The sequence below is a fragment of the Elgaria multicarinata genome, chromosome 12 (genome assembly GCF_023053635.1).
Source record: "Elgaria multicarinata webbii isolate HBS135686 ecotype San Diego chromosome 12, rElgMul1.1.pri, whole genome shotgun sequence".
In the NCBI taxonomy this organism is placed as follows: domain Eukaryota; kingdom Metazoa; phylum Chordata; class Lepidosauria; order Squamata; family Anguidae; genus Elgaria; species Elgaria multicarinata.
Genome location: NC_086182.1, coordinates 7,354,692 through 7,498,870, shown reverse-complemented (window position 1 = coordinate 7,498,870; position 144,179 = coordinate 7,354,692). Strand labels below are relative to the sequence as shown.

At 44.1% G+C, this 144,179-nt stretch overlaps 3 protein-coding genes across 5 annotated transcripts; 1 reads left to right on the top strand and 2 right to left on the bottom strand.

Moving 5' to 3' along the window:
* Positions 1–24,555: 24,555 nt before the first annotated feature.
* On the top strand, positions 24,556–55,598 carry IKBKB (inhibitor of nuclear factor kappa B kinase subunit beta). 2 transcript variants are annotated; one of them, XM_063139531.1, is made up of 21 exons: positions 24,556–25,106; positions 29,122–29,216; positions 32,343–32,460; positions 33,765–33,834; positions 35,111–35,199; positions 36,525–36,614; positions 37,462–37,586; positions 38,490–38,597; positions 39,330–39,459; positions 41,094–41,288; positions 41,772–41,886; positions 43,358–43,481; positions 44,418–44,569; positions 46,437–46,498; positions 47,643–47,752; positions 49,740–49,789; positions 51,142–51,241; positions 51,520–51,688; positions 52,471–52,595; positions 54,941–55,031; positions 55,390–55,598. In XM_063139531.1, the coding sequence occupies exons 1-21, from the start codon at positions 24,978–24,980 to the stop codon at positions 55,456–55,458; spliced, it is 2,316 nt and encodes a 771-aa protein (XP_062995601.1). In that variant the 5' UTR covers positions 24,556–24,977; the 3' UTR covers positions 55,459–55,598. The 2 variants fall into 2 exon arrangements, with proteins under 2 accessions (XP_062995601.1, XP_062995602.1); XM_063139532.1 differs by having other exon boundaries at positions 24,573–25,106; positions 51,520–51,667.
* A 1,965-nt stretch (positions 55,599–57,563) lies between these two features.
* VDAC3 (voltage dependent anion channel 3) lies at positions 57,564–77,473 on the bottom strand. Of its 2 annotated transcripts, XM_063138866.1 has the most exons (10): positions 77,388–77,473; positions 69,831–69,954; positions 68,788–68,859; positions 67,254–67,303; positions 64,074–64,226; positions 63,082–63,134; positions 62,361–62,588; positions 61,191–61,341; positions 58,711–58,768; positions 57,564–58,093 (listed from the first exon to the last, which is right to left on the bottom strand). In XM_063138866.1, exons 2-10 carry the CDS (start codon positions 69,856–69,858, stop codon positions 58,002–58,004), a joined length of 885 nt encoding a protein of 294 aa, XP_062994936.1. In that variant the 5' UTR covers positions 69,859–69,954; positions 77,388–77,473; the 3' UTR covers positions 57,564–58,001. The 2 variants fall into 2 exon arrangements, with proteins under 2 accessions (XP_062994936.1, XP_062994937.1); XM_063138867.1 differs by lacking the exon at positions 69,831–69,954 and having other exon boundaries at positions 77,388–77,454.
* A 10,413-nt stretch (positions 77,474–87,886) lies between these two features.
* On the bottom strand, positions 87,887–98,453 carry LOC134407212 (S-adenosylmethionine synthase). The gene is made up of 9 exons (XM_063138850.1): positions 98,233–98,453; positions 93,199–93,276; positions 92,962–93,084; positions 92,754–92,866; positions 92,495–92,638; positions 92,070–92,288; positions 91,615–91,797; positions 90,860–90,993; positions 87,887–89,381 (listed from the first exon to the last, which is right to left on the bottom strand). Exons 1-9 carry the CDS (start codon positions 98,309–98,311, stop codon positions 89,279–89,281), a joined length of 1,176 nt encoding a protein of 391 aa, XP_062994920.1. The 5' UTR covers positions 98,312–98,453; the 3' UTR covers positions 87,887–89,278.
* Positions 98,454–144,179: the final 45,726 nt, after the last annotated feature.

The window sequence follows — 144,179 nt, the reverse complement described above, 5'->3', positions numbered from 1 at the left end:
TTGCACTACACCACACTGCCACTAAGTGGTTATGTAGTGGAAAAGCAAGAAAGGAAATGCTCCTCGTGTAGTGCTCACAGGGCTGGCCCACTATTATGTGGGGTCCAGCACCTGTATCAGGCAGCGGTGCAGAAAGAGCAAATACACTATTTGAAAATACAATCCCTATTTTGTCTCTTGGAAATATAATCTCTGGGGAATATCATTTTATTTATTTATTTATTTATTGCATTTTCATACTGCCCTATAGCCAAAGCTCCCTGGGCGGTTCACAAAAATTAAAACCATTCAAAGTATAAAACGAACAGTATAAAAACATGATCTAAAATACAATATAAAAATACAACCAGGATAAAATCAGCAGTAGTCCAGAAATACAAATTTAAAATACAAATTTAAAAGAGCAAAGTTAAAATTAAATGTATAGACTGTTGAAATGCTGAAAGAATAAAAAGGTCTTCACGTGGCGTCTGAAAGACTATAGTGTAGGTGCCAGGCGAACCTCCTTAGGGAGCTCATTCCACAGCCGGGGGGCAACAGCAGAGAAGGCCCTGCTCCTGGTAGCCACCTGCCTCACTTCCTTTGGCAGGGGCTCACGGAGAAGGACCCCTGAGGATGACCTTAGGGTCTGGGCAGGTACATTTTAAATGTTAGGGTGCATGGCTGGCTGGGGAACGCTGGGAGTTATAGGACTTTTTTCTGTCTCAACATGCATAGGAGTGCACCCTCGGTCTGCATAATCATGCAGTCATTGTTCTTTGGATTTAAACCTCCTCTTCAGCTCTCTAAAAGTAGGATGGGGTGGGTGGAGTGCAGGCAAATCATGCCTCAAATGCATACACATGCAAATAATGACATATGGACATAATATTTTCAGCCTATCGCTTTCCCTTCTATCCCATTACTCAGTATTCACATCCTGACTTCTTTCCATGATGACACTCAAAATGGCATGCATGGGGTTTCTAGGCAGTCTTCCACAGGAACTGACTGGGCTATCATGCTCTCAGTCTAGTGCCCTTTAATTTATTTATTTTTAATCATTCACAGCCCATCATAGACAGCACCAGGCTAGACAAGTCAAATCCAGGTTTGCTTAGCTTAAAAAAAAAGGCTGCTCTGGGTCTCAAATTACACCATTATTCTAAGATCTTTTCTATATGAGGCTTTTAAACTACTGGTATCTAATTTCGGTTTAATCGTAGAATTGAGATCTAAGCACTACACAAGGAGCATTTCCTTTCCTGCTTTTCTGCTGCATAACCATTCGGTGGCACTGTGGTATAGCAGAGTAAATTACCATTTCTTTGTCCCATTTTCCCTGCTCTAAAAAAACTTGCTGAAAGTGCTGGTAAGATACAAAAGCGAAACTGGAGGGTCATGTCATCATCTAAAGAACCCATAAACAACTGTGAGTAGGGAATGATGCTTAAACCCTCAGGTAGAAAAGCCCTATAACAAGTGGGACCAACAGCTAAATGTCATGAAGTATTCTCACCTCTTAGTAGTAGTATTCCTGTTCAGGGTTCCAGCCAGCCACGTTCCCTTCTAGGAGGGCATTGTTCTCCCCCACCCTCGCCTCAATTTTCCATTTTGCTTTTCCAACCGGCATTCCACATTCTGTAGCATCTAAGCAGGCTCAGTCATCCTTAGGGTGTTTTTGGATTGTGGTTGTAGTTGCTCCCCTAGAGTTTATTTTTTTAAAGATACTTCTGCAACCCTTGGGGTTCTCCCAGCATGCCATTATCACGCTCTCTTTTCTCAGTGGATTTATTTTGGCTCTGTTTCTGTTGGCACTCACCATGTGAGTGGTAATAAGCACATACAAATCCATTGTGAGATGAAATGTTCTGTTCAACTTCCCTAAGATCTTTATAAGGAAACTGTTATTGACATTGTATAAAGCCAGTAACTTCCTGCTTTTTATTATTATTATTTTTATCAACACCACTTGCTTCAGAATCCAGTGCAGGAGAGGCTGAGGCTGCTACAGACCTTTTAACTTTCATAAGATTTTTTACAAAGAAAACTATTAATACTGGTATATAAAGCCTGATTTAAATAAACACAACTTGCTTCAGAATCCAGTGCAGAAGAGGCTACTACAGAGTAAGGAACAAACTACATATTTGCCCCTTACTACAAATGTGTGTTACAAATCTCCAAACAAAATGAGCTTAGGGAGGGTGCGGTCTTGCGTGGTGAAGAAGTAGCATGTAGCGTGCGCATAACCCTTTCTCTGCCCACACTTTCCTGACTGCAACCCTCTCCTGCTTAATTTTTTCCCCCTTGCAGTGTTCCAGGTGCAAGTTTGTAAGGGTAAGCTTACAACTCAGCATGGATTAAGACATGCTGAAGCCCTGAGCCAGGATTCAAAAGCCCTGTACCGTAAAAAATAAAGAGAAAAAAGTGTATTACATTATAAGAGAAAGGATAATGAAAAGATACAACCCAGCATTAGAGGGTGCTTGAAATTAAACAGTGTGAGATAGCCTTCTCTAAAGAGGTGTATAAAAGCACTAATAAGGTAAGTTGATTTGAACTTCTTTTAAACTGGCTCTAGTCTACACTTATCGCCTTCAGTACTAAATGCTGTGTTGCCACGCTTTCTCTAAACAAGGCAACTCTGCTGTAAGTCACACCAGACTTTCCAACATATTTGAGCCAAAGCGATTTCAATTATAATGCATGGTAGTTATCTCCAACATATTTAGAGGCCCCTCATAATATGAAGCCCTAAGCCATGGCTTACTTGGCTTGTTCTTAAATCTAGCACTGTATGGGAGAAGGAATAGCAATGGGGGGGGGGGAACCAAGGGTGGGAAAGAGTTAAGCACAACCTCCCATTGTTGTAACTTCCAGGCAAAAATGCCCTCTCCCCCAAACTGCTTTTGTTTACTAAAATCTGTTATCTGGACTTTGTTACATGAATTTGTGTAGCTTTCTCCCACATTCATTTTGATGTGCAGGTGGTGAAGATCACTGCCAGAGTAGCAATGTGTAATTTGGGGATGGGAGAACTCTGGCAGTGATCTTGGCATAGTGTGAGAATGTAAAGGTGTTATAGGTATGCAAGAGGGACCATATTTTCATCGATGGATTCTTGGAGGGTACGATATTTTAGGGAAGCCAAGGCAGAGAAATTTAGGCTTGGGGTGGGGGCGCAGAGGAAAAAGCTTCTCAGTCAAGCCTGTTGCTCCCCACCCATATTTTTTCCCCTTTGAAATCAGTTATAGCAATAACCTTACCGGAATGACAGGAAAGCTTGAGCGTAAGTCACATTTTGAATCTCGACAGCAACATTACATGAAAATTGCTAATCAAGTGTTCATCTGAGAAAAGAAAGGGTCTTGCCATCAGGAAAAAGCTGGAACGCCCTGGGATGAGAATGTCACCGGTTAGCTTTCACCCAGAGGAAATCCTGGTGAATCTCCAAAGTCCACATGGTTTCCATGTGTGCCCCTGCAAAGTTTTGTCCACGTCAGTCCTAGGTCTTATCACAACATTGCAGTAGGAGTCACAAAGCTCCACTTTTGGAAAGATGCAGAATGTGGCCAAATTTGGTTATTATCCCATCTAATGGGCAGTGATGTATCTTCTGATGGGTACGGGCTGGAACGATAACCAGCCCTTGCTTTCGTGAAGGAGAAATTGTGTAGCGTGACCAGAAAGTTGCTGACGTAACATGAAGGCAGCAGACAAGAGATGGGCTCCATTTCCCGTAGGAACAGCCCAGTGACTTTTAATAATATGTACAAAAAAGCTGGAGTACAAATAATAGACGATTATAAATAGACAAAACATTTCGCAGTGTCGGAACTTTTAAGAGCAACGAAGAATTTGGCTGAGATAGGAGTTGCCAACAAATGGACAAAATAAATATGTGACGTCCACAATAAAGTCTTTTAACAATTGGGGACAGGGAGAAGTGGGGAAAAATCTAACACCAAAGCATGTGTAGTGTCACAATATCTCATATACTTGCCCAGACCCTAGAATCATCTTCAGATGCACTCGTCTAGGTGCCCCTGCCAAATTAAGTGTGGTCAATGGCTACTAAGGACAGGGCCTTTTCCGTTCTGGCACCCTGATTGAAGAATGAACTCCCCAGAGAGGCTCACCTGGTGCCTACATTGTGATATCTTCACCGCCAGATGAAGACCTTAGTCTCCCAGACGTTTTATCTTTCAGTTTTTGTTTTAAAATCTGTTATTGTATTTTTAAATCTACACTGCTGCTGGGTTTTACTTTGGTTTTATACTAATTTAAAATTTTGAGAAGTTTTATGTTATGCTTTATTGTGCTGTATTTTGTGGTTTTAATGGCTGTGAACTGCCCAGAGAGCTTCAATTACTGGGCAGTATAGAAATGCAATAAAACAAATCAATGTTTATTTTATGAGAATGGAGCCATAAAACCAAAGAGAGGTCAGGGACCTCAATAGCCATTTAGTCCAACTCCATGCTAATGCATTATGCAGGAAATCCATACCAGTAGTCAACTAGCCTCTGCTTAAAAGCCTCCAGTGAAGGAGAACCCACTAGCTTTTGTTCCACTGTCAGAAGAACTCAGGAAGATCTGAAACACAATGTTAATATACACAATACGAATTGGTGGGGTTGAATCATTTTCATCACGATGGCCGAATTCAATTTCGTAGGAGCTCTCAGGGGCCTTATTCCAATGTTTGGTTGGGGCTGAAGGCAAAGTGCCAAAAATAGCAGCATATTTTAGCTGAATGCTCTTACTGCAAATAGTTAAACCTAGGAGAGACATTTCAACTTCTTAGAATGGGAGAAAAACTGCAGAAAAGCCTGGAAACCCACCAAAATGATCAGAGGCCAAAAGAAGGGGCCAAATAGGGACTGGGACCCCATGGGGTGGATTTGGCCTGTGAACCTGATGTTTGATACCCCTGATATAAATGATAAAGGGTGTGATCCTGGCTGAAGGATGCTGGGAATTGTAGGACTTTTTTTCTATCTAAACATGCATAGGATTGCGCCCTAAGGTTCCTATGGTATCTGCTTCATGATTTCATACTAATAGAATAGTAGAATTGGAAGGGGCCTATAAGACCATCGAGTCCAACCCCCTGCTCAATGCAGGAATATCAGCAACCACAGAATGACAATCCTAGCCACTCACATTAATGGCATTTTAATGAGGCATCTCCCAAAGGCCAAAAGAGGGGCCGTCATTTACCAGGGAGAGGGGACAGGAAATAGGGACAGGTGAGGCATATGTTAAGGCTGCTTTTCCCAACATGCTGCCCTGCAGGTGTGTTGGGATGCAGCTTGCCGTATCCCCCACAGCCAGGCTTTCCCAAGAGCTTAGTACTCAAACCCCTGGGCTTGGGTAGACAAATCTTGACAGGTTAGATTTCTCCCACATTGAACTGCTTTACATCTTGAGTTCTTTTTGTCCTGAATATGAAGGACATTGTGAAATATGGTAAGCACTTCTCAAAACTAAAGTGAAACAAAATTCTCACCCATTCCTAGTGTTGTTTCGCAAATATGATATTAGGAAAGGTCCTCATCATTGTGAATGTGGGGTGGTTTATTGGAGAATCTTCTTTAGTTCCCTCTTTATTCAATGTCAAGACAGCTGGGGTGGGTGGGCTGCATGAGTCTGCCGCCCTTCCTCTCTGGGAGATTCCAGGCCACCTTCCCTGGATTATCAACTTCCATTAAACACACGCACACACCAAAGTTTGTCTCTATCTCTTTCACTTGTGGAAATATAAGCAGTGGTGGCAGTAAATCCACTATTACAGTCAGAACCAGTTAGAACTCTAAAGGACCTATCCAAAGTGCTGAACCCTGTCCCCAAACCAAATTTCTGGCTGAAACCCAGAGCGGATTGATTGCTCCACTGATATAGGGGCCTCCAGCCCCCACTGAATATAAGGATATTTCTTAAGAAGTAAACCCGCTCCTGTCTTTCAGGATCTGGGCCAAAACAGACAAAGAGCATCATCACATGGGCGAAAACCCCATTCCTTACCGGCGCTTCTCCGCCCTCACATTTGTCCCTCACTACTTCCTCTTCTGCCCTGAGGGGAAAGAGGAAGCAATCAAAGACCACGTGGCCCATTCAAAAGGCGTTTAAATCACACCACTTTCCCTGCACACAGCAGGAGATCGCAGCACATTCTGTATTTTTTTTAAAAAAGACGGGTTTAATGGGGTCTATTTTATGACGGAAAAATGAGCGGAAGAAACAGGAGGCGGACAATGTCATCTAAAGGATGTGCGCACATCTGTACGTGGGCAGTAGTGAGTTAACAATAAAACACTCTTTTGATGAACCTCAAAGGCATTGGAATAACTGACAAGCATTGAGCCCTTATTTGTAATTTAAACAATAAATATTACACATTTAAACATTTAATTTTATTTACTGTAATAGTATTATTTAGTTATTTAAGCTATTTTTATCCCGCTGCTTAGTCAAAAAGGCTGCCCGAGCAGCTTACATATAACCATTAAAACAAGACTGGCCCTGCTTCTTACTGTCTAAGAAGACTTGACACACAAGGAAAAAGATCTGGGGAGGGAAGAAGCAGAAAAACACTGACTGTATTCAGACAACAAGATAAGCAACGGTGGGTTAAATAGTCAACAGTTGGTTTTTCACACCACGGTTGGTTATTTGGCCCAAATAACCAACGCTGTGCAGAGTTGATTATTTGAACAACTGTCGGTTATTGTGTTGGGTGTTGGGCACCGCTGACTATTTCGTCGCACACAGTTGATTATTTTCAGCGACTAAAGAGTCCCCTGGCAAGAGCGACCAAAGCGGAAGCTCTAGTCCAGCCAGAACTTGCAATGCCTGATGGGATACCAACGGGAGGACTGAGGGGGGAGAGAGGGCAGGAGATGTGTCAATCAAACACACCATTGACCAATAGTTAACTCGACGCTGGTCTTAATCCACAGCATGGTTGATTATGATAATCAACCATGGAGTTGACTATTAACTCACCACTGACTACTGTGTTGTCCAAATGTAGACGATGAAGTCTTTCAGCTGGGCTGGTGGAATGGCCCTGTCTCCCCTTCTCTTCTCCCTCAAACCAGACTACTGGAATGGCTGCTGGTAATGGCAGCTGAGGGAGAAGGAACCTTCATGGGGGCAGGATGACACTATATTGTGCTGTGTTGTTTATGAGGCATCTGAATATCAATTCCATGAGAAGATACTCGCCGGTTTCTTATTTCAATGGCTTCAACCCAGCCGAGCATAGGAAAGTCAGAAGCCTCAGAGTTCAGGGCCTTCCAAGCAGCAGTGCCAAGCTAAAATGTGGCTTTTTATAAAAGCCTGTGAGGGCTCAAGTTGTCAGTTGCACAAAATTTTAATTGATTTTACTGTTTAGAATTTTAAGTGCTTTTGCTTGTTAATGGTTTAATAAGTTTATAGCTGTGCAAATTATTTGTTTTATTTTGCTTGAATTGATTTTATTTGTATGCCACCCAGAGATCGCAATGATACAAATGTTTAAATAAATAAATAAATGGATTTCCCTCTAAAAGTTACAGACTTCACAGGATTGGCCTAAAGAGAGCTTAAGTGTGAGCTCATCCAGGGACCGTAGGATTTGTTCTCGCAGAACTGCTACATTTGTTATACCTGTTGACAGTCTTAAAAGATATGCCACACAAGGAAAAATGGAATGGGGAAGGAATTAACATAGAGATAGCAACATATAGATGGCTTCAATTCTCCACCCACACAACACCCATAAATACACCTTCACGTTCCCTCTTCAACACCACATCAGATCTGCAGGAATCCTGTCAGCTCCACTTTCAGAAACCAGAACAGAGCCGTAGGAATTCACCTTTCCCTTCCAAATAGACCTTGTCTTCATCAGTTTTTTCTCATGAATTCCATCGATGCTACAAAACACGGTTTCCATTGCTTAATTCTGTGTTCTCCATTCAGAAGAAATATCAAAGTAGCACATAATCTCTGTGACATTTTCCGAACTTGCCGTTGCATGAAGCAACTGGATGACATCAAGGCCTTTTATCTCTGCAACACACATCTGAGATAACATTTCATGAGATGAAACTGGTAGATATGAATCCAGCTGAAAGCTCTCTCTTATAACACGGCCTATTATTTGTTCCTCTTTAGCATCCTTTTGGGAAGCAGATGGAACAAAAGCCTGTACCGTCCTAAGCAACTCCAAAGCATGCCATCTTTGCAGAGTAGGCTCCAATGTTAGTTGGGTAGCACCTTTAGAGTTCTGACTGGTTCTGACTGAAACCCAGAGCGGATTCACCACCCCACTGACATTGCAGCCACCAGCCTACACTGCACTTTCTGTCATTGATATCAGGGCACAGGTCTGAATTCACGGGCTGTCTGTTGGGTGGTTGCCCATCAACCAGAAATTTACCAGTACGATCGGTAAAACTCTGATCTGTCAGGTAACCAGTACTAGTGCCTGAAAAGCTCAGTAGAATTCCAGTTCTGCCAGGCTTTGTCTCAGTTCTCTCATAGTTGTTATTATGCTTTATTTATCACTTATATAATACTATCAGTGCACATGGATCTTTACAGGGTTCCAGTCAAGAAGATAAGTCCCTACCTCAAGAAGGTTACAAATTATCATTTGACACAGGGGAAGCAATAAAATCAGGGAAAGAAGATGAAGGACGGAACAGTCAGAGGAAGAGGTAATATTATTATTATTAACTAGCTGTACCCTGCCACGCGTTGCTATGGCTCAGTCTGGTTAAATTGAAAAGAAAGAAAAGGCAAAGTGGTTGTTTCTAATATGTTTAATTTCACAATGCTTGTGGATATACAATATTTTTAGTTGTTCCATTGTCTGTGTAGATATAGAGATTGTCTGGTTTGCCGACTCTAGAACACGCAACATATAATTGTCCATGTGAGAAGCAATCTGTGTCTAGATCTAAACCGCACAATTCTAAAGATTGGCCCTGAGCTTTGTTGATGGTGATTGCAAACGCCAATCGAATTGGGAATTGCAATCTCTTAAATTGAAATGGCATATCTGTTGGAAGCATAGGAATGCGAGGAATGAGGACATCTTCACCTTTGAAAGGTCTTGTCAAGATTGTTCCTTCTATGACGTTGCTCAGTAATTTTTTTACTGCAAGCCGCGTGCCGTTGCAAAGTTTTGGCTGGTTGATATTTCGCAACATGATAATTGGCATGCCGATTTTCAATTGCAGTACGTGCGGTGGCATCCCTGGCAGATCGAGTGAATTCAAAAATTCTGTTGGATAATTAACCACTTCATCTGCTTCCACAACAGTGTCGATGGACTTGTATGTGACTGCCTCGCTTTGAATGTTAGATTGAATAATATTGTTAAGTTCGTAGACGTCTTTGTTCTTGGCCGCAAGAATAGCTCGTTCACTCAGCCAATCGTGATTCTTATAATTGGTTTGAATATTTGGAAATACTTTTTCAACCAATTCTTCTTTTGACGTCACTAAATTACAGAAGTTATGAGGTAATAAAATTCGTCCTGAGGTCAGATCAACCGGCACCTTTCCGTTCCCAATTTCCAGCAATTGACGTGAGAATATCTCAGCTGATCGATCGTTTTGCAGCTGGACACGCATATTTGTAGTTAATTTTAACGTCTTTACGTGTCGCCACAAAGTAGAGTATTTCAGGCAAGCATTTATTTCGTCCGCTGGTGTCGATCGAAGAATTACAGGTAATGTTTGCCTGAAATCTCCTGCAAGCAATATTAATGTGTTCCCAAATGGTCTGATGTTTCCACGCAAATCTTGCAATGATCTATCAAGAGCCTCAAGTGATTTTCTGTGTGCCATTGTGCATTCATCCCAAACAATAAGTTTGCATTTTTGTAATATTTTTCCCATGCCGGATGCTTTGGAAATGTTGCACGTGGGAGTTTCAATGAATTGTATGTTTAATGGCAATTTCAAAGCGGAGTTCTTCCACCAGGTAGCAATGTCGCAGCTATTCCGGACGACGCAAGAGCTAAGGCTATGTCATTTTGGGATCGAATTGCTGCCAGAATCAATCTAATTAGTAACGTTTTACCAGTTCCTCCTGGCGCATCTAAGAAGATTTCTCCAATCCCGTTATTGATGGTTTTCATTATTTGATCGTAAATGCATTTTTGCTCAAGCGTTAGCTTAGGAATATTTGATTGCACATACGACAAAAGATCATGCGTGTTGTAATTTTGTTCACGACACAATTCTACATCGAACGAAGCAGCAACCGTTCGATTCAGTGATGGCATTCCCAATTGATTGAGAACCCTAAGCACAAATCTCCAATCATTATCAACGCTTCGTTGTAGATTTCTGGTGTGAAATCCATGTTTATATTTGAATTTTCTTTGCGTATTCGACGGAGAATATCTTCAGCCATGTCCGATTTATATTTCTCCCATAACTCTGTTGGAGATGAAGGAGAGCAGGCGGTCAATATGATTGCAAACAATGCATGAATTTGATTTGGATGTGATGTGTTGCACGCGTCATTAATGCATACATCCCAGTGTCGGTCGTTCTCCAATAAATTCAGAGCTTGACATGCACTGCGGAAAGTGGCATGTGTAACGCCGTTGACAATTCCCAATTGATGGAAAGACGTTGGACCGGGCACATTTACCAACAGCATGCGAAGAAAGAAGCATTCATCTTGATTGGGATGCACGGTGTACAGTCTGCCTATCGTTGTTTCTTTGAATATGCCAGGTTGTCCGTTGACTCGATCTGAAGCTGTAGAACGCGATTGCCGTGCTCGCAATCGTGCATCCTCAAGTCTGGCTGAAAGTTGCTTGCCTGGTTCCTTGACACGTATTTGAGGCATTCTTTTTCTTTTTTTCTCGTTTGCTGATCTCGTTTTCTTCCTCAGTCTGATTTGCAATTCTCGTCGCAGTGCTTCCGCTCTGCGAGTACGACGACCTAAGTGTGATCTTCTGTGAGGCATTATTTGGATGAAGTAAAGCAAATTGTTTGGTTTTTAAAAAAGGATGTTTTTACGGTGGGGAGGTTAGCGGAAACTCCTGGCAGTTACCTTTCTTCAGAACGTGTAACTATCACAGGTGTGACATCTATATTCACTCAGCCAATTGTGAGAGAACATGCAAATAAGAGAGAAGGCAGAGGCAGTGGATTGGCCTACTGGTTGGCGATGTCACAATGATCAGCAGGACTGGTTTTGAGGAGGCCTATTTCTTCGATTTTAAGACAAACTTTTGCCCCCATATAGAACATAGTTACATAACAACGCTTGCATATTCGAATGCAACGTTGTGTCAAAATTTCAAAGCAATTGGTGAAGAACTTTCGGAGATATAACGTCTGTTTCGAACGAACATTTACATTTTTATTTATATAGATTATTATTATTATTGCTAGCGGTCAGAAGTGGCGGTGAGAAGGTAGATTCACTGAGCAAGGGGGCCTATGGAAGGTGTCTTGCCCAAGGGACCTCAAAAGTCATGAGCAGGTACTACTGGGTGGTTCCAAATCCGCGCTGCCTCGGTTACATGACACAGCTGCCAATTCGGAGCCACCCTGGGACAAAGAGCTAAAGATGCAGAGCAGAACAGTCAAGGACTTACCCTTACTTTTCCTGCCCGACTGAGGTCAGCTCACCTCTTTCTTGTCTGGGTGCTGCTCCGGGGATGTTCCCAGGCGGAAGGTGACCTGCCACACTGCCTCCCTTCATCTGTATAACTTGTCGCCACCCCGCACCAGGGGGTTGGCAGCAAAGTGGCGCCAACTCAGAGCTGTGAAGACAGCCTCTTGGATTCCTGGTGGGGAATAAAAATATTTTTTTAAAAAAAGCAAGAGTGGCAACTAAGTCACACCAAGACACAAAGGACATGTGTTTTCACAACAGGAAAAAGCTGCCCAAGTTCAATAGGTTAGCGACATAACAACCCTTTACAGTTGCACTGGAAACCAGCCAGCTTCGAGGGGGCTTTGCAGACATACATTGTGTTCAGTCCACATGCTGTGTTCGCCCTGCTACTATATCTATCAGGCATTTAAGTCCTGATACTGACTGTATGTACATGCTAGTCCAACTGTGGGTTGCATGCGGCTGGCGTCTCCAACATGAATCTTGTGGACACCATGGTGCCAATGGACAGTTCCATCAGTGTCCGCCAAAGCCTTCAGCACACAGACACGCGCACACCTTGGGCGGAGCCGGAAAACAAAGCATTTGCCCCCAATCGCCCTTCTCGCTTCCTTTTCTTCCCCAGAGTCATTCTTAGGAAAGGAAATGGGCAGGGCAGGAAAGGAAATGGGCAGGCCCATGCAGCCAGCTAAAATTGTCTTTGAAAGGGGGAATGAAAAGGGTATATGTGTGTGTTCCTCTAAGCATATTCAGTTTATCATCTGTGAAATGGGTATTTTGCGTTGCGTTGTGGGGAGGGGGCAATTCTGTGATTTGGTATTTGAAGCTTCAAACCTACACTCTGCTTTGTACTCAGTTTCTTGGCCAAGGGCGTGTCTATACGACAACGCTTTGCATCCTGATTCCCCCCAAAACCTGCAGCATTGCTGTTGCGAAACAGCATCTCTAAGCTTAAATGGCAGGACTAAGTGTGTACTATCTGGAGAGGGAAAATTGCAGCACTGTAGTAAGACGGCAGGAATGGGCAGAAAACTGAAAATTGTGAAGAATTTTTTTTCCTGGCAATTCTGCACAACTCTGAAAGCCTGTAGCAGTGCATCTGCGCAGCTGCAGTCACTGAATTGATGTGTTAGATGTCACAGCTGCCTTTACTTTTGTTCCCTATGGTGGAACATTACATGGTGGTCATTACTCAGCTTGTGCTGCCCACCCCCTGCCTGCGTTCCTGCACCTACCCTGCACTGGGAACTGCCCCTAGCTACGCCCACTTTCCTAATCTGAAGTGAAGCCACCAGTGACAGAGAGAATAAATAACGTGGCGACACTGGGGCAATTGAAAAAGTCGCCATAAAACAGCATCGTGAAAAAGTGCAGTTTCAGGGGGGAAAGCCCAATGTTGCTGTGAGATGGTGGCTGCATCATATAAACAATGCAGCACCACTGCACAGCCACGATGGGGTAAATAGGCCATATAGACACCACCCAAGATTCTTGATTAGGCAGCCCCCACACCCCTGGGAGCCATCTTGTGGCTTTCAAGGCATCCATTTTGTGGCAGAGCATGTAAATTTGGCAGTTTCTATAATTTTACAAAAGTGCCCACAAGCCCTAAAAGTTTGGGGATACCTGGCATAAGTTCAGTGTGGTTGATGGATGTTCCAGTGTCCACGTGTTGCTTTTTGGCTGGCACCTTTGATATCGCTGTAATGGCAACAAAAGCCCTCCTCACTTCCTCTGGGAACCATTCTGTAACTCCGATTTCCATTACATTTCCACTAAGTCTTCTTATTTCTTCTACCTCTGCTGCCTTGAGTTTCGTATTACAAGGCTGGGTAGCAATTCGAAGCTTTCATGAGAACACCTGCTGCCATTAGCTCTATTGATGAAACATCAGACGATATTACAAAGACCCCATATGTCTCCAGGTCTCTTTCATTCAACTAAACAAACCCTGTAGGGTTGCCATGGGTGATGCTAGGGTTGGACCACTGGGTGTAAGTCTGAGCCCCTCTCCCCAAATATACTCTTTCTCTTCCCCACCCCCATCTCTCTCCCTGTCCTTACCAAGCAGTGGTACATTCCCTCTTGATATGCACGTTCCCATTAAGGCTGTCCACAAGACGCAGTGGCGAAAAATGACTTCCCTAACTCCTGTAGGGTCCGTACAGCATCATTCAAACACCAGAAACAAGGAGGGATTTAAAGTATCCAAACCTCAGCAAAATGACAGGAAACTTTGTAAGCATGTTCCCAGTAGGGTTCTCTAGAAGATGTGGCACCAAAAAATGAATTTCCTAACTTCCTAATGTTCTTAAAAACATCCAGTGTCTAACATCTAAAATCCTTCTTTCTAAATTAATTGCAGGGATTTGAGATAGTGAGCAGTCTTTTGGAAGCTGGGGGAAGGGAGGGGGACATTTTATTTTGGGACCAGGTAATGGTAGAATAGCCCGCCCCCAGCACACAGACCAGTCGTAGAGAGGGTGCTGACAGAGTGGTACTACAAGAGATAATGGGATACATATTCTGGCACGTGGGCTGAGGGTGGGAGAACTAGGAGTGAGGAAGGCAGGAAGAGAGAGGAAACAAGCTATGCACTGTGGGTTATTTGCCCGATCGTCTGTTGAGTGCACCAACCACACACTGCGGGTTGTTGGCAAACCCATGATGGCATCATGGGTTAGCATGTCATGTGAGCACGCTCTCTCTCAGACAGTTTGGAGTCTGAAAATCTTGCAAGTCTACTACAAATCACCCAGAGATCTATGGGTGGAATCCAATCTACCTTCTACCTGCTGCTGCTTTAGCTTGTTCACTGTGACTCTCTTTCTGAAGCAGTTAATGGGCTTTTCTACATGATAGTTCAGCACAAAGCTGTTTTTACAACATGGAGAGAATGAACAAATATCACAGCTGGAAGCAAGGTGGGAAGCTTCCTAGTGTTGTGAGAGTAAAGAAAAAAGACTGCTGTGGAGCGATAAGAATATATACACTTGTGTTTTCCCATTTACAGCCATCAAAGAGAAGCTTTTCACATTAACATAAACCCCTGACATTAACAAAGAGGACATAAAATGGATGTTGGAAGGCTAAACTACATGTGACACCAGAGTTTCGTGACCGAATCTCCCAATGTTTTAATTTTTATTCTAAATCAGGTGTGTGTGTGTGTGTTTCCGGGGATCTGAAACATGATTGGAGCATCGACACTGGAGTGAGTGTATTAATTCTTCCACCATTTCCCCAATGTAAACTGGTCCCCAAGTTGTTGTTAGAGCCTGAGTGGAAAAATATTTACTGTTTCAAAGTTGGTGGACTGCACCCAGAGATATAACATTTCCAGAAATTTTGAAGCCATGGAAAACCCCTGATTCCATACACACCCCGAAAAAAACAAATGGGCATTGGGGGAAATAGGAAATAAGTAATATTTCTTCTTCTTTTTTAGCACTCTTTGCAGATCTAAAATCTCTTTCTTGCTTTAGGACAGCCTCCCTCAACTGGTCTCCTCCAGATATTTTGCACTGCAGCTCCCATCAGCCTCAGGCAACACAGCCAATGTTCAGGAAGGCTGGGCACTGTAGTCCAAAACATCTGGAGTGCACCAGGTTGAGGAAGGCTGCTTTAAGAACATAAAGCAGCCTTCATGTTCTTAACGTTATATTACATAAAATCTGGTTTGCTCATAAAAATTATCATTATATTTAAAAACTTTTAAAACTAAACAGAGGGTTCAATCCTAATCAGAGGCTGCCGACTATCCTATGCAGGGTAGCTGGAGCAATGGAGGGGATCCTCTCCTCTATGTTCCGGGCACCCTGCATTTATGGCTAGATGGGCGATTTTGCCTGTCTAGCCAGGGAGATTCGGAGGGGGGAAACTGTGTGGCACAGAGGAACTGCATAAAGTGGCTTCCGTGGTCTCCTCCCCTCCCCTCCCGTGAGACTGCCCCCTTTTCACCCTCTCTGTGCTCAGTTTCCAAGCACAGACACCAGTGAGAACTGTGCTGGTAATGAGGCAGAGGAGAAGGGGGTGCTGTTCCCATTGGTTGATCCAATAGTGGTTCTCATATGTAGTTTAGCTGTCAGACCCATTCAAATTTAATTTAGAAATTCTCAGCTAAGTCCTGCATGATAGTCTTTGCATCATTTAGTTTTATGATGGAATCAAACAAAACACTGAGATTTCACATAGAACTGGGGTTTCCAATGTCTGTCGGCAGACACCTCTCTTGTGACCCATCAGGCTCCTTGCCTCTCCTGATTTTCATTTTATTAAGATTTTTGAAAAATTAAATGTTTGTTTAATTGGGTGGTTGCCATGCTGTGACATTCACCCCTCTAGCCCCATCTATTTTGGTTCAAAAGGGTGGTTTTGTTGTTTTGGAGCTCAGCCTCCACCTCTGCCTTGTACTTATTACTTTACTTTTAGTCTTGCTAGTTTGCTTCTGGGAAATGAATGCTTCATAACTGACCATGCTCAGCATGGCAGCCATTTTATGAATGGGCAAGCCCTCCCCATGGCAGCCATTTTGTGAAAATGCCCTGACACACTCTGAAAATTCCAAATGTGCCCATCAAATCAAAAACATTTGAGGATCTTGGCATAAAAGTTAATGAAATATTGGACAGGTAGGTGACACGTCTACACCAAAGCGTTTTGATACAGGTGTGAAGTTGTCATACAAGGGCCACCAGGTCAGTGCAAGCATTATATGAATTGGATTGGGAGGAAGGAAGCGATGCATGATCAGTTTCCTGAAGCTGTAACTCTTGACCCATATCAGGGTGTAACTGTTGACCCATTTCAACGAACGTAGATCTAGACATCATAAAGAACTGATGCAAGTATTGGTCATCTCTTCCATCTTGTCCCACCCTGTTGGCTCAGTCATCCACCCCAAGTCAATTACGACTCTTCAATTACTACAGAGACACCTAACTCCATGATAAACAGCTATGCTACCAATAGAAATGTACCTCCCTTCTCATACAAGCATCTTTCATTCCTGCCTTCAGAGGAGGTATCAGAAATATGCGAGGAATTCTCGAAATGGTCCCCCAGGGATACCCTTTCCATACTCTGCTTCTTCTCTTCTCCTTTCTGAACAGAGGCATTTTAGCATCTCCCTTCAGCAGGTCCCACCAATGCCCGTTTGTGGCCAAAGGTCATTCCTTTCCTTTCACAGGTTGCCATCAACTCAGCTAATTAGAGAAATTCCTGGGATTCCTTAGAGACGGAGTCAAGTGGTGCTCATCATGCCTGAACATGCCTGCCAAATCACTAATGGTTTTGTAACCCCTTCCAAGAACACTACCTGTTCCAACTACCCGTTCCAAAGAAGATTAACAGAGAAAAATCTGAATGACTCAAACTGATCCAGCTGGGAGAAGGCCTATAGCAGCAGGGCCAGCCCTGGGATAAATCGTACCCCGGGCAAGGACTGCCATTGGTACCCCATGGTCACCTTTGCAGGGCCACCCAGTGGGTTTCGAGGCCTGGGGCAGGTGTGATGCTGAGGGCCTGCTGCTACCGCCTACAAGGACCCATGGATATGTGTACAAAGCTGGGGGCCACATGTGAGAATTACTGCATGCACAGAGTACATCTGAGAATTGCTTTTTGCCATGCTAACTCACTGCAAATAGTACATTAAAAAAAAACACAGCCAAAAAAACACAGCCACTGAGTTCAGCTTAGCGCCCTCTTTAGCTCAGTGCCTCGGGTGACCACCCAGCTCACCCACCCCTAGGGGCAGCCCTGTATAGCAGGGGTGGAGAAACTACCCCCCATCCCTAGTCACATTTCCTCAGGGGTAACATTTTGGTGGGCAGGGTCAGAGCCAAATGTTAACTGAGACAGATCCATCCTACACTTTCTCTTTCACATATACACATACAGCATCCGTCCATGCGCCTCATCCATTCACCCCATACACACTCTCTTTACACACACACTCCTCATATTGGTGTGTGTGTGTGTGTCACAGCATGTGAGGAGGGAAGGGCTAGCGAATGGGGTGGGTGATGCAAATTAATTGAACCAGTTGGTTCCCTGCGAATACAATTCAGAGAAAAATAAAATCTAACGAAAGGTTTAACTTAATGGATACAGAGATTTTTAAATGTTTTTTTTTTTTAATTTAACAGCTAGAGACTTCCTTTCTGAGCAATAACTAAACTTTGACTAAACTTCCTTCCTGTACCCCTTCCTAGAGTTGGAAGACCTAAAGATGGTAGTGCACACGCTGGTAACTTTGAGGCTCAACTTCTGCAATGCGCTCTACATAGGGCTACCTTTGTGCCTAGTCCGGAAACTTCAACTAATGCAAAATATGGCAGCCAGGTTGGTCACTGGTACACCTAGGGGTGACCATATTACACCAGGTTTAAAATCATTACATTGGCTGCCAATTAGTTTCTAGGCAAAGTATAAAGTGTTGGTTATTACCTTTAAATAAAAAAGCAATAAAGACTTATCTCTTCCGGCAGGCCTACCCAGTTGAATTTTAAGATGTCTGGCTGTTATTTTAATAATATATTAGTTTATATGTTTTAATAAGTTTTATGTATTTTATAATATTTTTGTATCTTATGTTGTTCCCTGCCTCGATCCAAAGGGAGAGGCAGGTAAGAAATAAATCATATTATTATTATTATTATTTTTACTGTAAGTGTCTCTTAACCCTTCATAATTTGTTTGCAAGGCATATGTTATCGGCATATCATCAATCTTTGGCCTGCACTTGTGTTTATAAAGATGCACAGAGAATTTGTGTGTGTGTTTACATTTCATTTTGCTTCAGTTTGCAATAAATTATGCTTGTTTAATTATACTTGACTTTTTTATATTAAAAATTAAACTTTATACTACATTGTTATAGAAGATCGCCTAAATCTTAAAAAAAAGAAAAGCTTTATGGACATAAATAAACTCCCGACTTTGAGCGATAGTGAAGACCGTTGTTACTTGTGGAATCTGTGTGTCACAAACTTTGCAGTGAATTAAGTTTCATGAGAATCGATCAACAGGAAGGCAGTCCAAAAGTGATGACCAACTAACTCCCGACTTTGAATTATATATATATAAGATAATGTATTTTATTGGGGTTATTTATATGAGAGACTAATTGGCGGGCTTCACGATCTATGACATTTAAATAAATCCTAGTAATTATTTATACATTTTCATATGTATTATTATTATTATTATTAATTTGATATTTTTACACTGCCTTTCTGTTAAAGCCACTAAGGCAGTATACAACAGATCAAAAACAATAAAAACAACACAGTAATAAAAACTTTAAAACCAACAGTAAACCATCATTTAAAAACAAAAAGAGAGCCAGTGTGGCATAGTAGTTGGAGTGTTGGACTGGGACTCAGGAGATCCGGGTTCTAGTCCCCACTCAACAATGGCAGCTCACTGGATGACTTTGGGCCAGTCACAGACTCTCAGCCTAACCTACCTCACAGGGTTGTTGTGAGACTAAAATAGAGAGGACCATGTAACCTGCTTTGGGTTGCTTGCAAGAAGGGGGAAAATGTAATAAAGAAATAACATTATTAAAACTAGTTTTACTAATTTAATTTAACGCAGACTTGAGTCCTATGGGCCTGAGCTCCAAATCTTTTAAGTGCCTAGAAATGCCCCTGGAATGATGCAAAATTGTTGCTTGTGGATCTCCATGGCATGGATGCAGTCATTGGCAGGATGGAGTTGTAAAGGAAGCAATGAAAGGAATTGCTCCCACATTCCTGGCAATCCTTTTGCACAGTGCACCTGATAAGTTTCGGTACATTGGGGATTACCTGAAGTGTAAGAAGATGAATGTTTTTCAATTCACCACATAGAACATTTGCTCTTTGAATTCCCTTGGTATCTGTTTTCTTTATGTTGTCATAGTGCATTTATGCTGGGGCTGAGTCATGTATCACATAGTCTATGGTTAATGAATGAAGTAATCAGAGATTTAAAGTTAAACCTTTGAAATGTGAGCCAATGTAACACCATGAGTGTCGAACTTGGAACCACTGGCTAATGTCTAAAGCAGCCTTCCCCTACATGTTTGGCTCCCCAGATGTAGCTGTAGTTATTCTAAATCCCCTGGAAATGTGGTACATGACAGATGATATAGATATATTTCTAAATAATTGCTTTGTTTGGATGCCAAGTGTACTGCCACCATGCCAACAATACCCAATGTGTGTAGTAATTTTGTAACTGAAAACTTCCCCTCTGGGCAATGCTCCTTAAAGTTCAGTGAAACATTGCCATCTAGTGGCTGTATTATAGCGCAATGCCGTTTACACACTGGGACTATCCCATGAGAATTTTAAATAGTGCATTGTATCTGATCTTTTTCAAAGCGAGATTACCAGGAGAAAGCACAGGAGATGTCCTAGAGTTTCACGCCATCATGTAAAGGACCCGCAAACTTCTGTGAGTGGCCAATCATAAGCGTGTAATAAATTGCTTATGTAGAGAAGCCCTGGGAAGCCCACAAGCAGGACGTGAAGGTAATAGTTTCCTCCCATTGCTCGTTGCCAGTAACTGGTACTGAGACACATACTGCCTCTGAAACCTGGAGGCTACTTATGACCATCATAACTGTTAGCTATTGATAGACTTAGGGTGCAATAATACACATGTTTAGCAATGCTGGCTGGGGCATGTTGGGACTTGTAGAAGTTTTTGTGTCTAAACATACATAGGACCCTTAACCACCATGAATTTGTCTAATCTCTTTCTGAAGCCATTGTAGCTAATGGCCATCACAACTGTGGCAGCAAGATGGATTATGTCCCATAGGTACCACATGGAATATCTGGCTCAATCTTATGTGGTATTTATTAATGGCTGGTTTGTGCACCTATTTCTAAGGGCAAAAATAAATAAAGGGAGTGATCCTCCTCACTCTATGGGGCATTATGATAGCGGCCCAATATTACTGATACCATATGGGAGAGTTGCAAGTTACTATGTTCTGAACATTGCTAGTTTTCTATCACTTTTCAAAACATGGCAGCTTCTAAACTTGCTCTACTTTCACTAGATCAATTTAGCACATGAAAGCTGAGAGGAAGGGAACTTTATGGTAATGTTAAATTACAAGGGTTGAGGAAGACAGAGGGCCCTCTGCAATTATTTTCTGCAATTTTAACCAAATCATGACCCTCTGTAGCATTCTAGATATGGTAGATAAGAGGGGATCACAAAATATAAGCAGTCAGACCCCTTTGATCTCTCTGTAATTTGAGCATAGCTTTATGCCCCCCTTACCCAGTTTAAACAATGGCCATGGAAATCAACTCTCAGAGATAGCCAAAATGTGTTCAACACACAACTGTAACTTTATTTCAGATCATGGGCCCATCATACCAGAATATTTGATGGCATCATACTTTAATAGATATAAGCACAATCCCCCTATGGGATCTCCAGCTGGAACCACCTTGTCAAACTGATAGCTGCTATTTACAAGATGTCACAGTTCCCAGGAAAATCTTGCCTCATCCAGCCTCTCTAGCTGTCTCGTCATACTTGATTTGGCATGGCCACTCCATTACATGTAAAGGGGGGAAATACACTAAAGTGTGGAATGAACGAAGCTGAAGGAAGCTGTGATCCCCTCTGGGCATAAGTACTAGCTAACAATGGAAAATCCACAGCAGAGACTGAAAAATTGAGAGCATCTGCTTCTCTTAGGGTATTTTAACCAAGAGTCATGCAGCACCTAAACATTAACACATGTATTATGGCATATGCTTTTTATGGAGTACAGTTCATCCAGTGTCATCCTATAACTTAAAGGTATATACACACACTAGTATAAAGTCCATTTCACCATGGGCATTAGTAGTATGAGGGCAAAACAAGCTGTTCCTTGACTCCTGCTATGTCAATCCTCCCAAAACTATGTGGAGGATACTTTCCTTCAATGCAACCAAGGACTTTTGGCCCTTGGTTCCTCACACCCATTGCAGCTGAACAACATTTGCTTATCCCACACAGGCCTCAAGCCCACCTCCTTCCCTCTCATTTTAAAACCCAGCTTTTCCTAGAACTGCTTCATTTCCTCCTCCTCCTTCAACGCCTCAGAGCGTTCAGCTCCACTGCCTCTACTACTATCCCTGCTACCAATATGGCCATTCTGAGACCCAGCTCAACTTACAAAGCCCAAAGCTCTTCCTCTGTTTTTTCTCCCTGTGTGCCTGCCTGGCATGGAGTCATACTTCCCTGGGAGCCGTAGTTCCCTGACCCCCTCAGGCTCCAGGCCAGGGTGGGGGGATACATACTGTTTGGCTATTAAAGCTCGAGCTTTGAACTTTTTCAAACTTTCAAGATTTTCTGTACGTCTACAGTGCTCAAGCTTTAGTTAAAAAAAAGAGCAAAACTGGTTTGGTAGATCTCGAGTAATAAGCCTTACGGTATCACATTCTTATATAAGATGTTGAAGTGTGGGGGGTGGGGGTGGTACACACACTATAAGTATTGGTGGCTCTTTGGTGCCGCTTTCAGTATTTTGGGGTGGGGAACAGCACTATTTCCTAGCTCTAGCCAAAGTTTTTTAAAAAAGGGCTTCCAGACATTCTGTCTACATAACATTTACCCTTTATGCACATAACTGGTAAAGAAGATGCTGCCCTCCCATGGTTGGATTATATAATAGCTTTCATGTAACAAACAACAGAGTAGCAGTTATTTAATATATAATAAGCCACTTTAAATTCATCTTAAAGACTAAACACATTTGTCATGGCATAAACTTTTTTAGGCCGGAGGCTACTTTGACAGAAGTATGAAGTGTTCAGAGAAATGACTAGGCATATATTTCCTAGGTTGTATCCAATGGTGCTTTTGTGCTAATTACTAGAAAGTACTCTCACGCAAGTCAGAGTGACCAGCTTTCACTCTCTCCAATGTGACGGTTAGTAGGCATCGCGGCATCAACACCCTCTTTGCCACTCAGCAAGGCCCCCTAGTGGGGAATTAATATCCCTTAGTAATATTCTCTCCACCACACCACCCCATCCCCACTCCAAAGGTAAAACAGGCATTGGCAGGGGTGAGGGGTGGAAAGTGTATGTATGTTCAGGGGGAATGGCATGGCACAGATTTTTAACTTTGAAAATGGGAGCTGCTGAGGCACAACCAAGATGGGAAATTGTCAAACCCACCTTCCTGGAAGTCGGAAACAAACTTCAAAGTGATCTTGATAGGCTGGAGTGCTGGGCTGAAAACAAGAGAATGAAATTTAATAGGGATAAATGTCAAGTTCTACACCTAGGAAAAAGAAACTAAAGGCACAGTTACAAGATGGGGGATACTTGCCTCAGCAACACTACAAGTGAGAAGGACCTTGGAGTTGTTGATCACAAGCTGAATATGAGCCAACAGTGTGATGTGCCTGCAAAAAAAGCAAATGCTACTTTGGGCTGCATTAATAGGAGTATAGCTTCCAGATCTCACGAGGTACTGGTTCCCTTCTATTCAGCACTGGTTAGGCTTCATCTTGAGTATTGCGTCCAATTCTGGGCACCAGAACTGATAGCACTTTTTCTAGGACTTGAAAGGTTGTCACACAGAGGAGGGCCAGGATCTCTTCTCGATCATCCCAGAGTGCAGGAGGAAGCCAGATTCCGGCTGGACATCAGGAAAAACTTCCTTAGTGTTAGAGCAGTACAACAGTGGAACCAATTACCTAGGGAGGTGGTGGACTCTCCCACACTAGAGGCATTCAAGATGCAGCTAGACAGCCATCTGTCAAGGATACTTTAAGGTGGATTCTTCATTGAACAGGGTATTGGACGATGGCTTTATAGGTCCCTTCAGCTCTTCTATTCTGTGATTCTATGATTGCCCCACACTGTTTGTCTGGGAATTTCCCTCAAGGTAGGGAAATTTTGTTAGAAGAGGAAAATTTAGAAAGTTCTCTAAAAATAAAAAGGGGAAACAAAGGAAAATCTCTTATGGAACAGTAAACAATAATACCTGAAGGCATCTTAAAATGGGCTACATCAGCGTGCCTGTTTGTCGATCTGTAGTGGCATTGAGTTCAATGGGATTTACTCTTGGGTGTGGATAGGATTGCAGCTTTACTCAGAAGTAAGCCTTATTGCCTTTAAGAGGGTTTACTCCAAATTAAGAATGAAATCTGTAAGGCTTACTCCACAATACATTTGAACAGGAATGTAGCCTAAGGGTACAATCTATGTTTTTTTTTGTGAGTAACCCCTATGGATCTCATTTGGACTAATGTTTGTTTATTCCTGGATAGAGCTGCTGCTTTGTTGCTGGCCCTGTTCCAGTTCATTAAAGTGAACAGAAATTCAGCAGGTGAAGCTGGCATGGAGAAAGTGAAGGAGAACACGGTACCTCCTTGCTTTCTGCAAGCCAGGCTGAAATTCTAAGGGGAAGGGGAGATGAGAAAGAGAAAAGAGAATGTGGGGGAAGGCAAAGGTAGGATTGGGGAGGGAAACCAAAGGGAAGAAGAAACGGAGCTGAGAGAGACACCCTTCCTTTCCCTTTTACTGTTGGGTTGGGAAATATGAGGGATATCATAGAGTCCAAAGATGCTTCGAAGAAGTAAGCAGCTTGCCTCCTCCTTCCTCGTCTTCCCCAAGCCAATAGGAGGCAGGGAAGGCGCGCAGAGAATTACTGTCTACCGGCTTGCGACGCAGCCCGATGGATTATGGGCGATGTAGTTTCCCGGTTGCTGCTGCGATTGCAACCACTTTGTGGGGGAACTACAACCCCCACAAAGGCCAGTGCTGACCCAGGCCGGGGTTGTCACACCGAGGAGGAAGGGAGAGGCCTCCTCACCCATCCAGCGTAGGAGGGTGATCGAGGAGTGGCTTGGAGCCGTCTTCGGCCAGGCGTTTTAGGCTTTTGCTCGGCGGCGTAGGAGCCCCAAAGCCGTGGCCGAGGGGGTCCCCTTCCCCGCTCCGCCTCATGGCCGTGACAGGGAAATGCCGGCCCTCGGGTGCGGAGAGAAGGAGCGTTAATGACTAAAGCACAAGGACAGCGCTACATGTCTGGGAAATGAGAACAGTCGGCACATGCTCAGAGGCACTCCTGGCGTGGCACCACGGCTGATCTCGAGCGGCCGAAACAGGTTCCGAGACTTGCCACGCTAGAACTGCCACCCCCCCCTTTCCCCGGCGATACACAAACACACACTTTTTGAGGCTGCTCCTTTAACACCCGGCCCACTCGGGGCTGCCGCCGCCGCTTCCCTTCCGTATCTCTAGACGGAAGTAGCCGGGCCTTGTTGTTGTCACTACTACTACTGCTGCTGACAGGGGTGCGTAGCCGGGGGCTCCTCAGCGGCCCCCTCGCCCGGCCTAGCTATGGCGCCTCAGCCGCAGCCCCCTCCTCCCCCGGCGCCGCTCCAGCCCATGACCAGCTGCGGGCCATGGGAGATGCGGGAGCGCTTGGGGACCGGAGGCTTCGGCAACGTTATCCGCTGGCACCACAAGGTGAGTGCGACGGGACGGGCGCAGAGGCCGCCACCGCCGCCCCGCTGACTGAACCGTGGTGCTTCTGACAGAAAAATTGGCGGGAAGAGAAGCGGGGGAGGGGTCGCAGTTCCCTGAGGAGCGGGCGCGCGCGTCCTGTGACGTCCGCGGTGGCGCGTGCCCGCGCTTCAGCGTGAGGCGAGGAGTGAGGCCCCTACTCTTGCCAAGGGGTTTCGAGTCGTCATCGTCAAAACTGTAGTCAGACGTGAAAATAATAAACGTTTTGTGGAGAGCCGTGTCCCCGAGAATGTTTTCAGCCTGTCCCAAAACTGCAACTTATTGTATGTGGTGGACTACAACTCCCATTATCCCCAGGCTGCCTCGGGCCATGCTGGTTGCGAAGGATATTAATTTAGTTATTTAAAACGTTTCTTGGCCGCCTTTTAATTTTTGTGAACCGCCCAGAGAGCTTCGGTTATTGGGCAATAAATAAATAAACGCAATAAATAAATAAATAAATTTCAGGGCAAAGCTCTCACAAGGCGGCTTACAATACAATAGGAGTTGTAGTCTCAACACGTATGGGCCGGCATGCTATGTTGGGGAAAGTGTACGTTCCCCTCTGACTAGCTGGCAGGTCTCTCAGAGAGGCTTGGAGATAATATATATGAACATGAAGCATATATAAGATTTAGGCTGAGTTTGGCCGACGCGCTAATCCACTGGGTAATAGGAACAGAATGGGAAACAACCATTGCCCGAACTCAGCCTTAAACTCAAAAGCTGTTCTAAAATCAACAACAACCCATGCTTGCTTGGGGGTGATGGGAGTTAAAGGGCTTTGAGGCGGGATAAGGCTGTTCTAAACCTTACATTCCCTTCCAACTGGTTCACAGGCTTCTATTTTATATTTAAGTTTAGAACTCTTAAATCTGTTTTAAAAAACACCATAGTTGCTGCCCACGAGGGGGGGGGGAAGGGGGGTGTTGGCAGCAAGCAAAAGCAAGTATTCTCTTGTGACCTCTTTTGAGACCTAACAGCGTTTGTTGTGGCATAAGCTTTCAAAAGTCTGGTTGCCAGATGTATTTATTATTTGCAACATTTACATATCACCACCCTGTCATGAGATGCAACTTTCATTTAAGAAAACGAGGCCTTAAATGCAAAGAATCATTATAGTAGAATGTGGTTTGGTCAGAAGGTTTCCTTTATTGGGGCTTTCATGAGTCTACTTCATCAGGTGCATGAAATGATTTCCTTAGTTACTTCATGTATCTGACAAAATAGACTTGCACTTGAAGGTTTATGTCATGATACATTTGTTAGTCATTATGCCACAAGGCAGTTCTTCCCCCCCCCCCCTGGATTGTATTCCTGTGCAACCTTATGAACAGAATATTAGCAAGTAAAGATTTTCCTGCTCTTCTGAACTTTTATGTCAAGTTGCTGTTGAAGGTATGGGGGACAACAGGGACAGAAAAATAAAAGGAACAGCTGTTCTGCCTACAGCTTGTGGATTCTGACAATATTTGTGCCTTTTTAGCTTAGGAAATATACGAGAGTAAGGTTGGGTATGATAGAGGTGTAGACAAGTATGCATTGTGTGAAGAACATGGATACAGAGAAGTTTTTCTTCCTTCCTCATAATACTAGAACTGAAGTCTTCCAATGAAGCTGAATAGTGGGAGTTTCAGGACAGATAAAAATAAGTCCTTCAAATGGCACATAGTTACATTATGGAGTTTGTAGTGATGGGTGCCAGATTGGATGGCTTTAAAGGGGGATTAGACAAATACATGGGGGATAAGGTTATCAATGGCTACTAGTCATAATTATGTGTTACCAACCAGTATCGGAGGCAATATGCTTCTCTTAGAATCATGGAAGTGATCTTGAAGATGATCTAGTTCTCCTACCCAATGCAGGCTCTGCAGTGCAGAATGCAGCTACAGCATCCCTGAGAGGTGCCCATCTTGCCTTTGTTTAAATGCCTCCAGCAAAGGAGATCCTATCATCTCCTGAGGCAGACTGTTCCATTGCTGAGTAGCTCTCACTGTTAGAAAGTTTCTCCTAATCTTCAGCTGAAATTTGCTTCCCTGCAGTTTCCACCTGTTAATTCTAGTCATGCCTTCTGGAGCAACAGCAAACAAGTCTGCTCCATCTTCTGCGTAATAGAAGATGTAGATAGATGTACTTATGTTCATAGGCTTACTGCCTCTGCTACTGAAGGTAGCACATAACTATCAGGACTAAGAACATAAAAAGTGCCATACTGGGTCAGACCAAGGGTCCATCTAGTCCAGCACTCTGTTCACACAGTGGCCAACCAGCTGTTGACCAGGGACCAACAAAGCAGGACATGGTTCAACAGCACCCTCCCACCCATGTTCCCCAGCAAGTGGTGCACACAGGCTTACTGCCTCAGATACTGGAGCACACAACCATCAGGGCTAGTAGCCATTGATAGCCTTCTCCTCCAGGAATTTATCCACTCTCCTTTTAAAGCCATCCAAATTGGTGGCCATCACTACATCTTGTGGTAGTGAATTCCATAATTTAACTACGTGCTGTGTGAAGACTTACTTCCTTTTATTTTGCCAGAATCTCCCACCAATCAACATCATGGGATGACCCCATTGGGTTCTAGCATTTTGAGAGAGGGAGAAAAAATGTCTCCCTATTATTATTATTATTATTATTTATTTATATAGCACCATCAATGTACATGGTGCTGTACAGAGTAAAACAGTAAATAGCAAGACCCTGCCGCATAGGCTTACAATCTAATAAAATCATAGTAAAACAATAAGGAGGGGAAGAGAATGCAAACAGGTACAGGGTAGGGTAAGCAGGCACAGGGTAGGGAAAAACTAACAGTAGAAAGTAACAGTAGAAGTCTGCACAACATCAAGTTTTAAAAGCTTTAGGAAAAAGAAAAGTTTTTAGTTGAGCTTTAAAAGCTGTGGTTGAACTTGTAGTTCTCAAATGTTCTGGAAGAGTGTTCCAGGCGTAAGGGGCAGCAGACGAAAATGGACGAAGCCGAGCAAGGGAAGTAGAGGCCCTTGGGCAGGCGAGAAACATGGCATCAGAGGAGCGAAGAGCACGAGCGGGGCAATAGTGTGAGATGAGAGAGGAGAGATAGGAAGGAGCTAGACCATGAAAAGCTTTGAAGGTTAACAGGAGAAGTTTATATTGGATTCTGAAGTGAATTGGAAGCCAATGAAGAGATTTCAGAAGCGGAGTAACATGGTCGGAGCGGCGAGCCAAGAAGATGATCTTTGCGGCAGAGTGGTGAACAGAAACCAACGGACTGATGTGAGAAGAAGGAAGGCCAGAGAGAAGAAGGTTGCAGTAGTCCAACCGTGAAATAACCAGTGCATGAACAAGCGTCTTGGCAGAGGAGACAAATCCACATTCTCTACACCATGCATAATTATGTACACCTCTATCATATGTCCCATTACTCTCCTTTTTTCCAAGCTGAACAATCTCAGCTGTTGTAAACTTCCCAGCCCCTTGATAATTTTAGTTGCCCTTTTCAGCACTTTTTCCAGCTCTGTTTTTTAGGTGTGGTGACTAGAACACCATAGATTTGTATAACAGCAGTATGATACTGGCAGTTTTATTCTCAGTTCCATTTCTTATAATGCCTAACATGGAGTTTGCCTTCTTTACAGCTGCTGCACACTGGGTTGACATTTTCATTGAGCTGTCCATCACAACCTCAGATCCCATCAGGTTATACTTGAAGTTGGGTTTTTTTGCCCCATCGTGCATCACCTTACACTTGCTTACATTGAACCGCATTTGCCATTTGACTAGTAGCTATTGATAGCCTTCTCCTCCAGGAATTTATCCACCTCCCTTTTAAAGCCATCCAAATTGGTGGCTGTCACCATATTTTGAAGTAGCAAATTCCATAGTTTAACTATGTGCTGTGTGAGGAAGTAAGCACTAGGTCCACTGTCAGGTTTGATGATCAATCTGCTCTGTTTACTTTGTTAGGGGGGGAAAAAAACACCTTATTTTTTTACAGGAAACTGGAGAGCAAATTGCTATCAAACAGTGTCGTCAGGAGCTCAGCCCCCGCAACAGAGAAAGATGGTGTCTGGAAATACAGATCATGAAACGGTGAGCAATACTGGAAACCCTTGACTTCGTAACATGCAAAGTGGCTTTTTATTTCAAGTAAATGCATTTAGCATGAAGATTTTAATCTCGTTTGATTGCTGAATTATTTATTTAGCCTGTCCTAAGTTCAGTGCTGATGACATAGTTCCGAAGCCTCTCCCTTATTTATTTAATTATTTTAATTATTGATAACTCACCTTTTAGGATAGAAACCCTTCCAAGGCAGCTTACAAGTAAGATAAAATTACGTTAATAAAATCACTATAAATAATATTTTAAAAACAACTCATAAGGATCTGCCCCACGGGGCAGTTGATTGTAGAAAGCCCTGTGGGGGAAAGGAGAGACAGTCCAGCCAAAGTAGGAGCCTGAGGTGGTCTTTGCCTTCCTGCCTGTCTCTTTTTTTATGTAGTCATCAAATACAGTCAACTGAAAAAGAGCTTCTTGTCTCCCTTCTTCTTAACCTTAAGATGTTTCACCTTGGTACCTCTTATTTATCTAGGCCCTGGGCCAATTAGAGCTGAGCAAATTATGAAAGATGCCATGCTTGTTCTCTGGCCTTCAGTCCATCTTTAAAGTAAAGCAGCAGGTCTGGCCATGTTGCTTATTTTATCAGAATTCAAAACTGCAGAAGTGTGTGCAATGAATCTCTGCCTGTAAAGTATAGAAGAGAAAAAGCTGGGCCAGAGTTTAAGCACAGAGCAGGCACAGAGATTTAAGGAACTGCCTCTTGCATTTTGGTACTGTAACATTTTAAGGCAGTTTTATAACTGAGTTTTGGGGCATCCTGAAGTTCTTCATTGGTTTATCAAGGGCTCCCCAGTGAGAAGATCAGCAATGGCAGACCAGCTTCCCTGAAAAACAGCCTGTCTGCCCATCACTGATCTTCCTCTGCAATGTGCAGGAAAAATACAGTGCAAAGAAGATTGTGGCAGATAAGGCAAATCTTCCATATTTGCATCATTCAACCCTTGCAGCCCAATTAGGAAATTCTATAATCAAATGCCCCCCAGGAGAATTCTGGAATTAAAAATGGGATTCCAGTGGCTAATGCAACACATCTTGGCCTCCTGACCTGCGGGTAATAAAGGTGTCTAATTTCTGAGGTTTGCCAGATGAGAAACAGCAATGCCAAGCCATTGGAGTTTGTTTATTGGCACCCTTTACTGATAAGAAAGGAATCCAGACGAAGAGGTGGCCATGTTAAATTTATGGCCATGTCTTTCTCTTAGCATTGTAAAAAAGTATTTTAAAACAATTAGCTTCATAATAAAGCCAGGTAGGCCATTAGATAAATTATCCAGAAAGCTCTTCCATGTTCATAAAACACAGCATGTATGAAATAAGAAAACAAGCTCATGAGACAGGATGCAATCGGGGAAATATTTTTGAAACACAAACACACTGTAACATGTTAAGGAAGGCGAAAAAAATGTATAAGTATTGTTATGGTCATTTATCTTGATAAGAAGCTTTGAAATTCAGTAATCCTATTTAGACAAAGTTTTAGGGTAGATGTGCATCCCTAGAATTATAATATAAGAACCATAAAAAAGTAGTAAAAATAGTTTGAACATGTTTTATAACAGTCAAAAGGTATGTAAAGGAGACTCTGTTAATGCAAAAGTGGGAGCTAAACTCTTGGATCAGCTTCCTCACTGTGTTGCCTGTAGAATCGGCCTGGTAAACTTGATTTGATTATCACTGCAAACTAACTCTTGACTCTGCTTAGAAGCCGTGTTATTCATGATGAATGTTTCATGAGTTTGAGTTTATGCACGTGCAAGTCTTTCTATTTAGAACCGTTGTGCTGATTCTATTGTAGTAAGAAGACAAATCTTGTCTGAGAGAGTGTTTCTTAGAAATAAGAATTCTGTATCAACTATATCGAGAGTGAAGTATTAAACTTGTTCTATGATGGTACCTGGTTTTATGAAAAATCTGATGAATGATTTTTCATCAGATGAATAATCAGTGGTTGCCAATATACTGACAATATTTTTTGAGAGAACCTCTGAACCAGGGCAAATGCCACAGGATGAGGTTCAGACTGTGACCTGGTTCGACAACTTTGGGTTCTTTAACCCACAAATAACCTAAAGTGCCCAGGTTTGTATGTCACGTGATCAGCTTACAATTGAGGTGTTTGAAAGTTGTTGCTACAAACTGGAAGCAGCTCGCACACGTCGCACATCCCTGCAAATCATGGGTTAATTAAATGGGGCTGTTCGCACAGAATGGTAGCATTTGGCAGTAAATCGTGGGTTAATTAACCCATGATTTGCCACTGAATGCCACCATTCATGCCAACAGTCCCATTTGTTGGTCCCTGGTCAACAGCTGGCTGGCTGCTATGTGAACAGAGTGCTGGACTAGATGGACCCTCGGTCTGATTCATCATGGCGCTTCTCATAATATTTACTGAGTATATGAAATTATGACGAGCATTAGTATTATTATTGAGTATTTTATTGGTATTTCTTGTTATTCACCTTCAATTAATTTAACCCTCCAAAACATTTATTCTGCAGTATCGTGTTTATTTATTTATTGCATTTCTATACTGCCCAATAGCTGAAACTCTCTGGGCGGATCACAGAAATTAAAACCATAAAGTATAAAACTTAAACCACAATATAAAAACACAATATGAAAGTACAATATAAAAGGAAACCAGAACGAAAACAAGAATTAAACCAAGTGACAATGCAGAGATTTAAAATACAGATTTAAAACAGTATAAGTTAAAAGACTAAGACGGTAAAGTGTTAAAATACTGAGAAAATAAAAAGGTCTTGACTTGGCATTGAGAAGAGTATAACGTAGGTGCCAGGCAAACCTCTCTAGGGAGCTCATTCCACAGCTGTGATGCCACAGCAGAGAAGGTCCTCCTTCTGGTAGCCACCTGCCTCACTTCCTTTGTCAGGGGCATAGTCTAAGTTCACATAGGGTGATGATGAGACCCAAGAGATGAACTGTGTGTGCACTGTAAAATATGCTCTAGAATCCTTTGCAACGCCCAGCAAAACAGGGTAGAAAGTGCTTGCCAAAACCAGAAAGCTTCTGCTCTAAGATAAGTGATGGATCCTCCTGAGATCTTAAATTGTTTCCTTCATTTTCTTTCAGTCTAAATCATCCCAATGTGGTGGCTGCCCGAGATGTCCCAGAAGGGATGCAAAATCTTGCACATAACGACTTGCCACTTCTGGCTATGGAGTATTGCCAGGGAGGAGATCTCAGAAGAGTGAGTCTTTTGGGGTATCCAGGGCTTTACAGAGAAGTAGGAAGAGTGAGTAATTTGATCTGGTTTAACCAGACCAGCGCTGAGTGTTCCTGGATAGTCCTGGGTATAGTGAGTGGTTTGCCTGAAGTCCTGGCATGGGGATGTGGGGAGAGAAGCTTTACACTTCTGAAACATTGCCTTGCCCATTATATAGCCATTTATTGTCATTTGGTTGGATCAAGGTCCTAAATGTCTTAATTTGTTGTCCTCTATGAACTGTGTCACTTCAGAATGTGAGGGGGTGGGGGAATAACAAAATCGAATGCTCCCCTACATCCAAATATCTCTGCCTGTGGGAAACTATCTTGAAAAGTGTGTTTTAGCTCAGGGATGAGCAGACTTTGTGGGATAGACTTTAGTGTTATTTTTACTAGAACCTTGTGACCCAGCAACAGAAACCTGCTGTGAAAGGCATACACTTAGAATGAAAGGTTACTGAGCCCAAGAATTTGTTTTGCGTTACCAGGACTAAATGCAGCTTGTAGTCCTCCCACACACAAAATCCATTCCTGGTTACCCCACACTTTCTCCATTTGAGTAGTAGAATTTAGGGCCAGAGGTGTATGTGGAGTCATTATGTTGGAACTCTTCTTAAGGCACAATCCTATGCATATTTAAACAGAAAAAAAAGTCTTATAACTCAGCTGGGAAATGCTGGGAGTTGTAGGACTTTTTTGTGTCTATAAACATGAGTAAGGATTGCGCCCTTAAACATTTGGGAATCAGAAATCCTTGCCTCGGCGCTGCGGTATCGTTCCATTTAGGGGGGATTCTGACTTAGAGGCGTTCAGTCATAATCCCACAGACGGTAGCTTCGCCCCATTGGCTCCTCAGCCAAGCGCATACACCAAATGTCTGAACCTGCGGTTCCTCTCGTAGGATTACTAGCGCAACTCAGAAATCTACCAATAGATCCAGACCTACCTCCTACCTTCTAGCCTACCCTTCTCCCTGATGTGCTAGCTTTCTATATTTGAGACTAGGCTCTGCTTTAAGTGGAGGGAAACCCAAATGTGTGACCTGCTTTAGAAAGTGATGCAACCCGAGGAGAGCTGTATTATGTAATTGGGTACTACCTATCAAATGCATGGATTGGTACTAAACTTCAGCTATGGAAATGCTACTGTTCAGCTGAAGAATCTCCCTTTTGTGGAATTAAATGAAGGTGTTTTGAAGAACAAAGAGAAATTACTTAGCTGTATGCGAAATATAGAAGGCTTACAGAGACAGGGTGTTTTCTTATGCCCTCTCTTGAAATCCTGCAGCACCTGAACCAACTTGAGAACTGCTGTGGCCTTCGTGAGAGAGCTATCCTCATCTTGTTGTCAGACATTGGTAAGTGACCCAAGGCAGGTCTGACTCGAGGTAAGGAACCTCAGGCAGTGGGTTATTCAGTGACATTAAGGAGAGTGCAGTGGGGCCCAGTCAGCTCTGACCCACAGGGCACATTCCGATGAAAAACTCTTTTGTTCAAGAACAGTGTAGTGCTCATGTACAACTCCTGCTCATTTTATTGAGGAAATTGTGTCCCCTGAGCTGGACCCTGTAACAAAAAGCAGATGAATTTCAGGATAAGAATATGTTTGATAGATATTAAAAACGTAGGTACACCAAATGAAACTTGCTGTGGCAAGTAAATGTACAATGTCTCAAACTGACATAGGACCATTCGTGTCTAGAAAGTACAACCAGGTGTGGTAACATCCAATACAATGAATTGCAAGAAACTCTATGTAACAAGGATAGAAAGAACATAGACATAGCAAATAATATAACATGGGATTAGTCATCTTCATTGCTGTCTATGTTCTTTCTATCCTTGTAACGGACATTGATTCATTTGGTGAAGGTTCCCCTCCTCCTCGCTTCAGACGCTGGGTGGGACTGTCATTTGGGTTTTCTGCCTCAGGTACCACCCCATCTTTTCAATACATCCTTAAAGGCAAAATGCACACACTCTAATCCATACAATTGTCTTTGTTTGTCCTTTAGGAAGAGAAAGAATTGCAGATTGGTGTAGGACAATCTCTGTGGGCAAAACAGAGTCTCAGGGAGAAGGCAAAATGTACTTTAACGCCTTAGAGGCTAGCTAACTAATAAACATATGCCCTCACCAATGAGTTGGTTCTGAGGGTGCCACAGCACTACTCATGTTTTTGCTGCTTCATGCTCATTCTGCTACTGAAGATAGAGACCTCATTTGCACACAACAGTAATTCCTGAGTTCTTAAAACTAGGAATTACTTATATTTAGTGGGACCATGGATTAATTTTGGGTTATTTAACTTCTAAACAACCCAGATTTTCCAGTTTCAGACGCCACAATAAGAATTGAAAGTGGAAGTGCCAATTGCATGGAAGGTAGTGTGTTCACTCACTGCTGCTCAGGCCTTGATAACCTATTGTTTAAACAATCTATGGGTGATTGTTACGTGCAAACTGGGCCAGGCTCTGCCAAATGACTCTGTTTAAGCTTCCTTTCCCCACGCTTGGAGCTCTGAGCCTTTGTGCTGCTTGAAATTTCCACGTTCCCATCTTCTCTTGCATTTATCAAAAGAATAAGGGTAGATTTTTCTGATGACGTGGCTCTCTCTCTCTCATTCCATGTCAGCCTCTGCTCTCCGATATCTTCATGAGAACAGGATCATCCACAGAGACTTGAAACCAGAAAATATTGTCCTGCAACAAGGAGAAGAGAGGGTGAGTGATGTTCCTCTCTTCAGCTTTCCCACCTGGGTTACCAGGAACTATTGCTTATAAGTGCAGGATGTTGGGCAGAGTTGCACTGCTCCTGTCAAATGTCATTTGGAAAGTTTCAGTGAGTGGGGTGGGCTTTACTTGCGCTCAGAGGTCAGGTTCGGACGATCATGGGGAGGGGGAGGCCACAGTGGCTTCTTTGCCCTGCCCTGGGAAACGGTGTGCATGTGAGGGTAATTTTCCTAATCTTGTCCAAACCCAGCAAAGTGCATGGCAGGGGTGGCTTCCAAACCACCACACAACCCATGGCTTGTTTTAGGAGTTACAGGGTGGTTTGGAAGCCACCTCTGCCACCCACCTCGCTGGGTTCAGACAACATGACAAGGGTAATTAGGGAAATGGCAGGCACACAAGGAACACGCACTGTTCTTCTGAACCCAGCCAATGACTGACTGATCTGCCATATTTACTCAGAAAATAGAGGACTAAATTGTCTGGAGGTTTGTGCTAGTGCTGTGGAGCTGCTTCCTTGCAACATCTGGTTTCTTGGTCCTCTTATGCAAGTCACTTGGAATTCATGGCTCTGCAGGCATCACTTCGTAGCATACCTGCTCTCAGCTTCTAGCACACCATGGTTTGACTTGTATGGGTTGCTTTATGGTGGGCTGTGGCAGGTGGGAGGGGATCATCCTGGTTTTGGACCATGTGTTGGATGGGAGGGCTTAGGGCCTGTCAGCTATAAAGTGCTGGCTGTATGTTTTGTAGATCCCTCCTCCAACTTCATGATACCCTTTATATTAATTATGTGATCCTCAGTCCTTTCTCCCATAGAGGGAGGATGGATTAGGGATTATGCTGGGTCTAGAGCACAACTCAGTAGCCTGGTTTGCATGGCAGGGCTCGTCGCGATTATTGAACACACAACAAGCTGCAGCACCTGTGGTCTGTTCTAGGATTATGCAGAGGTTGTTTAACCCTTGCACAACCCACGCTCACCAGTTCGTATGACACAACAAACCTTGAGTGAGGTTGGCTATGCAAAATGGTGGCTGCATACACTGCAGCTTCACCATAGGTTATGGTGAGCTGTCATGCTGTGCGAAGTGGCCCAGTAGGGCTGTCGAACAGCCATTGGTTCTGGGCAGGCACCCAGACTTGCCAGGCGCTGGCCATCCAACACCTTGTTTCTGATGTGCATTTGTCAGCTGTTTCTCTGTTGCTGTTATGTTGTAGTAATTGTTATTTCATGAAAGCTGTCATATTCTTTTCTCCCATCCAAGCGCTCTTAACATGCTTTCACAAATGTCACTTTCTGTGTTTTCTCTCAGCTAATACACAAGATCATTGATTTGGGATACGCCAAAGAACTGGATCAAGGCAGCCTTTGCACTTCCTTTGTTGGGACATTGCAATATCTGGTAAGAATTCTCCCAGGTAGGTGGAGTACAGGTGCCCAAGGATGATGCAGTTGGGCAGGAGGAATGGAAGAAGCACAATAAACTTGGAATGGATGAGCAGGATGTTGGGCTGTTAGCAACCAAAAGGTCAAAGTCTGGAGGAAGCATTTCAGCTGCCTGGCATGAACTCAGCTTACCTGGTCCAGCATTCTGCCTCCAACAACATCAGGCCCATGGTTCTGGCACTCACAAGCCAGGCATGAAGGTGCTGGCCTTCCAGTACTGTTTGTCCCCAGTATTTGGTATTCAGAGGTATATGGCCATTGTACATGGAGGTTCTGCTTAGCTCTTATGGCTAACAACACTAATAGCCTCCTCCGTGAATTTGTCAAATCCTGTTTTAAAACCCACCTAAGCTAGTGGTCAATCATGACATGTCTTGCGGTACTGACTAACGTGTGTTGTGCCAATCAGTACTTTTTTTTGCCGGTACTACCCCTACACACACACACGTTTTTAAAACATGATGTCTTAAAGTTTGGGGATGGTGGGGAACATCTCAAGAGCTCTGCTGCCTGGGTTCTAGTGAGCTTTTTTAAAGAAGTTGGGAGATTGACTTAAGGGTGTAAAGCAGAGGTAGAAGATCTGTGGCCCTCCAGTTTTAGCCCATCAACTCTAGCCACCATAGCCAATGGTGAGGGATTATGGGAATTGAGGGCCTAAACATAAGGAGGAACAGAGATTGCCCACCCCTTATAGGATTGCACCTTACCTGGGAACAAGCCCCATTAAACTCAGTGGTGCTTACTTCTGAGTAGACATGTATAGGATTGCATGGTTAACTTCTTCCTGGTTCTTGATATTTCAGGCGCCAGAGCTGCTGGAGCAGCAGAAGTACACGGTGACAGTGGATTACTGGAGCTTTGGTACATTAGCATTTGAATGTATCACAGGCTTCCGACCTTTTCTGCCCAACTGGCAACCAGTACAATGGTGAGTAACTTGAGGCAGAGGGAGGAATTCAGATGTGTCTTCTGTAACTTCTAAGAAGTTGATTAATATTTGTCTTGGCAGAAAGCCTAGAGGAGCAGTTAGTGCTTATTTGGCCTCCATAGATTCATTGTGGTTTATAAGGAAGGAACATAGCAATCTGTCTTTTACCAAGCCAGAACACTGACTGGCAGCAAGGGCTCTCCAGGGTTTCAGGCTGGGGGCGGTCAAAACTGCGACCTTCTGCATGCAAAACAGGTGCTCTACTAATGAGTACATCACTCATTGTTTGGCCCTTAAAATGTGTTTAACCTTAACTATTAGTTGAAACAAGTCAGGTTCATAATCTGTGTTTTGAAGTTGACTTGTTTCAACTGACATGTAGTTACGGTTAACCACAGTTTGTCTGGGTTTGGATGACAAGACAAGCTGCAGTGAACCTAAAATGGAAGCAAAAGCTTCTAAGCCAAAATTAATAAAATCAACAAACACAAACAATAAAAATATCTGCCCAGAGAGTACTAAAATTTAAGACACAATTGCAGCTACAAACTAAGAAAAGTTTACAGATTAATCTTTAGAGTTTTCCTAAAAACTTGCTATGTTGGGGTCTGACAGACCCCAGATAGCAACCCATTCTAGAGGTGTGGAGTCACTTGCATCTGCCCACTTAAATGTTGCTTCTTGCACTATGTGGTCTTTTGATCCAAATGTTTAGATTTTATTTCTCTCTGTACCTGTATGTGTGCATGTGCCAACTGAGGACAATGCTGTATGCATCTAGCAAAATAGTCTCTAAGCTATGAAAACCTCTGCCACAATCAATCTGTAAGCCTTCAGTATAGGATCAGACATTTCCTTGACAAAGGAGGCTGAGGTCCCTGAAACCTACCTTGATTCTCTTAGGCATTCAAAAGTCCGCCAGAAGAGTGAGCTGGATATTGTTGTCTGTGAAAGCTTGTCTGGAGAAGTGAAATTTTCTAGCAAACTGCCACACCCCAATAATCTGAACAGGTAAGGAACTACTTACACATCAAGGAACAGTTGGTTGCCTCTTTTACAAGTGGTTAAAGGTGGATTTGGAGAAAACATTTAGAGAAATCTGGAATTTTCTTTTAGGCTTATTCTTTACATTTTAATCCTCCCCTTCCTCCAGGGAGCTCAGGAGTGGTGCTCCAGCTGTTAATCTTTCATGTTCTTTTATCTTTGAAACAACCCTGTGAAGTAGATTAGGCAGAGAAATAAAGTTTTGCCTGAGCCCATCCATTGAGCTTCATAGCTGAGCAGGGATTTGAACCTGGATTTTCCATGTCCAACCCCACACTCTCACCACTGAATGATAGATAGCACTGCTATTAAATAATAATAAAAATATTGCACTGTTGGTGGACTTTCACTTTCAAAATAGCATTAGCAGAAAAAGAGCAACCTCTGCCTTCAAGATCTTGCAGTGTATGTTTGACAACCAACAGAAGGAATGGAAGAAATCACGCTGGAATTGGCCCATAATACTTTGTGGGATGATAACTACATAGGGGTATAGCGAACAGAAGCTGTGGGGAGAGGTTGGCAGCTGTATTGAGTACAGAAGTGCCCATGATGCCTCCCGAGCATACACTTTCAAAACCCTTCGCTGCAGAAAAGGGGTTCAGAGGAGATGCTTTGATTTGTTCTCTCTGTTTTAGTAATCCTGCTTCAGTATTTCCCTTCTCGTTACTCCTTTTGCGTGTGTGTTTGTGTTCACAGTCTTTTGGCTGATAGGCTGGAGAAATGGTTACAGCTTATGCTCAAATGGCATCCAAGGCAAAGAGGCACTGATCCCACGTATGGCACCAATGGTTGTTTCAAGGCTTTGGATGATATCTTGAATTTAAAAGTACGTTCTATAAAGAAGAAAGAAATAAGGGGTTCTGCATGTATATTGTATGTATACATTGACCAGGTGAATTGGGACTTTATTATATTAGGAACAGAGTGGGGCATTTACAGTTCTTGGAGATCCCAGTTTTAAAGACCCTTCCTGTCTATACCATCAGAGAAAAGTGTACACAACCTATTTTGCTCAAATTTCTTCAAGTTTTTCACTCAGTGGCACCAGTTATTAAACTGTCAGGTTTTTCTTTTTTTAATTTAAAAAAAAATATTTTTGGAGACTTTTGTTACTGTATTCAGTATCTCAGGGCCTGTTGACACAACATGATAACTCACACTCAATGGTTGAGTGTGGGTTGTTTTGAACCGAGAGTTTGTTGAATTGTGGGTTAGCCTATTGTCTGAAAGCAACACGTTTTCTGCAGGGTGGGTTGACGTGTTATCTGAATGCAGCAAGGTGGCTTGTTAACCGCCCTGAACAATCCAACAACAAACCATGGGCTCTCAAGGCGGCTTATTTGAGAAAAATAAGCCACACTGCATGGTTAACAAGCCACCCTGGCTGCATTCAGACAACATGGAAACCTATGCTTCAAAAAAAAAAAAAAAAAAGAGCATGGTTCAAACAGCCTACCCTCCATCACTAAGTATGATTTGTGTGTTGTGTGAACAGCCCCTTGGAGTAATGTGTTGGATATTGGCGGGGGAGGTGTTCCACAAGAAGAATCTCTACCTTGAGCAGAATTTTTCTTTGAAAAGGTGGATAACAGATAAATATTCAAATGCATATTTATAGATAATTGGGAAACGTTCATAGTGGATGCTTCATGGTTCTGCTGGAGTAGATTCATAAAGTATCCAAAGGCATTTCTCATTTGCTTGCTGTTACACAGAGAGAGTGGCGATGCAGTCATGTAGATTTACATATGATGCAGTGCTCCATCAGGCTGCAGCGCCTCAGAAAGCCTGTGGGAAATGGTGTGTTGGGGCCAAAAATTCTAAAACGTATGTGATAGTTGCATCTAGAACTTACATGGTAGTTGCAGAATCTGAGTTGCTATTTTATGGGCATAAAATATGCATCCCCACTGCCTATAGCGTCTCTGGCAGAGAGAGTCCAGGTTCAGATGATCGGGGTGGGGTGGGGGAGAGGCATTGTGGGTTCTCCCCACTGTCCCTGTGTGTGCTGCGTGTGTGTCCATAGCTGATACAATTACCTGTTCTGTAGCACACTGGCGTGTTGTCTGAACCTGTCACACGGCACAGCAGGATGGCTTCAGACCCATCCTATAACCCATGACTTGCAGTAGGGGTTGTATGGTGGATATGAACACACACACCTGTTGTGCTGCACACCGAGTTCAGACGACACGCCGACCTGCACTGCAGTGTGGGTAATTATGTGAATGATGGGCACATGCAAGAGTCGGGGGAGAAACCACCATGGCTTCTTTTCACCCCGCAATTGTCTAAACAACTCCAGAGAGAGAGAGAGAGAGAGAGAAGTCTTGCTAATGGTGGGCTCTATCTGTTGGGTTTTTTCCTGGACAAATTCTTGAACTGGAGTGAGATCAGGTGTGTCCAGTATAATCTGGCAACTGTTTGAGTTCCCCTCTGCCTTTTGTTTCTTCTTTGCAGCTGGTTCATATCCTAAACATGGTTACAGGTATTGTGCACGTGTACTCTCTAGCTGAGGAAGAGACCTTACAGAGTGTAAAAACCAAGATCCAGGCAGATACGGGCATTCCGGAGCAGGACCAAGAGCTCCTGCAAGAAGGGGGGTTAGCATTGTTTCCTGAGAAGCCAGCCATTCAGTATCTAGCTGACATAAAGGTGGGTCCAGCAATGTTTTCTCCCAGTGGCAATCTCTGATCGCTGTTGGGATACTCTCAGCTGGGAGGACTAAGTTCTGCCCTTTCTTTTAACTACAAACCCTTCTAAGGAATTGTCATTTGTTAAGAGAGACGCAGGGCGGGGAAATGGTTTGGCTGAGAGATGGTTTGAGAGCCCAGTAAACTTGCTCAAGAAAAGCAAACAAGGGAAACTGTGAAGGATTGAGGGACAAGGCTATTGAGTGGGAGTGAGTGGGCTGCTGGTTTTATCCCGTTGTATTGAAAATGTTGCATTTGTTCCTGCCTCGTCCTTCTCTCAGTTAGGACACTAGACTAGTGACACCTTTGTGGAGCTAGCTATTGATGTTCTGTTGCTATTGTCCAACATTTGGATAGGGCAGGATTATAAATGTAACCAAATCATCAGTCTATCACTAAGAGTCACCCACCACTCCATTGAAATTACACCTGTCTTTTCTTGCAGCTGAATGATGCCACAGCCACTGACACAGGCCTCTTCTTCCTGTTTGACAACCGAAAAGTTACGTACGAATCTCAGATCTCCCCACGGCCTCATTCAGAAAGCATTAACTGGATCCGTAAGAACTTTATCTTTGTTTAGTGCTGCTGGGATGGGAAAGGAATTGTTTCCAGAAGATGCAGTGAGCAATACTTGCTACTTTTGTCCCTGAAAACATAAATGTATTCCTTGTTTTAAAAATAGCAGTCCAAATTCTGTACCAATTAAATGCTGCATTTTGTGATATGTACAAATTAAACATATTAAGCATGTTAGTGGTGGTGCACACATGTAGTGTAGTGGTTAAAGTGCTGGACTGGAACTCATGAAACCTGGGTTCTAGTCCCCCCTTGGACATGAGATTCACCGGGTGACTGTGGTCCAGTCACTGACTTTTCAGTGAAACCTACCTCACAGGGTTGTTTTGAAGATAAAATGAGGATGAGGAGGATCATGTATGCCACCTTGGGCTCCTTGGAGGAAAAGGCAGGATATAAATGTAATAAATAAATAAAATATTTTGTTACCTGGCATGACTTATTTTCTTTTGCTAGTCACGTGGATGGGCTCCTTCTGACTTGTGAAATTTCATCAGGCATTGCCCTCTACACTTTCAAGCTTATTTGCAAACATAAGGGCTAGGAACTTGAAAAGGAAGGAAAGAAGGAAGGAAAGAAAGAAAGAAATTGCTCTAAATCACACAGACTCATTACAGGTTTGAGCGCCAAACTAAAATGGGTGTTTTGAGAGGCTGTTTGCACGATCAGTTACCCTGGGATAGCAAACCTTCAAATTGGTTCGACCTCTGGTTTGTTCAGTGAGAAACATCAGAAGTCGGAGTGAATCGAAAAGAGGCCAACAACTGCTGGCAAGTCAAGGTGTCGTGCTGGAATTCCTCACTCATGTGGACAGAGATAATTCTATGGTGACCAGCAGGCAAATGGTGTGAGGTGCAGAGATGCGCTCTTGTCAGGCACTGAATGGCTGTCCCTGCATCTGTCAGGAGGCAGGGCAGAAGTGAAATCTATGGCAACCCAATGGCAGCAGTAGGATCCACCCCCCAAGATCCACTGGAGGTCAGGGCAAGTTCCATTAATCATGCAGGCAAGTTCCATTAAATTACAAGGCAAGTCAGGGAGTAATTTTGGCTTGCTGGTTGCAGGAATATTCAGGACTGAAAGTTTGATTTGACTCCAGAGAGAACTCTGTAGTTTTCCAGTTAATTGAGAAGATTAATCAGAACTTGGGATAACCTGATAAAGCCAAAGGATACTAAAGGCACAATCCTATGCATGTCTAGACAGAAAAAAGTCCCACAACTCCCAGCATTCCCCAGCCAGCAAGGACTTTTTGTAGGACTTTTCCTTTGTTTAAATATGCATGCTTGGAGTTGTAGGACTTTTTCTTTGTCTAAACGTGCATAGGATTCCCTTGGTACCAGCATGTGGCATAGTTAGTTTCACAAACACTTGTCTGAAGCTGGATTTTCCAGTTTCTGTCCAGCACACTTGCTGTTCTTGGTGGTGATATTTCGTCTCTTTCTTCCACAGTGCAGGATCCAAACAAGATCCTCGCCTTCTTCCAGCTGCGGAAAGTATGGGGTCAGGTCTGGCACACAATCCGAAGTTTGAATGAGGACTTTAACCAGCTTCAGAATGGTCAAAAAGCAGCCATGTAGGCAATACAATGGTGTCCCTTGGGGTTCTGTCTATCTGCTCAACCATATCAGGGGCAGGCCTGTGCGAACTCTGCACCCCACTATCTATCTATCTATCTATCTATCTATCTATCTATCTATCTATCTATCTATATCCCAAATTCTGTGCTTGGAGAAGGTATAATTCTGCAACATTAAAAACTGACTGACAAATTGTTTCATTGTAGTTGACAGGGGGAGCGCTGTATAAGATAATTATGGTCAGGAGGGAAGCGGGAGATCAGAGGTCAGAAGACACATCTGACCCTGTTTTCTGAAACGCCTGAATGGAGCCGGGCTCCCAGAGTCCAGAGTGTGACGCTGCCTGTCAATACATTTGCATTGTATTTGTTTGCCTAATTGGTTTTTGCTTACCTTAGTCCTGAGGCAAAGTCTGGGGCTGTGCATGGAAGTCCTGCTCAGTGGCCATCTGAAATTCCAGGCTTACTGCCTCCAGTATCAGAGACAGTAAGCCTATATACACCAGTTGCTGGGGAACATGGGCTGGAGGGTGCTGTTGCACCCATGTCCTACTTGGGGGGTCCCTGGCCAGCTACTGTGGGAACAGAGTGCTGGGCTAGATGAACCCTTGGTCTTACCCAGCAGAGCTCTTATGCAGTCACTGGGGATAAACACCTAGCTTAAAAAAAACTGAGGAAAAGAAGACCGAAGCAGAAATTCTCAGGTTGCTGAATTTAGTCCTCAGGACTAATATCTGTGTAGAATGCACAGCTCTGAATGCAGGCTCTAATGTCTGTGGGACTGAAAAAACTATTGGTTAAAAGGTTTGGGCCATGTTGCTTGCTGACAGTGGGTGGGGCAGATGGTTGTGGAATGTGTGTGGGGAACATGGGTGGAGGCAGTCAGTGGGGCCTCTACAGCGGGTGACTCTCTTCCTTTCCCTGGCTTCCTAGGAGGAACCTGCTACGGCACAACAGCACCCTTTCCAAGATGAAGAATAACATGGCCTCCTTATCCCAGCAGCTGAAGGCAAAGCTGAACTTCTTCAAAACCAGCATCCAGATTGACCTGGAGAAGTACAACGAGCAAATTGAATTTGGGATCAGTGAGTTTTGCTCTTTTTCACGAGATACAAGCTGTTGCTAGGAGAGGCTGGTGGTATGCTCCCTAGTTTGTGTTTGTCTTGGTTGCCAAGTTACACTAACAGCAGCGTCCCCTGCTGCTGTTCTTGCTAGAGCGGACCACTTCAGAGTCCAAAAGAGGGTTTGTGAGTCTGAATTCTTCCCTGTGCCCCCAAACTCTTAGCACATGTCAGGAAAAACACTAAGCTGGAATCCTTCTTCCTGACCTGCTAGTTTTCTCTGTGCAGGGAGTTTGTGGCATGAGAGAAAACTCAACAGAATGGTGCTTTGGCTTGATGTGCTTAATAAATAACTTTCATCCCCCCATCTACATATTGTGGAGCTTTGCACTTAATTGGGTGAGAAAGAAGATTTCTGGCCTCTCCGTCCCTTCTCATTGCATGCAGTGTGTGTGTCCATCCATCCCACCCTCACTCCATTCAGTTGTATCAGAGTCCTACTCTTCTCAGGCCTTTCTTCTGGCCATGGTGGCTCAGGGCATCCCTTCTAGCCCCTAGCACAGCCGTAGATCCCAAAGACCTCCCACCTTACTATCAGCCCATGTCCACTCCAAGGCTCAGTTCAGACAACACATTTCTCAACAGTGGTTTTAGAACTTCACGGTGGAGTTTTTACACCACTGTTGAGAAATGTGTTGTCTGATGGGAAAACTCCACCCCATGGTGGAGGTATTTTTGGAAAACGCTCCATGCTGAATATCCACACTGCGCAGAGGAGAGTTCCTGCACAACTGTTGTGTGGCAGGCTCCGTGGAGTTTTCCGTTATGTTGAGTTGACTTTTCCCACTGGCTACAGAGTTCCTTGTCAAGAGCGGTGAAAGGAGTGAGTACTGCTCTAGGAGAGCCCCCGGGGTTGTTATTTATTTATTTATTTAGAATATTTATATACTGCTCCCCATTGAAAAATTTTGGAGCGGTGTACAAGATAAAATGAAAATAAAAACAGAATAAAACAGTTAAAACAAAATTTTAAGCAAAAACAGAGATCCAAGGCTGCATATTAAGGAAAGGCTTCTTGGAATAAAGATGTTTTCAGGAGGCGCCGAAAAGAGTACAAGGTTGGCGCCTGCCTGACCTCCAGAGGCAGGGAATTCCACAGGAGGGGGGCCACCACGCTGAAGGCTCTTCCCCTGGTGGTCTCCAATCAGAGGATGGATCTATGTGGAACCACCAGGAGCAGGCCCTCGGATGACCTCAGGGACCGGGAAGTTTGGTAGGGGAGAAGGCGCTCTCTCAGGTATCCTGGTTCCAAGTTGTTTAGGGCTTTGTACACAAGTACAAGAACCTTAAACCTGGCCTGATAGCGAATAGGCAGCCAGTGCAGCAATGGCTGATGGGATACCATTGGGAGGGGAGAGGAGAGGGCAGAGGAACTGTCAGTCAAACGTCACGATGGATTTTACTCAACTCCACGGCAGCCCACAGTCACATAACAGTGGAGTTAGAACATATTGTGTGGGGACCTCCTAAAAACTCAACTGTTGAGTGGAGTTTTCACACTGCGTTGACTAATGTGATGTCTGAAGTGAGCCCAAGACAGACAAGATCTCTTTAACTTTGGTCTTCTGGTGTAAACAGCAACTGAGACCCTTCAGGCAATGCTCACTTCAGAATACGACCCCTGTTAAAAATTAGTTGTTCACAAGGCCATATAGTGTCTTTTGTGTCCGTGATAAAACACGTGCTTTATGGTCCTAAATCCCTCGGTGTTCTCATCAGACTTGGGTTTCATCAAGTCTTTGCTCAAACAGACATTTTCCTTATTTAGGAGGGGCACTTGGGCGCTGTTGTTGTTTTAAGTGTGAAAACCATTGCTCTGTTCTCTTTGCAGCCTCTGAGAAACTGCTGCTGGCCTGGAAGGAAATGGAGCAGGCTGTAGACCTCTGTGGGAGGGTAGGCTTTGACTTTTTAAAGCTTTATTTGCTTAAATAATTGTAACTTAGGCTGGCCAGGAATTGCTAAGCCAGAATCTGTGAGAGGGCAAAGGGGTGGGAAGGTGGGAAATATTTCTGAGTCTCTCCAGGGAGCTTTTCCTCAATTGTTCTCACTCAGGCTCTGGCAATATTTCACTGAGTGCAAGTTCAGGCATGGTATTTCAGATGGGGGGCGGGGAGGGGGAGGCAGTATCAAAAGAGATGTAAGATTAGCAGTAACCAAGAGTCAAGTCTCTATGCTTGGATACTTTTAAGATTATATTGTTTAAAAGCAAAAAGTGTATTCTAAAAGCATTTGTTGTGGTTAGTTACTTATCTCTCATATAACTATAGCAGTGTTGTCAGCATGGGTCAAACAGTCACCCTTTCTTTTTCGTTTTTGAGTAAAATGATTTGAGCTGTTGACATGAAAGTACCCATTTAAGTGTTTTAAACTTACAGCAACAACCCACCCACAAAGTTTTCACTCATGAGTGGGGAAACAATTAATCGCCCCTTCCTGCCTCCACCCCCTTCCCCATGTTGCTGCTACAAGCAACTTAACTGCATCCCCAATTGCGTTTCCCCAAATAATAATCATTTTTTAAAAAACCAGCACACCAGGAGACTTGGATAACGTTGGACTACGCTGTAGGGATATCATACGCTATTCACTACACTCTTGCCCCGCTGGCTCTTGGCCCGGTGTGTCAGGTTCACTCGTAAACCCCCCACCACCACCACTCTTGGCCCACCTGCTTGGCAATCAGCTGTTAATTTCCAAGACTGAAAGGCCCTGAGTTGAGACAGTGACATTTGGGCAGTCGGGCCAATAGCAGCAAGACGAGTCGGGACACAGTTGTCTGACCTTAAAGGGTTTTTTCTTCTGGCCTCCTTGGGTATGAGTTCCTTCTACTCATTGTCAGCCAGAGAGGGCTTAAGACTGTGGCTAAAGGGTTGGTTACCTGCAGCCTGAGCAGCTGGGAGCACATTCCTTTCCCCATAGCTATAGAACTCCTAATCTTTGGTTGTTCCTTTCGTGTCGCCTTCCTCACTCCATGGCTAAACAGCTCCTGGTCTCCTGTTGCTCCCTTCTTGTCCCCTTCCTTCTTTTTTCTCGTAAGGAGGAAGAAGTTGAGCAGCTGGTGAAGAAGACCATGGCCCTGCAAACAGACATTGTAGACCTGCAGAGAACCCCACAGGGCCGGAAACAGGGGAGCTCCCTGGATGACCTGTGAGTGGCTGGTTGTCATGCTCCTGTTGTGGTTTTAACCCTTTCCTGAAGAGATTATTCTCTCCAGCATCCACTGGCTTCATGCAGTAGAAAACAGCCTCCTTTGCCAGTGTGTCAATCTGTGATCTGCCTCTGCAAGAGGCCCGATGTCTGCATGATGCATCATACGGGACAGCTTTTGTTTGAGTTGCCCCATCTTAAAAGCGTTTTATGAATGGGTTCGCACGACGCGACAACCCATCATGGCTTGTTGTATGAAACAAGCTATGGTGGGGTTTTGTGTCGTCCGAACCCAGATCACTTCCGGCAGGGGCGCTTGTTTGGGGGCAACCAGCCACCCTGACAATCCTTGGCTTATTGTAGGGGTTGTTTTATCTACGATGGATTGGCGTATCACCCAAACCTGGCAGAGCTAACCCATCATGGGTTGCGACAATCAAGTACAGAGCCGCTTGGCAAGAGCAGCAAAAAACCCTGCCACTCTTCCTTATTGTCCCAGCCTGAGCTGCCTGAAGCCTCCCTCACCAGCGACAGCCCTTCCAACAATGCCCAAACGGCACTTTGAAAGGGCTGCCACTCATTTGCCAACCCTTTTTTTTAAAAATTACTTTTTTGGCCCACAACAATTGTGCAAATGGGACCTATATATTTCACCCAGGAACGCACACAAATGTGTTTGTAATTTTTTTTTGTCAATCTTTAGCAGTTCCGCAAGTGTGCAATTTTGGCTGTCAAGTATATATAACCTTGCCTTGTCACTGCCTTTGTATGTTTCAGCTGTCTAAGGGAACCAAAGTACAGTATAAAATATACAAGGAAATTGACAAGTCAAGACTGCTTATAGGCTAATTTGACAGCTGTTGATAGTGACAGATCAGGAAAAGGTGATCGCCAGGTTTTTAGGTGTTGAACTGTCACTTGTGAGTACCCTGCTTCCATCCCACACTTCCCAAGCCTCCAGCAAGCCCTTTTAAGAGAGATCTACGCTCCTCCCATCTTTTCGTGGCTGCCACTTGGCAGTCACTGCTCTGAATGGGAGCTGCGCAAAGGGATCACCCCTTTCTGTAGTTTGATTCAAATGAATGTATACCCTCTGGGACAGAGATGTTTTTTGTTCATGTTTAACTTCGGTTACCCATCTCAAATCATTGAGATTAAATCTAAATTGGTAGCTGAACAATGGATCTGTATTCACTCCACTGAGAAGCTTGAAGTACTGCAAGATCACACAATACAGAATTTGAGGCTTTGTGCGCACGCAACCCCTATGCACAAATGTACGTACAAATCCCCGAATCTGTACGACTGTCATTAAGAGAGGTGCAATGGAAAAGGAGAAGAGTCATTGTTTGTGGAAAGAAGTTCTGTCAAGGTAAGAGGATTTATGTATTGAGAGTTGTGATCAGAGGGGATTCAAGCGGCGAGTGGCAAACCATGCAGGAAGCCCTTTTATAAATGCAGATTTAAAAGTGCTTTGTACTCTTTTGTTTTGCCCTATGAAGGAAGTTAGTTGCATTCCGTTTTGCAGGATAACAGGGAGAGCACTCCTCTGCCCCCTAGGAAAGCTCTGAGAGGCTGTCAGATACTTCGGATTCTGAGGCCTGAAACACCCAGAACTCCAAGCTCCCTCCCTCCCCCCGCCAGCGTGGAGAGATCCGCACTGCCTGCCTCTCCCGAGATCAAAAAGGCGACCTCAGAGAGGACAGGAAGAGTGTGTTCCCATGGACAGAGAGGGGAGGAGATTGGGGAGGCTGGTTTACGCCATTTCCAGAGGCCTTCCCAGCCTCCTCCTCCTCCTAGAACAAAAATGGCTATCTAGTTGAAATACAGAGGTATGTGTGTGCATAATCGAACCCATCCCACCCAACTACGTATAAACCAATCCCTTTCCATCTTCAGATTATAATTCAGCTTCTTGCACCCCAGAAGACTGTATTTCAGATCTGTATTCCTAATGTACCTATTCTATTTCCTGTTTCTTTTCTAGAGAGGAACAAGCAAGGGACTTATACCGAAAACTGAGGGAAAAACCAAGAGGTAAAAGGCTTTGCCGTATTTGAATTTTGCTGCAGTATGCACTGTTTCAAAGCTGGGCACGGGAGAAGAGGAAGTGCAGATGCACATTGGCAAAATCCTGTTCTCTCAGTATCTGCATGCTCTCTCACCCTTCTCCTTTCCTAGTTCCTTAATCAGACTTGTGTCCTGCAAAACACAGAACAGAGCACTGTAGGTATTCTGAAGACTGTTATTGTGGAGTAGTTAGTTGCCCCTTAACACATTTTTACCCTCCCTTTCAGTTCACACAGTGGCTAAAGCGAGGTAAAAGTCTGGCCTTCCTTCATGTTTCCAAAAAAAAAAAAAAAAGTGTTTCTAATCCATATTAGCAAATGCAAGTATCAGGTAATAAAAGATGTAGATTTACATAAGAATTCTGCCCCCATAAACATGCATTGAAAGAGCAGGGGAAAAGAATCTCAGCTTCTGCTATGCTTTTACTGCCTTTACTGCAGGGGTGGGGAACTTCAGTCCTGGAGCCCAAATCCTGTCATCTAGGGGTCCCAATCCAGCCCTCCAGGGCTACGTCCCCTTCCTCTTAATTGCTGATTATCTGCCAATTGTTTGTTGGTTTCCTGGGTTTTTCAGTTTCCCCCCATTCTGAATGGTTAAAATGCCTCTCCTATGGCTCAGTTACTGACAATAAGAGCATCAACCTAAAATATGCTGGTATTCTTTGTGGTTTGGGCCACAGCCCTTGGCCCAACTCACCCCTAAATTCCCCACCCCACCCCAGAGCTCCTCTGAAGTTAAGTTCTGCCTTGGGCTGAAAAAGGCTCCCCGCCTCTGCTTTCCTGTGTGAATAAAAGGAGGAGCCGCCAGCATGGAATATTTGAGCATTTAATTCGCATGAATGTTTGAATTTGGTGAGATACAGGTCACTTCACAAGCAGTGCATGTATGTAGCATCAGCTGCAAAGCAGGAATTTAATCACAAACTCTGGTGACACAAAACCCAGTGCAAGAAGGCTTGTGCTACAGTGACTCTTAATCTGTCACCTACATTGTCACACCCTCAGCACTCAGGTATCCCATTCACTGCTCTGTAAGCCTCATCTCATTGTGCTGAAATAGCGATACCGATTGGCTGTAATCTTACTGAGCAATGTTGAAGAATGTGATCTCCAAGTATTTAGTGGTGATTCCAGTCTGCACTGGAGTCAGTGATGAGACCCATAAATTATGCTGGTATAGGTGCAATCTCCGTAGCATCCCAACAGTTGCATAAAGCAGTGCCAGATAGGAGAGCTGTCTCCTTTTATCGTGTCTTTTTATGCGCTCTCTCCTGCCCAAAGTGTCACTTGATGTTGTATAGTCCTCTCTGTCTCTCTTAGACCAAAGAAGTAGCGGAGATAGCCAAGAAGTAGTGCGATTGCTACTACAGGCAATCCAAACCTTTGAAAAGAAAGTCCGCCTCCTGTATGTTCAGCTCAGGTAGGGCACAAACACATCCTTCTGAAAACCCATTGTAATGGAGAGTTATTGCTGGTTATTTGGAATAAAGCTGGAATGGGCGGGGGGGGGGGAATGGGATTATTATTATTATTATTTATTTATATAGCACCATCAATGCACCATCAATATCCTGCAGGGATACCGTGCAATGTACATGGACTATTTCCAGCAGCAGTGAACAGTGAACCCTCTGCCCCCACCTACCAGCTTTTGTTGTGATTGCTGCTGATCAGTGACAAGACTATCATTCTTTACAGTAATACGGTTGTCTGCAAGCAAAAGGCCCTGGAGTTGTTTCCTAAAGTGGATGAGGTGATGAGCCTGATGAATGAAGATGAGAAAACAGTGGTCAGGCTTCAGGAGAAACGGCAGAAAGAACTGTGGAACCTGCTGAAAATTGCCTGTGTGAGTGAAGTGGAAAAGAGTGTACGTGTGTAACATCAAAATTGTCTTCATGTGGGGGAGATCAAGTAGTATAGCTATGTCCACTTGCTTCTACTTTTTGGGAACCATTTCTCTGTTATCTTATCTACTGAGGAACTTCTGTACGATTGCCACAAAATTCCTGCGTGTTTCACAAATTCTGAGGAATGCTCTAGACCAGCGGTTCTCAACCTGTGGGTCGCGACCCCTTTGGGGGTCGAACGACCCTTTCACAGGGGTCGCCTAAGACCATCGGAAAACACATATTTCCGATGGTCTTAGTAACTGAGCTACATAATTTTGCTATATAACAGTAGCAAAATTACAGTTATGAAGTAGCAACGAAAATAATTTTATGGTTGGGGGTCACCACAACATGAGGAACTGTATTAAAGGGTCGCGGCATTAGGAAGGTTGAGAACCACTGCTCTAGACCATGCTGTTTACAAGAGACACCGACCAGGCATGTTGGTCTTCATGTTAACTGAGAGTACGCCAGAGTACACCCATTACTCCCTTGTTGCTGCATACTACAGGGTAAACTTGGTAGGAAGCTATCCTGCAGGGAAGGTTGTCTTCTATTACTGATCTTCTGTTTGAGGAAGCCTGAGGTTCTTTGGAAGTTTGAAAAGGAACTGCCGTATACTTTTAAAGTTCCCATATTGATATGAACACATCCCATCCCCTCTTGATTCATGGAGGGGAGGTGGTGCAATGCTTCCTACCAAAACAGTTTCTCTATTTTGCATGCAAAAAGCTTAAATCTGTGTTTTCTCCTCCGGCAGAGCAAGGTGCGTGGGCCTGTCACGGGGAGCCCTGACAGCGTGAATATGTCGCGTTTTTGTAACCATGGTCAGCTGTCACTGCAGGTCACAACCCCACACAATTTAACAGATTCTGGGATTAAAAGGTAATGTTAAAAGTGATTGTTTAATGTCATAGTTATAGGTTTCCTCTGCATTCATTCACACCACATTGTGCAGGATCATATCACGCTGTATGCCTGGTGAAAAACACCAAATCCTTTAACTCCTCCCACAGCACACATACGTCCTATCAGAGAAGGGTTTTTTCAAGTTTAAAAATAACTGGGTGCTTCCAGCCAAAGCTTTTATTGTGCAATTGCCTCATTCACAGAATTCTACAAGGGGTTCAGATGTCCTCTTCCACTTGTAACCCTCCTGTGTTTTCCCACTGCTGCTTCTGATGTTTGTCTTACCAGGAAAAAAATGTCAAGGCAGAATAAACCGAATGGCTGCACAATGCATTTGATTGGTAACACTAGGCAGCCTCTGTTGGAAAGCTCCCTATGGTTAACTTCAATATAACAATTATTCTTCAAGTGGAGAGTGCTGCTTTGCCTTTATTTGCATACTCTGCAGACGCAGTCAGAGCCTTATCAGTTTCATAGAAGCTTGTGCCACTTAATATGTTCACGGTAGCAAATTTTCCCTTTGACCGCTGTGTTGCTGCACATAGCCTTTGTGCTTTGTCTCCACAGAGACGTTGTCAGAAAACTGGTCTGTCTAGCTCAGGTTTATTTACTCTTGACGGGCAGCAGTGTTCCAAGGTCTCAGCTGGAAGTTTTTCCCAGCATGTACCTGGAATCCTCTTAAGTGGAGATGCCAAAAATTGAACGCAGGGCTTTCTGCATGTAAAACATGTCCTTTGCTATGGAACTCTGGCATCTCAGAGTTCAGTGCCACAAGTTATTTTTATGTATCAAAAGCTTTCTCATGTGGCATACAGACAGTGTTTCAACGATGAACTAATTCTTGCTCCTGCCACACCCTGCAAAAAGAAGTAGCTCTCCAGCACCCTTAAATGCCATCACAACATCACTACTGGAATAAATATCTTGATCAGGGGTTTTGGTTCACAGGAAAGATTGTGTTCACTGGTTGGATTTAAATTTACGTTGGATCAGCTGTGCTGATGGAAGTGGGTTTCCCCACTCTGCCTCCTGAAAATGCTATGCTGAAGCAGGAGACCCTGCTGAATGGACTGAGCCGTGTTGGGGAGGATCCCCAAAACTGGGTGGAGGAACCTTCCATGAGCAGAGCTTTTCCAATTATGGAAGGCCTCTTCCAGTTGCTGATCTTGGGTCCAACAATGGATTGTTAGTGGAGGTAGGGCAGTTGTGGTCCTCCCACGATCTCTGGCTGTTGGGAGTTAAGAGTCTGGAGTCACACGTTCTCCACCACTGCTTTATAAGAATTAGCAAGTCTCTCGGGTCACTTCACTTGAATCATTGTGCTGTGGTATGCAGGGCCTCTCTCTGACAGGAGTCTACTCGTCCGCCTGACTACTAAAACCAATGCCAGATTTCAAGAACAGAGATCTGTGCTTCAGGATGCTGAACATGCAATGAGAGAAATGCATGGAAGTCAAGAATTCGACACCAGATTAGAAACTGTATAGTGTGATGAAAATGTGTTTAAATTTCCCACATTGTCTTTTTATGTATCGGATACATGGCTGTTAAAACTATAGGCCTGGAGTGGTTAACTTAGTGCTCACCAGCTATTTGGGGCTGCAACTCCCACCATCCCCAGCCAGCATGATCATTGGTCAGGGATTATGGAAGGTGTAGTTCAAAACTTCTGGAGGACACCCGGCTGCCTACTCCTGTCATAAGCAATATCACTCCCAAGTAACCTTTTGACACTAATATTGGGTTACTCGTGTCAGAGGTAAAAATGAAGTAAACTATGTGTGAATGGTGGCATATGTTTGATTGCAGGTCGAGCAAGGAGATACTGCATCTGGGTACATGTACTCAGAGCCAAACAGAATGTTCCAATACACTATTCACCCATGACAACACCCAGGCTTTTTTTTTTTAATAGCAGTGAATTCTGTGTTGTGTTTTTTTGGTGAAAATATACACTCTGTCCCCAGTTATCCTTTCCTCTCTGCTTATATATTTGACCAAAGGAAGGTAGAAACAATAGCTAGAATCTAAAATATATCCTGAGTTAAGCTGTGTGCCCCTGGGGCTTTACACTTAATTCTCCTTGAAGAGCACCTCTGCAGTCACAGGGCAAATTTAGAAAAGCAATGTGTGATGCAGTTCAAACGGTAGGAAAAAGGCTAAGGTTTTTACTGGGTTAGTGCAAGCCTGTTGTGAGAGCCTACGTAGCTCCTTCCATTCAGGCAAAACCAAGCAGTGATTAGCAACTGGGTTTCCTTTATACCATTGCCGTTTCTTGCGAGATGCTCTTTTAAACCAGTCTTCTGTAACTTGTCTTGTAGTGATGAGCTGCTGATGGAGTCTCAAAGCCTCTGCAATCAGCTGGAGAGTGTGATGCTTGACACAATGAAGGATCAAGAGCACCGCCTTACGGTAACACCCCATTTTCTGATGTAAAGCAGGAGGCAGGAACAGCCTTTTTCAGGGTGGCGGGGGGTGATGCTGGGTGACTTACCAAGGGCCACAGGAGCACCATGTACATTGATGGTGCTATATAAATAAATAAATAAATAAATAAATAAATAATAATAATAATAATAATAATAATAATAATAATAATAAAAGGGGACCTTGTCCAGATCTAGAAAGGGATTTTCATGAGTAGCCACTTTATGTTCCCTCATTTTATCTTATCTTTTTTATAAGGAACACTCATTATAAAGGAAACATTCAGACAGAGAAACATAATTATGGATGACTTGCCAAAATCAGCACTTCTTTTGTTTTTTAGAATTTGGACTGGAGTTGGCTGAAACTTCAAGCAGAAGACAGACAGAATCCAGAGCAAACCCAGATGTGAAGAAGGCTTTCATGATGGTGAACATGTATTACTATAGCTGCTTTCTTGAGGAGAAAGCTGTACTTTTTGCTTACTGATAACGACACCAGTTGTGTATTTGACTCTTAAGCCGTCTGTAAATAAACTATTGTTTTTCTGTACTGCTTGGAGTGTGAATTCTCTACCTGGACCCCTAGTGTTTCCGTTTCCCACCTAGGTCCTGTTTGTTAATTGCAGGCTTCTCCATGCAAGTGAACATGTGAGGCCAATACTAGGAAATAGCAGCCATTCAGGATAGCCAGGCATTCCCTAGTTCTTCTTGGGACAACCTCCACCAAATAAACAAGAGCTATTCCTTTCCTCTTGCTTTCTAAGATGAGGTCTGCAAATAACTCTGCTCCAAGACCCTATCTGGTTGGAGTACTCCATTCTAGCCTGCCAATCCCTCACTTTTTTTAGTAGCAGGTTGACCAGAACCCATCTCCTTTGCTGCTGGCCTTGAATTAACAAGTTACAGCTGTGTTTTTCACTAGTTCTAGCCAGGGCTGCTTGCACTTCTGCGTACCATAGGGCAGGTTCCTACAGGGCTCTGCACAGGCGTACGCTAGCCCCAAAGATAGGCTGCTAGCTTTAGCAAGGAGACTCAAGCCACTGAGGCACTGCCATGAGGTTAAACCGCCAGAAGCTCACATATATGTTGCCTCATTTAAGATATATTGGCTGAGTTCGGACGACACACTAATCAACTGTGTGTGTGTGTGTGTGTGTGTGTGTAATAGGAACAGAATGGGAAACAACCAGTGTGTCGTCTGAACTCAGCCATTGTGGCCCTTCAGCCTTAGCCATCATAGCCAATGATGGAAGTGACAGTTCAACATCTAGTGGTCCACACATTCACCATCTCTGCTGACGGCTCTTAAGGGTTTGATTAGCCATCACAATGCAAAGTGTTGAAGTATGGGTGCTTCCTCCACCTCCAAGAACTAAAGATACAGAATCTATTACGCCCTGGAGGAGGTTTTCAAGGCAGAAGTTTGCTGTGAGAATGCAGAAAGGAGGCGACCCTCATTTTGTCACACACAAAAATATACCAGAGGCACACACGAGAGGGATTTACAACTCCCAACGTGGACTGAGTTGGCAACAGAAGGGCAGTGGCCTTCCACCCAAGGCATTTCAGTCTGATCAACAACTGCAGCTCTCTAAACCAGGCATGGTAGCAGAAGTTGTCAGTCTTCCTCTAGAGTACAGTGTGCGAATCTAAAAGGACCCTTGGTCTGATCCAGCATGGCTCCTCTTATGCTCATAGTGTAGAAGCCATGTGTAGAGGCTCTCAGGCACCTGCTTTCTGTTCTTTATCCAAATACTGATCCATAAGACGCCCTCTCACCCCATGACTGCTAAGGTGAGGGACTATGTCAAAAGTTTTTGGAAGTCCAAGTAAACAACGTGTACTTGATCACCTCTATTCATATGTTCACTGATACTCTAAAAAGTTAGTGAAACAAGACTTACCTTTGTAAAAGCCATGTTGCCTATTAATTTTATATTTAGTAACTCTCCACCAATTTACCTGGAACAGATGTTAAACTAACTGGCCTGTAGTTTCCTGGATTCTTTTTTAAAGATCAATGTTACATCAGTCACTTTCCAACCCTCAAATACAGAGGCTGATCTTAGGAATCATTTTACGTTTTTTTCCTTAGATGAACAATTTCACATCTGGCCTTTTAAGAACTCTCAGATGAACATCATCTGGACTCAGTATTTTTTTATGTTTTCACTTAGTCAATACAGACCTGAACTTAATCTTATTCTCACTATTTCCTTCACTTCCTGACTCCCAAAAATATCAGTTCAGCCAGTGAGAAGAATTAACAGCTACTTGGATCCCTTCAATATGCTGAAGAGAACAAATGTTCGGTGCACTTTGCCATTTGCTTAGTATTTCAAGTGACCGACGTGTGTGTGTAGGGCAATGCAGTACAGTCACCCAAAAGTTAGCTGACAGCAAAACTGTAAGATGACACCTCCCCATCCCATTGTTCTATCTTACTTCGCCGGCTCAGTCCCCAGCACAGCGCATTTAATGCTGCAGAGGCAGTAGTAAGCATACAAGGAATAGGTTCCAAATGTGATTTGATTTATTTCCACTTTGATGCAAAACCAAAGCTTTCACTACAGCACAGAGACCAGTTTTACAAAAGGTCATGAGGGGTAGGACATGCAGGATGTGATGTAGTAACACAGAAGGATTGGGGAGGGGGGGGTTCTTTCCTTTAAACCAGATGCTATGCTATCTTCTGAGGAACACATTTTAAAGTAACTGAGGAACTGAACTGAAATGTAGCACAACCATTACAACTTCCATGCACGTCTTCAAGTATTGCCCTTCATGGTTTGCACTCTCCAGACTTCAATGTTTGGGGTTACAACAATTCTTTGGAAGAATATCAAGTTCACGCTTTTTGAAGTTTCACAGAAGAGTTTAAGGCCAGAACATGTGGGGTTTGTTTTCTCCTTCATCTTCCAAATAAAGATCTAATACTTCATCAAAACCTACATTAAGCTTCCAGCTCAAATCCCAGCCCAATTTTATGGCCGCCAGTACTGAAATTCTTGCCATCAATCAGAGTTGAGAGATTCAACTTCACACCTGGCAGAAACACAGTGTCATGGTTAGAGAATACAGCAAGTCAACATCAGTCAGTAAGAAAAACTTAACACCGGAAAGAGAGAGCTAAGCAGAAGACCCAGACTGTGCTAAGGGAGCTCAAGGCAGAGTGTGAAAGGACATAATTACAACGGAGTTTTCTTTGGTAATGCTCCTCATCGGCTCAGGAGTTTCAGGTGAGTGATCCCTTCTAGACATACTCTGGCTAACCTACACTAACTTCCCTTCATTTTCCCATTGGGGCAGGATCACTGACCAGGTGGGGCACTGTGTACTGTTGTCTGCAAGGTTCCAACACCACTCTGACCCACTGGAGATCCCATGGAACCATTCTTTGAGCTCTGAAGGCATTGGCCATACCCTTGCAAACTTCTCACAGTCATAAGGACTAGGAACTCGCTTCTTTTGTTCTTTTCAAAGCTGAGATTCTACGAGGAATACTAAAATACCATGATTCCATAAAAAAGCCTGCCTGTTTCTCTAACATTTTCTTACTGCAACACTTTTCTAAACAGCTCTGTTATACCCAAGGACTCTGTTTACAGTCAACATACAATTAGAATTAACTGTGTATTCAATACATCCAACAGTTTACATACCAGGTCGTAGAGTTTGAGTGTAGCCAAGTCCAATGAGGCAGGCATTATTAACTTTGGCCTAGATGGAAATTTAAAAAGAGGAACATACACAGGATTTTATTTACTTTCCTGGGGAAATGCTTAGGTCTGTACTTCTTGAAGAGTTTGCAAAATGGAGAAGGCTAGTAATAGAACATGGAAGTATTTGCTATGGACTTTTAAACACTGTAAGGTCCCTCCTTCAGTGGTCTGGGGTGAGATAACAGCACCCACAGCAAAGGGAGCATTAACCTTACTGCCCTTAAGTATGAAGGGTAGGCAATAGCCTAGCTACAGTGATCCATGCTCTGATAACCTCTCGCTTGGATTACTGCAATGCGTTATATGTGGGCCTGCCTTTAAAAACGGTCCAGAAGCTTCAGCTGGTACAAAATAGGGCAGCCCGTTTACTAATGGACTGGCCAGCGAGATCACATTACGCCAGTCCTTTTCCAGCTTCATTGGCTGCCAGTCCAGGTCCGGGCCCAATTCAAAGTGCTGGTATTGACATTTAAAGCCCTAAACGGTTTGGGGGCAGGTTATCTGAAGGAACGCCTCCTCCCATATGTACCTACCCGGACCTTAAGATCATCTACAGGGGCCCTTCTCCATGAGCCCCTGCCAAAGGAAGTGAGGCAGGTGGCTACTAGGAGGAGGGCTTTCTCCGCTGTGGCACCCCGGCTGTGGAATGAGCTCCCCAGAGAGGTCCGTCTGGTGCCTACAGTGTACTTCTTCCATCGCCAGCTGAAGACCTTTTTATTCACTCAGTATTTTAACACTTAATTTTAACTTAAATTTAAATTTTACTGTTCTAACTCTGTATTTTAATCTTATATCAACTTTGCTGTGTGGTTTTATCCTGGTTGCACTTTTTATACTGTATTTCGTATTTGTGTTTTTAACCTGTTGGATGTTTTATTGTGGTTTTAATTTTTGTGAGCCGCCCAGAGAGCTTCGGCTATTGGGCGGTATAAAAATGTAATTAATAAATAAATAAAAATAAAATTCATGCTCTCATGTGTCACATGAAAGAGATATAACCACACAGCATGCAACGTAGCTTACCTCACCTTGAGGAGACAGGACTCTGGGTGTTAAAAAAAGCTCAGGATGCTCAAGTTTCTTTCAAAGGGGGGGAAAAACCCAAACCAGAAAGGCCTAATTCTCATAGATATGGTAAACCTGATCCTCATCCTGCAGGTGGAGACTCAACACTGAATGCTTCTCCAAACAAATCAAATTCTCCACACAGAAAACTACACATGATCAGGGAGAAAGCTAGGCTCAAACCCTTCTCCTGCATCACACCTTGTATGTTATGTGCAGGGAATTTTGTACTGCGGTGCTCCCTGTATCTGCAGCTTGAAGTGGTTCAGCCCAGACACAGCCTTACATCCTCAGTGAGCACTAGGCCAAGAGATCTCAAACATGGGATTGACAACATTGCCATGGGCACAGTAATAAGCCTCAGGGGGACCAATAAGTTCAAATAGTGAAAAGAGGATTCTTCTCTCCAACTTGCTTCTACACAGACAGGCCAAAGCTAACATGTGGAAAACCAAGGGGAATGTATTTTTATACGATTTCAGTGCATACTGAAGCTGCACTTGATGACTCCCATCACTAACATACTACATTGGTCCATAGCATGTTGCAAAGCCAAGGTCAACACATAACTTTCATGGTCATGAAGTCACTCTGAAGAAATCCATAGTTAAATTATGGAACTCACTACAAATGTAGTGATGGCCACCAATCTGGATGGCTTTAAAAGGGGGTTGGATAAATTCATGGAGGCAAAGGCTATCAATGGCTACTAGCCCTGATGGTTGTGTGCTATCTCCAGTATTCGAAGCAGTAAGTCTGTGTGCACCAGTTGCTGGAGAAGATGGGTGGGAGGGTGCCATTGCACCATGTCCTGCCTTGTTGGTCCCTGGCCAATGGCTGGTTGGCCACTGTGTGAACAGAGGGTTGGACCAGATGGACCCTTGGCCTGATCCAGCATCAGGGCTCTTCTTAGGTTCTTAAGCAAGAAAAATGGGAAAGTGTGACACGTTCAATGTTGCATTCCCTTCTCCTGGCCTCTTGTGCTCTCCATCTTCATCCCACATAGTTGGGAAGAAGAGCTTAGAAGCGTTTGCTTCCACTGTTGGTCAATCTTGGTTTCTCATGTCCTCTTGTGGTTAACATTAACTATAGTTAGTTTCAATCAAGCCAACTTCAAATTATGGTTTCGTATGTTGCCTAGCTTGAAAATAACCATAGTTAGTTAACCACACATCTGGATCTGAATGACAAAAAGAAGCGGAACTCTTCCTCCGGGCCCTATGGGAGGAGAGGGGGAGGGAGTGCACAAGCGCAGGAGGAGGTGATGCCCGTTCACATTTTACTCAGCATGACATCTGAACACAGTTATTATCAGCACACATTCTAATGCACTGGAAAGACGGCAAAATTCTTACCGAGATGGAAGCTTTATCATCCAGCAGGTACTTGGTGGCAATGCCGCACAGGGTGTTATTACTGCCAGCAGTCCAAGCAAGACTTACAGATGTTTCCACCTTGTCACTAACTTTCTGATAGATCGAGCCACCAAACTCAGTGCCATCATTCCTGTTTGCAACAAATCACATAAAGGTTCAGTTCTGCCCCAAAGAACTACCTTATTTCCAGAGGTTGCAAATGCTTGCCTTGCTTCTGTTCCTCCAACCTCCCCATTATTCCAGCCGTTTGGAATTTTCCATTTTTTTCTATCTCCAGGCTTAGAACAGCTGACAATTTTGAATAATAGAGCTAAATCCATATAGATTCCCTTCTTGCCCTAACGTTCTTCCACTCCATCCAACAAGTTAGATTTACGCTGATGCATGAAGATGCATTACCAACAGCTGGAACAGGGAGAGATTTGGGATGGTCACAGAAGCACAAGGGCTTCCCTTTCCTGGCTGCATCAGGAGAGGGAAGCACCTAATGATACGAGTCAGACAGGCTGAACAGAAGCTAAAATTTACCTTTATAGACACTTTATAGCCTGCACAAAGAAGTAGCTGAACAAGGGGGAGGGGAGCCTTTCCCAAAGGGAGGGGCTGAAGTTTATTAAATTTACACCCATCCATCCATCATGGAACTAAAGGTAGTATATTGAGAGGTTCTCAGGTGATCTCCCACCCAGACACTGTCCAGACAAGGGTCTGTTTAGATTCAAGCAAGCTAACTACGTACATCCTGCCTTGCTCCATACCAACACTTAACTGCCCCCAACACTAGTCTGAGATGGCAACAGGGGAATTAACAGTACTTCAGCTGTACCCTTGTATTTCCTCTTTCACATGTTCCTGGATACTGGCTAAAGATAGGCTAAGACTCAAGCTCCAAGCCATAAGATGCATTTGCAAGCTCTGGAGATACCTTCCATGTATCCCCAAATTTAAGCCCTTCTCAGATTTATAAAGTTAAAGTTTCCAATGGGAAAAAATATGATGCTAGAACTAAGTCTCAAGAGACTGGGGACTACAAAGGAACCAACATCTAGATATTTCAGGGAAAGCACATTATCGGTTCCTTGAGCTGGAAGTCAGCACCTAAGAGGGACGGGAGCTCGGTCAGCCTCCTTGGCCCAAGCCAATACTTACACGTTCGTGTGCAGTTGGAAGTCTGCTGCCTTGTAACCCAGTGCGAAGTTATTCTGTGACAGCTTGGATTTGGCTGTGTCAAAAGCCATCTGATAGCCAGCAAGCCAACCTTCATAGCCCAACACAGCCCAGCCATGGATGGTTGGTCCAGACAGGTCTATGTCAACATTACAACCTAGGTTTAGATACTCCCGTTTGTAGGATGTCTTCAACTTCCCACTCTTTTTCCTGGTGAAGGGGAGGGGGAGGAAGGGAAGAGAGAATCAAGGTTAATTACTGCGGACTAGAGGTGGCAACAGCACACAGGGCTATTTCACTGCCAATCTTCTACTCAACCCTGATGTCTATGCGATGTTATGAAAATGGACACTCGGCCACCAATATTTTAATACCTACATTTAAAGATGGCCTTCAGCAAATGGGGTGGGTGGGGTGGGAAGCACCTTCTATGTAGTATTGCGGCTCAGGAATAGCTGGCTGCATGGGGTACCATCAACTGGAGGGAATGTAAAAAGCTAAAGAGCAGTACGACAATGGAATCAGTTACCTAGGGAGGTTGTGGGCTCTCCCACATTAGAGGCCTTCAAGAGGCAGCTGGACAACCATCTGTCAGGGATGCTTTAAGGTGGATTCCTACATTACCAGGGGGTTGGACTAGATGGCCTTTGAGGACCCTTCCAACTCTACTATTCTATGATTCTTCTGAGAGGTGAATCCTTACCCTGTGTTTGGTACAAACATGGTTTCAAGGGTCGTCTTCAATCCCTCAGCCAACTGAAGTGAAAAAAGGAAAGACTATATTGGTTTTCTTTTGAAAGAAAGAAAAATGTTTTATCTTCCTCCTATCTTAATAATTTCTACTCAGCATTTCTTGTTCTTGCTTATTCTCTGTAAGATAGGGTGACCCTATGGAAAGGAGGACAGGGCACCTGTATCTTTAACCATTGTATAGAAAATGGAATTTCAGCAGTTGTCATTTGTATGCACCTGGTGAAAACCCCTCTTCATCCCAACAGTTAAAGCTGCATGATCCCTGCCCTCTTTTGTAGAGTCACCAGATACAAAAGAGGGCAGGGCTCCTGCAGCTTTCACTGTTGGGATGAAGAGGGATTTTAACAGTCTATACACCTGTTAAAAATACAGGAGCCCGGTCTTCCTTTTCATATGGTCAGCCTATGTAAGAATCATGGTAGATTGCAGCACACATAAGTGAAACAAAAAGCACATGACAAGAGATACTAGCAAATAAATGTCTTCAAGTTTTGCAATCTTCCCATTACCACCAATATTCAATGCCATCTATAAAGAAATGAAGTTTCCTGAATTACAGCGTTTAGTGGGGAAATAAGCAGGAAGTAGCGATGGCCCATCTGTGGAGAACCCTCTCCAGGTAAATCCCCAAATTGCTAACATTTTGTTTGTGCATTTTAGTGTTACGCGCTTCGGATATTTTAAGTGAAAAGCAACATATAAATACTTTAAATAAATCAGTATAAATACTTCATCTTACAGAAAAGATGCATGACAACATTGGTTTGTATAAAAATTGGCACATTACTGCCAAACACTAAATTCAGAACTCTTTCTGAAGCAATTTCTCGACAATATACACAAAGTCTATTTTAACTTGGAGCACACACAACACAATCTCCTGCCTTTTTATTTCTTTCAGTTGATGTGGTGTGCTGAAGCCATGATTCTACCTCCTCTTACCTTATCCTCCATGGTCAGTTCCGTCCCCAAGGTGTTGTCAGTGTTCCATTTCTGGGCGAACGTAAGTCCATAGTCCTTGAACTTATATTTGGTCTCTAGGCTGCCTGTGGTTTTCCCTGTGTCTGCGCTGGACGAACCAGTGGTGGTAAATTCCTGTAAACACACAAAATTTGAATTAAAATACAAATGTTCAATATGGTTTAGGATCACCATGCACCATTTATTTACATACTCCACTAGATTTCGAAGTTCTACCCAAACTGATTATTCTTCCTTTCTGTGGCCTGGACCTTTTGATACAACAACAAATGCATCCTAAGTTACAAACTTTTCCATGACACTAGGGCTGCTTACACATAATGGCAGCAAGTCTTGGGTTAAGTTGACAGCCTTTTTGAACAATGAACTCCTGATTGGTCCGAATGGGGTTTGCTACATGACCTCCAAACCCAGATGCTATAGGTTAATCATGGGTTAAACAACCCATAGTTAACCTAGCTGTTAATTGTAGGTTAACTGTGGGCTGTTTAACCCATGATTAACCTGTAGGCACCATGTAGCAACCATCAATCGGCCTGATTGGGTGTTGAATATGCAAAAAGGCTGCTGAACAGACCCAGCATACACCATGGCAAATAGTGGATAAATCAACCCATAATTTGCCACTGATATATGTGAACTGGGTCATTGGGTACTAAACCCAGATCCTTCCATGCCACCTACAATCACCAGAATGTTTGCCGAGTGCCAAATGTTTCTCACCTACTTCCAAATATCCTTTTAGCTGATCATTGTGCATGTATAGAACAATTATACATTGAAAAATTAATGCACAGCAGGCATATTTTAATCGAGTGTGTGACAGGCAAAAAAAGAGACCTTTTAGCCCAGGTTAATACACTTTTTCTTCAGAGGTGCTGCAAGATTCATGAGCCACATGCCTAGAACAGCGGGGAAAGTCCTACCAGAAGGCAAAATACTTGTCCCCTTAGGGGGTGCTACAATACCCTAAGTGAGCCCAGCTGGGAGAAAGGGCTGCAGAATGAAAGAGAGAGGGCAGAGAAAAGGTTCAGCACCACCCACCCCTTTGGCACTTCAATTGCCGTTCTGGCAGCCCCACATGTTAAGACACAAGCCTGATGCCATCAAGTGTTGCTTGAACCTGAATGCCCCAGCCCAACAGTTTCTTGCAAACACGCAAAGCTCAGCCATACCCAAGGGTTTCCCTACTCATTTCAGTGGAAGGGTAGCTCCTCCTAAACATCCCTTAGCATAAATGGAGTTGTCCACACTTCCTCTTACTGAGGTGAGTGGGAATCTGGTTCACACAGGAGCCTTACAGGCAAAGGGAACTCTGAAAAATTAGGATAAAGCATAGAACATCTAGAAGATGGTGATGATGATTGTTTAATCTTACAAGTCAGTCCACAGGAGCTACTACCTCACAAAAAATCTTTCTAGCCTGCTGGCCTACAACATGGCTGCGTTGCTCCTTTAGACAGACAGCATCTGCTTTCGCGGCCACCTGGAGACAATTTTCACTTGCCACAGACGAAGATGCAAAAGGTTGTTAGCTAACCAAAGTAACTCTCTAATCTGAAGTTACATTACAAGTACAGCCCATCTTTCCAAATTACTTTGATATAATGATTATTTTGTAGGTTCTAAGTGTGATGTTGCCCTAGGCTCTGTGCAATGTAATAAACACAAACGCCTGGTAACAGCTTTCAATTTAACAAACAATACACATGGCATTGGGGCTGATCACACATAATAGCGGCAAATAGCGAACAGAAATGGTGAATGAAATTCTGATCATTTTGTAATACTTAATATAAGCTTTGCACAGTGACCAATTATTTCAAAATAATTCCTAGATCCTCTTTAAAGGATCCAATGGCACCAATGGATGAGAAACACATTCCTTGATTTTTCCTCATTTGCAAGGCATGGAGAAGAAAAGGAATCTTGCTATCGTATGACCAGATTAGGAAGAAGAAAGTATTTTCCTGGCTGCTGGAACAAGATCGCCTTCTGTGTGGGGGAAGTAAGAATACACACAAGTTCTACTATTCATCTTACAACTGTCATGTGCAGAATAGTGACTGGATCATTACTTAGATCCCTAATAACTGAGTGCCAAACTGCCCTTTAGCTTTGTTAATCTGAGCCAGTTCCCAAATTGTGCTTCTGATCTAACTTTTCAGCTCACATACAGTTGGGAGGACACCATATCTCAAAGTCTTCTTGACATCTGATAGATCAAAAAGGAAGCAGAAAGCAGCATATGGAGCTACAGCCTTGGCAGAGAGAAAAAGGTAGCAAGAGAAAGGGCTTGGCAATAAAAAGGAAAAACAAAAACACGAAAAGCGTACACGCCCCCCAAAATCCAAGTTAAGCACGGAAACTGTATGAACTAGGCAGTTTTCAGAATGTTTATGCAACAACTGAGTGGGAACTGAAGCAGTAGTACAGGCCAATAAACAAACACTTTAGCACGGGGCGAAAGAGTTAAGGGCACTGCAGTGCCAAGCCCTGCAGTAAAAATCCTTCACAAGACTCCCTGCACTTTGACCCATTAGAAGTGTAGGATGGATTAGGAACGGCTGTGACTCATGGTCCAAGTACATAAACCCTAAGGAAAGGCATACAAGAGACAAGTACACTGCATTCTTACCAGCTGAATAAACATCCAAACACCAAGGTTGCATGGAAAAGGGAGAAGATATGTTAAAAATTAATATCTTTAATCCATCAGTAAAGGCTGATCAGTCCAAGTATCTATATTTGCCACTTCCCCTTGAGCAGCCAGATTATTTAAGACACAATTATAGAGCTCTGCATTCTTTCAAACGATTATGTCTCTCATCTCCTATTTGAACTATCCTGAACATGGCAGGCAAGTGGATAGCTCATTCGCTAGCAGTCAAAAGCCTTCTTCATAACTTACTAACAATAGTTGTGTGACGTCAAGCACTACAGTAGCTGAGCCTTAAAAACACTAAGGTTAGTATTGCCTGGAAGGATGGGGAGGTGCAACCTCTGGGATGCTCCAAATTTTCAGGGAAAGCAGAAATGATGGAAGATAATGTTCATCGACTAATTCAGTGCTATGCAGTTCCTACGAGAGTTGCACAAACTCTCTTGTTGCAGCACCTATTTAAAGTGCTCATTACTTACCACTCCACTAGAAGACTTGGTCTTCACTTCTAGCTTGACCACTCCAAACCCTGAAATTGCCAAGACATAGATTTCTTATTCACATCACAGCAGAGGAAGGACACAAAACAAAGCCGAACATGCAACAAGTACAATAGAAGTGGCTTGTGACTACACTTTTTTTTCTTTTCAAAGAGACCCAAGCCACTTAAATGGTAATTCTAGAAATCACTTAATATTCACCAACTTTACCTGGCTTTTGCCACAATGTGTAGTTACACAATCCTGCCTCTCATCTGATTCAGGGGATGGGTGGGTTTGCATTTCTTGCACCCCAAAAAGCCCAGTGTTAGGTCAAGTATGATCTCTGGCCCTCCTACCATGCTCACAAAAACGGAAAGGGCGCATCTGTGTCACACTGCACTTCCAAAGCACATAGAATGCCTCTAAAGTGCAATGCAGCTGCAGGAACAATCCCAGTTTGTCATGTTCACTAGTGTCTCAACTGGTTAGTAGAGCCCTATTTATAAAGCCTAGAGATGATTAAAAGGATATTCCTGGTCAGTTTCTAAAATCTGTAACTTTATGAAAGCCTTTGAAACATGTCCAGCCTGGGAGAGTATGAGCAAATTCAGATGAGCACACTCAGAATGCAGAATGAATATAGACTGAAATGCAAGTGCAGGAGCTAGAGAATCACACACATGGTTTTATTCACCTCAGCATTTGGAGCGTGGTGTGTTTTTCCTGTTCCTGCTGGCGTTATGTTTTAGCTAATTTTGTTTGGGACATCAGCAGAAAAGAGGTTTAAAGTATATTAAATGCACTAAAATATCAAAGGATGCAATTGAAGACATCTATTCAATAGATGCTCTTCAGGATGGATAGCAGATCAGTAGAGTGAACAAAGATGGAAAATCCATATAAAGTAGTATAACACCTCAAATGTTTGACACCAGACAGTGGAATTGGAAGCCAATCTAAGGTTGCCTGAGAGTTGTTGCTAAGACCAATGAGCCTGTTTTGATTGCAGGAAGCCGCTCTGGGATTTTGCGGTAGTTCCTACTCAAGAGCCTAGGCTCAGTAGTGACATAAACTAAGGGTGTAACTTATATATCACAGTAAAAGCTAATGCAAACAAGCTAATCAAATGGCTTATTATTGTGAAGCTTTCTTCAAAATCATTAGATCTGTTTTTAAAAATTAATGGTGTTTTATTTGCCACTGATTTCTGCTGTCATGTTTTCTTTTTTTCCACAACCGCTGAAGCCTAGAAAGAGAGCTTTTAAAAAAGTGAAAGCTGGAATTCTCAGTGCTGCAACAAGTTCCACAGGCACATTGTTACCCTCAAGTAAAATAAACAAAATATGGACAGAAAGAGGGATGCATTTCAAGAAGGAGACTTTCAACAATAGAGTCCCAACAGATTTACAAATATAGTCATAAGGACACAATTATATCACTTCTGCTATATCATCTGTAACTCTTCTGGATAGCCAATATAGTGCTGAGGGTAACTTTATGCATCTGGGATTGTGGCCATAACACTACTTACCATATCCTATGTTGAATATATCCCTGGCAGATTTCCCCAGGTCACAGTAAGTTGGTGGGATAGCCATAGGGTCTGGAAGAAGTCAGATTACAGTAAGATAACTCAATAATGTTATCTTGGAAATAACTCAAGCATGCATTCACAGATAAGGAACACCATTTCATCCACTTGCAAACACCTTACATGTCACATATGATGAAGAAAGTGCCTATTCACAGAGATTCTATCACTACTTCCAGGATTTCTTTTAGAGGTAAACCAAAATCCTAGCCCAGAATATGCTGAGGAAGACTATACCCAATAATGGAATTCAACTAGCAGTATGTTGTATCAAAGGCCTCTTTCACTTGTGTATGGTTCCAGCAATGAGAACAGCTCTGTGTCAAGCATACTCCTCCACACCCAGCCTCCCACTCCTTCAACCATAAAACCCTTTGATGGCTTTTATCTTGGTTCTTCCCTCACAGGAAATTTCCATGCTTCTGGGAAACAACTAGCCTTTTTACAGCAAAGCTAAACTTTAAAAATGGTACTGCGTTGCATTATTACTTTGAAAAGTTGCTTTATTCCTAACTCTACACAGTGAAAGCCTCTCTGTTTGAAGGTAATCAGTTCAGTGGTAAAAAAGCAACAACTCCCAACAACAGCCAGGGTTTATTGACTCTGCAAAGTGACATTCTTACCTCTCTTGGGCACTACAGAGAAACATCGGTGAACAGGAGCTTCTCTTGCTACTATCGAGCTTCTCTTCCCCTACACTCTCTGAAAGCCTAGCAGGCATTTTTCTGAACTTTGCTCAACAAGAAATCTATTCTTGCCACTTGCAGCTCCCAGAATCACATCTCAAAAGATAGCACAAGTCAAACAGAACCTGCTTTGCAGATCTCTGACACACACGATCTTGTGCTGTTTCGTGATGCCGGATAGCTCATTTGTGCTGTTAGATAGCACACCCTTTGCCTGTGAACGCACTCCATCTCAAAACACTATGTTTCTGACCTTTTAACTTTAATATCTGAACTTCCAATAGAATAGATATATACCTGGGGCTCTAGTAGAACAGCCGAACATGGTTGCAGACTTCTTATTTCACAATTTAGCTCCTAAATCATTTACTTCTCAACGTGAACCTACAGAAGGACTCTCCTCTAGCTCTTTTATGTACACCTGTCAAATATGGAGGGGAAAGCATGCATCGTTAGATAACAAAGCTATCACTTGTAATAATCTATGACAAAAAAGCTAGTTTTCCACTCAAAATATAACCCATCTAGTATTTTAACAAAAGGTGTATATTTCATATACCACTGATCTCAAACATGACCTCCCTTGGAGTGCAAGTACCAGCATACTACCTTTGTTTCCTGATTGTGTACTCGGAAGTCTCTGAAAAGTATACACCCTACCCCACCTAAATTTGACACATGGATGATTCATTGAAATGTGTATCCTGCCCCTCTCTTGAAGGTTCTGAGGGATTTAAAAAAATACAGTCAGTTAAGGTCACTATCCTACTGGCTTAGTCCCCAAGTAAGACTCTGAAAAGAAAGACTGACTACGCATATGATGTGTGCTTCCTATACCTTTGTAGCAAAAACCCCCCACAAAACCATGTAGATTGCATGGCCGGGGGCGAGTGGGGACGACAAGGTATATTTCTCTCATGTCCACAAGAACTGGGAAACTTTTACCAATCACGGCTTCCCAAATACACAGATAAGATATACATGACATATGCATGCTACTTTCCTACATCCACAGTTGAAAGGACCCCATACCCCAGAATAATCACAATAGCCCTTTGTTTGAACACAAGCATAATGGTATGACACCTGGATAAATTCTGGAACAGTCTTGAGCTCACTACATTAAGAGGGGGAAGGAAAAGTCATATCTATTGTTTACGGAAGTTAAGTTTCTTAAATGTCTTTGACGAGAATTTTAACAAGAAAAGAAAGTTTATTTTTTGTACTGAGAACAACAGAATGACCTTTGATCTGCTATGATACTTATGAAACATACTTTCACACTGGAAAAGTCATGTTGATGATAATGTATGAAAAGGCCCTTAACCCTGCTGCTATGGATTGGGGCGGGCGGGGGGCAGATATTTGCATTTAGAATTAAGCCACTCCACTTCTAACCCAGCTTTGCAGTTTGCCATTAATTCATGGCAAATCAGTTATTTCCATACTTTCAGTTCCATTAAAAAGCATAAATCCAACTTTTAAGCCTTAGTAGTCTCTTCATCTAATTCTTTCAACAATAAGCTATTGTTCCAGGAACATTAATCACTTGGGAAATACACATTTTAGAAGTGACATAGGGTGCAATCCTGTGCATTTTTAGATAGAAAAAGTCCTACAACTCTTAGTTTTCCCCAGCCACTATGGCTGGCTGGGGAATGCTGGGAATTATAGAACTGTGTCCTGTCTAAACATGCATAGGATTGCAATCTTAAGATGTTCAATAGACCATTTGTCCAGATCTGCGACAATTTTGTCATCATACTAGGTTATGATGAAACAAGGCCCTTGTACAACTGAATGCAAGATAGGAGCAAGAAAATGCCTGTTGACATGTATACTCCCAAAGTTAAATTAAAGTCACTCTTCACTAACCCATCACACCTAAAACTTTTCCTTTTCAGTGAAGATTTATCCTGTGCATCAATCACTTTAGCCTGAGTTAACATAATATTTCCCCTACTTCCATCACCAAGCTGGCTCAATGTGAGATAGCTACCTACTGTCACCAGGGTACATGAAGGTATTGCACTTTGGAAAAACTTTAGACAAGAAACTAGAATAATTACTATTGCTAGAACTCTACTGATAGATGAAGTCTTCAAAGGTTAGAATTAAATGCAACAATAAATTTATAATTACAGGAACAAGTGTGCTAAGTTACATTCACTATGTTCACTGTCCTCATAATTACAAGACAGAATCTACCACAGCACTATGAAAACCAAGATGAGATGGTGTTTACTTGGGCCTGCAATCAATCTACATCCCCAAAAGATACAAAAGGGTTACATCTACAAATTTGCCCACAAGCTGTACAGAAGACCAACTAGGAACCACATCTGACCTCATTCATACTCCTCGTCTTAATTTCTTAAGCACACACAATGACTGGGTTCAAATAATACGATAACCAACGGTGGGTTAAATAGTCAACAGTGGGTTAAGTAGTCAATGATTGATTATTGTGTCATCTGTCAGGACTTTTTCACACCATGGTTGGTTATTCGGCCGAAATAACCAACGCTGTGCAGAGTTGGTTATTTGAGCTACTGTTGGTTATTATGTCGTGTGTCTGGCACCGTAGACTATTTTGTCGCACACGGTTATTTTCAGCGACTACAGAGTCCTGGCAAGAGTGACCAAAGCGGCAGCTGCCGCTCTGGTCCAGCCAGCAGAACTCACAATGCCTGATGGGACACCAGCGGGACGGCTGAGCGGGGGAGAGAGGGTGAGGGATGCATCAATCAAACACACCATTTACTAATCATCAACTCGACACTGGCCTTAATCCAAACCACAGGTGGTTATAATCATGTGTGGGGAGTACCTCCTCAAGGACTATTGTGTTGTGTGAACGCCGCCAACCTTTTTGTCTACTCTTTACCAGAAAGAGTACCCAGCTAGCTGGGGGGGGGGGGGGGGGAGAAGGTAACTGCGACTGGGGAAGGCAATGGCAAACCACCCCACTACAAAGTCTGCCAAGAAAACGTCAGCGAAAGCAGGCGTCCCTCTAAGAGTCAGTAATGACTCAAGTGCTTGCACGAGAGATTCCTTTCCTTTCCATACCAGAAATACAGCCTATCTAGACCATATCTTTTGCCTTCTTCCCTCCCCTGACTCTATTAAGCAATCTTTTTCTATGCTGCCCCATAACTGAGGTTTTCTGGGTGCTATATAGAAAAATTATAAAAAATATAGTAAAAATACATTATAAAAATAGCACAACACAGATAAATCAATAAAACCCAACAGACATGCCTTAAAACCTTAAAAGCCAGGAAGAAAAAAATGTCAGAAACTATCAAAAAATAGTTCAAAATCCTGTGTTGTTGTTTTTTTTTTTTAAAAAAAAACCCTCTTCACCTGGCAACAAAAAAATTACATATGTGCCAAGTAAGCCTCTCTGGGAAGGGTATTCCAGAACATGGGAGTTATCATTAAGAATAACCTCTCCTTAGTAGCCACTCAACTCGATCTCACTTGGCAGTGCCACTTGAAGAAGTGCCTTCAATTATGACCTCAAGGGCTAAGGAAATAAACACTGGAGGAGACCATACATCAGGCAAACTGACCCAGGCCATTTAAAGCATTAATGTTTAAGATCAGCACTTTGAACTGGACCCAGAAACAGAAATGATGCCACCCCAGCTGGCAAAGCACCGGCATAATACCGTATTTCTTCGATTCTAAGACATACTTTTTCCCCATATAAACATCTCTAAAAACTGGGTGCATCTTAGAATCGCGGGTGTGATTATTATTCTTAGAATCAAAGCTTTTTTTCTGTTGGTGGTACTGAAATTAGTGTGCGTCTTACAATCGATGGCATCTTACAATCGAAGAAATATGGTATGTCCAAATCATCCAGTCCCATTTATCAACCTAACAGCTCTATTTTGGACGAGCCTGAAATTTCTGGATCATTTTCAAAGGCAGCCTCCTGTGGAATGCATTGCAAGACTCTAAACAGGAGGTTACTAGAACATAGATAACTGCACCCAAGTTATCTATGTCCAGATAGGGTGCGGGTGGTTTATCAGCTGAAGCTGATAAAATGTGCTCTGAGCCACTGTGGCCACTTGTGCCTCCATTGACAACGTTGGCTCCAAGAGCATTCCTAAGCTGACAAATTGATGCTTTAGGGAAGGGGGGGAAACTCCAGTCCACAGGCCGCACGACATCAATGAGACTTTTTTCAAACCTAACTGCAGCATTGCGGGGGGGGGAGCATTTTGGGAGTCAACGCTGAGGGGGGAAGGGTTGTGCATTATGGTGTGTGTGTGTGTGTGTGTGTGTGTGTGTGTGTGTGCGTGTGAGAGAGAGAGAGAGAGAGAGAGAGAGAGAGAGAGAGAGAGAGAGAGGAGTAGACTCCTTATTTTTTCCAGTGGGTCCCACCCACCACTGGCACGCAGCCCCCAGAAGATTAGCCACAAAGGAATGCAGCCCTGGGGGTCACGGAGTTCCTGCTTTTCTGCTTTAGGGGAAGCGCAACTCCTTCCAGAAGAGAGGGTATATTTCATTTTGTCAACAGAAATCAGCAAAGAAACACAGTAATCACATTCACATGTCACAATAAAGCCAGAATTCTAAAGAATGCTGGCTTATTGTGAGAGAGCCAGTCTGCTCGTGCAAGCTACATGATTACTCCCACTTGGCTCCCACTGCAAGCAGGAGCAGCTTAACAAACGTATGGATCACCTGCCCACGGTTTGTTATTGTGACGTCCAAAATGGGAACTCTGGCTTATGGCTCCCAGAAAAGCCAGAGTCGTAAGCAATGATTTGTTCTTGGTTTATGACTCTGGTTTGCCTGGAGAAAGTTCCTCGTTCACACATCACAATAACAAACCTCAAATAGAGGATTTAGCCAATCCTACTTGCAACATGAGCAATGAGGTAGCTGTGCTTGTCACAATAAGCCAGAATTCTTTAGAATCGGGACTTTCTGTGATGTGCGTATGCAGCCTTCATCTTATGGGAAAAAATACTAATGTCATTTAATTCTACCTTGTTCAGCACTCTTGTTCAGTACAATATTGGATATTCCGAGACTAAGACAACTGGCTTAGAATTTATACAAAACTGGAATACTAATTGGTTTTTATGAGCGTACGTGTTTCGTTTGTTATTTTAATAAATAGCGCTTTTCAAATAGTTGGACCTCTAGGTTCAGCATAATGAGTAGTGAGCAGTCCATCGGGACTTGGACTATGAGTAGCGAGTAGTCCATCAGGAGTTGTTCTCAGCCAGCCCATACTGCTTTCCAACAAAACTGCCACAGGCTCAGCTGCTTGTGTCCATGCCAATACTACATGCTGAACTCAGCATGGCCTGGATTTTCATACTTCAAATTGCAATGACAGCATTTCAAGAAATTGCAATCAGGTGCCAGAAATTCAGACACCAACCCATGCCAAGTTCAGCCCCGGTACCAGCAGACACAGAACCAGCTTAGCATGTAGCAGCCCAGCTGACTACAAACTATGACTATTAAGAGCTCGCTAACTATGCTCTGAAACAGCCCTACATACAACAGCCTTTACATCAAGTATTGACAATCATTCACACCCTGCTCCAGTCCACCCTAGATGTAGAAGAATCTGCTTCCTTGTGCAGCAGCAAAATCCACTTTGAAGTATATAACAAGGGTAAGGGGATCTCAGCCTCATCTGGCAAATCTAAATCACCACCATCCATGACCCTATTACGTTCCCCACACACCCTAGCCTTTGCTGTAGCCTCAGGTCTAGCTCTGTGCATCTCATAAATCAGGGATAACAGTTCAAAGGAGTTTGGGCACAGCTACGGCTTCTGAAGGAAACCAAAGCAGCAAGGTAAAATCATGTTACCCTTTCACTTCTAGCAGCTGCTCTCTTTCATACTGCTCTACATGGGTCACAACCAAAGTGAAGAAAAGAAGGAAAAATTTATACATGTATATGTTGCACACACATAATTGTTTGTACAGATATGTATACCTGTGCAAGAATGTGAGGTGTTCTTGGATGCAGTTGATTCACAATAGCCCTAGAAGCCAAAAAATGGCAGATAGAGCACAGTGTGCTGGGGGGGGGGGGGAATATACCAATTCCTCCCATAATACAATAATCTGTATGGTTAATACAAATTCTATAAGGGGTCATAGGAAGGGGAAAAAGCCACAGAACTTCTTAAGGCATGTCAGCACAGTAACTTCACACACTCTGAGTTGAGCATCTTATTGAAAGATAAGAAGTAGCAGTGCCATTTTTAAACACATACACCATTAGGTACCAAATTGCTGATATACAGTATATCTGGGTTCCCACAGCTTTTCTCTGTGTGGACTGAGACACCTCTGCTGACTTCACCACACTTTTCTAACTTCCCACATCTCCCACTCAGTTAATTAGTTCTGTAAGTGGTCTAATTCCCTCTTCACAGTTACTTTTCAGAAGTTATCAGGGCTTACACACACCTAACCCACCGGCATGATATATTGGCTAATATGTCAGATCTAGGCTGGAAAGACCTTGATTCAAATCCCCATTCAGCCACAAAACTCTTTTGAGTGACCTTGAAAAGAATAAAAATCAGGGAGCCCATGTATGCTACTTTGAGTTCTCGACAAGAAAAACAAGACTCAAATATGATATCATTAACATCTGCCCACCCCGACCCAATTGTGCCATGCTCTTTAGAAATGGTTACAGCCTAGTTCACACATGCATGTTCACCACCCGCTGGTTGAGGCACCAGTGTGACAAGACTAATCTGACAAACAAACCAAGCCACAGAACCCCAAGAAGCCCAGCGGTGTAAACTCTCTTGTTGCTGACCAACAGAAGAGAGAAGGGGCCACATAACTCACACTTTGCATGTAGAATGACCCAGATTCAATCCCTAGCATCTCTAGTTTTTATAAAAGGGACAAAGAACAGGTGATGTGAAAAGCTTCTGTCTGCCTGAAGCTCTGGAGAGTCGCCATCAGTCCAGAGGAAGCAATACTGAAGATAGATGGACAAATAATCTGACTTTGTCTAAGGCAAGCTTATGTTCCTAAAACCAATAAATTGTGTATGGAATTATTTCTCACATTTTTATCTCATCTTTCCCCAGAGAGCTCAAGGAAGCATAAATGGGACTTTCTCAATTTTATCCTTACAACCACCCCTGTGAGGCTCAGAGACAGCCACTCCCCACGGCCATCCCCAGGAGCTTCATGGCTACACAGGGATTTGAACCCTGGTCTCCCTAGCGCAAGGACATGGTCAGGCACACCTCACTCTGATTTCACTCCCCCAACATAGCCATGTGGTCGGTTTGGCTGGAAGAGAGTGACCAGCCCAAGGTCACCCACAGAGCTCTATAGCTAGGTGTGGATTTGAACCCAAGCCTCCCCAAAGAGTCTCGCCACTACACCACACAGCTGGCCCTCAGCCTTTCTGGAGGGGGCCTGCTTTGGGGCTCAGAGCTTTCCCCCAGACACACACATCTTTATAGTGCAAACCATGACACACTCACAACACCCCCCCCCCAAATCTCTGTGACTGAGACCTTGGCAACAGCCTCCAAGCAGGCAAAGAGGAGCGGTGTGTGTGTGGGGGGGGCTGTTATGGGGCAGTTATGGATGCCCCCCTGCGACAATGTACCAGTCCCAGGTGAGGAAGGAAAGAGGGGGGAGGCGCCCCTCGCCAAGCGCCCCCCCCAGCCCCACCTGAGGCCCACCTCGGCCGCCCCCCAAGGCCTCAGGGCGCCCCCGTGAGGGTGGGGAGGGCGTTACCCCGCTCCCCAGCGCGGAGAGGCGGGCGTGAGCCGTCTCCCCGTCCCTCAAGCCGGCCTCCGCCTCCTTCTCTCTCCGCCGCGCCCGCACCTCAAGGCCGCCTCCGTCCGTCCCTCCTTGCCAAGCTGAAGGTCTCTCCTCCGACACCGCGCAGGCGTAACGCTCAAGGCCTTGCTTTGGCCCCGCCTCCCATTCTAGAACCGACGCCAGTACGCAGGCGCGGCCTTCGCCTCCGCCCCTCTCCCCCTCCCCGTCCCGCCACCGCGCAAGCGCACTGGCGCTCCCCAGTTCCCGTCAGATCCATAAGGCGTGTTGCTTTACTCATCGTCTCGTTTTCTTAAAAATCCATCCTCCACAGTTAGGCAATATTTATTACAGGGAGTGGGGAGGAGCCTGTAGACGTCCAGATGTTGTTGTATTTCACCTCCCATGACACCGATCGTTGTTGATGCTGGCTGGGTCTGATGGGAGTTGGAGTCCAACAATGACATTACTCCATGTGCAAGGTTCCGAGCTCTACAGAACTCTTCATCAGGTTTGCTCATTCCGTTTTGTCCTTTTGATGGGTCGCAATGAAGATATTGCCAACTACGGATTTTGGTGGTGGTGGTGGTGGCGGGGTGTGGTGTGGGGGTTTTCTCATGGACCAATACAGCGAACTTTTTACTTGGTTTTGAAGTATCCTTCAGTAGGGAAGGAGGGAGGGGAGACAAGGAGCTCAGTGGGAAGTTTATGGCTATTTCATTGTAATTGCTTGGAAGCTTAAACTTGTTTTTGTAAACTTCCAGTTAACATCATTGAGGGGAAATAATACCAGGCTGATTTAGTGTGTGAGTCTGTGTGTTTGCATATTTTTAAATTATTTTTAAGTTATACATGTCCTTGGCCATTGCTGATTATTATATTGCAATGCAGTCTTCTATAGAAATTGATCAATATTCACTGGTCTTGGGAAGGGGAGAAAACGTGGGAAAGATGTTTCCAAACATGATTGGTCCACTTAGGGCCTAACTAAAAGCAATATCCAGCACTTCAAATTGTTCATTTAGTTCACATATCTTATTTCTCCAGATTTGATGCAGCCATCCTCTAAATTCCTCTTGGATTTCTCCTGGAGGAGAAAACTATCAATGGCTACTAGCCCTGATGGCTATGTGCTACCTCCAGTATCCAAGGCTGTAAGCCTATATGCACCAATTGCTGGGGAATATGGGTGGGAGGGTGCTATTGCACTGTGTCCTGCTTTGTTCATCCCTGGCCGACAGTGTTCTTAAAAACCCTTACTCAGGCCTTGCTGCCAAATCACTTTCTTACAGTGGAGAAATGCGATTTTTGAATTGCTCCCCTTTGTTTTTTTTAAAAAAAACATCTCTGCAAGGACACTGGCACTGTACAGAGCAGGCAGGCTTAGAATCTTTCTCAACGATGCCCTAAGGCAGGCAGGCAGGCAGAACCTCTGGCCCATGGGGCACCCCAAAGCATTGTTCCACACTGTTTTAGGTTTCCTCCAGCGGTGGGGCTTAGGCTCCAAGCCCTGCTCGCTGGAGGAATTCCCATCAGAGGACATCTCTCTGCTGCTATCTCTGATCCAAGATAGATCAAACGTAAGATAGCAGCGAAGGGATGGCCCCCAAGGAGCCAGAGTCGTTTTGGGTTGTCATTGCTGTTGTTTAGAAGGGAGCATTCAAAATGCCCACTATACGTGGGCAATCTTAAGTAGTTCTGCCCATTCTTACCATCTCTGGATTCCATCACCTTATTTGTAGACCAGGCAAATATATTTGCCAATATCACCTAAGGCTACTGTCTGTCCCTAAATTTATAGACCATGCATTTTGTCGAAGTTGTACTCATATTTTTATTTTTATGATAATGATTCCTTTAAATAAGTTTAGGAGCTTTACAAAGATTAAGAAATGACAGGCCCTGCCCTCGCGTTTACAGTCTAAAACACACAACACAGAAGGGGAAAGGTGTGGAGAGGGTAGAAGAAAACAAGGAAATTTGACCACCTGTTCTAGGTATGCAATTACAAAGGTGGAAGGGCCGCTGGACAGGAGAGGATCCCAATGGCTGTCCTGAATCAACTCTCCCTCTGCTGCAGCCAGGTGGGAAATGGTATTGAGCGAGAGAATATGAATGGTGGTTGCAATAAGCCAACCTTCCTCAAATTGGTGCCCTCCAAATTATTGGACTGCAATTCCCATATATCTGGAGGACACTAGGTCTGATGCATTGTTCCTACTGATGCATTGTAGGACCAGTCATCCATAACGTTGCGTGGCAACCCTAATGCCTATAGCACATGATAGCATAAGCTTTAAAAGTCCCCTTTTTATTCTGCACAGAGGCAAATCTGCATAATGTATTGCTCATCATTTCGTCTGCAATGAAGATCCACCATGTTCACTGTGGCGCATACGACAACCTTAATCTCTCTTTGTAGCCAAAGAAGAGCTTGATGATGTGTGTCTGTCCTCTGTATCTTAGATTTGAGAAATTACTGTCAGTATTCCCCCTGCCCTGACTATCCTCCTTTGACCCTACGAAGCTATGGCCTACATAGGAAACAAACTTGCTGGCCCTAAAAAGGAGGCACCCTTTGAACACTTTCCTCTCTCAGCACCAGGGGGCAGTGCAACAGCCTTCAACGGGCATCTGATGCTCACCTGTTCATTTCAGGTAAGCAGAATCAGTGTTTTTCAGGCGAGAGCTGGGACTATAACACCTTAGGGGGAAAGTGATAGCAACACGGCAGTCCTGCCCTGTCTGATTTAATGCATCTCTCAAGGCCTAGATGGTCTCTAAACAGCTGGTTTGATTTTATTTTGCTGTCTGCTGTTTTATTACCTTGTATTATAGCATATTATTAGCCACCTTGATTTTTTGTTAAAATGCAGGATACAAACCCGTAACAAAATAAATAAGACTACAGTTTTATGAATGCGGGATTTACTTCTGAGTAAACATAATTCAAATTAAGATGTACAAATCTGATAGTAATTTTAAGAACACTGTCGGCCAGGGATGAACAAAGCAGGACACAGTGCAATAGCACCCTCCCACCCATGTTCCCCAGCAACTGGTGCATATAGGCTTACAGCCTTGGATACTGGAGGTAGCACATAGCCATCAGGGCTAGTAGCCATTGATAGTTTTCTCCTCCAGGAGAAATCCAAGAGGAATTTAGAGGATGGCTGCATCAAATCTGGAAAAACAGGATATGTGAACTAAATGAACAATTTGAAGTGCTGGATATTGCTTTTAGTAAGGCCCTAAGTGGACCAATCATGTTTGGAAACATCTTTCCCACATTTTCTCCCCTTCCCGAGACCAGTGAATATTATCTTGTTCCATGTTCCTGTTTCCAGCAGTAAGACCGGTGCAGCTGCAAGATTGAGGCTTTTCGGATGCATTGCCTTAGAACACCTTGCTCAGAGATCTACTAAACCAGCACTTTCTATATTAATCATATGTAATACTTACATAGTGCTTTTCAGTATTCAATGTGCCTCACATACATTATCTTGTTGTAACCCCTGTAACATTGGTCAGTATCACTATCCATATATTGAAGATGATGGGGCTGAGAGAATGACTTGTCTAATGCCACTGAGTGAATTCGTGGTGGAGGGAACAACTTGACTCATAGCTCAGCCCCTATTATTTTATTTGAAAGTATTTTACCTCCAACAAAGGCTCAGTGGCTTAATAAAATCAATAAAAACAAGACAGTCCCTGCCTGCAAGTTTACAATTCAAGGAAAAAGAAATGGAGAAATGTGGGGAAAAAGCAAGTTCAGTTACCAAATCTTAACATTCCTTATGGGATTTATTCCTAATGTATTGTGCAGAGGATTGCAACCTGGTTTTCTCAGTGCTTCCTGGTTTCATTTCAGCCATTTTGATTAGGTCTATGAATGATTACAACAAACAATTTGTGCATATTTAACCTACTCTGTCTGACAGCTGTTGCGGTTTTTATCAATTGTATATTGCGCAACCCAATCCTATGCATCGTTTCCAGTTTCAGCCCCTTGATCCTTTTGCTTGTCAACAGCATCGTTTTTGAGGTGCAGTGAGCAGAACTGTGTACACACAGTATTCCACGTGCATCACACTATAGATTTGTATAAGGGCATTATATTTTTGATTTTGATTCTTTTTCTAGTAATGCCTCACATGCAGGGCCGGTGCCAGACTATTTTGCGCCCTAGGCAAGGCGAGCTACTTGCACACACACCCCAAATTGCACGGAAGTCCGAACGTGTGCGCCGAGTGGAGAGCTGGGACTGCCTCACTTCGATTTGGGACCGAGCCATCTGGAATTCACCGGGACTTACTTCCATGCGAATGCAACCCGCTATGCATCCTGGTGTCCCGATCTCCTCCGCACGTTTACTCAGGGGAATAAGGCTTCCGAGTAAGGGAGGCATAGGTGGATTGGGCCGCACTGGTGCCTCCTGGTGTAATGCTTTCTCAGATGCAAGTTCCGTTGATCCACACACACAGGATTGGAAAGGAGAGTTTGCCTTCCGAGGTCCACAGGTCTCTAGCTTTCCTGGGGGAAGAGAGAGGGAGTCCCGCTTGCCCGCCTGCCTGGACATCGCAGCCTGTTTGAGGAGAGAGGCAAGGCGACCCGGTGCCCTTTCCTTGGGAGTAAGGTAGAGGCTGGCTTGAGCCAAGGTCGAGCTCGCCACGTGCTTTTTCTTCTTTTTCTAGCGGCGGCCTCCCGACTCTGGGAGGGCGGCTTCCTGGTGGCTAGAGTGGCTCTGGGAAGGCGGCTTCCGGGTGGAAGTCCGAACGTGGACCCCCCCCCCAAAGATCCCTGGCTTTGCTTCGGCTGGGCGGGCGCAGGGTGCTATCTCGCCCACCCAGGCCCAGTTGAATCCTCGGGCCGCACCAGCCCAGCTCACAGCCAACGTGCATGAGTGCTACGCGGCGCCCCTCTTGGCTTGGTGCTCTAGGCAGCCGCCTGAGTGGCCTCTATGGTAGCACCGGCCCTGCTCACATGGAATTTGCATTTCCCACTGCAGCTACAAACTGGGTTGCCATTTCCATCAAGCTATCCCCTACTACCCCACATCCCTTTTTCATCCAGTTACCACCAGTGCAGATCCCATCAGTATATATATGTGAACTTTTTTGCCTCAATGTGCATCACTACATTGAACCACATTTGCCACTTTAAGAGGGATCCTCTTGGAGCGCTTTGCAATCCTTTAACTACCTAAATAATTTGGTATTGTCAGGAACCCTGGCCACCTCACCACTCGCCCCTAATTCCAGATCATTTATGAGCAAGTTAGAATTACTATTTATTCCTCCTCTGTTTTCTGTTCTTACCTATCCATAAGAGGGACCTTTCCTCTTATCCCATGACTGCTAAGTTTGCTCAGGTGAAGGACTTTGTTTTCTTGGGACTTTGAAAAGGCTTTTGACGATGTTTACCCAATTGCCCCACATTTATTGACACTCAAGAAACTCCAAAAGGGTAGTAAAGGACGTAACTTCACAGTGTATCATTAATACAACTTTCCACCAATTTACCTGGAGCAGGTGCTTTATTACACTTCTATACTGCTGTGCATACAAAACAGCTGTCACTGTAATTGTGTTTCATTACCAAAAAATTGTTGCAAATCCAGCATGGAAAGACCACATGGAATGCAATGCACTGGCCATGACATGTGGAATTGCCTTAAACGGCGAGTTGAAAAGATTGGGAATTCCAGATGAAAAGTCAAGAGTAGAAGCAATCTCCTTTTACTGATTTCAATTATGCCTATTCCCAAGTATACACGGAATGGTAGCCTTACAGTACAATCGACCAGAATTCTAAAAACATTTATTTTGATGGACTAAAAGTACATTAAACTGATAGAAGGAAGCTTTATTGTATGCTTTTCATTATAGATAGCATTTTTAGTATTTTAGATTAAAAAAAATTATATGTGAATAACTGGAACCTAGGAAGAAACAGGCAGGGCCTATGCAGATTTCACTGAACACATTTATGTATTCTCTAGCTTTTTTCTGAAGGGTCCAAACTGTGGGAGCATTAGACAATTGCCCCAGACTGCTGTTAATCCAAGCCCATATGTAGCCCTCAATATAGATCAGATACACAAGGAATGCTGAGCCATTAGTCCACATGGCAGACCCACCAACTTCAAACCACCAGCACAGGCCAAATTGGCATGAGGGGGAATACTTCAGGGTGTTAAGTACTGTTTCTAGAGGTCCCTGCACTTATAGTCACTCTAAAACCGCAAAAGCAGCCGCCACCAAGGCAGAGAAAGTATCTTGAAGGTTCAGTACTTTAGGACAAAGACAGCTTCAGGGAAAGCAGCTTAAAGGCTTTAGGTGAGGGAGCCGGTTACACATGCAGCAGCTCATATGGGCAGACCAAGCTCAGACATCTGTCAATGCCAGGCTCACAGAACTAGGTCCATACCCACTTACAAAAAGGAGTCCCCAGTGGCCGACACAGAGAGAAATCTGTCACAGCATCAGCTTAAGTAAAACCAAAGTAAGAGGATCAAATTCAAGATGTGCATACACCCCTTATGTAGTTCCTACCTGTTCAGGTTCTACTTCTCTTTAGGATTGTTAAAATCCACTGTATTTGTGGGGGTCCAATCTGGTTTTCAAGTAATGCCAGGTTCTTCACAAATTTAGCAGAGCTCAATGAAGTCAATAATTGCACTTCTGATCCTCGGAAAAAGCCAACTTCTCAAACTCACAGGTGCTTCCCTATATGCAGGCTGAACATTCCACATCCTAAATTGTTAAACTCTTTCCATTCATTACACGTTTAGCCCTATCCATCCCTGGAACACTTGATTGGGGAGATCTAACTACCTGTCAGAGGATTCAAAGAACTATTCCCTATATCTTCTGAAATCATAACGCATACTGCTTATTGCATTTAAATTGAGGATGCCTTTTAGATAATCTAGGCAAGTCATCATCAACATTTTTGGAGTTGGGATCCAGCTTTGGCCTAAACCAAGCATTTCAGGATTTATTTTATTTTATTACCATTTATCTGCTGTCACAACCTACCTTAGCTCAGGCTGTAATCCAGTAGCAGGTTCTGCTCCTTTAGTTGTAGTCAATGGTCTGTACACCATTTAGAAAGTAGAACAATTTTATTTCATGCTTCTTGGATAGGATCTACACAACTGCTTAATTTTTTTTATAATTGTATTGCTGTTAGGTCCCAAGACACATTCCTTGCAGAGTTTTCAACCCTCTTTCAAAGTGTTATTATATTTTGCTTGGTGTAGATCTGGCCCTGGTCTTAATGCCAATTCAGCTCTTCCCATATTCATGCAGCCTAAATTGCATAGCAAATGCAGGAGAACCCCAAAGTTTGGTTTGCAGTTACCCAAATAGGTTTAGGGAAGAAACCTTAGAATGCTCTCAGTAAGAAATGAATGGCACAAGATGCTGAAGGGGAAGGGGGAATGAAATGGCTAGAAAGATACATGACCCCAGGAGGCAACTGACAGTTACCTATAGACATAAATGAAGAAATCAGATTTCAATGTTAATAGGACTGGGCACACATCTGACCACCCCAGAATGGAGAGGAAAACCCCAAAAACAAGCCAGGACTGAATATGCTGTAGGCACGAACACTGTTGAAGATGAGGAGAAAGGAGTTGCTGGAAATGTGAACAGAAGCACTCCACATCACAATATTTTGTTGCAAGGGCCTACAAACATACTATATACTATTTCTTTCCATGCCTGTGAAGTTGTGACTGGGATAGGGCGGGGTGTGTGGAGAATCTGATAATCATGTGGGAAGCGGAAATAGAACGGAGCAGCTAGAAAGGAAAACACATTGTGAGGACCTGCCCCTTCTTGTTCACACCAAGAAGCTATTTTTACATGTGAGAGCTGGCCAGAGCCATCGATGGAGAAATCAAATATTTTAATTGCAGTTCAAACTGGGCATAAGCACCCACCTCATCCTCCAAAACCTGAAAAGGATGAAAAAAGGACCTCAAAACAGCGCAACAAGAATGATCAGTGGGCATAGAACACTGTTATATGGGGAGTGGGTAGGGGAGCTTTGCTGTAGAGGCCATACATATTGCAACATCTCAATGCAGCACCCCTGTTAAAATTCTCAACTTAGAATCTAGGGTTTGACTACATTCTTTGGAAAGCCCAGGGCTCATTTCTCCCACATGCCAGGCAGCTTGCTCCCACTACACAAACCTAGGGCAAGGACAGGCCAAATGCTGCCTCACAGTGAAGTGCATTAAACCTTTGTAACAACCTATGCTTATATACAATAAACTGAGTGTTCAACCCAAAAAATGCCACAGAATCCTCTGCACTGTGCAGACCAGGAGCTTTGCTAGACCTCCCGGGATAACCCGGCAGGGAGGCGGGGCGGCAGCGCGCTGACATTAGCGCGCGCCACCGCAGCTTCCGGACGCGCAGGGACGTCGGATCCCTGCAGCGTCTGCCATTTTTTTTTTTTTAGTTTAAAGGGGCCGCGAGCGGCCCGAAGACGGTGGACCTGGTAAGTTCGTTTTTTTACATGGGGGGGAAGGATGGCAAGGGGGGGTGGCAAGGGGGGAGACAGAGCGAGCACCGCGCGCCACCGCCCGAGCAAGCAGGCAAGCAGCGCTTGCCCGGGCATTGATGGTGCTATATAAATATTGCTATATAACATTTATAATATAATGTATTATAATATAATGTTTATGCTATATAAACATTGATGGTGCTATATAAATAAATAATAATAATGCCTGGCATGGGGCGGCATTGCTCGGGTGGCGGCGCGCGGCGTTCACTCTGTCACCCGCCACCCCCCCTTGCCATCCTTCCCCCTGCCCCTCTCTTTCCGCCCCCCAGGCCAATGGGCACAGCGCTCGTATGAGCGCTGTGCCAGGTCCGCAGCTTTTCACGGCTACTCACGAGTAAGTGAGTAGCCGCAAAAAGCCACGGAAGTAGCTGGCCGGGGCTGCGAAAAAGGCGCGCCATAAGCGACTTTGCTTATGGCGCGTTAGAAGAGGCCTCACTGCGGCCTGGGCCCGGATTCCCCTGTGCGTCATCTGGACGTACAGCAGGGAAACCGGGTCTCAAGGCGCGCTAAGGCCTCGTCTAGCAAGGCCCCAGGAGTGAGAAACCTGGAAACAAAGAACTTAACAGCCATGTTGGCTGGGGCTGCTGAGTATTGGAGCCCAACATCTAGAGGGCAGCCCTGTTGAAGAGAAACAGATAAGCCTATGCGGGGAGTGTCACATGGGAGCAGGTCATCACCCTTAATGCATCAGACTTTAGGGAAACAAGAGATTAGTAGCACAACGCATGTGCACAAGGAAGCTTCTCGGTGTCCAGAGAATGAGGTCAGTGAGTTAATTTAGCAGCTGCTAAAGTTAGGCATTTCACTCTCCCTGCCAAACACAGGCTGGTCTTGCATGCAGGTCAACTAGCCAAAAAAGAGCATCTGCCTGAGGTTTTAAAAGAACTGGACAAAGGAAACAATTCAATCACCAGGGTGGCACTCTTTTTTCCAAGTCAATACCACCAGCCAGGAAAGAAGCTTTCAAGTACAGAGGGAAAGCAAAGCCCAAATCAGGCCTTCAAAACTTAACGAAGTCTCTGCTATGGCTGGAGGCCTGTTATTTTGAAGCGAACTGGTTCTCAAAGAAGCCAAATTCTGCACTGCCAAGGACCATGCACAGGCCTATCTAACCATAGCTGCTTTAAAGGAGGGAAAAGTATTTAAGATGCTTCTTGGTAGTTAGGGCTGCAAAAGACCCGCTAACATGTATTGCATGAACCTGCCGTGTGCAAAAGGCTCACAGCCAGTGTGGCGTAGTGGCTAAAGTGTTGTACTGAGAGTCGGGAGATCTGGGTTCTAGTCCCCACTCGGCCATGGAAGCTCACTGGGTGACTTTGGGCCAGTCACACTCTCAGTTCAACCTACCTGACAGGGTTGTTGTTGTGAGGATAAAATGGAACGGAGGAGGATTATGTACACCACCTTGGGTTCCTTAAGAGGAAAAAAGGCGGGATATAAATGCAATAAAATAAATAAAATCACTCACCTATAAAAGCTTAACATGCCAAATCTGACTAGAGGGAGAATTTGAGTTAAGCATTAATATAGATTGCAATTTGGGCTTTCTTAGCTGCAATTTGGGCTTACTGGCTTGTGCTACAAATACATAAGGACAGGAGATACAATCTTAAAAGGACAATTGCTGTATGGTAAAAGCACATCCTTGTCTCTAGTATGCAAGACAGCGAATGTTCATAATGGGCTCAAAGAACAGTTCCTTATTCCTAATCTAGTAGAGCCAGTGGTTAGCATCACAATAGGACTGGGGAGACCTAGGTTCATATTCCCAACTAACCATGTAACTCACTGAGTGACCTTAGGCCAGTTACCATCAGCTTAACCCTCCTCACAGGGCAGTGGAGGATAAAATGAGAAGGCCATGGCTGCCACCGTGAGCTCCTAGGTTGTAAATGTAATTAAATAGTACACACCTTTAAGTCATGAAGCCCATTGTTCTAACCTTGCAAAACAGACCAGACACAAAATAACACAACTCAGATAGAACCTAGCACTTTATTAAGATCTTTAGTCAACTTGGAATTTCAAGAACCAGACATATGTCATAAATGCCCAGGAAAAAAGTGGAACGCAAAAGGCACTTCCTGCTCAGGGCATTGGCCATGGGATGGGCAGGTAAACAAGCTGGCTTCTCTGTACAACACCAACCAAGTTTGCCTCTCCCAAGGCCAGTTTCCCCTAGCACTGCCCACCCCTGTTTTACACAAGCCAGACCCCCTGTAGGTTATGGCCCAAGGCTTTTCTGTAGGACACCTTGGCCTATCAAGGAATGCTGGAAACTGTCAAGGAATTCATGGTGTCAAAATAAAGTTTAAAAGCTGCCATTTGAGACAAGGGCTTCTCTGTACTCACACCCAGTCTCAAAAACACAATAAATAAGCAATTAAAAAGTTTCAAGTATGTAGGGTTTCTCCCCACGTCCTTTCCAAATGCACTTGAACTCTAAAGGGAACTGGCTTCTCTGTAGCTACACCAGTACTTCAGAATGCAGTTTGGACCTGGCTTAGAAAATAAACCCTGGGAGTTTTGTGCAATATGAAGTTCTTGGCTCTAAAGAAAAAAAATTCCAGGTGCCAAAAGTGTGCAGCCTACAGACCTTGCGTACGACCCTGTGACTTCTCTGTAATACGCCACAAGGTTGGCCAAGAGCCCATTTGATAAAGATGGTGAGGTTTGGCTAGTGCTAAAAGTGTGCATAGGATTTTTCAAACCTTAACACATACATCCCCCCCCCAAAAGAGCAGGAAATGATTAAAAAAGGGTGCTGACTGAATTTTAGAGCATAAGATCATTGATTGCTGAACCAGAATTGCCTCCATTTAAAAACTGAAGCTCCAAATGGAACTTGTGTTGCATGCAAGGCTATCTGCTACAGTGGTGGTGATGGCTCACATGAGACTGACCAGAGTTGGGGAACAGAAACATGGGCTTTATATTCTCAATAGAATCAAGTCATTGCACAGTGCTGCTCTAGGTATCCAGAATGTATGTGGAACCACAGACTGTGCACGTTACAAGGGAAATTTCTTGTTTGTTTTTTGAATGGGAAGAATTGTTAACCTTTGGGCAATACAAAGGATTAGACTGAAACACGGTTTTGATTACAGTCTGTTTTTCTCTATATATTACATATAGCGCCTATGCTCAACTGGTTCTACTCATACGTCAAGCACACCAGGAAGAGGAGAAAGCACAGTGCAATTTGCGGTCCCCAGAGGACTAATATTCATAGCAATGGACAGAGTGTGCCAAGTTAAGAGCAGAGAAGGACAGAACCAGTTTAGGGAACGGGGCTCTTTCCCACAGGAGAGCCTGAAGGTTTCTCTGTAATGTACACCAACAGGTCTGGGGAAAGAAGCCCAACATGTTCAGTATTTAAGCTTTTTGGGGACTTCCCATGGGAAGTTGTTCCTACCAAAGTGACCATAGGCTGCAGTCTTCTGATAAATAGGCTTCTTCAGATCCAGATCCCTGGAATATACAAGTCCGTAACTCAATACAGGGCATTCACCAAATAAAGCATACAGCAGCTATACGTGAAAGGGCCACTTCTTACCAGTGATGATCAATGCTGCAGGCCCAAAACAAGAGGCCAATGGTGGACTTGTACAAGGATTAGATTGTTGTTTGTTCCCATTCTGAGTGCCACAGACAACAGCGCAAACATGTCCCAAGGAAGTCTAAGCCTCTGGGCTCAACTGGCATTACAGAATACTTACCTTCATTATGAATGGCTACATCCAACTGCAGATCACCACATATCTCTCCACTGGGAATGGTACTTCCTATCTGAATAACCAGCTCTTATTCCAACCAAACCTGCCCACTTCCAACATGAGGCTTCTAGAAGCAGTTAGCAAAAAGTGTAGACACAGCTTTGAACTGCTGTGTTTGCAGAGCTAAGCACCCCCAACTTCACACATTGGAGTCCTAGATGGGACTAGGCACCTAGTAAAAGAGCTAGCTAGTCTTAGCCATCAGTAACCTTACATGATTAGCCCAAAATGAATAGCAAATAGATCTCTGGAAGGTAGGTTTAATGTTCTTGGAGCAAAGCAAATCAGTGCTCCTGTGTGGGCTGCAGTTTTGTTTTCTTTGGTACATTTTTTTTAAAAGTTTGAAGTGTAATCACTTAATACACCACTGGCCATGTTTAGAAGAAAGGCTTTAATATTAGGCATAGCTTATAATATTTCTGACTCAAGTGCAATTGAGCTGCTTTGGCCAGATAGTAACATGTATGTTTCTGTGTGATCGGCCACTTTTATCCTAGAACGTTTCCCCCACCTTCCCCATATATCCCCTAGGCATGTTACATCATGAACTGACAAAGCATCATAAGAATGTTCTAGGATAAAAGTGGCCGATCACACAGAAACATATGTATTACTACCTGGGCCAAAGCATCTCAACTTGTCTAGAGCAGCTTTGCCCAACCTGGTGCCCTTCAAATGTTTTGGATTTCAACTCCCACCAGCCGTAACCAGTATGACTAGTGGTCAGGAATGCTTGAAGTTGTAGTCCAAAACATCTGGAGGGCACCAGGTTGGGGAAGGCTGGTCTAGAATATAGTGTTTGAGGGAACCTGCCCAAGCCCTCCCTTTTAGCCACTACATATCAAAGAGCAATTGCCCACCTTGTTATCCCGAGATAAATGCACCCCAAATCCTCTCTCTCTCTCTCTCTCACACACACACACACACACACACTACTGCAGGGGATTTACCTCCAATTTGAGATTGCAACCACTTCCTGTGATCACGACACATCAAAACACTTGGTGTTTGGCAAACTATTTTCCTTTGCCACTTTGTAGGTGGAGTCCATAGAGTTGTGGGGAGGACAACACCTTGGTATAAGGGCCATGCCACCTCATTTACACCTCACCCCATCCTTATTACCTCCTATGTGTCCGTCTTTATACATGTACATGCACCACCATGTTTTACCTGACAATGACCCCTGGGCGGAGGTCAAAATTCTTCTTCACAATGTCTAGCAGCTCATACTCAGTCTTTTGAGAGGTGCCATAATGGAAAATCGAGACTGACAGTGGATGGGCCACTCCAATGGCATAGGAGACCTGAGAGCAAGGTTAATATAAATCACAAGCATTAAAATATGCAGTGGCTTCAATCACCAAGTGATTCCCTCTCTCCTCACATGACTACTGCCAACATTTTACTCTAACCTTTCCTTCTAAACATGCCTCTGACAAAGTTATTGTAGTATTTTCAAATTGAATTCTGATCCTGGTGTCTTTCTATAGCAGCCTTCCCCCAACCTAGTGCCCGCCAACGTTTTAGACTACAATTCCTAGCATTCCTGATCATTGCTGGGGCTGATGCTCTTGAGGGCACCAGGTTGGAGAAGGCTGTTCTACAATTTAGAATCCAACTTTTGATTCGGGTGTTGTGAGAAGATTTTATTATGAGGTCCACACAATTTCAGGCATTACCAGCACCTACCTCACTTGGTCATTACTGTGCCTTAACTGCCTAATAGACCCTAGAAACATCAGCTTTCTATACAATTTCAATCTTCTGATAAATTTGAACTTATTAAGCTTAACACACACAGTCTTAAAGTAACATCTTAAACCCAGTGGTGCCCATTTAACATTGTCTTCTAATACTAATTTCACTGTGTTGTAGTCCTGGGAACTCAAAAAAATTTCAGCTCAAAAGCAACATGTTGAACATACCTGAACAAGCACTCTCCGACAAAGACCAGACTTTACAAGGGACTTTGCAACCCAGCGAGCAGCATAAGAAGCCGAACGGTCGACTTTTGTGTAGTCTTTACCAGAGAAAGCACCACCTCCATGTGCTCCCCAGCCACCATAGGTGTCAACAATTATCTTCCGGCCAGTCAAGCCAGCATCCCCCTGCAATCAACAATTACATTCATTACGTCTTTTGCTAACCTTTGTAGAGAATCCATCACATCTCTGGATGAACACACAGGGTTGCCATGCTCTCAGCAAGCCAAGACCTTCTGAAGAGTTTTAACGATCATCCGGTTTGACAGCTGTTATACATTCTGCTTGCGTTTTTACACAGTTCCCTGACTGTACACGGCATTTAACTGGCTTGGCTGTTAAAAGGCACTATATTTATCCAGATTAGGCAAGAAACAAGAATCCCAGCCTTGTCATACCTGGGGGCCACCAATTACAAAACGGCCACTAGGCTGCAGGTGATAGACAGTATCATCATCCAGGTATTTTGCAGGCACAACAGTTCTGACCACTTTCTCTTTCAAAGCATCCCTCATCTCATCCAGACCAATTTTCTCATCATGTTGAACAGAAATGACAATTGTGTGGACTCTAATAGGGATGACAGCACCACGATCCTGCCTGTACTGCACAGTCACCTGAAAGGGAGCCAAGGAAAAGATCAGAATTTTTGCATTGCCAGTAAGTACCTTCTGCAGACCTTTTGGTTGTAGTTTAAAGACCTTAACAGAGAAGTATCTACAGAAAATATATACTATAGCTTCTCCTTGCAAGTGAAGTTTCTTCTTCTTACTGCCTCTCTGCAGCATTTAATTGAGCAGGAGATTCAAGTCAAGACATTTACCTGAGTTTTAGAATCTGGTCGCAGCCAGGGCAAGGTATGGTTACGACGGAGCTCTGCCAGCTTTGCATTCAGCTGGTGTGCTAGGAGAAGGGTCAGGGGCATGCATTCGTCCGTCTCATCAGTAGCATAGCCAAACATCAAACCCTATAAATAGTAAGAAGCAGAAGGGGGTGATTGTAATCTTCACATCCAACAGTGAAGTTTTAGGATTGCACATTATATACCTATTAAAATTAACCCACAACCCATTAACACCAACCTGATCTCCAGCACCAACATCTTCTTCCTTTCTGTCAAGATGGACTCCCTGAGCTATGTCAGGGGACTGCTGCTCCAGGGCAACCAAAACATTGCATGTCTTGTAGTCAAAGCCTAGAATACACAATTTAAGCTTAGCACAAACAAACATTAACAATCAAAACCTTTCTATTCAAAGCGAAGGTCCAATATGCAGCTAATCTACTTACCTTTTGAGGAATCATCGTAGCCAATGTGCTTGATTGTTTCCCGAACAATTTTCTGATAGTCCACTGCAGCGGTGGATGTGATCTCCCCAGCTAGGAGGATCATTCCAGTCTTTGCAGCAGTTTCTACATAAGAACACAGAATTGGCAACATCAATTTGAAGTACCAAAGAGTTGCAGCTCTCACTGATTACATTCCCAGCAGCTACCATTCCCCACATAATGGGCAAGACTACTCACCACAGGCTACTTTGGCATTTGGATCTTGTTTAATATGTGCATCAAGGACAGCATCGCTAATTTGATCACAAATCTTATCTGAAATCAGAAAACTTCCATTACTTTCCAAACCTTGTCACTTCTATTTTACATCTTTAAAGTTGCAGCTGCTAGGTTTTTCTTGCTTTTGTTCTTTTATGACAGGTATGGAGAACCTATGACCCTCCAGGTGCTGATGAACTGCAAATTCCATCAAACATGCTGACTGGGACTGAGTTCAGTCCAATAACATCTGGAGTGCCGCAGGTCCTTGAAAACTATTTTAATTTATTTTGATATCATTATCCTCATTACAAGTTCGTAATTGATAGGTAGATAAACTATTACCAAACCTCAATATCGGGACCTTTGATATATCACCAAATGAAATATATAATAAAAACTACTATTTCTTGTTAGCAAAGACAACCTTCTCTTTCCCTATTAAAACACCTGAACCAAAGTTATCTTAAGAACAACATTAAGTGTCTTTCCTCACTAGAGCTTTAGTTAACCTATCTACTTTTTAAATCAGCCTTCCTCAACCTGGTGCCCTCCAGGTGTTTTGGACTTCAAATCTCATCAGCCCTAGGCATTATGGGCAATGGTGAAGCATGCTGGAAGGCTGTATTACATGCAACAGCCCAATTTCCCATTCACTCATTTCTACTTAGACATTCACACCCAATTCCCTATTACTGCTGCAATTCAAGTACTGCAATACTGCATTCACTTCTGTAAGTAGAAAGAAAGAAGCTGGTTATAATATATCTGCCCAAATATCTAGAAACTAACATCCTAAACGTAAATTTAATTTACTGCCATCCTATAACTAAAGCTGTTTTCAGTCAAATACAAGACCACCAAGCCACACTGTAATACAGCCTTCTCCAACTTGGTGCCTTCCAGATGTTTTGGATTACAACTCCCAGCATTCCTGACCATTAGCCATGCTGTCTGAGGCTGATGGGAGTGGTAGTCTAAATCATCTGGTGGGCACCAGGTTGCAGAAGGCTGTAATATATTTTATTGCAGAGCACTGAAAGCCCCAAATGCTATCAGAGCTGTTCACATGCTTCAGCTATCCTTAGAAAGCTATTAACCTTGTGTAATATGTGCTATTGTGAACCGCCCAGAGAGCTTCGGCTATTGGGCGGTATAAAAATGTAATAAATAAATAAATAAATATTAAGCCAGTTAAAAGCCAAAACCATTGCCTCTATAGGCTATAAATGACATTTAATCCAGAGACCACATTTATTATATTTTTAGTCCTCCAACAACAATTCTCTGGGCAGATAACATGACACTAAAAGAATAAACACAACTAACAATAATTAGCGCAAGAGATTAAAAATACAATATAAAAATATAAAAGCAAAACCTTACAACATTCTATGGGCACTTTAAAAATCTGTAAACTAAATTATTGAATCTAATAGCTAGCATTTTATATAGACAAGGGACACCACTACTGCAAAATCCCCAAATATGGCTAAAGCTGGGAGTGAAGACATTATTATTATTATTATTATTATTATTATTATTATTACTACTTCAATTTATATCCTGCCTATATACAAAATACAATAGGCACCAAGACATGGAGCTGCCACATCAATATATATTGTTAGTCCTGAAGAAACAAATTTACTCTTAAAAATTTAAGACTACAAAAGCTGAAGAATCAGCTGTGACAGAGGTTTAGCAGTCTTGCTAGAGATAGCTGCAGTTTTTAAGGCAAGACATTGTTATCTAGAACAGAGGTAAGCAAACCAGTGCCCACCAGATGTTTTGGACTACAAATCCCATAAACTGACCATACGCCATGTTGGCAGAGGTGAAGGGGCTTGCAGTCCAAAGCACCAGGTTGCCCCCTCCTGATCCAGAGGTACATAAGAACAGCTGTGCTGATTAGATCAGGGGCCTATGAAGTCTAGCATTCTGTTCACATAGTGGCCACCGAAAGGCCTATGGGAAGCCCACAAGGACATGAGTGCAAAAGCACCCTGTGTTCCCCACCAACCACTTCATCATTGTTATTTATTACGGTCACAGACCAGCAAAATCAACACCAAAACATACAAAGGATAGATAAAAAGTGACATAAAAACAAAATACAGCTTGGTGAGTTACTTCTCTCAGAAGGACTGCAATGTTATTTTTCTAATTTGCATTGAGGTCATGAGAAACTTAGAGACCCTTTCAGTAATATGGGAGGACACATCCCTTAAACAGATCAATACCAACGTTGTGGGACTATATCCAGAAAAGGCTGTTAATAAAGGAAAGATTAACTTTTTTCTGCATTCCTCATACATGTTACAATGCAAAATGACATGTTCAACAGATTCTATTGCTCCAGAACCACAGGGACCTATTTGTTCATTAACCAGTATTTTACTAAATCGTCCTTCTAGTAATGCTGATAGCAACACATTAAAGTGAGCAAGGGTAAATGCTCTCCTATACTTGGGAATGGTTAAAGCATATAGATATAAAGCTACAGTGAGCCCATAGTTATTAAAATTATTGTAGAGCAGTGGAGAGCAAGATTTGTTAGCAGCAGTTCTTAAATGCTGTAGATCTAGATCTATTAGTCTTTGAACAACAAGAGATTGGGCCTTCTGGAGCCCATAGTTGCCTACAGCTTCCACAGAGAAGCCCAGCCTAAGTAGTTTCTTCTCCATCTCTCTCATCCAACAAGAATCCCCACCAACCAGTATTTAGAGACATACTGCCTCTGACACTGGAAGTAATATATAGGCATTGTGATTAATGGCCATTGATAGCCTTACCTTTCATGAATTTGTCTAATCTTATTTTAAAGCTGTCAAAATTGGTGGCCATCACCACATTCAGTTTAACAGTTGCTGGGGAACTTGGGAAGGAGGGTGCAGTTGCACTCATGTCCTGCTTGTGGAGTTCCCATGAGCCACTGTGGGAACAGAATGCTGGGCTAGACAGACCTTTGGTCTGATCCAGCATGGCTCTTGGGTTCTAACTATGTACACTTTGTGAAGAAGCACTTATTTTTTGTCTCCAAAATTTCCCATTCAGCTTCATTGGATGACCTTGGGTTCTAGTGAGATGGGAGAGACACTTCTCCCTAGCCATTTTCTCCAAACCACACAATTTTATACACCTCTTTCATGTCTTACTCACCCCTTTTCTAATCTAGAGTCCCAAACTCCATAACCGTTCCTCATAAGCAACTGCCCCAACCCCTTGAACATTTTGGTTGCCCCTTTCTAGTTCAACTAGACTTCATATCAATTTTGCACAATGTTCTATTTAATACTTAACATGTGATTTGATTAGTCTCACAAAATAAAGACCTCAAGGAGAACCAGAAAACCCAGGATCAGTGCTTTAGAAACTAGAGTACATTGACATTAAAATTATCAGATTCCTCCTGAAAGACCTGTTTGTCTGTGGAACAGACTGTCTTGGAAGATGGCAGACCCTCCTTCATTTGAGGGTTTTAAGCAGCACGGGATGGTCACTTACCAGGGATGCTGTAGCATCACATTTCTTGCACCAGCAGGGAATTGCACTAAATGACCTTTGATATCCCTTCCAACTCCACTTTCTATGAACAAGTATCTTGCATGGTTCTAATTTAAGTGACTGCGCTACAAAGGGAATCAAGACCTTGTAAATGTACACACATGGACATGGTCACTTTACAAGGTCAGAAGAACATATATAGCCAGAAAAACAAAATATCAGTATGTAATTTACAAGATTTTCTTCCAATTCTTTGTCTATTTTCCAGGCTGAAGAGAAACTTGAAGCTACCTATGACCTACAACCAAAAATACACCCACATGGTACTATTCTTCAACAGAAGCCACATGGCTATGGTGGAAAGGTTGATGCAACACACACACACGCTTTTCTGCAGCAGCAACTTGCTTGGCCAGTGCTGAATTCCCCCCCCCCAACCCCTTTTCTTGTTCCTATGCAGCCTCCTGGAATAGACTATATTTGGAACAGTGCTCCCTACAGTGTATAAAAGCACACAGCCACCAAAATGAGGCAGCCCATTCTAACTCATGCCCTCCCCTCTATCTACAGGACAGACTTCTCAGCCATCATGGCGGAGAAAGACAATGAAAATGCAAGCTTTCTCCGCCAGACCGGTTGGGCATCCCAACAAGCCTCCCCGCCCCCACTCAGGCCAATTGCAAAAAAAATGCTCTCAGTACGTTCTGTGTGCTGCAATCCTGTACATACTTACCTGGGCGTAAGGCCCATTGAACTCAACGGGACTTACTTCTGAGTAATCCTGCTGTGCATTATTGCGTTGCACGTAGCTTTGTTGTTAGTCAATTTTATGTTACGTAAAGGTGTCTTGTTTCACTTGCCCTCCCTTCCCCCCTCCCTATTAAAACCAGGAATCCTTTTTTATTATTACCACCGCCTACCGTTCTTCCTCCGCCCCCCGCCCCCAAAATCCCGTTTTAACATGGATGCCTCTTTCCCACCGCGCGCTCCTCATCAAGTCTCCCTTGATGAACTCTCTCCATGCGGACACCACGTGGTCGTCTGCAATGCGGGGGCGCGTCCCCGTCGCCAGGCGGGAGGGAGCACGCGCGCTCCCGCCCCGGGAAAATGAAGGCGTCGTCATCCTATTCTTTGCTCCCCACCCCCTCACCCGCGTGGTTTAACTCCACATGGGGAGACGAAAAAGGGGGAAGACACGCCCGCCTCGGATCAGGCCCACCGGGACAGAGGCTCTGCCCGGCCGCGGTGCCCCGATCCCCATCCCACTCCATCCCCTCACGCGCCGAAATGGGCCTCCAGTGGCCGCTCACTAGCGAGTCCGGTCGTCAATCGCCGCCCGCCAACCAATCAGCAAGCCGGACAGGAGCCGCCCGCGCGCCCCCAACCCGCCTTTCGTACAGCCGGGTCTTTTGCCCCCTCCCCCTCCTCTTCGTCTTTAGTCCTTTCTCTCTCTCTCTCTCTCTCTCTCTCTCTCTCTCTCTCTCTCTCTCTCTCTCATGCACTCACCTGGGTGCCCTTCCCCCACCGACTCTGAGGTGAAGAGAAAAGAGCCCTCCTCGATTCTGCTGTCGCGGAAACCGTTCATGGCGGCACGGAAGAAAGAATTACTGCGCGGAGAAGAGGAAACGAGGAATAAAGCACACGACGCAGGGCACGAAAACAAATAATATTAATAAACCGCCGAGAAGAAGCTGCGACTACTCTTCCAACAACCGCTGAGAGCTGGAGCCGGGCTGGAATGACAGTGTCGCCGCCTCGCCGTGGGCATTTATAAAGTAAGGCCCCGCCCTCCCGACGAAACTCCGCCTCCTTTTCCTTTTGGGGAGAGCGGAGCCGGCCCGGAGAGAACGTCGAGGGAGGGAGGGACGGACTGAGGGACGGGGCGCGCTCTCGCTCGCTCTCGGGCTCCGCCACCCCGTGAGGGAGGGATAATTGTACATAACCATTACGCGGCTTGCGCCTTCTCCTCCCATTGAAGGCAGCCTTTCCTTTCCACAATTAAACTGGGGCTCGGCAGGGGAACTCTTGCATATTATTTATAGCGGCCTGTCACTTATAAGCCAAGACAAAAGTCTCTTCCCCGCCCTCGAATCTCGTCAGCCTCTCGTCGCCTCAGGGCGGCGCGGGCTGGCGTAGGGTTTTCCCGCCTTGGCCTAAGGGGAAAGGAACCGCGCGATGCTCGTCTTCTGCGCGCTTTTTTGGGAGTAAGTCTCCTTGAAGGAGAGAGGGGGCTGACTTCTTAACGCGCGTTAGGATCGGGCTGCGAGAATGGCCCTTTGTGCGCGCTTCGCTGCTTTCCCATGAGGGGAGGAGGAGTAACCCGTGATAAGCCATTATACCTGCACGACGGCCATTTTGGTTTATTTCTTCTTGCCACTTCATTTGGGGGAGTCAAGATTACTTAGTTTCCTTTTTAAAGCCAGCAGAAATACTGAAAATTGGGGGTGGGGAGCGTGGGTTTGAGCTTAATGCACAAAAAGGCCCAACACTCATACACCACCGAACCACGTCCTTCCCAAATTGGCAACTTTACATCATATGCGTGTTTAATAGGAACCCCACCCTGTTCCAAGATGGGTGTTCCCAGAGGAGTGTACATAGGATTGCAACCTTAATGTTAGAGTAGTACGCGTGCTTACAAGGGAGCAAGCCCCACTGAACACAATGCTTCGAAGCAAACACACTGGATCCGGGTGCAATCCTGGATGGCTTCTCACTCATCATTATATGGAGAAATAAAGTTGGATATCAGTGTACTGATGAGACTTTACTCCAGATCTGCTAATGAAGTGGTTTCATATACTCCATTGGGGACAGAGTGGAAGCTGGGTCTGAGGTATGGTCGCCTAACCTCTGGACATGATAGGAATGGAACCACTGTAACACTATGTCCCCAACTCATAAAGCCAATCCAGAAGGATATCATGGTCAAAAGCATTAAGAATTAACAGGGTTTGCTGTCTCTTAAAAAACCGTATGTCAGGGTGATCAAGACTAGAGCTGTGTACGGACCCCCTGAACCGCTTCATGGCCCGATCCGGAACTTTCAGATCAGCCCCATACCGCTTCGGGTCGATCCAACCCTCCCCCGCTCCGCTCTGTGGAGCGAGATCAGGAGGGGCGGATTGAGATTTTGACCCCCTTTCCCTACTTACTTGCCTCCGCAAAGGCAGGGAAGGGGGGACAAAATGGGGGACAAATAAGCCCCCCTCCCCCCTTACCTGGCTCCGCCACCGTTGCAGCGGCGGAGCCAGGTAAGCCCCCCTCCCCCCCACTTACCTGCCTCCGGCACAGTTCGGCACAGGCTTCAACTGAGGCCTGGGCCTCAGTTGAAGCCTGCAACGGACACAGGTAAGCTCCCCTCCCCCCTTACCTGGCTTCGCTGCCGTCGCCGCCAGATGTGCCCCCTCCCCCCCACTTACCTGCATTCAGAGATCTGGATGGAGGCGCAATCAGAGCCCTAATCAAGACCAATTCATTCCCAAACTTGGCCTGAACCCAGGCTGGAAAGGGTCTCGAAAATCCATTCCTTCCAAGAGCATCTGAAGCTGCTGGCCAGGCCACCACCCTCTCAAGCACACAAAGGGGATATTAGTGACTGGCTGATAATTAAGAAGTGGGTCAGTGTGGGTTTCTTGAGAAGTAGGAGCACTACTGCCCCTTTCAAAGCATTGGGCACTCATTCCTCCTGCAGTGATGTATTAACCACACACAGAACACATCCTGTCAGTCCACTCTGGCTAGTTCAAATTAGCCACGAAGGGCACAGGTCAAAATTACAAGTAGTTGGGTGCACATCTCAAGCGTCTTGTTCATGTCATCAGGCCCCAAAAGCTGAAACCAATCCCACAGAACTGGACCAGATGGAGCACTGGACACCTCATTTGGACTTGCATCAACTGCAGCATCCAAGTCAGCATGCAGTTGATCTGTGATTTAAACCCCAAAGTGCCTTGTGAAGCCCAAGCCAGAGAGATTATGCCATCAGCTCCTGAAGAAACCTTCAGATAGCCTGAAATAACTATATTCTGCTGTTTGAATGGGGGTTTTTCACCCCAGAAGGGACATTTCTTTGGTTCAATTTTTTAAAAATTGTAATTCTTGGATGCCTTAGCAGAAAAGCTGTATAGAAGTGTATTTAATTAATGAATAAAAGATTAAATATCACATCAGCTTTCCAAGGGATTGAACATCCCCATTAGCTGGGGCAGATATTAAAAGACATTGAACCACACAGAACAAGCCTTCTTTGCTGCATAGGATTGAGATGCATATGTTAAGAAAAGGTCTGCTAGCTTTAGGGTGGCAAATGAGGGGTGGGGGAGAGACTTTTTTAACATAGCAAAAAGGAGCTTTTCAACACAAGTATCCTTGAATTGTAAAAGAAAACGGCAAATGTCTGTACATTTGCGCCAGCCTTGTCCTACCTGGTGCCCTCTAGAAGTATTGGACTGCAACTCCCAGCATCCCCAGACAGCCATGCTGACTCATGTGATGGGAGCAGTTGTCCAACTCATCTGACTGGAACCAGGTTGGGGAAGGCTAATTTACACAAAAGGACTTGTGTTGCACTCACTGTTCCCATTAGATAATGGAGCCGATATGCCAACCTTTGGATTGATTAACTACCCTACGATAAGGTCTGGAGGCTGAAACCTTTCTCTTGTAATATCTCCCTTCTGGTGAACTGTTATTAGTGAGTGAGGCTTTGGGCCATAGAGATGCCTCAAAATGAGATAAGATCAGGTCAAGGGAAGTGAAGTGGAGAAGGGTAGAATGAAAGCTTCTGTGACAGGGAACAGGTGCAGCCTGGAGGAAGCAGCAATAAAAAGCAGTCATGACGCATTCTGGATTTGGGAAAGAGAGCAAATCTAATTTTTCAAGGAAATAACCAGTTTTAAACATCTCCTCCTGTCTGGCTCTGACTATCAAGATCTCCTTTAGAGGCCCTGTTCAGCCTGCACCCGCCGCCTGAGCTAAGTGCCAACAGAGACAAGAGCCTCATGTCTGGAATTCGCCAAGTTCCCTCTCTGATTATTTTTGAAAGACAATTGAAAATGCTTAGTATTTTTTAATTACATTTTTAATCCACCTTTCCTCCATGAAGCTCAGGGTGGTAAACATGGTGCTCTTCCCCCATACTCCTTTTATCTACTCTACATCCCTGTGAGGTAGGTTAGACTGAGAGAGGTAGGCCTAATATTCTGCAATGAGTTTAATGGATGAGTGAGGATTAGAATTAGCCTACTCCCTTAGCCCTAACACAAGTACTTTAATACTCTGGCTGGGAATGATGGGAGTTGTATTCCAACACATCTGGAGATCACCAGGTTGGGGAAGGCTGCACTACACCATACTGGTTCTCTTAATGGTGTTTCATTCTTGCTGTTGCTGCTACTGAATGCATTTCTTGATTTTATATGTGCAATTTTATATTGATGGTTTTATTGCTGCTATATTGTTATCCACCTAAAAGTCTTTGTGACAGAGATGGAAAACTAACATTTTAAGTTAATGAGAAGACAGAGCTCCTATGCCTTTTAATAGCGGTAGTGTAGAAAACAGGATTTCAACAGGTGCAGTTTGTCATGCAAGGAGAGTTGCACCCATTAAAACCCAGTCTTCTACACTATTTTAAAAAGTATGAAGGACCCTATCCTCCCGCTTTGCATCCAGTTACCCTACTCACAGCAGTCCTCCCTGCCTGCAGTGATAGTGCCAGGCACTTGACTAGAGAGCATAACACTGAAAATTAGGACAAATTTCTACTCTTGAAGACAGTCCAAGTGACAGGATCTCCACTCTTTTATGATACTTGCCTCTGGCACATTATCAGCCCCGAGCATGAGCTGACTCCCTCTTTTAAATTAATGAAGACCCACTAATGACGGAGTCTGCTTACCATGTGACGGGAAGGGCAACGGATCAGAGAGACGACAGCAACTTTGCTTGTTTATGAGATGTGGTATGACCTCAGGGACATGTCAGGCTGCCCCGCATGATGCAACAGAGCCCAAACCTTACCACAGCGATTCTCAACCTGTGAGAAAGGCCTACCCTGGAAGGTGTTTGGGGCACTTGGAAAGAACAGTCGAAGATCCAGAAGAGGGATAGGGCCTTGACAGAGGTCATGCCAACCTCCCATACCAGCAAAAACTGTGGGTAGACTGAGTACCTACTTAGAAGTGGACTGACAGTGGATTTATGGTGACGATTGTGATTTGTGAAGATCACAAAGCTCGCAGAAAGAGCTGTGTGTTGCTTTGTCCTTACAATGTTTCCCTGTGTACAGTCCAAGGAGGGATCCAGAGAGATCATCTCGTAATGCCAGTGTGGGATTTCTATCCCAGTCCACAAATCCTTGAACTCAGCAGTATGCTGTATCCATGTAGCAGTGTGCCATCACAATCTCTGCGACTTCATCTATGGAACATTGGTGCTGTGTTATCAAGGTGGGGGGACAGCAGAGGCAAAGAAGATAGAGCAGACTCCCCCCCCCCCCCGAAGACAGGAGTAAAACTAACGTTTGGAAATTGCAGGGAAATAGATTTTGGCTAAACATTAGCAAAAAATTCCTAACGGCAAGAATCGTTTCACAGTAGAACAGACTGCATTGAGAGATAGTGGGGTCTCCTTTGCTGGAGATCTTTAAGCAGAGATCTGTCAGGGATGCTGTAGTTGCAAAAATCCTGCACTGATCAGGGGGTTGGAGTAGATCACCCCCAAGGTCCTTTCCACCTCTAAAATTCTATGATTCAATCAAAAAAGCCCCCACAGCTTCATTCATAAAAGTTTAAGAATCACTGTCTTGCCAGCATTTTCTTCTCTTTCCACAAAATAAAATAGGTCACAGAAAGTCACCCATCCAGACAAATTGCTTTCCTCTGATTCAGCAGCTTTCCAGGTAGTGTTTGCAGGATCTTAAAAAAGCGGAAAGACCTGCTTTGCCATAGGCAGGCAGGTTAGGATGTTGGAGACCTTCAGGGAATGTATGCAAGTCCATCAGGTAAGTTGGGCTGATGTAAGACAGAATAGCTGTTACCATATGAGCCCAATTCAAGGTGGAGAAAGATTTTCAATCCAGCAATGGAGGAAATTGCCTGAAGTGTTGCCAACTCCTGAAATGGCATGGTGGACTTCTCTAGGGATTGTATTCCAAAGTATAAGTGCTCCAGCTGATCTAACCTCCTCAATGGGAGAAACACAGAGCCAAATAGATGTGGATGATACAAGGTTCGTGGGTTTGCAGAACAGCAGGGGAATTCAGATTTGATGAACAGACCATAAAACTCTTCACTTTCACAGTGCTAAACGTGTGCCCATAAAACGTTGGTAGAAAAGATGATAGAACTTTCCACAAATCTTCTTTTACACTAGTTCTTGTGGCAAGCACAGTCCTATGCCATTTGTGTCCTACCAAACCAAACACACCCCTGGGGCTCAAGAAACCTTGTTTTTACTGCCTGCCTAGGACTACAAAAACAGGAGTTTTCAAGTACTGGGCTGGCCACAACCCATGACTAGTGGGCTGCATTCAGCTGTGAGGGTTGTGCAGGCCTTGTGTAGCAAGAGCAGACAAGCCGGGCCCCTAGCTTTAAAAGAAGGAAATATGCAAAGAGGCGGTCTACCTCCGAATAGCAAATGATGGGAATAAACTGGAGAAGTCCATCACTTTCATTGCCTTACAGGCTAGTGTCTAGAGCAGGGCTGGGAAAGGTGCGGCCCTCCCAATGTTGTTGGACTGCAACTCTAATCAGCCCTAACCAGCAGAGCCAAAGGTAAGGGATGATGGAAACTGCAATCCAACAACATCTGGAGTGCCCAAATTCACCATCCCTGGTCTAGAGAAATCTGGCTGGCTGCTGTTGGTCATAGAATACTAGATTAGAAGAGTCTTGCTCTGATTCATCAAGGTAATTCTTATCTTCTTGGGTTATTAAGTTTGTTTTATTGAGCAACAGTACACAGATCATAAAGTGGAACCAGATCACTAGACATGGCCCAGAAAGGGCACTCAAGTTAACTTTTTTATATATGCAGTGACACAAGCATGAAGCCAAACAGAATCTGAACTGGACCTATCTCCTCCCAACCCAAGCTGGAACAGAACCATAGTCAATGATTCAAAAGGTTTTGCACATAAAACTAGAGGGCAAAAATCTTTACATATCTTAAGATCCAGCCTGTTTGCAAGTTTGGAAGAGATGAGATGGAAGTGTGATTGTACCCAAGAGAAAAGGGATACCGTTGTTGCTGATGCATTCTGGTCTCCTCTCCTTTCTCTCCATATTACCACAAGTTGGTGTTGTTCAGAACTGAGCTCTAATATTGAAAAAGTTGGTGGAGCTCTGCTGTGAATCCTTGCTCAAATGAAGGAAATAGGAAACAAGGCCAGAGGAAGCGGTGCCCAGGTCTTACACACAGTGTGAACACAGAAAGTGGAAGAGAAACCCATTTCTTGATCCCTTCAACAACTTGGATGCCAGTTGCCTGGCCCAGTTTTTCACCGGTGGCAACTGGATATTGCATTTTGGCAATACAGAAAGCCACCCGCTGTTCAGGCTAATGTACAAATGATTGATTGGCCATACTTCCCTCTGACAATGGCCTTAACGTGGCTATTTTTGAATGAAGAAATTTCAACGACAGACATCAATACAAAATTGCTGACGTACAATTCATCAAGAAGTTCAACTCTATTTCCTGTGGTCTGAATAAGGACAGACTTTTTTTTAAAAAAATTCACACTATGTATGTTAATTGACTTACCATTTCAATTATATCTATGTTATCACCAATAGGGTTTTGCGAATGGAATTCTTAAGGTACTTAATACTGAAGTTTTTGCATTTCAGTACCCTCTGACAACACAATTTACATCTCCTCCCCTACACTCCAGCATGTGTTTATAAATCTGCCAATTTGAAGTTAACATTTCATGCATCTGATGAAGTGCACAATGTCCATGGAAGCTTATGCCACAATGAATTTGTCAGTTTTTAAGGTGCCACAAGACTTTCTGTTGTTTTTAAAGACAGAGAAGTTACCAAGAAATGGAGCTTTCATTTTCTGTTCTAATATACAAGTGACACTTTTGCTCCTGGAATAAAAGATTGGAAACAACTTCATGACTGCCTCGATTTGGAATGAGATGTGGGAAAGGGTTATTCTAGATGAAGCAAGGACCAGGTGTAAACAAACATACAAACTGTGGCAGTAGTGAGGACTTCCAAGTGGCATGCTGTCGTCTCAGGGCTATCATATAAGGGGATCTACACTATTGCTTTAAAGCGCTTTATAACAGTTTTGACAACTGTTGGGGCCCAGGACACACTGCATATACAGGTTTCAAAACGTTTTCAAAGTGCTTTAAAGCGCTTTAAAAGCAATAGTGTAGATCCCCCCCAGGTCACCAGTGAATTGTTCTCAAAGGAGCTCCAGTTCTGTCCAGAAGCTTGGGCTAAGGTTTCCCCCATGCCCACACAATCAAACAAAACAAGAAAAACCCATCAGCTGCCCAGCAAACTATCATCATAGGATTGCAAGGATGTTATGCTGGCATTGTCACAGCACAATTCTTTCAGGATTGTGGTGTCATTTAGGCGAATGGTCCCAGAAGTCAGTAAATTCAGAGATGGTCTTAATTATCATTAGTGTTTCCCAATAACTCCCATGAGGCAAGGTGAAACAGCAACCTTAGGTAGCAGGATTGGGGTACCTGAAGGGCTGCTTATGGCAGGAAGGCAAATTTAACCCAGGCCAGGGTGTGGGGGAATAACCAGGAATATCTCCAGCACTGACCCCATTAAAGTGAGTGGGAGCAATACAGGAGCACAGTGATATGTTCATACAACTCCCATTCATTTCAATGAAGCTTATACCAGAGAATTTTCCAGTAGATCATGCTACATCTGAATGATTGGGGCACGATGCCATTTGTATTTTTTCCATTGTATGCATCAAAATGTCTTTGGCCAGCCTTGCTAAAAGTACTGTGACAGATATGAGAGCTGTGCAAAAATTACTACTCCACCTGCACTCTCTTTCCCTGAAAATAGGCAGTCCTCATAGTGCTTTTAAATGTTATTTATATTAAGTCAGAACTTTCCAAGGAAGCAACTTCATCACATTTGACTTCAAAAGAGGAAGTTGAAAATGAAAAGTCAAGATCCTCACTTGGGGGTGACTGAAAACCACAATAATAAGAGCTCAGTTAAAATGAATACAGGTCAGAAAAGTTCCAAAGGGTCCAGCATGGCCAACAAGCGGTGTCATGCAAGGTATTACGGAAAAGACTCCCTTTAGAAAATGGAAGGCCTGCTACACCAAGCAGGATATTGCACTATGAAAGCAGTATATAAAAGGCAGGGGCCACACCAAGCAGGATATAGCACTATGAAAGTGGTATATTATAGAATCATAGAAGAGTTGGAAGGGGCCTATAAGGCCATCAAGTCCAACCCCTTGTTCAATGCAGGAATCCACCTTAAAGCATCCTTGGCATCCAGCTGCTTCTTGAAGGCCTCTAGTGTGGGAGAGGCCACCACCTCCCTAGGTCATTGGTTCCATTGTCATACCGCTCTAATAGGAAGTGGTATGTGTCAATGGGCCCCAACAGTTGTCCATGCACTTCAATACTGCTATGAAGCAGTAGTGCGGCTCCTGCCTTTTATATGCCGCTTTCATAGTGCAATATCCTGCTTGGTGTAGATTAGGCTGAAGTCTTGCCTAAACCAGGGGTGCTTCCAGATAATGGGCATGCTAGCCCATCATGGGTGACAAGTTGCGTACTACAGGTTGCACCGCAAACAACCCATAGAGCATGGTTTGTGCACCCAACAGACAATCAGGCTTGCCGCGGTTTGTTTACCCCCTGCTTCCATCGCAGTCCTCTACCCAGTATCCCAGGGTCCTGGCGGCAGAACGCATCTTGTCTACCCATCCTGACCCACCCACCCCACTCTGTTCACGACCCCTTTTCAGTTAATTTTTTGTCCATCTTTTGCAATAGCACTATAGCAGAATAGGTCACAGCACCATGAAGAAATTTTAAAAAGGGAGGGAAAGCAGCTGACCAGAGCGGGGATGAAACTGATAAAGACATTGACAGAATGGGGAAAGCAGTGAATACATCACATACACAAGCAGTACACTGGGGGGGGGGGGGGCAGAATCAAACAGGAACCTAATGTCAGTCACTCCATCAGAATAGCACTGCAGCCTATTGAAGATTTTTTAAAAAAGGGGGACCTTCACATTACTAATTTTGCAAAGGAATGCCCAGGATTATTTACTGACAATGAATAACTTATTTTATTAGGGGTGTGCAGATGGTAAATTGAGATCTACTGGTAGATCACTGAGTGATGTGCAGAAGATTGGTAAGGATTTGAGTCCCAGTTATTTAATGATAGCAACAAATTAAAAAGGCTCCTCTGGTTCAAATTAGGCACTAAAATGAAGGGCTTGGAGAAAACTAAAAGAGTTGTGTGTGAAAGAGGCTGTGAGGTCAAGTCTGGTACTGAAAACAAATCCCTGGGTGGAGCATGTACTCAAACACTTAGAATTTAGGAATAGGGTTCCTCTGAGTATATGTTCTAGACCTTGTCAACATTTTTCACTGGTGATTTTCTTTATGGTTCTTCATAACAGCAAATTATATTTAATTTCTTTTCCATAATCTGAGAAAGGCTTTGATAGATGTTGCTGCATATGTCCCTGATCTGTAAGTGAAAAAATAATGCCATATTCTATAAAACTCAGATGTTTTAACTTTGCCTTTAGCTAATTTAAGTTAATATCAATTTTTCTCCCATGGCTATTCAGCATAGTACCAAGACTTCAATATTAAAAGTTATACAGTTATCCCGAGTTCACTGTCATATTTCTGGTTCACAAACAGCAAACTTGAAAGTGGAGGTGAGGAGGCAGGAAAAGGTTCCCATGCTTGATTTCTGCATGCAAGGCTGCTATTAAAGGTAGAGGAGCCTGGAAATAATGTTGGCAACCCAAAGGAAGAACAACAAAGAGTCTTGTGGCACCTTAATGTCTAATAAATTTATTCTGGCATAAGCTTTCATGGACTACAGCCCACTTCATCAGATAAGGAAGAAATCACTAATAGAGATGACAAAGTATAACACTTGTTTGATAAAAGAACACTTTGAAGTGTTGCTCTGTACCTCCTAAACAAAGCTTCTACAACAATGGTTTCGCATGCACATTATTAAAAAGCATTTGGTAATTTTTAACTACAAAAATACTTCAAATAAATGTTTGGCAGACATGTATTGCATCAGAGAAGTAATACTGCCTGAACAGATAAGTATTTCAAAGTGCGATACATACGCAACAGTCTCAACTTTCACGCTTTAGAATGCAAACACACACATTCGTTAATTACCTACTTTGCCATTGGGGAGAAGCAGCACATGGAATGACTCAAGGCCCAAAGCAAAGGATGGGTCATGTTTAAGATTTAAGGGTCAGAACAGGTCACTTACTTCAAAAGGAAATACATTAATATCAGAACCCTCTAGCAGCCTACCACAACTTGGTGCCGTCCAGATGTGTAGGGCTATAACTCTCATTTCCCTAGCCAGCATGGCTAACAGCCAGCATGATGGGAGGGCGCCAAGTTGGGAGGAGACTGCCCTTTACCTCCTAGCCACATAACACCCCAGCAAGCTCTGGAAAATACTCCACATAGGACAGATATGAAAAGTTGAGGATGATGGGAGCTGTCATATCATACATCTGGAGGGTGCCAGGTTGGGAGGAGGCTGCCCTTTAGCTCACGTTCTTAAGAACAGCAAAATTGTTAGCTAGCACAAAATATCTGCACCAATTTGAGAAATACCCATGAAATGGAACACTGGAAAGCTCTTACACATTTAAGATTTGAACAAATGGATACTATGATGAAATGGGGGAGATTCCACAGCATACCAGTAGAAGACAGGCTGTGTGTTTGTGGAGAGCCAGTTCTAAAGGACATCGCGCGTTACGTATTTGACTGTCCCTTATATACTGACATAAGAAAAAGTTATTTGGAGCCTTTTTAAAAAGAAAGTGAAATACAGGGATGTTAAGGAAAAACTGACTTATTTATTACATTGAACCGACCCATATGTGATTCAGAGGGTTGCATTATTTGCAGCGAAAGCTAATAGATGTAGAGCAAAGTTTTTGGATATTGTTGGTGTGAGGTGTTATAAAGATTCAGAGATATAAATGAATTGTGATTGAGAAGTAATTGAAGGTTTCTGTATGTCTGCTGTTCACCCATTTTACCATCATTTCAGTAATGGATGTTATGTACTTGATAGCTCTGTTGTTTTAACCATATGTAGTATTGTATAATAGTATAGTAAAATTTCAAGTTTGTATGTGTTGCAATGATCTGTGGATTGAGCAATAAACGTTTTGTGACTGAACCTTAGCTATGTAACAGATACCCCACCCAAGCTCTGGAAAACGCTCCACATAGGACAGATATGAAAAGCTCCAAATTTACCATTTAGAGAGAAGTCCCCCGCCCCTATTTTGATTCATTCAGGCAACATACGATTATTCCTTAATGGGACCCTCCCTCTCTCTTTACCCAATTCATTGACTAGGTTCGCACAGCCCATTTAAGCTTACTTAAACCATGGTGAGCTGTGGTGATCATGCGAATCTGGTCTCGGTATATTGTGGTGCATGCCAAGCGGCTTTTGAATATTGCCTTTTTCTCAGATGCCTTTTTCTCTTTCGGGGGGGGGGGGAAATTAAACTATCTCTTCCCCCCTCCTTCTCCTGCACCCCCACCCCAGGATGCCCCATGTTTCCAACTTTATGGGCCATGAAGGTCCATGAAGCAAGCAAGTTCAGCTTTCATGCTATACAAAAGAGAGAAGATCATGTCTTCTGTCTGCACGGCCACAATTTAGGTGTGTCCTCCAGATGTTGTTGAACTGCAACACTAGGGCTGATAGAACTTGCAGTCCAACAACATCTGAACGGCCACAATTCCCCACCCTTGTGGTAAAGGATATCCCATCATTAGTGCAGCCTTAATAAAATGACTCAACAGCTTCCCTAACCCCTCATTTTCTTCTGTTTCTTTATAACTTGGGGTGGCATGATGCAATCTCAAGTGATTTAGACAGTGCTTCAGAAGAGGAGCACCACTTTAGGCACAGCCAGAAAGCTGATGCAAACCAATCCTGTTCTTGCCTTGCAGGAAAGAGAATGGCTTCATTTAGTCCTCATAACCAAATGGAACATCTGATACTAAATGGAACATCTGATATCAGATTTGCTCTGAATACACAGGTTCACTAAAGCCCTATTCACCTGAATAGCATATCAGGCAAGCAGCTGTGCACCCTGTAAGTCAGTGGTCTACAACTGGTAGATCGCGACCCAAAAACGGGTCACGAGATCAGTCCAGATGGGCGCAGCAAAGCTCTTGCCACCATGTTGGGCATGGAGAAATGTTGGGCACGGGTCCCATGTTGCAAGTTGGGAGTCTGAGGTGGGGCTTGGGTCTGGACCAGTTGAAGGGGGAGTCTACACCAGCCATTTATTGCAGAATTGTCATCATTAATGGGCCATATGACGTCCACCTGCTCCCGCGGTGATCTCGGTTCCACCTCTCACTTTTACCATAATATCCCTGCTTTTGTCACGTTTTTTCCGGCCCTCTTGCTTCCATTGTAAAGAACGTTTGCTGTGTCTGTGTCCCCCTCCGCCCTTTGCAATGTCGTTGCTGTTCGCCATGAGTTCTGGGCTCAGCGAACAGCCAATTACCTGTGAGGGGTGTGTACATGGGTACTGGCATGTTTTACCACCGAGTGTTGTTGTTTTTAATACCGCAGAGTGTTTTTTATAAATACAAACATATCTCTTTGCAGGAGTGCATATTCAACAGAGTTTCTATCCCCCCGCATGTCTGCTTCTTGCGCATCCCTCACACTTAAAAAAAATATCCTGTGCTCTGTACCCATCTGTCTAGCCCTGCCCACTTCTACTGATACACATGCGGACCCGGCGTAATGGGACACACGTGCTCCCGAATTGCGGTACAGATCAGTTGCGTGTGCCCCGTGAGGGGCGGAAGTGGGGAACCTTCGGGAGCATGCCTCTTCCGTTGCGAAAGGGCTGCAGGTGTAGATTAGCCCGAAGACTACTGCTCTAAGTTTCAACTCTGTGTTGAGCTGTGGGGTCTGAAGGGGGCTTTTATTTGTGTTCACTTGAAAGCAAGTAGAGGCCTCCTTATGACTGGGATCCCTGATTTTTCAGGATTCCTGATTGCACAAAGAATTCTACTCGTGTTCAAGCAAACACAAGTAAAAGCCCCTTCAGACCGCCTTGGTTAACACACATGGGATGGGGACACTGGAGGTGAAGTTGATGTGCACGGCCCATCCCTCTTACATGCATTTCTGTACTCCAGCCTTCCCCAACCTGGTGCCCTCCAGACGTTTTGGACGTCAACTCCCATCAGCCCCAGTATGGCCAAAGGTCAGGCATGCTGGGAGTTGTTTGCCTAAATATGGGCTTAAGCGGACCCACAGAATGGTTAGCAGGCCTATGGATGGTTAGCAACCTTAGCAATTATTGGCAGATATTTTACTTAGTAACCGATATTTCATACTGAACATTGTGTTTCATCACATGAAACACCAAGAAGGGCAAAGAGCAGATTGCTGAGATGTACACATCTGTTTAAGTGTTTTGCTGTTTGATAAAGCTATTTTTATATCATGATTAAACTGGCACTGCTATGTATCAACCGGGGTGGAAGGAACTCGCCAATTCTCAAGCAATCAGATTATTTTTGCTAACATAGCCATATTTATTTATTTATTTATATTTGCTCAAGAAAAATGTAAGATAGGACACACGGAAGGAAGTATCAGAAATTATATTGGCAGGAAGATCTTTGACCCAAAAGGTTTAAGAACAGATGGGCATATAACAAATTCTGTGTATGTCCATTCACAAGTGCATGTTGAAATCAGAATTTAAAGTAGGGTAGAATTCTAACTCAAGGGAAAAGCAGCCCCCAGCTGCCCTGGTCCTTATAGTGCCCTGTTGATGTGCTGCAAATGAAGAAGATCCATACAAACTAGGGAAGAAAAAGTTAATGCTTTTAAAACCCTCTGATGTAATCCTTAATCTGCTCTGATATTGTCCGAGGAAGTATGCCTACGTACTCCAGTTGTTGGGGAACATGGGTGAGAGGGTGCTGGTGCACTCATGTCCTGCTTGTGGGTTTCCCATGCACATCTGGCTGACCACCGTGTGAACAGAATGCTGGACTAGATGCAACTTGGTCTGATCCAACTGGACTCTTCTGATCTAGTATCAGCTTAATAGAGTCACTACTGCTGCCCTGTTCCCCCATTAGTTCTGAGCCTTGGCCATTTTGTAAAATGTAGCAAACCTACCTGTCTTTCAAACTGGGCTTTCAAAGCCTAACTCAGAGATCCCAATCTTATTATTTATTTATTTATTGCATTTATATACCGCTCCCATAGCCAGGGCTCTCTGGGCGGTTTACAGAAATTCTAAAATTGAGATAAAAACAAGTGTACAAAATTTAAAATTCTAAAACACAGAACATACACACATAGAGCATTTGGGTCAATGAGCACATTTGGAGTTTTGAAGCTGTGTCATGGTCACTCCCACAAAATGGCTACCATGGCTAATTACAAATCACCTTGTAATTAGTTTGGAGGCAAACTGGTAGAGGCTAAAACCTGACCAGATTGTACCAGATCCTGAGTACAAGGCAGAGGTGGAGGTCTGACCTCCAAAATGCAAAACCACTCTTTTAAACCCACACCAGTTTTCTGCTCCAGCATCCATTTCGCAGAAGGCAAACTGAGGAGTCTTAGATACAAGCAACTTGGCCAAGAAACTGAGTACAAAGCAGAGGTGGAGTCTAAGCCCCAAATGCCAAACCAAATAGTTGCCCTTACACCCTCTAACTCTCCAGGATGCTCAGTGCTGCTGCCGTTGCCGCTGCCACCCCATAACCCCCCCTCCCCCGCAGGACACACCTTATCAGCCCCAGCATACAAGTTTCTTGTTTGGGGACAACTGGGCACGCTTCAAAATGAAGTGTTGGGCTGCATCCACCCACCATTTTTATTTCCTAAGAATGCCTCTGGGGCCTATGCTAATTGCTGCAGGTCAAACTGCTGTTAAAGGGACAGATACAGGGGCTACTTGAAAATGTGACAAGCATCCTGCAGTTTTAACCTTGTCTATATAGCAACTTCTCTGTCCCATTCTGTGATCATGTCCCCTCTTTATAGGGACAAATCTGATTCTACAGTTAATCCTTCACTGAGCATGTACAGAATGCCTTAACTCACCACCTCTAAGCAACTGGAACCTGTCCTCTTTCAAGAAGTAGGGCAGATGGAAGAGAGCCTGTGATGATAGCCGGGGAGGGGGACATGTGTCCTCTTCTACACAGGACAGTCCTGCTGTATTTGAAGGTCTGCCCAGTCCACATGCAGTTTAAAGATAACCATCAGTAGGAAAAACAAAACAAAACACCAACCTGGACTTTGAATTCAACAGCACATGGACAGCAGAATGAGTCAGCAGACAGGTCACAATCGTCCACAATAAGGTGAGATGTACTGTATTTCTATTTAAATTAAAACAAATTATTTCTAGATTCGTATATGCACATTTCATACAAATTGGTGTCCTCTTTTGGTGGTGCATTTCCTCTTTTTTTGGTGATTCTTAAATGGCTACCCTACCTGAATCCTGACATCTTTAAAATAAAACAAAACACTGACCTCAACAACATTCTGGAAACAGAGACGAGAGTGGTTTTTTATGTTTTACTTTGGGAAAACATCAATAATAATAATAATAACAATAACAATAATAATAATAATAATAAAGCACCAACAATGTACTTGGTGCTGTACAGTATGTATAAATAAAACATTAAAGATTATAGCAGTGTTGGTAGCACCACACCACTGCAAAAGAGTTATATGTTGCTCTGTACTCTGTCCACTTTCACCACTGTACTTAAACAAGAGCCTTGTGGCACAATAAACACTCAATAAAATTTGTTTTAAGGTGTTATGAGACTCTTCTTCATGATTTTTCCTGCAGCAGAATAACACGGCCATCCTTCTGGAGATTGCACTATTGCACTGTTGGGACCACAAATTACCAGGCCTTGCCTGGATCATGTGGGGTAATAATCCTACTTTATAAGCAGCTAAGGATATCTGCCCCCTGCAGTAGAAAGCCTGTTAGGGCTGCAATATTTAATTGACTAATCAGTCACATGAATGAGTTTAAGATTTTGATTGACTAAATCAGTTCCAAATTAATCAGACAGCAATTTATCATCATCATCATCATCATCATCATCATCATCATCATCATCAATACAAGAACTTAGAAAAACTGCAGGTGGCAAGCACCATCTTAAAAGAGGCAATCCCCCCCTCTCAAGATGGAATGTCTCTTTTAAGATAGTGCCAGCTGAGATATGCATGCATCATCTAAGAAACCAAGAAAGCATGTTTTTGTTTCAGTACTATTGTTCTTACTCATATATAAAATTAACTAATTGATTAATTAACAGTCATATGATTAATCAACTAATATTCCTTTAATTGGGTGACATCTTACTTTTCATATAAAGTGTGCCCAGCTTCATTGATGTAATACTCTTGACAATCCGTTTTGATGGCAATATGATAAGCCATCAATACAAAACAGAAAATAACATGAAGCATTTATAGAGCGCTTTGCAGTGTACAAAACTCTTCACAAACATTAACTCAGCAAGTCTTACAAACTACCTTAGAAGGTAGGTATCCATTATTATCCTCCGTGTTGCAGATTTGAATGAGGGACTATCAACTTCACAACTCAGTGTTTCACAAAAAAAAAAATCCTATATAACAATTATTGTGGCAGACATATGGAGGAAGATAGATGCCATTGCTATAGCACCTCAATGGCCACTGAATCCAACCCAAGAAATCACAAAACAATGCAAAAACAGCAGCGGCATCATCCATGGAAACACCACCAATTTCAAGGGGAAAGAGAGGGAAATTAACCCACTCATCTTTTGCATGCCTGGCAAAATAAAAATGAGTGGTCTTGTCAGGGGCAAAGGAAAGGAAACTCAGTGGATTTGAACCCGCATTGCAAAAACCACAGGGTGCTTTCCTATCCACTCAGCCATAGCAACAGACATATATATATATATATATATATATATATATATATATATATATATATATATATATATTATTTATTTATATAGCACCATCAATGTACATGGTGCTGTACAGATTATACACAGTAAATAGCAAGACCCTGCCGCATGATAGGAAGTCATACAGATTTTGTCTTCCCACCAGTTTCATGACCCAGTCATGTATATCAGTAGCACATGGGCTGCTGCAGGAGCCCTGGTGGAACAACACAAGTGGCTTTGCAGGTGGGGTGCTTAGACAATTTCACAGAGAATAAAGTTATCAATAGCTAATAGTAACGGCAGCTATACTACTACTTTCAGGATCAAAGGAACATACCTCTCAATATCAGTTGCTGGGGAACATGAGCAGGAAGGTGCTATTGCACTCATGTCCTGCTTGTGGGCTTCCTACGGGCATCTTATTGGGCACTTTGAGAACAGGGATATTAGAACAGATGGAACTTTGGTCTGATCCAGCAGGGCTGTTTTTATGTAACAGTGCAGGTCTCACATACAGGAGGTTGCAGGTCTAAATGCACGACACAGAAAATCAGTGGGACTGCTACTTGTGTCTTGCAGGGACAAATGAGTGCTTTAGGGCCTGGCTCTGTCCTTGGCAGATCACATGCCCTACCACCACTATTTTCTTTCTCCCTCTTTGCCCTCTGCCTAGACCCCAGCTGAGCGCCCCATACACTCCCTGCTGAGTGCCCCCTGCTTAGTCACCATTTCAGCTGTTCCGCCAGCATTTCAGAGGTGTTCGCTGATGGAAATGGCATATCTGGGATTCCTCCAATATAGCAGGTTTACACTAAATCCTATTGCCCCTAAACCAGCAGATATAAGATTGTGCCCTAAATGTTGCCCCAACCAGTTGGACTGATTAAAGATCCAGTCCGAGGCATACGTATTTGGGAGAAGCTTAGAATTGGCAGCTTTTGAAGTGCTCTAATGAACCTGTCATGGTAGCAGCTTATCTAGTGTACCTTGGCCCCTAAAGCTGTCCTTTTAACAGCAGTTTGATGTGCACCAAATAGCAAGTGATCATGTTTAGTTCCAGGTCATAAAAATGTTCACCTTCTGATTTTTACATTTCAAACCACGTGCTAAAGGGACAGAAGCAGGCCAGGCAGATAGTTTTCTGACCTCTTGGCAAGGTGTAGTAGTTTGAATATGGCAAATACAAACAAGAGGTTGCATTGAGTATGGCCAACTTTGCTTTGGCAGCTGTTAAAGCTCCTCCCCATTCTTTAGACAGGAAAGTAGCTGATTGTAAATTTGACAATTAGTGTGAATAGGTTTAATTTGGCACTGGAAATATGCAACTGTGTGTTTATTGAATTGCAAATCCCTGCTATTGCTTTTGTATTTGTATTGAACTCTGAAGAAACATCTTGCCCTGAGGCGATGGGGAGAAGAATAAGCATGAAGTAAAACAGAAGAAGAGGAGTGAAAACAATTTGAAAATATGGAGTGTGTCCTGGGCCCCAACAGCTGTCAATACTGTTATAAACTGTTTTAAAGCAGTAGTGTAGATCCTGCCTAAATGTGCAATGGATTATGCCTTTAAAGGTCTTTCTGCACCATTCCTGCCTTCAACTATTTCCCCTCACTCCCCTGATTCTGCCCGAAGCACGTTGCTTCACTCTGCTTCAAGGCAGGCCTGGCCTACTTAAATTAGCAGATTATCCCAACCCTTACCTTTTCCAAAGAACAACTAACCCTCAGGGGAATGGCTCTTTTCTCCTCAGTTTTATTTCTGTATGTCCAGGGTTAGGCCTGTTCCCCAGAAGCAGGTTTTAGCCTGCCTGCCCCTTGCTGCCACCCGCCTCAGGCTTCGGAACATCACAGTTCTGGCTAGGCCGGAGTGAGTTGTCATAGCAACCTGTGATTTGAAATGTCATCTTGAAGTGTGCCTATTGAAGCAGCACTGGAAAAGAAGGAGGCATTCAGATGAGACAGGGAGGGAGTGGAGGACCTGCAAATACGTTGTAGACAGCGTGGGTCATTTGTTTAATCTCCTGCAGATGGGCTTTGGGTAATCCTATTAAAAACTGCAAAATAAATGACATTTGAGAGGGGGAGAAAATCTTAAATTCGCTGACAGGTTTTCTTCTCGTCATCATAGTAAGCCTCCAGGGTACCATGAAGACTTGGGCCGTTGCTAGACGAGGGTTTAGCCCAGGCTGAAACCCGGGCTCACCCCTGTGCGTGCAGATGACGCACACGGATCCCAGGGTCAGGCCGGGCTAAACCCTCTCTTGACCCGGGATAACGGGATCCACTTTTGGCCCGGTTTTTCCGCATCCCCGGACTGAGCCCGGGGCTGTGGAAAGTCTAGCAGGTTCCACGGTTTTTCCTGGCTACGCAGCTTACTCGTGAGTAGCCGGGAGAAGCTGAGCGCTGTGCCCATCAGGCCGGGGGCAAGGGAATCGTGGGGGGGAGAGATGGGGGCTGGGGGGGAGAGTTGTGGGGCGGGCGAGCGGGGGGGGCAAGCTGATGGGTGAGCGGGGGGGATGAGTGGATGGGCGAGCTGGGGGGGCGAGCAAGCGGGTGAGTGGGGGGGGTGAGCGGACGGGCGAGCAAGTGGGCGAGCGGGGGGAGTAGACGGGCGACCGGGGGGGGGGGCATCAGACATTGGGGGAAATCAAGGGCAGGGGGAGCGGGGAACCCTTTATTTTTTCAAAAAAGCCTTACCTTCTCATTGGTGCGCTCCTGCGCACATGGCCCTTTAATTTTAAAAAATGGCTGACACAACGGGGCTTTCCCTTACCCCGTCGTGTGTTATGTCTAGCTATGGGCGACAGCCCACGCTAGCTGCAGCGCGGCCTCGCCCCTACTCCCCACCGGATTACTAGGTAGGTCTAGCAAGGCCCTTGGTCCCAAACTAGTTCTGTCACAGGGAGGTTCTAGAAACATGGGTTCTCTTGCTTTCGCTTTTATTGCTCTACAGATTATTTGTACCTGAGCAAAGAGGTATCATTCCTGTTCTCAGCCAAAACCTGCTTTTATTTCATGTGATAAATTATATGGAGGCTGGTAGGGCTTTGTTACACAAAGTGAAACAGAGATTCTTCCCCTGAAATAATCATTTCTTTCTATGCAAACAAGGAATTCCAGATGTTTTGCAGATAGGACACTGACCTGTCTTACATGATGATTAATTACTGACATCATAAATGTCAGTTATTTACACCACTCTGTAAAACACGATATAAGCTATAAATATTATTACTGCTGTGTTTTGCTTTTTAAAATTCCTTGGGTGCTCCCAAAGTATTTACCATGCTACGTTCAGTGACATGTTTTGCCACAGAACACTGTTGTCCAATCATTGTCATCCTGTATTTTCCCTTTGGTTCTTTCATCTTTCTCAGTTCATGGAAGGTGCTTCCAGATAGAGAGTTCCAAGCACTATCAGTTGGAACACAACCATAAAAGTCCATGAATTTAGGACAATGGCGCCATAAAACCATGCCTAGAAGCAGAGAGAAAGACTGACTTTTTCCAGAAGAACAGAAGAGTAGAACAATCTACACAGGTGTAGATGACCTTAGTGCTACTCTTCCATCCTTTCAAAGGGGCAGGGATATATTAGGTGAACCATAACAACTAAGCATACATTCATCATAACCTTTGTGGTGGACAATTTTATCACACTTCATAGAATCATAGAATCATAGAATAGCAGAGTTGGAAGGGACCTACAAGGCCATCGAGTCCAACCCCCTGCTCAATGCAGGAATCCACCCTAAAGCATCCCTGACAGATGGTTGTCCAGCTGCGTCTTGAAGGCCTCTAGTGTGGGAGAGCCCACAACCTCCCTAGGTAACTGATTCCATTGTCGTACTGCTCTAACAGGAAGTTTATCCTGATGTCCAGCTGGAATCTGGCTTCCTTTAACTTGAGCCTGTTAAACACTTGTGTTTCCCCCCTCACTCTAACTAGCACTATATTTCTTTTCCATATATCTGAACTATTATAGCAAAATACCACTGGATGCACTATAACTATACTTCAAAAACATGTTTTTTTTTGTTTTTGTTTTTAAAAAGCCTTTCTGCTCACTACCATTTTAGCAACATCGTGAATACCGGTGATCGGAAAGGGTATTTCCCCCCCCCCCCCGTTTTTGAACAAAAATAGCATTATAATGTTACAGCATTATAACAATCATTAATTTAAGCAGTATTTTGTGAATAATGTAATATTTTTAAACAAATTATAGCCAGAAGGGTGGTATGGTATAAATTAAAAGATTGATAAAATAAAGAAATGAATAGGCTAATAAAATGGTTATAGTGAATCTGTGCAGGACCTTCCTCATCCTCACCCACAGTACCTATGTCAAATCCAATGGTGTGGATGAAACACGTGCCCTTTCTACACCTAAGGGTTATCCCAGGAAAATGGAGGGATCATCCCTGCCTGCTCCCGGGATCCCCTGTGTGGCATTTGGATGTACAGGAACGATCCTGGGACGACTCTGGGTCATAGGGCTGGTGTAGACATGCCCTTAGTGGGAGGAACATAAAGAAAAAAGTGTAATATCACCAATAGCGTGGAAAATAATTGCAATTCAATTTGTCGTCTTCAGTGGAAGAGCAATAATTCTTAGTGCTATAAGCTACCCATCTGGAAGCAGCTTTTGTTTCTCCAGGGAGTTGTGATATCCAAATGATACTGGAGATACAGAAATGTCTTCTTTTCCTAATCCCTATATATATCCCTCTGTTTTTGATGTGTGAAAGGCAATCGCAATCTTCTCCGCACAAGGTTACTAGAGTTCTGACTAAGTACAGGAACATTGCCACCTGCTCTCAAGGGCAGGGTGCGAATGGCGTTTGGCTTCCATCATCCCTTACACAAGCACACACTTAACACCAAAGCACATACAAAAACTCTGTTATCTAACACTCTTAATTATATTAAATGAACCTATTCAAGCAACCAGGTGGTCAGGTTCTTAAACAAATGTTCCTTGATAGTTTGAAATGGTTAATAGTGTCACTTTCACTTTCAGTGTGTAATTTGCTTTTGCCACTGTTTACAATTCATCCTGAAACTCTCCTTAATACTCCATGCATCTGATGGAGTGGGCTATAATTCATTGCAGTTTATGCCAGAATAAACTTGTTAATCTTTAAAGTGCCACCAGACTCTTTGTTGTTATTGATAGCTGGGAATCTCTTTCCAGCCATTGGCATGTAATACTCATCCGAGTTTGAGAAGTGGAAGAAGGAGGCAACAAAACAGTTTGGAACCAATTTGGCTGTTTGAATTTGGAGAGGCAGGGAAAGAGAGCAGAGTTTTATGAGCTGGGGTTTACTGGACAGGAAGCAGTTAGAGCGGGAAGGGGATCCACCCAGTGCCTGGGTTCACATGACATGTGAACCCATGATGGTTTATTTTCCAGAACAACCCATGATGTGTTAGTGTGTTGTCTGTGGGATGTTCCACATCCCTAATGGTGGGTTATTTCCCCTCAGAATCCGTGGTCTGCAGTAAGGGTTATTTTACCCATGGTGGTTAGCATTTTGTCTGTTGCGCCAGCATGGGTTACGGAGGTCACCCACAGAGCTGCTTGGCAAGAGCATCCAAAATTGCTGCCATCGCTCTGCTCCTCTCAAGCGATGCCTATTCCTGACACAAAGGAAGATGGGATACTTGCCAAGCTGGGTGGGAGGACTACAGGAGAAGAAGGGGTGAGGGGCACGTGTAACTTGTTTGCCTGGTTGTTTGCATAACTACCTACCCAGTATAGCTTGCCACCAACCATGGGTTTTAGTGTGATTTGTGAACCCAGCCAGTGGCTTTGGACATCTGGAGCAGGGTTAGGACTTTGCTGTTGATTTTGAGGCATCTTCCTGCTTATATGTAAATGTGTACATTCAGCTAGCATAGGCACACCATTAGATCTCAAGAATGTTCCCTCATTAGAAAGTAAACCGCCCCTGGACTTCACACCGCTGGGAACTGGGAAGCCTGTAACAATACCGAACCAAAACAGAAGTTAGGTAATGTAGGAGAGCGTTGGAACAGATTGTTGGCTTTTTGAAAGTGTCATAATACTCCTGGCAATATTTCTGTTGGATAGCTTGGAGCTCCAGCAGACAAGCATTTTATTGCATGCTTGTTACTGGGTACTCACGGATTTTCACGGGTCCCTCTCACAACGTCGTCTGCCTCCCGACTGCTCTAGCCTTCTTTGTGCGACAAAACCCCACCCCAGTAAGTCCAACTGATTTTTAAAGACGGAAGTTGCCGTTATCTCCTGCTGTGTGCAAGAGAAGCAGAGGGATCAAAATGGCCCGCTGAGTGGGCCACGTGTAAGTTGTTCATTTCCTCTTTCAAAAGAGGAAGTAATGGGGGACAAATGTGCGAGCAGAGAAGTGACGGTAAGGAAACACGATTCTCCCTTGTGTGATGACGCTCTTGGATAAGTGTAGCAGGGTGGGAAGGTGTTTATTTGGTGTCTGATCAATGAAGCACCGAATAGTACTCTCAGGCAGCTCCTGCCAACTTCTAAGAGGTTTGTAGAAAAGAACATCTAGAAGAATTGTGACTCATGTCATTTAGTGGCAGCGATGGCGATGGGGTGCCATTTGGATTTTCCACCTCAGGCTCCAAATGTTTTGGGCAACTACAGTGCTACGTCCTTCTTCTTCATGGCTTCCCTGAAGACTCACTTCATGAGCCAATCCCCTCACCGGTCATCTAGAGAGGAGCAGGGGATGAGGGCAGCAGAAGCAAACTCCATTTTATTCCTGTCATAATCATGACGGCGCTATGATTTTAAGTGAGTTTAAAATACACCATCTCAGTGTTTTTCTTTTAAACATCAGGGCTGGCAAACTGTCGTTATTCTAACATATTCTAACATAGAATAACAAACACGTGTTCTTCTAACATAACCATGTTGTAAAGCACAGCGTGCTGATTGTGGGAGGAGAAAATATTTTAGTTTTATGTTTCATGCCTGAAGTCATACACATGGCCTTCTAAAGGAGGGGGCAGCAGCGGGAACAGCATCAAATCATGAAGTCCAGGGTCTAAAATCACCTAGCTGCAGCACTAGGAGGGATCTTCCATGAGAGGAACCCTTCCTCTTGAGGAAGGCAGATCCTGGATCCAACCCTAGAAGAGATTACTGTTATTGTTTATTGCTATAGCCCCATCAATCTGCCTGGCACTTTACAAAGCAAAAATTCCCACCGGAAGGAGCTTCCGTATGAAAGTTTCACAGAGGAGACAACAGAGGTAATCATCAGTGGAAGGAGGCTTCACATGCAGTTACCCGTGGTTAGATCGGTTAACCTCTAAATGTCTGTAAACCCTCCATTGGTTTTTTACTGATGTAAGCAACAAAGATGGGTCAATTCACACAGAAAGATTCCTCTAATGATTAAGGTCCAGATGCTCCAGAAGGCAAGTAAGGATCAGGACGGCATGTCAAGCCCTCCATCTTTCCCATCTGGATTTGGGTCTGAAAGACGAACGGCTTGTCTATACGCCCTTTATACCACATTGTGGCTGCGCGCAGTTGTGCCCTGTTGTTAAATGATGCGGCTGCCAACTCACAGCCACATCTGGCTTTTCATTGCAAAACTCCACTTTTTCTAAGTGTCGTTTTACCATGAATTTTCCATTTGCTCCGTTGCCACCTTCATCTGTCAGTGGTGGCTTCAGCTTGGGTTAAGAAAGAGGGCATTGCTAAGGGTGGATCAGTGCTGGGGTGTGTGTGTCTTGTCAAGCCTAGAAGAATGGCTGCCATGGCAATGTGAAACTCCAGAGAAAGAAGGGGCAGTTATTATATATACTGAACAAGCTTGCAAAGCTGGGCGGAGTCCCCCCCCCCCAAAAAGAGGTTTCCGTGGTTTTCTGGTCCCTCCATTTCCTCCTCATTCCCGCCGTGTGACAACAGTGCTGCAGTTTTTCCTGTCTGGATAGCTTGTGCTCCCTCCTGCCATGCAAGTCTATTGATGAAACCTCGCAGCAGTGATGCTGTGGGGTTTGTGGGGAATCAGCAAGCAAAACAGCAGCGTATAGACACCCCTGAAGTGTGGGTAAGTTGCAGGAAAGCACAGTTTGTGACTTCCGATTTCCTGGCCTTGTGGAGTTTGAGCCAACATGAGATAGTTTTCACTCCAGTTTTAAACTGGCAGGTTTTAGATCACTGAATCAAAAACTTTATGTATAGATATAGATACACACACACACACACACACACACACACACACACACACACACACACACATTTGCCAAAGTAACATGCAATTCTTGTCTCAGCCAACCAGATAAGAAATCCGATAGCTCCCTAAACAGGGCTTCTGATTAACTCCAGGGCAGAGGCCTTGCAAGGCACAAGTGTGACCGTTTTCCATTCCAATGAATCCTTGCTGACCATCACAGTTAATACCCGTGCCTCCCAGTAAACGTCCCTTCTTGCCTGTTCAGCATAATGCGATAGGAAGGCTTTCTAGGCAAAGGCCACTGTAAAGGGACTATTCTGGTCTGGCAGGCATGCCCTGCTTGTGAACTCTGCAGCTGTGCAGTGTGGGAAAGGAACTTCTCATTCGCTCTTGGACGAAGGTACTAAAATGGCAATGACGTGAGTGACAGTATGGAGGGGGAAGATGGGATGTTGAACTAGAGGCGCTCTGGGAATGCAAAGAATCCAGAACTAAAAGACATGGCCTTGGGAAATGCATGTGAGGCCCTCCATGACGTAAGCCAAACTCTTGTATCAGTGACGTAAACCTTGGGACAGCTCCTCCGTTCTCTGTTCTGAGCCAGGTTCCTAGCAGACAATGGGGAAAAGGAACATGCATCCCAATAAACACACTGGGGTACCACTTAGGAGGAACACAGGTGGCATCACCCCCGTCCTTTGTTTCTAGACGGCCCATAGTTTCCACATGCTCTTCCCATAGAATCATAGAATAGTAGAATTGGAGGGGCCTATAAGGCCATCAAGTCCAACCCCCTGCTCAATGCAGGAATCCACTTTAAAGCATGCCTGACAGGTGGCTGACCAGCTGCCTCTTGAAGGCCTCTAGGGTGGGAGAGCTCCATTGTCATACTGCTCTAACAGTCAGGAAGTTTTTCCTGATGTCCAGCTGGAATCTGGCTTCCTGTAACTTGAGCCCGTTATTCCGTGTCCTGCCTTCTGGGAGGATTGAGAAGAGATCCTGGCCCTCCTCTGTGTGACAACTTTTCTAGTCCTTGAAGAGTGCTATCATGTCTCCCCTCAGCCTTCTCTTCTCCAGGCTAAACATGCCCAGTTCTTTCCGTCTCTCCTCATAGGGCTTTGTTTCCAGACCCCTGATCTGTAATTTTTATTTTAATATTGTATTGGTTTTATATGCTCTTTTAACTAATTTTATGTATTATATTTTATTTTGTGTTGTTCCCCGCCTCGATCCAGAGGGAGAGGCGAGTAATAAATAAATAAATTTATTATTATTATTATTATTATTATTATTATTATCATCCCCATAGCTGCAGAATAGGGAACGTTGTTGCACAGCTCCTGTTAATTTCAAGCATGCATGTGCAGGAGACCTGCCCAGTGGATTGTGCCCTATGGCTCAGATGTATCTGCCTCTCCCCCACCCCCACCCCCTTTAATGGCAATCAAAAGCTGCCACCTGAAGCAACCAGCCCTGCTCTACCTGCTGACGGGATCATACCTCTGCCACTGTAACCTTTCCTCCACCCTGGTGACTAATTCCAGAGGAGTAGCCGCATTAGTCTGTTTATAGCAAACTTAAAATGGTGGAAGACCTTTGCTATGATCAATTAGTTAGTCCTTATGGTGTTTAAACCAGGGGTGGGGAACCTCAGACCTGGGATTATTCAGATGGTCCCACACCCTTTCCCTGGCCCCACTCAAGCACCAGTCTTGGGTTTTCCAGCTTTTGTGCAGTCCCCCCCCCCATTCTAAAAGATTGAAAAGCTTCTCTTGAGGCTTCCTGACTGGCAATAGGAACCTTAAACTAAAATATGCTGGCAGCAAGAAGTAACATTGGGGCCTGCTCCTGCTGGACTCTTCCCCCACCCCCACAGGGCAAACTGCCATCTTGGCCCTGTGGGGAAGAAGAAGGACCGAGGGGACAGGAGCAGGCAGAAGTAACATCGGGGCCTGCTCCTGCTGGACTCTCTCTCTCTCTTTCTCTCTCTCTCTCTCTCTCCTCCCTCCCTCCCTCCCTCCCTCCTGGACTCCTTTTCCTTGTGTGTCATGTCTTTATTAGACTGTAAGCCTGAGGGCAGGGACTGTCTTTTTTGCTAAGTGTAAGCCGCTCCGAGAGCCTTTTTTGGCTGAGGAGCGGGGTATAAGTATGATAAATAAATAATAAATAAATAATTTTGCCTTCACCCCTGCGCACCACTGTGCAGTTCCCCCCCCCATTTTAAAAGATTGAAAAGCTTCTCTCGAGGCTTCCTGACTGGCAATAAGAACCTTAAACTAAAATATGCTGATATTTTTAGTATTTTTGGGAGCACCACACCTTTTGCCTTCACCCCTGCGCACCACTGGAAAGTGGCCCCAGAGAATTTCTCCGAAATGAAATTTGACCTTCGGCCTGAAAGAAGTTTAGCAGCCCTGGGTTTAAACCATCCTGTCATACAAATGAAAAGTAGTTAAGCGGGTGGGGGAGGGGGAAAAAGAAGGAGCCCTTCCCCTTTCCAATGTTAAGGTGGCGATATGGAAAGGAGGACAGGGCTCCTGTATCTTTAACCGTCGTCTAGAAAAGGGAATCTCAGCAGGTGTCGTATTTCTCCAGGTGCTGTATGCATAGAAATGACACCTGCTGAAATTCCCTTAAGGATACAGTCGCCCTGTCCTCCTTTTTCATAATGCGTTACCAATTGTGAGAATAAAACCAGGGAATAGAGGCTCTTCTAGGCTCATTAACTCCTTGTTCAAGGAAGCATATTTTTTTCTCATGTGTGTTTGCCGGTGTTCTCTGAACACACATACACCCCCACCAACAGTCTCCACCACAGTTTTGCTAAGGAGAACAGGGACAGGTGATGAAAGATGTGCTCTAGTCCCACAAGGTACCATTTGGGTTAGCAACTGGAGGCTTCCAGGACCAATTGGAGGCCCTGCAGGGTGCTGCCTGCCCTCCATCCACCTCCCCGCCACCCCCACCCCCACTGGCAACTGGAAGCAAAAGAGACGTGGGGAAAGGGAAAACAACCAAGAGTCTTGTGGCACCTTCAAGATTAGCACCTTTGTTCTGGCCTCAGCTTTCGTGGGCTCTGTCCATGTCATCCGATGCAAGTGGAAAATGTGGAGCCTCTGTCAAAAGAAGCTGCTTATTTTGCAGGTCGCTTTGGAGTGTCGGCTTTAGGAAGTGGCTCACCATCGCTTGCTTGTTTCTCAGCCTGACCCTCCGCAAAAGCTAGCAGCTGGCCAAGGATACACTCTGAACCTGCAAAGGGTCAAAGGGGCTTGAAATGTTGGCCTTTGTGCAGAGAAGCACACGCTGTGATTAACAACGAAAGCTGGACCTTGCGCAAACAGCATCTGAGTCCTCCTTCTTGAAAATTCCTCCTCCCTCTGCCCTCTCCCCCGCACTACGGTTTATCCTGTTTTCTGCAGAGTCATAGCTGGCAAATGTTACAGCAAAACCTTAGCTGATCTGTTGAAGAAGGGGAAGCCCCGACTCTCCAGGTGTACGATGCAGTGCTGTTAGGGCCCCTCCTTCACATTCCACGATTAGAGCCCTGTTAACGTAGGAATCTCTTATGTCAGCACAACCTCTGTAAACTCCTACCCAGACCAGCTCATTTGGGCATTGAGCAGCACTCCAGCAGCTGTTTTCAAAGCATCTGGCCTTGGTCTAGTGCACAACAAAAGGACCCATCGTGCCCAAATCTTTCCTTTCCCCCAGGGGACGTGGCTTTTGTTCTGTGTGCTCAGACTCCATGTCCGCCTGGTATTTTGGTTTTTGCGCAAGTGGGCTATCACCTGTCTTGCAGGGGGAGGGGTACTACCGAACAGAAGATGCAGCAGAGACAACCATCACAATAATATGTATTGATTTATTAGTATGAAAGATTTTCAACAACAGATTTGAAACTAGAGAACAAAAAATATGAAAACATAAACATCTAAAAACATTCTGTTGTACACACAGAATGGTGACAAAAATTGTGTGTCTTCTTCCCAGCAGAATCCAGAGAGGATTGGAGAATGTCCCGGATCCCTCAGGAGAGTGGAGTGTACATAGTGGATGAAACAAGACCTCTGCCTAGGCCACGTCCCGAACCGTGGACCCTCCCCAAATTCATCTAGCTGCCATGCCAATTCCTCAGCCGAAACAAGTGCCGACCAGCCTGCCGAAGGTGGTGGAGGCCTCCTTCCAAGGCCCGTGATTGAAAGAAAGACCCCTTGGCCGAAGCCAGTACAGGGCCCTTGGCAAATGCCAGTAGAGAAGCCTGTGCCGCCTCCAACAACGGTACAGAAGCAGTTGCCGCCTCCTGTGCGGAGCCCAGATACCACCAGGTGGCCAGAGCCACCCCACACGTCTACCCCGAAGCCGGTGCCTCCCCGTCTGCAGAGCCTAGTGACAACTTCGCCGCCGAAGCCACGCCTGACATCTCTCCCGACATCGATGGCGGCCTGCGTGGAAAAGGCTGTGGCAAAGCCAGGGCTGACCGATGGACCCAAGCCGGATGGAATGCGGCCTATGGCACTCTGGAAAAATGAAGGCATAACATGTTAGTCTTCCATTCAAACAAAAGGGTTTTAAGTGATTCTGTGGAAGAAACTTAAATTATCTTGACTAGGGAGGAATACGGCCCTGAAATGGACTTTGTTGCCTAAACCGTCTTCTCTGTTTCATACCTAGCCAGTAGAGATTCCTGGAAATGAGTTCAAACGTTGGCAACAAGCTATAGCCACGTTCAGTGGAGGGGGCAAGCGCATCCATGTCAATCAAGCCACTCTCTTCCAGCCAACTAAACTAGGGGGGTTGGGTGTCCCAAATCTTAGGCTGTACCATGATGCCTTTCAATTGAGGCAACTACTCAAAATAATTAGGCACAAGACCGCAATCCCGTGGGTGTCAATTGAAAGCACCCCCTGCATCCCTATGATCAGGGCGATCCCCTTTCTTCCAACACTGAAAAAACATGTACAAACCATTAAAAACCCATTTTTGAAAGCAAATGTAAAGGTATGAGCAAAATGGGCAAAATGGTTTGCAACAACCCCTTCCCCCTAACCCTGATTTATCAATAGGAATCCTGGCGAATCCTTACAAATGTCGTAGTCTCGTCACTGACCTGTGCGGTGGCTTTGGATAGTAAAGCCGCATTGGCCTGGACGAATTGGAAGGTGGTGGGTTGGGTCCATCGGTCTTTTGCCAAGGCGTCTCTCCCAGTTTTGCCGGAGCGGCCTTTTCGACGCAGGTCGCCATCGACTTTCGGAGAGATGCCCGGTGTGGCTTCTTCAGCAAAGTTGCTCCTAGGCTCTGCGTTGGGGGTGTCACCGGCTTCAGAGTAGAGATGTATTGTGGGTTGACCCACAAGGTGCTGATTTCCGGGGTCCGCACACGAGGCGGCACCGGCTTCTGTACCATTGTTGGCGGCGGCGGCACAGGCTTCTCTACTGGCACTCCCCGAAGGAAGAAATTGTTCTTTCTTTCGTTCTGGGGCCTCGGCAAGGAGGCCTCCACCAACTTCGGCAGTCTGGACGGCACTTTTCTCGCCTGATAAATTGGCCATGGTTTCTCTGCAGCTAGACTTCTGCGGTACGACCACGCATCAGGCCGTGGCCTTGGCAGAGGTCTTTCTCCTGTGTTGTACATTCCTCTCTCCTGAGGGATCCGGGGCAGTCTAAAATCCTCTCTGGATTCTGCTGGGAAGAAGACACATCAGTTTATGCAAGCGTTCTGTGTGTAATTCATCCTACACTACACATACAATCTATAGCTGGTGCCAGACTACTTTGCGCCCTAGGCAAGGCGAGCTACTTGCACTCCCCCCCCCCCGCAAATGGCCAACTTTGATTTTTAAGAACAGATGTTTTGTAGGAAAAATAAAAAGCACAAAACTTGTTCTGTTTTTTCTTAAAACAGCTAATTTGTATAAAACGGTGACCCTTAAAGGGCAGTACTGCGGCCCTCTGAGGTCTGCGCCCTAGGCGGCTGCCTAGTGGGCCTAATGGTAGCACCAGCCCTGCTTCTCCCAATACGTTGACCATTTCTTGCACCCCTTCGTGGCTCAAATGCCTTCATATTTAAAGGAGACCTCTGATTTCACCAATAAAATAGAGGGGAAATGTATTCCGCCCGATGCCATTACGGCAACTTTGGACGTCAATTCCCTCGATACTATCCCCCGTATTGAGGCACGCAATGCTGTTGAATGGCATCTCAATAAACGGGATAATCTTTCTCCACCTACCTATGTCCTATTAGAACTTACTGAGATCATATTAGAAAAAAACTATTTTAGGTTTGATGACAAAAAATTCTAGCAGATTCGAGGCGTTGCCATGGGAAGCCCTTTTGCCCCTAGTGTGGCCAATTTAAGCATGGCACGGCTGGAAGAGAATTTTATCTCTCATCCGGCTCAAAACCCCTTCTATAAGGAAATACTATTCTATAAACGATACATAGACGATATTTTTTTAATTTTTGCAAATCCACATAGTTTCATTGACTTTTTAACCTGGATCAAAACTATAGCAACATCAAATTTTCCTCTCATCAAGATAGAAATGAGACTGCCTTTTCGGATACGTGGGTTTACTGCCATTCTGATCACTTATATCTAAAAAAGTTTATAAAACCAACAGACCGAAATTCTTTCTGACATTATTCCTCATTCCATCTTCCACATCTAAGAAAAAAATTCTTACCTGCCATGATGCTGAAAAGGCCACGACTCTGGAAAGTTTCCCAAATGCTGAGTCACGCAGCTGAAGTCCTTACCGTCTCAAAGTCCGGTAAGGAATAGGCCACACACTTGCAATGATGTAAAACTGTTTATTGCTGTTCCCATGGTAACCTGGGATTTGTGAGGTGGGCTCAAGGGGAATATTCAAAGTGGGATATGGTGATGAAAGACGGTGTCATAGCAGAAGGTAGGGTGACCATATGGAAAGGAGGCCAGTGCTCCTGTATCTTCAACAGTTTTAGAGAAAAGGGAATTTCCCTTTTTATCTCAACAGTGAAAGCTGCAGGAGCTATACTAGAGTGATCAGATACAAAAGAGGGCAGAGCTCCTGCAGGTTGAACTGTTTGATGACAAGGGAATTCCATCAGGTACTCCATGCATACAAATGACACCTGCTGAAATTCCTTTTCCTCTACAAGCCCTGTCCTTCCTTTTCATATAGTCACCCTACAGAAGGCAGAAGAGCAGACCAAGGGCTAAGAATTCAGCTAGGCAGGGAAGAGAGTTAGTGGTTCACAGACTCCCTGTATCTGTCTGTCGAAGAGTCAGTGATCTCCATCTTGACCTCTAGAGAGCAAGGCCTAGTCTGAGATGGCTGAGATAGTTCAAAGAGAATCACTTGAAAGCCCTTTTGTTTGAATGGAAGACTAACATGTTATGCCTTCAGGTTTCCAGAGTGCCATAGTAGTGAAGGGTCCTTTTAGTTACCCTGGCACTAAGTATGACAGGGTCCAGAAGATGGTAGTGACATTACCTTGGATTCCTGTATTGCAGTAAATTTGGTGTGTGTGTTAATAAAGAAATAGCCTTGTTAGTCTATGCGCCCTGAATGCAAAAGTCTTGAGTTCAAATTTCACCAATGCCTAGGACTCCCTAGATAACCTCAGGCAAGCCTCTTGGAAGTGGATTTTCAAGATCCATTTCTAGATTCTACAGACAGTCCTAGATTCAAGCTAATCAACCTAGGAGTAATCCTATCAATGGCTATTAGTCATGATGACCCTGTATTAATTACCCTCAGTGTCAGATTCGGTTTGCCACTAAATACCAGTTGCTAAGGAACAAGGAGGGTGCCACTGCGATCATGTCTTGGTTGTGCATTTCTCACACCATCCACACTGGCATTGTGGGAGAGAATCACAAAAGAACTGTGCAATCCGCAGCAGTTCTGAAAGGAAGTCAACACTTTTGGAGCTCAGCTTCTCAGTGGGCGGAATTCTGGATCTAGCAGTATCTCATGCTGCACCTCTGGCTATTACAGAAACAGGTCAGATCACCAGTCCGATTGCTAGTACGCCCCAGAGCAGGCACATTGAAGCAATGTAACTTAGAGAAATGGGGACCTACCAAGTTCCCACGGATTCACTGTGTCTACTCCAGTTAGGAGGAGCAATTGAATTCAGGCCATTATCTCTCTTTCAAACCAGAAACAACAGAATAAGGATGTTTCTCTAATGTACAACTAGGGTGACCATATGGAGAGGAGGACAGGGCTCCTGTATCTTTAACAGTTGCATAGAAAAAGGAATTTCAGCAGATGTCATTTGTATATGGTGAAATTCCATCTTCATCACAGCAGTTAAAGCTGCAGGAGCTATACTAGAGTGACCAGATTTAAAAGAGGGCAGGGCACCTGCAGCTTTGACAGTTGTGAGGAAGAAGGAATTTCACCAGGTTCCCCATATATACAAATGACACCTGCTGAAATTCCCTTTTCAATACAACTGTTAAAGATACAGGAGCCCTGTCCTCCTTTTCATCCTATGTACAACTATCATGACTATCAGAGGTTGCTACATCCCATACACTGATGAAGCAAAAGCACATTGGTGGCATCTTCCTTTCCCTTCTAATATTTTAGAGTAATTCAACTACTGCCAGCACACATTTCGTAATGTCCCTTTACATAGATTTCAAGTATAAAAAACGATAGATCTACTGGTCTCAGGCAAAAAGTATCTGGACATACTCTAATTCTTAATTTTAAAGTTCAGTTTATTGAACACAAAAGTACCCCCATCACGTGTATTACGATGTTCAACACACTAAAATAAAACCACTTGGAGAGCATTTAGCTAAATTCACAAGCAACTTCTTTTTAAGTGCATCTCAAAGACTTTGCATAGTTCAGATTTATTGAGATTTTCATCACCTGTTTTCTCCCATTAATCTAACAGAAGAACAATTATATGGAAGAGGCTTCTTGCTCAGCTGGCATACGAACCCACTAACAACAAGTCTGCCACAACATAGTACAGCGTTGGTGTAGAGATTTTAAGCATGATTTTTTTCAGACGTAGATGAGATTCAAGACTCAAGGATATTTTACATGACACTGTGCAAGTGAAATGACCCAAAGTTATTCTCTTGTCTGAAAAGCGATGTAGGAACTTTGAGTAGCTGTAAAAAATGCAGAGGGGCATATTATAAGAATCATAGAAGGACCGAGTTGAAAAGGGCCTTGGAGGCCATCCAGTCCAGGCCCCACCTCAGTGCAGGTTTTGCAATGCAGGATACAAATCAAGCAGCCTTCTTCAGTTAGTGTCCTGTGGATGGTTTTAGACAAAACCCCCCAGCATTCTTTACTGTTGGCCATACTGACTAGAGCTGATAGAAGTCCATACCTTCTGGAGGGCACCAGGTTGGGGGAAGGCTGAACTTAGGCTCTATTAAATCCATTGCATCAGTGTTTTATGGCTTGTCAGGTGGCTTTCTTTCCACCATCCTGCCTTGATGGAATTCTTTTTGGGGGTTAACCAGAATTTAATTCTGCTTGCGCTGATCCACACTTGCACTGATGGGAACTAGGCCAATTCCTTCCTAAAAGTAAGAAACTGATCCACAAGTCCATGGAATCCGTGTAACTTGGAGATAGCTAGTCTGCAGGGTGAATTCATAGAAATCTGAGGTCATTTGAGCTTCTCTACATGAGCTATTTGTTGCATACTCATGATTGACCACGCACAGACGTTTGCAGGTCCTTTCCATGACGTGGTCAACTTCCAGGATGTTTCCCACACTTTTCCCAGGTAATCTTGCTTTTTAAAAAAAACAAAAAAACAGAGATGATGCACTCTTTAAAATAATTGCAGGATTAATTCCGCCACTAGATGGCACTGTTTCATTTAACTTTATGGAGCATTGCCCAGAGGGGAAGCTTTCAATTACAAATCACTTGGTTGCCATCTAAAGAAGGCCATACCGAACATGGAAAGACCCGAGAAAAAAGAGCCTGGTAAGGTGTCGCGGAAATCAAGCTGGTTCTTTTACCTAATGCCCACAGGTATACGAAAATGGCTTTATAATACATACATCATAAAGTTCATAGCTTCTTGCTTAATTAAAACCTATTTTTTAATGTTACACTTGCTGCACTAGCTGATGTTGAAACAACATGTCACAAGATAGTTAAACCGTTGTAGTACATTTTGTTAGGCAAGCTAACCACAACTAGGAAACAGATGGAGAGATAGTTCCTGTAGCTATTGAGATACCAATTATGGTGTTTTAGTCAGAACAGTAACAGAACTCTGTATATGCCTAAGTGCTTTGCTATTTCATTGGTTGTTGTATTGCTGAGCTGGATTATATATGATGATTTGGTGTATTATGATTGGTAGGAAGGTTCTGCCATTGTATCAGAGGGAACCTGACCCTATAAATATGTTAACATTTCCTGAAATTACTGGGCAGTTCTTCAGACTGCCACCCTGCAGCTCTGCTTGTAATAAAATCTTCTAAGGAGAGAGAAATTGTGTCTTGAGAGTCTGTGACCACCACTCAGCGAACCAAGGGGACCCGTTCTTTTGGGTTCCCCCACAATTTGGCGACGAGGACGGATGAGTGGTACACTGGAAAGCCCCCTGCTTCATGGAGATCTGACATAGGAAATCCTCCAACGTGCACATGGATAAGGTGAGTAGGAACCTTATTAAAAATCCTACTATAGGAGGGCTTTCCTTTGTCAACTCTCCTGGGGCTGGAGATTTCTGGTGGTAAGTGTCATGTAAAGTCAGTGACGCCTGCTTAAGGCATTTTCTTTCATTAGAAAAAAAAAAAAGCAGGGAAATTTGGGATCCAGAGATAGGTTGGGGAGTGAGACTTGCTTGAATGTGAATGGTGAATGGTGGCACTGGGAAAACCCGTCACTCATAGTGCGAGCCCCACCGGGCCGTGACCGCTATGACGTTGTACGGCAGGTCCAGCCTCGCCACGGGGGAGAAATTGAATGAGAAGCAAGTCAAATACTTTGGGAACGCCTGCGTTGATAAGACCTCATGGAACGAGGCAGCTTAGAAAAATTTATAGACTGGCAGAGTGTAAATTGCTCCTAAAAAGTTATAGTGGTCCATAGTGGGCCCAGTGCGGGTAAGCCCTCTAAGGAGGCACCAGGAAAGGCTGGGGTAGCGCCCCAGCCTGGGTAGAAGACCCAGTCCGGCCAGGAGGAAGAAAAAAAAAAAAAAGGGGGGGGAACAAGAAATAATCAGCTGAAAGAGCTCTCAGATAAACAAACCTTAACAGTAGGGACACACAAGAACATTTATGTCTGTTTGTTTGTCTTTTTCCCTACCCCAATTCCCATCATGAGCCTGGGAAATAACAGGACTCCTATATAAGCCATACCTGTGTTATGTGTAATGGGACATGTCTGAATGAGTTGCCCTGAATGAGTGGACCTCCTTTCCTATCACCCTCCACTTATGAGCAGTCCTCAGTCTAAGTAAACTCAGACTGAGAAGCAAGAGAGATAATGGGAACCTCCGGGTCAAAATCAGGCTGCCCAGAACCTGAAAAAAACCCGTTAGGGAAAATGTGCAAGATCTACAAAGATCGCATGCCATCTGGGTTGAATTTAAAAAAATTAGTGACTCTGTGCCAAGACAGTTGGCCATTTTTTACTAGAGATCAACCTACATTGCAGTGGCCTGTGGTGGGCACATTTGAATCTGATAAGCTCACGCACTTGAGGCATTATTTAGAAGAGACAAAACCCTCCCAGATGGACTACTGGTTTCTGTGGGACGATCAAAGATCAAGATTGCAAGCAGAGAGTGTAATAGCCAGCCAGAAAAATAGCTTGAATCTCCTTAAACAGAAGTTGGGATTGACAGCCAGCCAGATGGCCTCAGCCCCTTTGATGCCGCCTCAATATGATAAAGCGCTGTTTGCAGCCACTTCTCACATTATGCCTGGACGACAGGGTCCACAGGGTCCACATAGCATCTGTTACGATGCCCCTTTGGATCCTCTAGAAGACATTCTGCCGTGCATTTCAATATTGAGGCAGCTGGCCCGTGTCCCAGCAGCCCCTGCTGCAGTCGCCCCAGAAGTGATAGCAGTTCCACCAGCTGTGGTTAGACCACCAGAAATAGCAAGGCTTCAGGCCGGCGCCCAAGCTGCTGGAACAGACAGAGCTGAGTCATTTGCTATCCCTGCTTCCTTGGGAGCTCGAAGGCTAAGTACATCCGAATTGAGGAGGGCAGACCCAGATCAGGGGGACAGTTCCCCATCTGAACATGGAGCTCAACCACATGTAATGGATTACCTAAATAGTGAGCTTGAAGAAGCATTGTGTGATAAATGTAAGCACTTGAAAGTCATAGGAGTGACAAAAAAAGTGACAAATAAGGTAGTTCTCCATGGAGCATTTGGTCCCCCAAGGGAGTACCCACTGTGTGCAACCTATTTTGACATGTCCTTACTAGAGTCCCTGGCTAGGGTCAGGAGGGCTCTAATAGAGAAAATAAAAAGAAGTTCATTGGACTCTGGCATTGGAAGCACTCCCAGTAAATTGCTTCCTGTGCGCACTTATCCAAATTTTGCTGATCCAACCCAGGCTCCAATCAGAGCTTACCAGCCCTGGAGCTCCTCTGATATTTGGAATTTCAAACAGAGATTGCCAGCCCTTAGGGAAGACCCTGAGAGGTTTATTGAAGAGCTTCAAAATTTGGCAACATTATATAACGCTACAGCGTTAGATCTTGAAGATCTGTTGAGAGTGGTCATACTTAAACATGATTTTGATAGAATTTTAGCGGCGGCCAGGAACCCTATTAACAACGCTTTGATAGCCTGGCCAGCAAACCCCCAAGCAGGGGAAGTGGCTTTGAGAGATAGAATAGCATAAGAACTACAGCATGAAGTGTGTGTGTGTGTGTGTGTGTGTGTGTGTGTCTTTTTAACCCTTTCTGAGCACTGCAGTTTTGAGAAAAATCACCCCGTTTCCAGAGAGCTATGGAGGAGCCAGATATGCTTTAGTCATTCTGGATGATAAAACCTGTTTTTCGTGGGTATATTTGTTAAAGCACAAATCTGAATGTTTAGGCACGGTGCAGGAATGGGTTAAATTCATAGAGAGAAAACTCCAGAAGCAGATCTGGCAGCTGTTGACGGATCGTGGAGGCGAATTCCAATCGAACCGTTTTAAGCAGTTTTGTAAAAAGACTGGCATAAGTCATAAATTATGCAGCCCGAGGACACCGCATCAGAACGGCAATGTTGAGAGGCGCATCGGCGTGCTGAAAGAAAAAATGCAATGTTTATTAAAGGATGCCGAAGCAGAGCCACAATTGTGGGGAGAAGCGTTTGTGGCAGCCAATTACCTTTGTAACAGGACTTGGACTAAAACCATAAATAACATTCCTTTCTTTTTGCTTTACAACAGGAAACCAAATCTAAAGCACTTGAGAACTTGGGGGAGTTTTGCTGTTGTAAATGTTCCAATTTCACAGAGACGTACTTTTTCACCGAAGGGAATTAAATTAAGATTTGTAGGTTATGATCACAACAACTGGAGGTTCTTGTGCGAAGGGGGAAGGATAGTGATCTCTAGGTCAGCTAACTTTAGTGAAGCGAATTGGAAAAAGGTGCACGACAACCCAGAAGTGCTGGTAGAACTAGAAAGCAGGCAGGAGCCTGAATTGTTGGTTAACCGTCAGAGTACTGAGACTCAAGAGTTAAGGCAGGAAGAGCAGCAGGAAGAAGCTCCAAGACACAGTCAAAGAGTTAATAAAGGCGTACCACCAAAACGGTACGGCTTTGAAGCTTGCTGTGTGAATTATGAGCCTAGTTCGTACTCTGAAGTAAAGAAGTTGAATTCTTTAGAAAGGCAGCAGTGGGAAAGTGCCGAGCAAAAGAAAAGAGACAGTCTCAGAGAAAACAGAGTGTTTGAAGAGACGAGTTTGCCAGCAGGGCAAAAATCTCTAAGCTGCAGGAAGGTGTTTAGACGCAAGCAGTTAGAGAAGGGGTGAAGAAATTCAAGCCTCGGCTGGTTGCCAGAAAAGTTAAGGAGGCAGTTTGAAATTGAATGTTCTTCCAAAATGTTTAAATCTTTTGTTGTTGGAAAGAGTTTTTCCTAGGATTGAAAAAGGATCAAGCAGATGAAAGAAGTTTTTGCTAAGCAATGTGATTGCAGGATTGCAAAGGGAAAAAGCCCCATGGAAATGAATGTGTGAAGCAACCTGCAAAAGAAACAGCTTTAGCAACTTCAGGCTTGTATCATTTGGTGGTGAGAAAATGTTATGTTCAGTGAACAGTTTGATTGTCTGTTTTGTTACTATTCTCAGCAGGTTTATGGTGACGTTTGAAAAGATAGGAAGCAAGTGAAGTTTTTCCTATAAGGCTAAGTATTGTGCTGGTGTATGGTAAGGTTACTTGGCTAATCCAGTTAAATAAAGGACTTTTAGGACCCGGTGGAGAAGCCAGTGACAGTTAAAGTTAAAGCACATAGCCACAATTTTTCAAAACATGAAAAACACACAGAAAGTGGAAGTTTATTGTGTAGTTTATTGTGAGTTTAAAGAAAACCTTGCTGACATGTTCACAAAACCACTAGGTCCCACCAAACACAGGGAAGTTTGTGAAACTTTAGGTTTCAGGGAGGACAAATGTAAATAACTGTACAATGTGTTGTTAAATCCAGTGTAAACATAAGAAGGGGTGTTGGATCCTGGAATGGATCCTGGTTATGTTTCCAGGGATTTACTAATTGCTGAGGAGCTGGAGGAATCAGAAGACTCAGCAGAAAACTTAAAGGTCAACATTGCACCTGGACATTGATGTCATGATTGAATAATTGGTGACTTGATTGTTTCAATTAAGGGATTACAAGCAGTTGCATCACTGTACAGTTAGCCTATAAAAAGGATTGTATTCCCATGTACATGTATCAGAAATGATCACTCTATCAGAGCTGTATTTACTGACCGTATGTAAGTATTTGTGATTGCCATAACTAAATTATATTTTTATATGCCAGTAAAGGTTTGTTTAAACCTACTAAAAGTCTCAGTCTTAATCTGTGTCTGTGCTGACTTTGCTGGAAACCGCTGCAAAACTCTGTTATAAGGTTATTGGCCAGAAGCCCAGTCTGGCAATAACTAAAATAAGGTTGTAAATATTAGACCAACATATCCCAACAACCTCTGGGAGAGATCATCTGGAGGCATGGGGCAGGGTGCTATCAGTATGCTGATGAAACCCAAATATATTTCTCTATGCCTTCGACAACAGCGTCAGTTAAGGATAGTGTGTCTTCTCTGAATGAATGCTTAGAGGCGGTAAAGGGGTGGATGAGGAAAAACAAACTGAAGCTGAATCCAGACAAGATGGAGGTGCTTACTGTCAAAGGCTGCAACCTGGGTTTGGAGGTTTATCAACTGGTTCTGGATGGGGTTACACTCCCCCTGAAAGACTGTGTTTGCAGCTTGGGGGTGCTTCTGCATCCGTCGCTCCAAATGACAACCCAGATAGATACGATGGCCAGGAGTGCCTACTATCAGCTTCAGCTGTTACTCCAGCTGCACCCCTTCCTAAAGTTAGAAGACCGAAAGACAGTAGTGCAGGATTTGGTAACTTCAAGGCTCGACTTCTGCAATGTGCTCTACATAGGGCTACTGTTGTATCCAAAAAGAGGCAAGATAAAAGTATAAATATAAGTCCTTTATTTAAAGTATGCCTTGCAAGGCCGGCAGCTCTAAGCCTTCTCAAAGCTATCCCCAATTTCCCCTTATAGATTGCCCAGCCTCCAGCTGGATCCAATCCTTGCTCTCTTAAAGATACACCATTTCCACAGCTACCTTTGTGTCCGGAAACTTCAACTAGTTCAACATATGGCAGCCAGGCTGGGGTGACCACATTACACCAGTTTTAAAATCTCTTCACTGGCTGCCAATTAGTGTTGGTTATCACCTTTCAAGCCCTACATGGTTTGGGTCCAGCCTACCTGCGGGATCACCTTCTCCCGTACAATCCGCCCCGCACACTCAGGTCCTCTGGGAAGAATCTACTTCAGCTAGCAAAAACTAGATTAACAACTGTTACCCAGAGGACCTTCTCTTCTGCTGCTCCCAGACTGTGGAATGGCCTGCAAGGAGAGATCCGCCAACTCAAAAGTCTTTCTGAATATAAAAAAGCAATAAAGACTGATCTCTTCCGGCAGGTCTATCCAGTGGAATTTTAAGATGTTTTAAAAATGGTTTTAGGATGTTTTTAGGATGTTTTTAACAATGTATATTATGTTTTAATTGAGTATTATGTATTTTATCGTTTATTGTTGTTCTCCACCTCGATCAAAATGGAGATGCGGGCAAGAAATAAATGTATTATTATTATTATTATTATTATTATTATTATTATTTGAATTCAAATCACATATTGGCGAAATTGGTGTAAAGGAGAACAGATAAACTGCGCTGGGCAGAGGACAAATGTCTGAGGAAGGAAAGAACGTGCACGTGGCCAAACTATAATATGCATAATTAAAAGGAAAAGAACACGTCTCATAACTCTTCTGATGGAAAAGTGTGTGCGCGCACACATGCACACACGTCCTTCTCCCAAGGCCTGCTGAATATAGCTCCCTTCTAACCTGTTATTTTGTTTTGTTTCTAAGAGTGGGGCAGCAGGGGGCTTAACCCCATTCATCAAAGGGAGGGCGAGTTTCTTCACTCCTTCAGCCCAGCAAGCCCTTCCAGGTACGCTTCTCCAAGGATAAATCTACTGCCACCTTCTGGAGTCCTGTGGCTGCTGCACTCGCTGGCAATGGGCTGCTCTGCTCCACGCACACATGCACACTCGCACACACACAGGGCCGGTGCCAGACTATTTTGCGCCCTAGGCAAGGCAAGCTACTTGCACACCCCCACCCCAAATTGCGCGGAAGTCTGAACGTGTGCGCCAAATGCAGAGCTGGGACTGGCTCACTTCGATTTGGGACCGAGCCGTCTGGAATTCACCAGGACTTACTTCCGTGCGAACGCAACCCGCTATGCAGCCTGGCGTCCCGATCCCCCCCCACACGTTTACTCAGGGGAATAAGGCTTCCGAGTGGGGAGGCCGCACTGGTGCCTCCTGGACCCCAGAGAGGTCCGCCCGGAGCCTACACTGTACGCCTTTCGTCGCCAGCTGAAGACCTTTTTATTCTCTCAGTATTTTAACACTTAATTTTAACTTAAATTGAAATCTTACTGTTTTAACTCTGTATTTTAATTTTATATCAATTTTGCTGTGTGGTTTTTATCCTGGTTGTGCTTTTTATCCTGTATTTTGTATTTGTGCTTTTAACCTGTCGGTTGTTTTATGATGGTTTTAATTTTTGTGAACCGCCCAGAGAGCTTCGGCTATTGGGCGGTATAAAAATGGAATAAATAAATAAATAAATAAATAATGCTTTCTCGGATGCAAGTCCCGTTGATCCATGCACGCAGGATCGGGAAGCAGGAGAGTTTGCATTGCGAGGAGTCCACAAGCTTTCCTGGGGGAAGGGAGAGGGAGTCCTGCTTGCCCACCCACCTGGACATCGTGACCTGTTTGAGGAGAGAGGCGAGGCGACCCGGTGCCCTTTCCTTGGGAGTAAGGCAGAGGCTGGCTTGGTAGAGTAAAAAATAGCCAAAGGCGAGGGTGGAGCCTTCGTCCTTTTTCTTCTGCTGCCCCTTACGCCTGGAACGCTCTTCCAGAACACTTGAGAACTACAAACTCAATCACTGCTTTTAAAACTCAGCTAAAAACTTTTCTTTTCCCTATAGCCTTCAAATATTGAGTTTGTTCTGACTCTATACTGCTAGCTTCACCCTGCACGGTGCCTGTTTACACTTCCCTGTGCCTGTTTGCATTCTCCTTCCCTCTTTATTGTTTACTACAACTTATTAGATTGTAAGCCTATGCGGCAGGGTCTTGCTATTTACTGTGTTATCTGTACAGCACCATGTACATTGATGGTGCTATATAAATAAATAAATAAATAAATAAATAATAATAATAATAATAAAAATAAATATTTGCAAAAGTTTTATTGAAGTGCCTAGGTGCCTACGCGTTTCGAACGCAGCTGCGTTCTTCCTCAGGGCTGTTATTTAAAAAACAAAGAAGTCCTTTGTATCATAATATTTACAATTAGAGGCATTTTACAAGTATCTGTACCTGTAAAAATATCTAATATATAATTTAAAAAACTTTGAAACCCTATGTATAACCAGACATACAAATTGCAATCAAAAAGGTGTAATACATCATCGTTCAGCTAATTAGAGTATATATACCAAATATACCAACCAGGAATAAATTATCTATGTTACAATAACAAACAACAGTATTTACTTACAGCATTCGTTAAGTTGTCTACAGAAAGCTGCTAGACTAGCATGATCCAGGAAGAAGTGAGAGAGAGAGAGAGAGGGAAAAGAGACCTTGACAACTAGTTGGAAACGGGGGATTCCACACGCCGTACTGAGGGCGTTTCCATGCGCCCCCAGTGCGGCCCCCAAGCGATCGTGTAACTTGCCAGGAGAAGACACGAGGAAGAGGCATCTTTGCCACCACCGCCACCCACCTACTTCCTCGCCGGCCGGGACGGAGAGCTTGACGGAAGAAGGCCGCCTTCTTCCGCCGAGCTCTCTGACCCGGCCGGGTTGGAGGGAGGTGGGTGGCAGCAGCGGCGGCGGCGGCAAGGATGCCTCTTCCTCGTGTCTTCTCCAGGCAAGCTACACGATCGCTTGGGGGCCGCACTGGGGGCGCATGGAAGCGCCCTCAGTACGGCGTGTAGAATCCCCCCCGATGTTTCTTATAACAATGCTGATATTTCCAAAGACTCATTGAGGCCAGAGGGTTGATCGTATTAAGCCTGATAATCCATCTGGCCTCTCTCTCTAAAAGGATCCTATCAGATTTATTCTTGATTATTTCTATAACCCAGAATGATAAATCTTTTAATTGGTGTGATTTCTCTTTCCAGTGGTGAACTAATGGTGCAGAACGCAGCTGCGTTCGAAACGCATAGGCACCTTGGCACGTTAATAAAACTTTTGCAAATATTTATTTTTGAAGATTACTTGGTTCCACCCTTGCCTTTGGCTATTTTTTACTCCCCCACGGGGTTTTCCTTGCTTTTGCAGAGGCTGGCTTGGGCCAGGATCGAGCTCGCCACGTGCTTTTTCTTCTTCTTCTGGCGGCGGCCTCCCGGCTCTGGGAGAGTGGCTTCTGGGTGGCTACAGTGGCTCTGGGAGGACGGCTTCTGGGTGGAAGTCCGAACATGGAGCCGCCCACCCCACCCCAGCGTCCCTGGCTTCACTTCAGCTGGGCGGGCGCGGGGTGCCATCTCGCCCGCCCAGCCCCGGCTGAATCCTCAGGCTGGGCCGGCCCAGCTCACAGCCAACAACGCGGCGCCCCTCTTAGCTTGGCACTCTCGGCGGCCGCCTGAGTGGCCTCTATGGTAGCACCGGCCCTGCACACACACACAATCCTGGTTAATCCATTTGCCTCTCCCTGGGACTCATTCCGACTTTTTACCCTTAGCCCACACCTCACAACAAACAAACAAAAACCAGAACACCCATACCTGGCGAATATAGGGGCTGAAGCAAGCAAGGGGAAAGGACCTAAAATGTGACGAAAGAGCTGTAAAATGCATGAAAAGAACCGACGATCAATGCAAATGGAACAATTATAAATTGTTTAAACTTCCAACAAGTACTCAAAAGCAGCTTCAATCACAGGCAGATATAACAACAAAATGAATGCATAGATTCAGCTTCAATAATAGGCAAAAATAACAATGAGCCAAATTAGTTCTATATATCTGCAAATTCAGCTAGAATGACAGGCAAATGTAACAACAAAATTGAAATGTTCAGATTCAGCTGCAGTAACAGGCAAATAAGACAGCAAACAATGAATGGCAGTAAACAATTATATAAAAGAACAACATTGAAATGCTCAAATTCCATTACAGTAATACAGTAAGAAGAAGGACCGAGGGGACAGAGCAGGCAGAAGTAACATCAGGGCCTGCTCCTGC

What these genes read in the sequence shown, in the direction of transcription:
- VDAC3 (XM_063138866.1), bottom strand. Translation starts at nt 69,858, where the DNA reads ATGTTCGGCTGTTCTACTAGAGCCCCAG. An exon ending in TTCCAACTGCACACGAACGT is followed by an intron (nt 61,342 to 62,360) that starts GTAAGTATTGGC and finishes TGTTGCAAACAG; the next exon opens with GAATGATGGCACTGAGTTTG. An exon ending in ATGATAAAGCTTCCATCTCG is followed by an intron (nt 58,769 to 61,190) that starts GTAAGAATTTTG and finishes ATTTCCATCTAG; the next exon opens with GCCAAAGTTAATAATGCCTG.
- IKBKB (XM_063139531.1), top strand. Translation starts at nt 24,978, where the DNA reads ATGGCGCCTCAGCCGCAGCCCCCTCCTCCCCCGGCGCCGCTCCAGCCC. An exon ending in ATGATATCTTGAATTTAAAA is followed by an intron (nt 39,460 to 41,093) that starts GTACGTTCTATA and finishes TCTTCTTTGCAG; the next exon opens with CTGGTTCATATCCTAAACAT. An exon ending in AGTATCTAGCTGACATAAAG is followed by an intron (nt 41,289 to 41,771) that starts GTGGGTCCAGCA and finishes CTTTTCTTGCAG; the next exon opens with CTGAATGATGCCACAGCCAC.
- LOC134407212 (XM_063138850.1), bottom strand. Translation starts at nt 98,311, where the DNA reads ATGAACGGTTTCCGCGACAGCAGAATCGAGGAGGGCTCTTTTCTCTTC. An exon ending in GGTGGGGGAAGGGCACCCAG is followed by an intron (nt 93,277 to 98,232) that starts GTGAGTGCATGA and finishes TTCTGATTTCAG; the next exon opens with ATAAGATTTGTGATCAAATT. An exon ending in AAATGCCAAAGTAGCCTGTG is followed by an intron (nt 93,085 to 93,198) that starts GTGAGTAGTCTT and finishes GTTCTTATGTAG; the next exon opens with AAACTGCTGCAAAGACTGGA.